Here is a 144,179-nt window from a genome sequence, read left to right as displayed (position 1 = left end):
ATAAAACTCCACATTATTGCACTTCTCAGACAAACATATAGTGCAGGAAACAAAGCCCCAAAAGTTGACTATACCCCTCCCCGAGGTATAACAAAACGGGACAAAACATTTTCATATCTTTAGATATCCCCTTCATGAAATGGATTGTCCTGAGATTTACTTTTACTGCAAAAGGGTTGAAATTGATCCATGAAGTTACTCAGCACATATAGGCAATAAAAAACGGCTATCTGAAAGAGATCGTTCCAAGAAAATGCTCTGACATTTTTTACCTGCTGTTTGTTTTTTCATCATACTTACAAATTGTCTACGGGTAGTGTGCCTACATCCCAGAACAATCAGAATGCCAATATTTGTCTCCACCAGGCCGAAGGCATGGGGGGAGAGTATGTTTTGCACTCCGTCCGTCCGTCCGTGTGTCCGTCCGTGTGTCTGTCCGTGTGTCCGTCCGTGTGTGTGTCCGTGAGCAGCTAATCTTCGGCACCGTTAACCCGGTCGATGCCAAATTTTGCACACACACTCCCTGGATGCCAACGATGAACCTCTGCCCCAAAATTTCCAGAACGGCCTGTTATAGCGCCACCAGGAGGCCGCTTTGTGCAAAACAAGTTTTTGCACAGTACACCTACAGATTTTGTCCAAACATCACGCAAATTGGTACACAGTCTCTCTAGAGCCATTCAACGAAACGGGTCTTTCAGATTTCTCAGACTCCATCCTGATTGGTTAAGATTGGCTTCCAAAGTTCACAGAGTGCTCAGTTTCAAACAAAATGCTGCAAATCATGAACACATCGCGTGATTTCCGTGAAATTGTGCACGCACATTCCCACTAGGCCGAGGAAGAAATGCCACATGAACAATTTCAACTCAGCCTCAAGGTGGCGCTATAACTGGCCAAAAAGTGTTTTTACCTCTAACTGCACGGATCTGTGGATAATTTACTTTTGTTGCCCTTTTATCCAACCACCAGATGAAGGCAAGCTGCAATGTCCTACATTCCTATCCTGGTGGAGACCTGTGCCCAGAAGGGCACTTTTTCTAGTTTGTTCTATTGTGAATCAGCAGCCTTTTATATTATATATTATTATCTTATATATTAAGGCCTTAAATAGGCGGAAATAGCAAAAAGTTAACTTTTCTGAGCAACATTCACTTGGAATTTTGGTCCTACTATTTATCAACAAAATGTGACATTGTTTTTTCATATCTTTAAGATGTCCTCTTCATGAAATGGATGGTCAGACGTTTTACTTTTACTGCAAAAACGCCTACCCTGAAAGTGGGTCAATTCCAATGACACAGGCCAAGTTATTGTGAAACATACTAGTTGGATATTTCTGAATTGAAATGGCACAAGGGACCCCCACAAAAAGACCACCCCAAAATGGTGCCCTTTTAAGGGGTTTGGGAACCTTCCCCCTCAGTGCTCTCACTGAGGATACTTCCCAGGTGCATCCATGCGATGTATTTTTAGTTATATGAATATGAAGTGGCTGGGTAAAAAGTTAAAACATATTGATGTTTTGCACCCTGTCCGTCCGTCTGCTAAGATTGACTTCCAGCCCACAATAACCTGTAATTGGTCTGGTGGAGACCTGTACTCTGAGTGTAACGCCTATGATTCTAACCCAGAGAGCCTATGAATCCCTGCTGATTCACAATACAAGCCTATTTTAACATAATGTTCTGGTTGCTTTGGGGTGTAGGGTAGACGCTACTGTCTACAGACACCTGACACTGGGGACACTGTATGCACTTTTTTTGGTGCAGAAAGTTAATTGAAGAATTGCATGCCTTTTGCAGTCAAATTAAATAGATTAATGGTTGATACTGCAGTTAGATGCTTTTGGCTATTTCTGCCTCTAATAAGGCCTTATATTAAAGCCCAAACAAATATTAGCATTTAGGTTGCTTTAGGATGTACCTGACTAGACCATCTGTGCAAGCATGACATAAAAACAACCATGCAGCAGGTAGAAAATGACAGGACTTTCTCGGATCTCCCTCTTTCAGGATAGGCGTTTTTCATTATGTGGTGAGTCACTTCATGGATTAATTTCATGACTTTTGCATTAAAAGTAAAACTTGGGACAATCCATTTAATGAAGGGGACATCCTAAAGATATGAAAAAACTATGTCCCATTTAGTTCTACCCCTGATAAAGAGTAGGTCAAGTGAATGTTGCTCAGAAAAGTTAACTTTTTGCTATTTCTGCCTATTTAATACCTTATATAAAAGGCTGCTGATTCACAATAGAACCAAATATTGGCATTCTGATTGTTCTGGGATGTAGGCACACTACCTGTAGATCATCTGTGCAAGTATGATGTAAAAACAATCAGCAGGTAGAAAATGAGGATTAACTTGGAACTCCCTCTTTTAGGATAGGCGTTTTTTGCATATGTGGTGAGTCACTTCATGGATTAATTTCATGACTTTTACAGTAAAAGTTAATCTCGGGACAATCCATTTCATGAAGGGGACATCCTAAAGATATGAAAAAACGATGTCCCGTTTTGTTATACCTCGGGGAGGGGTATCTCAAAAACTAAGCCTATTTTAGAGGGTTTGTTCCTGCACTAATATGCACCTGCTGCCCATCATGATTACCACACCCCAAATAGTTCATTGTCTCCCCAGGTGGAACTCATTGGCTGAGTGGCCATCTCAGCTAACCAGGAAATTGTATTTAACAATAAAATCATGACTGCAAAATATACTGTACAAACTGCCAATATGCTTATTGATGCTGTGCAATTAAATCAATCATGGTTACAAATACATGTGCCAATTAAGTAACAGAGGACCATCTGTTACAGTTGTGTCTGGTGTCTCTCATCTTCCTCTTGACAATGACAATACAACATCAATTCTCTATGGGGTTCAGATAATACCATGGTCAACACCTGTTACTACTACTACTAATTTTGGCAGGGCAGGTGCCAACTCCAACTGGAAAAGGAAATCAGCATCTCCATAAAGCTTGTCAATGTACAGAAACACAAAGAAGTGCTCTAAAATCTCCTGGTAGACGGCTGTGTTGACTCTGGACTTGATAAAAGACAGTGGACGGTTCACTATACTACCAGCAGATCATACAGGACAGCACCCCAAATCATGTGGACACTTCAAGCTACTCTGACTCGGTGCCTCCGCACTCTTCCTCCAGACACTCTGAAACCTTCATTTCTCAATGAAATAATACAGGTTGCTTAAGGTGTCATGGGTGCCATCCATAATAAAACTTAAGGCACAAGCAAAACTGTTAAGAAACAAGGTTCATTAACTCTTCAGCTCAGATTGACCATTTACCATTTATTGCAAAGCCATTGCATTTAGTATAGCGGTGTGGCTCTGCCCATGTGATATCAGATTATCTGTGTACAGATAAGACACAGCTCTGATGTCACATTTGATAGCTCAGGTTATCTGTGCACAGAGACACAGCTCTGATATCAACAAGCCCCAGAGCAGAGCATACAATAAAGATATTACATCAACAACTGCATTCCATATACCACATAGATACTGCACATATGATCATAATACAATCCATCATATTTATAATCACAAAATCATCCATTACAGAACTTGTGCCACAGGGAGGAGGCCGGGGAGGTGGAGGGAATTTGAACTCTGACCGACCACGACCACAGAGTCAGCTAGGCATGTAGACTGAATACAGAGTAGTAGCTGCTTAAAAGGACCACCGGATTGAATGTGGGCATGAGTGAGTTAGCTGGCAGCGAATGAGAGTGAAGGGAGTTGACGTGGAGAGAGACAGCTGATTTAAAGATGCAGAATGATTTACTGATAGAGAATGAAGGGGAGGGGGCGGGGGGGAGGAGGTTATATAATAAATCTTCTGACTTCCGTGTCTCAATGAACTATCACTGCGCACGATAGCATGGTGGCACTGGTTCAGGGGTGGAGTGGCCACTTGGGAACCAGTTCGATCCCCCAGAGTTAGTGTCAAAGTGTCCTTGAGCAAGAGGCTGAACCCCTAATTGCTCACGTTTAGCAGGTTGGTGCCTTAATGGTTTCCTCTGCCATTGGTGTATGAATGTGTGTGAAAGGGTGAATGTAATGCACAATCTATGTAAAGCGCCTTGGATAAAGGCGCTATATAAATGCACCATTTTCCATTTTAATAGGCTAGCTATACTTGTTCCTTAGGTCCTGGGTTCAATTCCCACCATGGATTCCGGATGGCCTACGCACACTGGTCCCTGTGGGAGTGCTACATGGGTTAAATAAAAGGAGGATAAATTATTCAGAGCACATGGTCTGGTAATGCCATCTATTATCATTAGGCTGCGTCTCAGCCGACAGTAATGCAGTGGTTACAGACAGTACAGCATAGTGTGGAGCTTCGCGATCAATAAACGCTCAACAACACAACCGCGTGATCCACATCGCATGGCTATGAAAAATCTCGTAAAATTCATCCAACATGACATATCTGGATCTCCATACAGACTATTGAGAACCTTATGTATTAGAGTTTTCATTGATGTCAAAGTATGCTGTATAAGCTTACGGAACCCTACAAACCCTACAACCCTACGGAACCCTACAAACCCTCCCGCGCACTCAGATCAGCCAGCGCAGGGAAGCTGGAAGTACCCTCACTAAAAACGCCGGGACAACGCTCCACACGTCCCAAACTCTTCTCCCTTCTGGCTCCAAAACTGTGGAATGCACTTCCCATTGCAGTCAGAACTGCAGCATCACTCCCAATCTTCCGCCGTAGTCTGAAAACCCACCTTTTTAGACTCCATCATGGCCCATAGCACTTACCCTACCCCCTTAGATAGCATTTCTGTAGACTTAGATAGCATCTGATACAGACTTATAGCATGTTATGTAGACAGCACTATAATTGCATTGTATATAGTCACAGCACGCCATAGTACATAATATAGCATAGTAGTATATATATATAGTTTATATGTATAGTCTCATAATATAGATATTCTACTGTTACTTTCTTAGCTTACGCATGTTTTATGATAAATGCTTTTTGTGATGTATTCCCATGCTTTTGTTCTTGCTTATTGTAAATCGCTCTGGATTAAGAGCGTCTGCTAAATGCCTAAATTGTAAATTGTAAATTGTACGGACCTGAATCAGGATTTAATCTTTTACATTTTAATTTAACCAATATAATTATAGGTTAGAAAGATTCTCATCTTTCATCTGCTGGTGACCTTTTACCATTAGAGCATGCTTTAGTAGCACTGTCTTTATTACTATTTCTAGTCCGCAGATTGAAGTTAATGATAACACCAACATGTCTTATTATTAACAATGGAACTTAGATGCACGCACGCACGCACACACACACTCACACACACACACACACACACACACACACACACACACACACACACACACACACACACACACACACACACACACACACACACACACACACACACACACACACACACACACACACACCTAGGCATCAATCATGTGAGACAACCCATAAATGCTTTGTTATGAACAAGAACCTGATAACGATGGCAGCAGCCCGCTTAAGAAAACACCACCAGATCCCAGCCGTTCCTGAGAGGTGTTCTCCACCAATATTGTGTTAAATATTAATCTCAGACGCCGTGTGAGGGGCATTCCTGTCCCATCACAGTCAGGGCAACTTGTGGAATGCGACTTCTAATCCCTGAAACTGTACTTCCTGGTTGTGAAAAGTCTTCCCGGTCGTGAGCAGAGGCATGCAGGGTAGGGCTGGCAATACCTTTTACCCTCTGTCTCTCAACAGGTGGCTCTTCCTCGCTGATCCCTAAATTACTGCTCTTCTGTGAGACCCGGCCTCCATAAAGGATGGCACCGACCAGCAGGGATTGTTGTTGCTATGCTCCGTCTTTGAATAACGTCCACAATAGAGGCTTGACAGCTCGCGCTGACGTTTGTGTTTTGGCAGTGACACTTGGCTTTTGAAGTTTAGTAAGTTCATGGGGTGAAGGTGTGACATTAACCCACACCCAAACAAACAACATAATCTATCCAATCACATGCTATGTGTCTTAACCACTTAAACCCTATATACTTTGTTGCACGTCAAATAGTGACAATAGTCAATATGCAAGCTCACAATGCATCACGTGTTGTGAACTTGTTGTGAGCTTGCTATTTTCGCCAAATGTTTGACGATTTTTGCCAAATATATTCACCTATTATGACTCATAAAGGGACGCTAGCGTTCATGTGGTTGAGTGAGCGTGTGCAGGCAGATCCGTGGTAGTCCTTGTGGATAGCTTGATATAAGCCCTACTTGCCAGACCACATAATTAGCTTTTGACCTACATTTCTCCCCAAGCATTTCATACATAGGCTACAGGTCAGTTTCACTGGGAGTACATCTCACCACTTCCAAGAGAATCTTGTATTATCTGACCAAATACTGTGACTCTACAAAGACACACTGAGTCCTTGAAAAATGTGTCATGGTATTGGCCAAACTGGAATTAAAGCCCTCTTTTCACAACTAACAGTTGTTTATGGTTTGTGTGTTGCCCGCAAAGCGTGTTATGGGTGTTGTTGCATGACTCATTCCCATCATACATGCATGCATGCGAGGAGATGCGTTAGGATTGGATCCACCTTTGATGCTGTGCACGGACAAGCCGTCTGTCTGTCTGTGTGTGTGCGTGTGTGTGTGTGTGTGTGTGCGCCGTGCGTGCGAGGGGGGGGGGGGGGGTGTTTGCGGTATTGGTGTGTCTACTCCTCTACACAGTTCTAATTAACCTGTTTGCCCCGGTGGCTTTGGGATTGCTCTTCAGTGTGAACAATGACAACAAAGAAGGTCCGTCCTCAATTTGAAGACAGACATTCTACAAACCTCTTTTGAATCACACCGTGTGCCTCGTCGGCCCAGTTAATATAGAGTTATGGCTGATTTATACTTTATGAAATGTCTATGTTGTGTGTCCAAAAAATTCCCGTGGGAAAAGGTTTCTGTGAGAAAAGTAAAGACAGACAACAAAACCGGTCTCTTTTTACAACAGCTGAGGAATTTGAGGATGTGCCTTGATGCACCTCTGTGTGATCATTTAGTAGCTAATAACTTAGGTATTGGCTATGGATTGACTAATTGATTGATTTATTGATTGATTGATTGATTGGAGAGAGTACTACTCGTCGTACAATACGTGAAATTGGAAGTGGCGACACGAAGATATTCAAACTCGGTGTACATATCGCAGAGGACCGGAGCCCCAATCCCACTGATATGCCCACCTAGAAGCACATGGAGGTTGTCCACAATCACAGATCAAACCAATATGCCCATATGTGGGCAGTTTATGCCCATATATGTGCATTATACTGATCAGGGATCTCCATATATGGTTATACCTTATACTGGGTGGGGCGTGCATTCCAGAGTGGGCCAGTCCCCAACGGGTTAGCCTCCCAGTCTAACTCCAACAGAAAAGCCTGGTCACGACCTAAGGCAGAGAGTGTATAGCCCGAAGTGTCGGGTCAGAACATCCGTCAGATGTATTTCCCCCGGATATGACATTCTTCAATCACAACACTTGTTTCATTCACGGAGAATGTAAACAGATTTGTAAAGTGTCAACGTCATTTCCTTGAGCAGTACATCCGCCAAATTCCAGCACTTCCATTTATACACTCTAGTCTAAAGCGTATGGGGGAGGGGGCTAAGAGACCATCTGTTTGTACAGTTTGTAGCAAAGCTGGTAAATAAGCTAAGAGACCTTTTGGTTGTATACCGTTTGTGGCAAAAGCTTGTAATTATCTAAGAACCATGCACACAGAAGGAAACCTCTACTTTTTTGTGGCAAAAGCGCTTTCTTTTTCCTGCCTTGATCTCCTTACCCACCCCTTCCTCTTCCCTTTCTGTTTTTTCACCCACTTTTTACCTGTAAAACTGTGATGTGACAATAAAGTTTATAGTCAGGGAATATTATCAGAATAATGTAATATCTGTCAACACCAATGTGTTTGTAAAGGTGTCTATTAACATATCCCACATATTCAACCACCCTAGGGAATTATTTTAATTGAAAATATCAATGAAAATAAGTCCCTGGACTTTCTTCCTCAAAAATGTATACACCATGTGGTTTTAAATGCTTTTTCAATCAAATCAAATCAAATCAAATCAAATCAAATCAAATCAAATCAAATCAAATCAAAAAAAGCCAATGTGCATGAGGGCAGGCTAAGTAGTATCTGGACTGGGAAAAGGAGGGTGCTGGGGGGGGGGGGGGGGTGGCAGGATGACATCTACTTAACGTTCTCACCATAGAAGACAAAGTAATTCGGAACTCTTTTGTATAAAATCCTCCGAGAGCTACTCGGGCCCCGATTTTCATTATCAGTCCGACTTACACTAATCCTCTCCGAGTGGAGTTGGCCCTTGTTCGGTCTCTATCCCTGGATATCGAAAAAGAAAAAACCTGGATGCCAGTGAGTAAGGGAAGGAAGAGGGACGACGGGAGTGTCCAGTGCTTAGTGTGTGTGTGTGTGCGTGCGTGTGCATGTGTGTGTCAGTGTGTGCATGCGTATGCGACTGCGCGTGTGTGTGCTGTGCATTTGTGTGTGTGTGTGTGTGTGTGTGTGTGTGTGTGTGTGTGTACACACACAAGTGTGTGTTTGTGGTTTGCTGTAAGTGGGTGTGTATTTGTGGGTGTGTAGGTGTGTTTGTGGGTGTGGTTGTGTAAATGTGTGTGTGTCTGTGCTTGCGAGTGTGCGTGTGCACGTGTGTTTGTGCGAGCGAGTGTGTGAGCGTGCGTGGCGTGCGTGAGGGAATGCTGAACGTTTGAGATCATCCCCAAACGCTCAAGACTGTTTTGATTTCCCACTTCATGGAGAACTTGGAAGTAATCCCCTCAGGACTCCCCCTCTAGAGTTCTTTAGCAGACATAAGCCACGCATTCAACAGGCAAAACCCAACATGGGCTCCATGCAGCCTGACGGTATTACTGCGTGATCGGGGAGGGCAGAGCGCTTAATCTGCCCCGGTGGCTAACCTCCCCTTGAAAAGGAACCTGCGGGGAGGCTAGGCTAGCCATGGGACTTTTGGCTCGCCATTCTCCGGCCGCTACATCGATTGTCCATCCTCCTCCTCGGTTCTATTATTTTCCCAACAGTATCTGATTTATCGTGAATTTCCCAACAAAATTAATATATATAAAAAAATGTAATGACCAAAAAGTACTTCAATTACTTATGATAGGTATATTGTATTTGTATTACAATTTGTGCCATTTTCTTTTCAATCCACTATAGCTCGAAACATTTTGGAAGTTTGTAATGCATAAATACCAACAGCTTCTCAATAATTTAGTGTAATTGTTGGCAAGTATACAATGTATTCTAATATATCCATTTGAGAATTTAAACTCAGCAGCCTTCAGACAAATCCACTTGAACGCATCATGTACTGTAGCTCAAGTGGCACACAGCTGAAGTGATACTGTGCTTATGTCTAAGCTCTGTTACTGTATGTGAGCATGACGGCTTGACACTGTTTACCCAGAGACCTTATAGAAAGGCCGAAGGAGAAGCCTCAACACTCGTAAATAAATAAATAGGCCTATAAAGAAGTACCAATGTCCAGATATTTCTGGATCTCTCTACAACTGGCCCTGTATGCCATGTTGCCAAATAGCCCTGCCATTCAAATAAATCCAGACCCTTTTAAGTGTATGATGTGAAAACCAGCATTGTGAAGAATAAACAGGCTGTTGGATGGATAATGTTGTCTTAATTCTTTCCACGCCATTGCCGTATAGATCTAGGTCAATTGAAGCCTATTTTTTGATACTATGCTTAACGCCATTGCCGCCAGTGAATTTGATCAATCAAGCCATAATGCTACTTAGCTAGCTGTTGTTGTCACAAGACTCGGTCGCTCATCTTAGATCATCTGCACCATAATAATCCATTCTAGAGGTTTCTTTCAATCGCCTGTATCTCCTATTTGTCCCAGATGGCATTTTTGGTCAAAACAGCGTTTCTTTGATGGCACAGAGCCGACGATGGGGACTGCGCCGGAGCCCCGGCATAGACCCATTTTGTAAACAACAGTTGAACGAGACCTGTTAAACTTACTATAGGATAATACTACTTCCAGAAGTCTGGAAATGTGGCTTTTCAAAAATCTGAATCTGAATCAGTTTTATTGTCACATCACAGTTTTACAGGTAAAAGAACATGTGGGTGAAATCTGTTTTTGTGCGTAGTTCCCATCGTGTCATTTTTCCAAGAAAAACAAAGAAAGGGAAGAGAGGGGGTAAGGAGATCAAGGCAGGAAAAGAAATACATTTTGAGCGCTTTTACCACAAAAAGTACAGGGGTTTTCTTCTGTGTGGGTCCTAGATCTTTACAAGCTTTTGCCACAAACGGTATACAACCAAAAGGTCTCTTTCTCCACAAAACATATTTACACATATAGTAGGCTACCTGCAGTGTGAGCATAGCAGCCGCTATAAAGGACATTAATTAGGTGAACAACAGAATGCAGTGCCGTAGCGTGCCCCACTCTCTCTCTCTCTGCCAAAAATATCCATGTCATATTGCACACATTGGTGGATTACGGGGCAAGTTTAAAGAGCTTAGGACAAGTTCCTTTGGTGTGCAATCAAGTCTGAGCACCGTGCCTTATAATGCAGCAGCAAGAAGAATAGGCTCCGTCTGCCTCCGTCTTCTTCGAAGGTTCTCTCGTCATTCAACAGTCTGAATGGCTTTGTATGACAGCCATAGCTATACAGAACTGTGATTGCAGACAAGCCAAATTGCGTTTCCATGGAAATGGCATCCAGGTTACTTCCTTTGTGTGCGCAACGCCTTGTGGCAAACTACAGCGGCACTCACACATACCTTTCCAACAATCATAAATACAGTAAGAGTGCAACTTAAGAGTGCAGTTATAGACGAATTAAGTGCAATTATTGACTGGCATGAAAACTATGCTGTAAACATCACTGTGCTGTCATGGCAGCTTGTGTAGAACAGTTATGTTTTGAATAGGTAACACTAGCATGTCTGAGAGGTCATTTTGACTGTTTCTTTGTTTTTTTATTAGATTTCAGAATGTTCCCCTTCCATCATCATCCATCACCATTCCATCATCTCAGAAATGTTTGACATCTGAAACATTTTCTAAATATGAATTTAAGCACATGCTACTTCTGTCTGATTTTACTTCAGTCATGCTATTGTTTTTAAGTGGTTAAATATAATGAAGTTCACTTGTTTGCTTGTTTATTGTATAATTCAAGTTAAACGTTCTCAAACAAGGTTTTTCAAATTGATTTCAAGCACTTTTGAATATGTGTGTATATATCAGTCAAAACATTTGTAATCAGTGTTCTATGACTCAAAATTGGGATCGCATATAGATTTATATAGACAAGCCATTTCTATATAGACATACAGTATAGATTTCTGTGAATCAAACTGACACACCCACATTAATCATTTGCATTCCAGACAGTATGAATATTTACCTTTAGGTCTGAGCAATGCGTCACTGACAGTTGACCACTAGAAACTCAACAACATGTCACTGCTCTGAGTGCCCTATAAGTCATCTCTACACATGCTTAACATAATCTCGAATTTGGAATGCTCCGTTTGAAGTTGTCTGCGGGCGAGAGAACGCTGAGGGACAATTATCTTGTATGTCCTCAAGAGGTCTGTCATTGTGCAGGACAGGCTGAGTAGAAAGGAGATCAGAGAAGACAGCATTACATCTGAGGACTCCACAGATCCCAGGTATTACCAACTGTCTGAATTAACAGGATACACACACTTTGACAAAACAGTCAACATGTCACGTCTTAACAGTGCTCTCGAGCTGCGCCTATACGAGCCAAACTTCTTACACGAAGGCCCCCCCTCGCTGTTTCGCAAGCTCAAGAAGAGGTCTTAAGCTCCCGCCGAAGATGAATGCCGAGTGCTAAATTAATTTGAGGCATTTTCTTTTGTGCGCTCGACAAAAGCGACCAGGTTGGTGCTGGTTTCCATAGCTGATGACAGATCATCGGGATGCAGTGTTTGCCCAGGTGTCAGGCCTCCTCGCAGCAGACAGCGCTGGGGTTTTGTCCAGGTCTCCAAGCCCTCCACACACTGCACATATTCTATGCACCGATTGTACACATCACCTCATTCAGTCACTCTCCCAAAGAAAGACCTCTGATAATGTTGAATAGCGACTGTGCATATGATCATAAAGAATAATCAGAGTAAAACAAAACCAGAAAACATGTGGCCTAATGCATGTTAAACAGTTTCATCTTGTCCCATATGTACAATAACTAAATCTAGGCCATGAAAGGACAGTTAGAAGTAAATAAAGCTCTTTTGAAATAGTTCCAAATTGCATTTCTAAATAATGAGATTGTCCTCATGCAAACTAGCTTTGAGTGAGCTCCTATGATCAGGGTTTGATTATGTAAGGGGGCGGGTTTAAACAAAGGCCTTATACACGTTTTGATCATTTGTTCCCAAACAGGCACACCGGTGTTAAGGTTAACATACATTATTATAAAATGTATATATTTTGTATTAAGAAGATTTCAAACATATTAGACACTGACTATACATTTCCAAGGAAATGCATGTATTTAATTCAGTCGGACCAGAAGTAGGGATAATAATACAAATCCCCATTGGTGATTTAAAATAAAAAAGTGTGAATGTGTGTGTGTGTGTGTGTGTGTGGGGGGGGGGGGGGGTATCAAAAGCAATTAAAGGCATGGATCAAACCCTGCCTATGATGACAATGGTTTACTGATATCCTGTTTATGTACTGTGCGTGCGTGCACAGCACTGTCACAGTGCTTCTACCAAACGTTAATCATCATGTACTCCATTCCACCCCAACACAATGTGATTAACCCAAGTTGTATAGTGCTGAAATAAGTGTTTTAATTGCTTTATAGTGTAGAAAAAGTCATGCCCCGAGGCGTTTGGCAGGTCCCCCAGCGTGCGGTTAGGAATTTCTTCTTGATAGATAAATATAGATGGGGAAAAGTAAAATTGTATTTATACAGTTTGATCTGGTTGTTATTGATGTGGAGTTTGAACTGTTTGGCTAAGGTTAAAGATTCTTTGTATCGGGTAATACTGAGGCCAGTTCAAGGTTTGTGTCCCATCACTCAGGAAGCTTGTTATGTCTGCATTTGGAGGACTGGGCGGAGTGAGTGTCACACCGCTGGCAGGTACAATGTGTCTGAATCTATAAATTACCTTTGGCTGCCATGCATGGAACTCAGCCATCGACCGCCCTTTTACCTTAACCCAACCCCCTTCGCCATGGCTCGCACTATAAAAACCATGGGTCCATATAGGATCCAATTTTTACACTCCCGAGAGCTAATTCATTCATTCACGGAGGATTTTTATAGTGTGCCGGTTTACAAACCTCACTTGCTAATATCGACACTCTCGTTTGCAGTTGCAGCAAATATATACTTTATGCTAATGTATTGCTCTACCCACATAACGGTCAACATGGTACAATGAGCGATCGGCCTCGATTTGCATGCACATTGTGCTCATGTGCATGAAATCACAGGTGCTCTAAATCACCCTACGTGTGGAGGGAGTGTCATTTGCACTTCTCCCCCAGTGAGTCGGTCGGTTGCTTGTGTGTGTGATGTGTTCACCCTTTTGAAAAAAAAAACACACACTCACCCTGGACCTCAGATCATGTGCTCACACGCCGCGCCTGCAAGTTTATATTTGTCCCTCTCTTTTCACTTTTGGAAGTTGATATTAGAAAGAGGAAAAAAAAGGTAGAAGAAATTGACAAAGTTGAAAAAAGAGCACAAGTTTCTCTGCATTGCTGCGGCTTTACTTGGACAAAAGAGTGAGGGGATTCATTTTTCCACAAGATGAACAGGAGGAGAATTAGAAAAGCCTCCGCCACTTAATTTGGCGGCCGAGACCAGCCCTGCTAAGTTTTGTTTTTCTAAGCCTCCAACATAACACAGTGTGCCTTGCCGTCAGCACCTTGAGCAAGTAAAAGCGCTTCCTTTATGAGCTAAACCCGCCAGATATTTGCTTTGCGAAGCTCAGCAAGAAGAAAAGAGGGAAGGGGTTGCAGTGAATAACTTTTAAAACACTGAGTGTGTGTGTGTGTGTGTGTGTGTGTGTGTGTGTGTGTGTGTGTGTGTGTGTGTGTGTGTGTGTGTGTGTGTGTGTGTGTGTGTGTGTGTGTGTGTGGGGGGGGGGGGTGTACATGTACGAATGAAAAGCGACAGGAGACATGAAAGAGCAGGAGAAATGAATTGAATGTTGTTTTTTTCCCCAACACTGTGAAAAAGAGGGCGATGGGATCTGAAGCCTTCCTTTCCAAAAGCCTCAGCCAGGTGATTCATCACAGCACTCTGTCAAAGGAGCTTTCCACAACATGAGGTGAACAATGACACTGTGATTGCAAGGACAGGAGAGCTCTTGATTGAAAGATATCAGCCATACGTTTTTCACTATACCTGGGGAGAGGAGGCCGATTGCAAAGAGGATGAAGTAGTGAGTGTGTGTGTGTGTGTGTGTGTGTGTGTGTGTGTGTGTGTGTGTGTGTGTGTGTGTGTGTGTGTGTGTGTGTGTGTGTGTGTGTGTGTGTGTGTGAGTGAGTGAGTGAGTGAGTGAGTGAGTGAGTGAGAGAGAGAGAGAGAGAGAGGGGGGGGGGGGGCAGTGGTGTAGTAGAGGGTTACCTCACAGGGATGGAAATGCAAAATCTTAACCCTTCAGAACAAGTGTCAAGAGAGCCGTTTCAGGAGATCTTGCGTAACGAGAGCTTCACAATTTAAATTAACCAAAACAATTTAACAGCTCCTTAAGCATGAACAGAGGAGCTGCCAGGCAGATTGATTGGACGTGTTAGCAGTGAAGCTAAACGGTCCTACCTCTGTCTCAGGTTGTATTCTGCCCCTCCACGACGCTGAGGTCTCGGGCGACGGAGCCAAGCTGAACAGATCGTGGAGCGGAGCCAGGATCTCTTGATCGCACACTCAGATTGCGTTCAGAAACACCAACAAGTTTCAAGAGTAGGAGGCGAAAAAGAAAAATACTTAGCCTGCTGCGGTTTAAAGACTTTGCACTTCAAGGCATATGTTGTGCAAGCTTCAAATTATCCTGGGAATTCAACAAGTGAAATCGCGAGTGATAGTATTTCATTGCTATCCCCAGGCCCTCCCCTCCTGTATACACTGTATCATAATAACATGTCCGTACACACTGTTTGTTTGTTTGTTTGTTTGTTTATTTATTTATTATTCCAGAGAGGAGTGGACAATGACTGAGTGATTCAACAACCGTGTCCACAGAAGCCTCCCTCCTCCCCTGTTATCGGCCATGTCGCTGGGGCGATGGAGATGAAACAAAAGCCTCATTAGTTTGCTCAGGCAGTGGCCCTCCCATGTGTGGTTTGCAGGGCTACCACACACACACACACACACACACACACGCACACACACCTGTGTCAGGCCTCTCTCTCCTGCCTTTACCCCAGTACCTCTCCACCTCGCATGATAACAGAGTAAATATCACCTTAGATACTATTTACACTTAGGGCCGAGGACTACCATTACCCTCCCATCAATATCAGCACTTAAACACCATAAAACCGTGAGGTAGACCTCCAACCTGTAATTTTCGTAGTCCTTAATACACGGTGAGAAGCACTAATATTACAGGGTATTCATCTAAATAGTGATGATACTCGCACATAATTGTAAGTATAGCGATGAGAATTCTCACTGCTGGATAAGCCCCAATACATCGGGGCTTTGTTGGAGACAATCAGCTATATAAATAGAACATTATCATGACAATATGGTTATGAAACTCTGTGAAAAGCATGGGCGTGTCAAATGTACTATGGGGGATATGGCCTACTGTACATATCGTCTCTGTCCGGTGGAAACCTCATGTCCAAAACTGTTACTTTTCAGGATTCAAATTCAAAAACAGCAAAAGTATAGCAAATCGACAAGCTTGTCGATCCTTTGATGCTTTAGTGTGACGCTGTAGTATGATCACGTAGGGCATTAATTTCCGAAAAAACTCGAAAAGTTTGAAAATGGAGATAAGAGGTTTCTGTCCGATGCAACGATAGCCTTACATGGAAACGCCCCTCTTCTCTGGTGTCTGGAAACTGTAATCATGTTGCTTCCTTGGTATATACTTTCCTGCAGGCTTCATTTATCAGAAAGTGAAATAAAAGTTTGAATTTGAGAATTGCTCAGGCTGAGCAAACATGTGACCTGTTGTACCCTCTTCACCCTAATAGTTATATCCAAACGAAACAACGTGTTATCATCTACAAATAACATTTAGATCGACATAATTAGAAGACTTATTATGGACCATAATGCAGAGGTCTTAATTTTCTTTTTGCTGTTTTATGTGACCTGCAATGAAATATGTTGCAGGCTCTGACAAAGCTCACAGGAATGCCTCATTGATCTCATACCTTGATTTACATTTGGCGAACATTTCAGATGACACCATAGGCATAAAATATTGTGATTTATGAAAGGACTACTGTACATATTGTGTGCACTCTTTACTCTCCAAACACCTTGACTGTATCTGCTACAGATGGTTAAACAGAGTAGATTGGAACCCTACAACTTGGCTGAGAGCAGATGTAATGTAACCTGGGGCCATTTCTCACTGATAAACTAAAAACACTGTCAGTGTACATCCTCATGAGTAAGAGAGCCAATGGCTACATTCAATATTTGAGTCATTCAGCATTCATGGTAGAATATGTGACCATAACAGTATTTATTACACTGTAAAAAAACAAATTAAAAACAAACAAACAAACAAACAGCATATAGCAGCATATAGCATTAATTCATCTATGGAAGCCAGGTTGCGGTGAGAGGAGAAGTGGTTTAGTTCTGTTTGCATAAGGTAGGCCTATACAGAAAAATAATGACACAGGTAGATCAGGCTTTTTAAAATGATCTGTTAGTAAACTCAGTATAATGTTTGGCTCTAGCTTAGCAAACTAGCATTAAGAGCCACAGTGCTGAATAACAAACACTAGCTAGCAGTTGTAAAACAAATTACACAACAAAGCAGCTAAGCCACTCTCATACAGCCACGAAATGTGTAGCATTTCTGTAGTGTTTCTTTCCACTCTACTCTTGGGCAACGCAACTGCAACACAAACTGACTATTTAATTGCATTAGCTTCTCGTTGATTATTGGACCTCTAAGAATATTTGATAAATAGCTCTCACTATAAAACAATGAATCACAGATCAGAACACATGGGACACAATACTAATTAAAATTACCATGCATGAAACACCAGTGGCTCCACTATGACTGCCCTCATATAGACACCAACAATGGTTCATATTTTGCTGTCTGCAAGTCTTGTTTTAGAAAACGCATCACTGTCTTAATGCAAATATATTGCACAGTTGTCCAGATTTATTAGGCATTGCTGTTGAATAGAAGTTCTCTGAGCGAATGTAGCTAATAAAAGAGTTCCAGTTAGCCTCTCATAACACTAAGGGATAAACTCCAATGAACACAATAATGACATTCGAAGACAATTTTGTATTTGTGTATATTTTAGATATATTTCAGCACTTTATACCATCCCACCGTTCAGCTAGACCAGTCAAAACAATGGTACCCAGCCGTGACACCTCCGTCCAAGGGGATATTCAGCGATTTCCCAAAGCACAACATTAATTATTGAGATGTGGGTTAGAGGGTACTAATGGCCCTCTTTTCCCCAGACAGATGTCGATATGGAGGGTAGAGAAACTAGATGTTGCACTATAAAACTGTCAAACAACTATTCAGGTGGATATAATTGCCTCTTCCTGCACCCTGGTCTCGTCACGCCCACCCTCGTGTGCAGAAACATTGAAAGCTTCCTCACCCCTCCTCCCCGAAACACCCCAGAAACTCACCCCACGACTCGCCTATAGGCTGTCCCGAGACACCCGCTCTCCCCACAGTGTCTCACATGATTGAAAAGCATGTGCTCCTTGATAAAAGGCACCGTCGCTGCCAAATTAGTGCCACATTCAAAAGTTCTGAAAAGGCTGCTGAATGTTAACAATGGTGCCTGAGCAGCAATAGCTTAATTATCCTAGATGTGCATGAGTTTGTGAGTGCTGCACGCGCACAAGCGAGCACGCTTACACACACGTGTGCACACGCACGTGTACACATACACACACACGTGCGCACACGCGCACACACACACACGCGCGCACACACACACACACACACACACACACACACACACACACACACACACACACACACACACACACACACACACACACACACACACACACAGACACAGTGCCTATATGTGGGTTCACTATACCAGATGATGTAATATCATATACTATGTCTTTGAATGTGCATTACATCATCAGAAGCTCTCAACCTCGGTCACACTGGCAGTATTCTCAAGACAAATTTCAAATTAATATGAAAATATGAGGATAGCTGTTCAATTGAATATATAGGAGCTATCCTAGGGGTCGCACACTTGAAGCTAATTTGCATTAAATTGGTGCAGCCAAGTCAGATTTCCTGTTATTCAGGCATTGAAACAGGCTTGCCCCCAGGTTAAAAAAAATACATTTATTTTTACAGAATGGGTTCCTGGATTGCACTGTCTGACAGAGATGCGTGGGGCCCAATTTAGATGCTCTGTGACGCACATGGTGGCGCATGGTCTAAAACCAATTACTTTAAATTGGGGTAATTTCATAATCGTGAGATTGACTGTCATTGACAGTCATCAACAAAAAAGCTGTCATAATCACCATTTATCGTTTTGTTTAATATTTTCCGTTCGTGTGTTAAAGGGATAGTTCACCCAAAAAAAATACTTTTTTGAGGGGCACTAGCCCCTCCTATGTCAAGCTTTGAGGGTCTGTCTAAACACAAACGTTGAAGACAAAAGTGTGTAAACACAAACATGGAAGACAAAAGTGAGGATGCATTGTGATTGGCCAGAATGAGATTACGTATGATAAGCGCCCCTCACTTCACACGGGTGTGATTTATTTTTCTCCACAGAGCACTCATAGAATGAATCATAACTAAATGAATGTCATGGTGGTAGTACAGTACAAGGAAGCCCTGCAATGAAATATGTTGAATGGAGACCAAAAGCAGCACACGAGAACTGAACTGTAACATGGGTTACGTGGGTGTGCGTTCCAACTGGCATTGCCCTAGTACTTCTAAACTGTTTAAATCTGCCAAAGTAATCTTTAAATGATTATGTTATGCCATATCTGGCTGGGTTTGGCTTTGAGAGATCACCAGATTTTGGCACTGTCTGTCCGGGATGATGTCAGACAGAGCATACCGGTAGTTCGGTTTGTTGTTTTCCATCAGGGCCTGGTTTCCGATCTCCAGGATGATGTCATCTAGATTGCAATTATTAACAGCCTCTTAACAACCAATGCCATCTGGCACAGCCAAACCTGTTTGTCATATTCTGACAGGGATTGAGACAATATAGAAAGGTTATGTGAATGCTATGATAACGTTTCGCTCAACGACAGTTGCGTTCTGTAAAAGCTGTAATAGCTGCTGGTGAGAACAAATTAGCTATATGCAGATGATTTGAGTCTGTATATTTCTGCAAGAAGTACTAAGCAACGGAGGGTGAGAGAGATTTCTCCCCTTGCGTCAGCTCCCTTGCCTCATCTGTCAGCTTGGGAACGAATCTAACGCAGCGCAAGGAACACAAGCAGCATTCTTTGACGCAAGCAGAGCAAAAGTACCCCTGGCATCCTATAGCAGCAGAGAGCAAGAAGGCTTTTAAAGATATATTTTTTTGCGGCTTACGCCTTTATTGATTTTTTAAGGGATAGAAAGTAGGCTGACAGGAAACGGGAGAGAGATGGGGGAATGACATGCGGTAAAGGCCGTGTCGGGTCCGGGAGTCGAACCCGCGGCACACCGCGACTGGATCACCAGTCCGGTGCCCAGACCGTTACGCTACGGCCTGGGCCAGCAAGAAGGCTTTTACTCCTCTGCTCGACCCCCTCTTTCTGTTTTTGAAAGAGGATGACACTTCCACCGGCACCTTTGTAAACGTAAACACGATCGGCATGGAAAGACCACATTGAAAGTTAAACAGGACATCATCGTTCGAAGCACAGCTTTGCAAACTCGTCTGTGATTATCAGGCTTGGACTGGCCACTTGACGTTATGTCCAGTGCTTTAATATGTTTTTGGGCCAAATGTCAGGGATGAATTTTTGACCAATTCCAGCCCTGGTGATTATCAGACAACACCGGAATCCACGGCCGCGGTGTTCAGATGGGAACTCTGATAGTTGTGTATAATTTATCGTCTCCTAATCCTATGCTTCCATTTGGTGACAATTTGACCGTTTACCAACAAACCGTGTTTTCCGTTGCAGATGATCATCCAGTATTAATGAACGTCATGTCGCATGGCTTGCTTTGACAATGAATGGTAGAGTGCATCGTTTAATCTGCCCCGTATGAACACAACATATTTATATACGTAGCCTAAAGAGTACATGAAAGCCATTAAAAGAAAAATGCTATGGATTTTTACACAGCTGGTGCCAAATGATTAATTGATTACGTCACTAGCAAAAGACGCAAAACTGGGTCAATTCACTTAGAATAAACAAGTTTCAAGCTTGCCAGGTGTCACAGTGTGAGCTTTATAGATTGGCCAGCACAGGCAGCGGTATATACAGTACTTCAAGTATGATGACATAGTGTAAGTACATCTCAACTCATAACAAAAATAAAGTGGCACGTGTGTCAGTAGTAGTACAATCTAATCTATCATAGCTGCCATCTAGTGAATGAAAAGTTGATGCACACATTATAGACGCAAGCCTACAATAACAATGCAACTCACGCAGGGACTATGCAAGGACTGAATAACGTTTAGTGTGCGTTTTCTCTCACCCCGTCGCAAGGCAAAACGGACTCTGTTGAGGCCTTTAGGCGATTCTTGAGTGAGATGAGCTTGATAAACTCTGGGTTACTTCAGTAACCTCAGTTTATCATTTGAGCGAGATATTAAATCGCCCTTACTATCCTTCTTCCGGTGACGGGCCGCTTTTTAAGGCCCCCAGGGCGGGACTTGCAGCCGCACCGTCCGTGACAGACAGTTGCACGACCCAATTGGAATTGTTTTGTGAGTGAATGAATTTGTTCTGTGTTTAGGCCATGGATATGGTGCCACCCTTAGGCGATTCTCTTGATAAACTGAGGTTACTGAAGTAAACCAGAGATACTCTGTCAGGGGTCTTATCTAGACCCATGTCCGATTATAGCACTCTCTAGTATCTGCTCCCTGGTTAGGTTCCAATGTGATGTTCTGGCTCTATTTTTATTTTAATTTAACTTTTTTATTACTCATTAATTTATATATTTATTTAAATCTTATTTCGTACTCGTTGCTTCCTTGTTTTGGTTCTTGCCTATCTGAGTGATGTTTGTATTGTTGTTCGCTGTCTTGGTTTGTCTTGCAGGGGGGTGGGCTGTTGGGGCAATGGGGGGGGGGGGGTCTCTTGTGTTTGTCTAATGTAATATAAAAATCACACGAGGAGTGAGGAGCGCTCTTATCATCTTACAACATCAATTACAACATGTTTGTTTAAGCAACGGGTGCTAATGTTTGTTTAAGTCCTCAAAACAAACATTAGATTTCTCTTTATTGTCTATGGCATTAAAGCCATACAGTATATCGGAGGGGCTAGCACCCCTCAAAAAATAAACCAACTGGAAGGGATGGGGTATGAGATATAGATACAGAAGGGAGAAAGGGAGGGAGAGAGAAAACATCAATCTTGTGACACATTTGACAGAGGAAGCTGCCAGTCAAGCTGCGTGGAGCTGTCTCCTCAGCCCTGTATCGAGTGACATCCTGGCAGAGGTACAAGCGGACCCAAGCTCTTCTGCGAAGGAGGAGGAATGCAGTGACTTCTGCTTCACACCTGGCTCTCTCTCCCTCCCTCCGCCTTCACGTCACACGGCGGGCATGGGAGCAGAGAGACTGACACACACTGTTTTGACGCGTGAGGCCCCGCGTTAACACCTCACGCTTCTGAAATGGCGTCACAAGGATGGTTTCCAAAACGTCTTGCATCATTCTGAGTGGTTTCAAAGGTCTCAGCCTGGCTTGGGTATTTTTTTTTGTCTCCTCCATGCCACCTGCTGATGTGCATTACACAGAACACTGGTCAACAAATCGTCTCACATCGTATCACAATGATTCTCTTATGTACAGGTATACCTGCGTAAAAGTGCGTATGCACCTAATATGTGTCGATGAACACATTTAGTTTTCTAATTAACTACTGGCCTGTGTGAATGAGATCACCTGGAAGTCCAGTTATTGAGTTTGGCACTCAAATACTTGTGTCTGTCTGTGTCTCTCTGTTGCACGGAATGCATGCACATGCACACACACACACACACACACACCCTCACACACACACACACACACACACACACACACACACACACACACACACACACACACACACACACACACACACACACACACACACACACACAGATAGAGTTATTTCAGGGCAAAAAGTGCTTTGTCATTTATTATTACTGCAATTTATAATCCCTAATATACTTTCCTCTTTGGAAATGCAGAGCAATGAGTTCAACCAAGGCATCGCTGAATTATGACCCAAGTTGAAAGAGGGGGGTGTTAGAGATCCTGGCTCAAAATAAGTTTGCTTCGATGACCTCATTACACAATTTAAGTAATCACTGCAAATGAGTCACGCACATTACGAATAATGCTTTGAGGATTGTGATATTGCAATATTGATCCTGCAGTCTCGTTACTTGGAAACATTTGCACTGAAGCGGAGACAGACTCTGGATTTAAATGGCTATAAATACCCTGAGGTACCTTGAAGGGCTTCTAAATGGACCCTGACAGGTCTGTAACTCTGAAAGATGGAACCAAGTGGACCCAAATGGACCCTGACAGGTCTGTAACTCTGAGAGATGGAACCAAGTGGACCCATATGGTTCCATTTCTACACTCCACTTTCCTCCGCCTAATATTGAACCAGTTCAGAGTGTTCCCACTGAAAATGAATCGGTTCAGAACCCTAAAAGTTGGTTCGGAACTGGAACCAAAGAATGGCCGCCGGTTCCGTGAAAGCACCAAGGTTCCAAGAATCTGAACGGAACCAGTTCTAGAACCAAAGTTCTTTTGGTGGAAAAGAGGCCTCAGAGTTAACTAGGATCCTTGAAATTAAAAATAAAGTTTGTGAACCAACTGCCCTAAGCTAATTACTCTACTGAGAAACACATCCTGTGTTCAAAGGTTAGCGCAGAGGACATAAAAAAAAAAAAATCAGGCATGATTGTCTACGTAAAAAAAAAAAGAAGAAAAACTTCACAGAATCCCTTCATCTTTGGCAGCAGCCAACTTTACTTAGGAAGCCACAAGAAAGTGTGGCTGACGGTGCGCAGAAGGACCCCCTTGTAATTCCTGGTGATGTCTTTGCATTAAGGCACCTTTCTCCTCAGTGAAAGAAGACATCAAACGGAGATTAAAATTAAAACTGAGAACAAGGTGATCCAGTGTATGGTTAAGTCCAGGCAGATGAAACGCTCGGTCCGGAAATAAAAAAGCATGCGCGCGTGTGCACGCAAATTCTAAATCATTTGATTGCCACACAGGAAATGTACAAAACGAACGAACACAACCCTCACCAACCACAGGATATGAAGTGTCATATTGTGTGTTGTGCAGTTGTCATGCAGGGTACAATACACAAACGCGGACAACAGAGCCAATATCAAATAACACCGTCATTACCACAATAAGAGATAACACAACCAATATAGGACATATGTTAGAGAAAAGATGGGGTTGGGGGGGGACTGCAAGGTCAGCAAAACAACAGATTTGTAAATTGAACACAGTGCGGATACAAGATAGCCGGTGTAGCACACTTATCCCTTTGTAAGGCTTCAGACAGGGTCATTGTTACATTTGGGAATACATGAATAAAAATGCAACGCTCATTTCACAGGGTCTCTCTTCAGACCCTAGCTGTGTGCATCAACGCCGACACTACAACAAGCCCAGTCCTGCATGGGACCTCAAACATATACAGGAATTATGGAAGGGCAAAATAATTAACAAACGCGCTCGCTGCCATTCTGATTCGCCCCAGACATCCATTCAACCACACGCCGGTTATAATTAATACTGTATTCCCCCAGTTAGTTTGCCTTCATGAGGGGCAGATGCAAGGTGAGATTACCCAGGATTGACAAACCACATGTGAGGAGACATCATGGATGCTAGGTGTCATGTTTACCTTCATAAATATGACCCCTCCTCCCCCTCCCAAAGCCCACCACCCTCCACCTAGCAATTAGATCCAGGTAGAGATTACGTGTGCCCTCAGCTGCATCCCCAAGTTTCTTCACAGGACTCTCCACAGCAGCTACTGATAATCACTATGGGCTGTGCTGCGTTAGCCATTCATTTGATAAAGTGCTTTTCACATTGCAGCTTTAATTATCTGCAGACATGGATAGTTATGTCTGTGTGCGTGTGTGCGTGTGTGTGTGTGTGTGTGTGTGTGTGTGTGTGTGTGTGTGTGACACGTGTGTGTGTGTGTGTGTGTGTGTGTGTGTGTGTGTGTGTGTGTGTGTGTGTGTGTGTGTGTGTGTGTGTGTGTGCGTGTGTGTGTGTGCGCGCATGCATGCGAATGTGTGTGTGTGTGTGTGTGTGTGTGTGTCTGTGTTTGCATGCTTAATGCAAACCCAATTTGATAGAGGTGATTATTTATCCGTTAAGGGTTCAGGTTAGTTCATACATTGTCATACATCGACAAAAATGAAATTTAAACTAAAACCTAAAACTAGTTTTGGCGAGCGGTATGGAGAACTATAGGAGAAATGATTATATAACTCATCCCAGAATAGATATATAGCTGCAAAAGGAATTGGGGGGAAAAAGTGCATGAAGACCTTTTTTTGTTGTGCCAGATCGATCCTGTTGACTGACATGGCCTTGGCTCATAACAGACCATGTCTGCTAGCAACAGCTTAGCTGGTCCACTGAAGCATCCGTCCACACATCTTTTGGGGGGTTCTTTAAAGAAGGTGACTAAAGCAGTCCCTCTGAGAAAGCGGGGGGGGGGGGGGGGGGATTATTGTGATGAACCTGCTTGACATTGCAGTGCTTCTTTCTCCCTCACTACAAAAACATGCTACTTCAGGGCTAGACTTTCAGACAACCTGTGGTTAGGAGGGAGTCCACTGCGGATCAACTCGTGTACATTTATAACAGGTAAAAAAGTGGGTTAAATTCGTTTTTGTGAGTAGTTCCCATCATGTTATTTTTTCAAGAAAAGCAAAGAAATTGAAGAAGAAAGGGGGTTTGGGGTAAGGACATCATGGCAGGAAAAGAAATAAAGTTTGAGTGCTTTTAGCACAAAAAGTACAGGTAAAGTGTTTTCTGTGTGGGTCTTAGATATTTACAAGCTTTTGCCACAAACGGTACAACTAAAGGGTCTATTTACATTTACACGTGACATACCTGAGATAATATATATAAGGTGCGTGAGCATAGCAGCCGCTGTGTACTGTGCATTATACTTAAGGACATTATTCAAGGTGCAGGACATTTTTCAAGGTACATTATTCAAGGTGCGTATAGTCCACACGTGGTTCAAGGAAGAGCTAAAGTCCAAGTCAACTAGTCCCTGGTATAATCTCATAACATCCACATCACAAATGAAAGTTCTCAAAGCACTTTTGCATTGTGGAACCGCTTTACAAGAAGAAAATTGCATACAATTGAAATACCAAACTCATTCCACCATGTTTGTGATCAGAGGAGCAGAATATTTATCAAAAAGTAACAATTATTTTGTTCCTTTATCTAAGAAGCCTTTTGGTTGAATGTAAAGCACAATATAATGTCACTGTTTAGCCAAGGCACCCACCCATTCTCTCTCTCTCTCGCACACACACGCACGCACGCACGCGCACACACACACACACACACACACACACACACACACACACACACACACACACACACACACACACACACACACACACACACACACACACACATACACACACACACACACACACACACACACACACACACACACACACACACACACACACACACACACACACACATTTATCCTAAGACATTTAGCACACTGGCATGAGTTAGCAAATAATTGCCAGTCATGGGTGGAGGACAGGTAGCTCATAATATGCAAAGGGAATTTTAATCTTGATATTTAATAGGCTTTTGACCTTCTCATGTCTGCGGACTATAATTAGAAAGTCTGCTCCAGGCTACATTGACAGAATGCTGTGTCTTAGAGGAGGTAAAACCTTGTACAACTAGTCTGCTCCAGGCTACATTGACAGAATGCTGTGTCTTAGAGGAGATAATGCACCAGGCTACATTGACAGAATGCTGTGTCTTAGAGGAGGTAATGCTCCAGGCTACATTGACAGAATGCTGTGTCTTAGAGGAGGTAAAACCTTGTACAACTAGTCTGCTCCAGGCTACATTGACAGAATGCTGTGTCTTAGAGGAGGTAAAACCTTGTACAACTAGTCTGCTCCAGGCTACATTGACAGAATGCTGTGTCTTAGAGGAGGTAAAACCTTGTACAACTAGTCTGCTCCAGGCTACATTGACAGAATGCTGTGTCTTAGAGGAGGTAAAACCTTGTACAACTAGTCTGTTCCAGGCTACATTGACAGAATGCTGTGTCTTAGAGGAGGTAAAACCTTGTACAACTAGTCTGCTCCAGACTACATTGACAGAATGCTGTGTCTTAGAGGAGGTAAAACCTTGTACAACTAGTCTGCTCCAGGCTACATTGACAGAATGCTGTGTCTTAGAGGAGGTAATGCACCAGGCTACATTGGCAGAATGCTGTGTCTTAGAGGAGGTAAAACCTTGTACAACTAGTCTGCTCCAGGCTACATTGACAGAATGCTGTGTCTTAGAGGAGGTAATGTTGACAGAATGCTGTGTCTTAGAGGAGGTAATGCACCAGGCTACATTGACAGAATGCTGTGTCTTAGAGGAGATAATGCACCAGGCTACATTGACAGAATGCTGTGTCTTAGAGGAGGTAATGTTGACAGAATGCTGTGTCTTAGAGGAGGTAAAACCTTGTACAACTAGTCTGCTCCAGGCTACATTGACAGAATGCTGTGTCTTAGAGGAGGTAAAACCTTGTACAACTAGTCTGCTCCAGGCTACATTGACAGAATGCTGTGTCTTAGAGGAGGTAAAACCTTGTACAACTAGTCTGCTCCAGGCTACATTGACAGAATGCTGTGTCTTAGAGGAGGTAATGTTGACAGAATGCTGTGTCTTAGAGGAGGTAATGCACCAGGCTACATTGACAGAATGCTGTGTCTTAGAGGAGATAATGCACCAGGCTACATTGACAGAATGCTGTGTCTTAGAGGAGGTAATGCACCAGGCTACATTGACAGAATGCTGTGTCTTAGAGGAGGTAATGCATCAGGCTACATTTGACAGAATGCTGTGTCTTAGAAGAGGTAATGCACTAGCCCCATATGTGCCCTCTCCCTACGCTCATTCTGTAGCTCCGAGATGAGGTCACACACTGGGCCCCTCCCACCGCGTTTCAGAAACAGCGCAAGTTTCCACAATACACGTTTCTTATTACTTATTAGTAATGAATCCAAAACGTGTAGGGGCCCGTGTAGGTTTACACTAATTCAACCTTAAGATCGGCCAAGAAAATCCAACTAGAGATTTGAACCGAGCCTTTACGTCTCGTAAAGGCTCCCCCGGCGCCTCCCCGGCGCCTCCCCTGGTCGAAAATTTCCAACTGAATTCAGTTCACTCGACATGCACACGCACACGCACACTTCCTTGGTAAACATGGAAGCGACTGACAAAATACGGGACGTAAAGGCTCGGTTCAAATCTCTAGTTGGATTTTCTTGGCCGATCTTAAGGTTGAATTAGTGTACACCTACACGGGCCCCTACACGTTTTGGATTCATTAGTAATAAGTAATAAGGAACGTGTATTGCGGAAACTTGCGCCGTTTCTGAAACGTGGTGGGAGGGGCCCAGTGTGTGACCTCATCTCGGAGCTACAGAATGAGCGTAGGGAGAGGGCACATATGGGGCTAATAATGCACCAGGCTACATTGACAGAATGCTGTGTCTTAGAGGTAAAACCTTGTACAACGACGGTCAGCAGACCTTCTGGTTTTCAACCTTTTTCATGTCAAGGCCCATTATTTATTCGCTATTTGAGCCATGCACTATTGGATGAGATTTAGCTTCAATTTAGCCTCAATATGTGGTACCATAGGAGACATAACAGGCAAACGTTGATAAAAAGAATAACAATTATTCTGCATTCTCTAATTGTGTACACTTCCTGTAAACTAAGTAATGCAGATATTTAACAATAATTTTACTCTTGAGTGTAAAATGAAACCAAATGGATCCGTTTGGTTTATTTTACACTCTCAAGAGTTATTAAGATCTATAAGGGTCCATTTGGTTACCAACTCTCCATCATTTAGCTGGGGACCACCTGGAACCTCCACAAGAACCACTGGTTGTGCCCTGGACCACTGTTCTAAATGCAGCCGCATGAGAAATGCCCATGCAGTGAGTATTGGGAATATGGAGGTGATGTCATCGGCTCATCCTTTTAAGAGTGACTGTGGACTATATATTCAGAGAGAGACAGAGAGGGAGGGAGAGAATCAGACCTAATGGTCTCTCCTCCTCTAGCCAAATCTAATTGTGCCCTTATCTCCGGCAAGTTTAACTATCGTGTGGAAGAGGATTGCAGCTCCATTTAGTTTAACTGTTGACTCACCCGTTATAGGCCATGTGTGCACATGCATTTTTGTGCAACCTCAAATGTTGACATCTCTTAAATCACATCGGTGAATTTGTGTATATTTGATGTTTGCATTTGCACACTGGTAACCTGATTTCTTTTTTTAGCAGAAGCAGCCGGCGTATAGCAGTGTTCTCCCAGCATGTATATCTGAGGGAAAAACCATGAACTCAATCTTCCCGGCCTAAGCCGTGTGCCTTTTGCATCCGTCAGGCTGCACTAAATTTAGCGGCTGGCGTTTATTTACCTTGTGTCCTTGCTGGTGTGTCCTTGCTAAATGAAGGCGACCAGGACTGTCATCATCCAGAGGACAGCGCTGCCGTCGCAGCCCCTCGGGAGCTGATGGATAACGTGGGGATGCACGTGCTGTACAGACTCATGCACACGCACACACACACACACACACACCCACAGCAAAGGAGAGCAAGCATGTTTATTTATGTGCATGGATTGGTTACACTATTAGTCATGTATGCACATGTATGAACACCGATTTACTCACCTTTGCAGTCATTTTGCAAAACAACCACTCTGTTTGCAATAGGCGTCCTCTCAGGTTTAGCCTACCTAATAAGGTGGGCAGAAAGTTAGGCATATACGATCAAGGAACAGAATCTCCCGTGAACAATAGGCGCCTGTGTGAGTCGAGATGATTCTCACTCCACAGTCAGAGAGTGGTGTTTGACTTCACCGTCCTGTGGAGGTATTTGGAGTTATGTGTGGCATAGTGGTATTTGCACCTTTGGTGTTTCAGTATGTCAGTGCTGAGCGCAACACCAGCCCCATGGATCAGTGCATCTCTATGGAGCCCCCTGGAACAAGCTTCTTGTTCCTTTAACATTCCTGGTACATCCACACCCGCTCCTTCCTGTCGCTCCCCTTGTGTGGCGCTGATTGACAAGCGTCCGCTTCTCTCAGGCGCATAATCAATCTGCTAATTGGTGTCGGCGGGGCGGTTGCTGTTGAAGCGTCCCCGACTCTGTCTTTGCCTAATTTATCTTTGTCACTGCAATAGGCAGAATACATTAGGCAAGTCGGGTAGGCTCAGGGTCGACTGTTCGTGCATGCATTTGTTTTCCCAAGTCCACCTCTGGTTGGTTATCCACCAACAAAACAATGCTATATACTCCATGGGATTGCCAAATTCTGCCGTATTTTTATTTTCTAAGAAATACATCAAATGAAAGATTCAAGCTAAATGTTAACCTTGTTGCACTGTTTCCATTAGTAACCACTGCTCAAAAGGTAGAGGAAAAAAAAGGTAATTTCTCTCTATTCAGGATTGGTGACATAGATGTGCCATGCCTGAAACTAGAATTAATCTCACAATTAATCTCATATAAAAACTGCACTCAGTCTGTGTACCAAATCATATAGTGAACTCATCGACCAAAAATGTAATAAATCAACTACATTTGGACACTATATGGGTCGCAGTTAATGACGTCATTGCATGCTGTCGTGTACCAGATAAACATAGGATTTGTTCTTTCAGCATAATGACTGATGGTAACCATGGTAGCCTATAGGCTATATAGATTTTGCGATAGTGAGTGACCATGGGTCGTAGGCTACCCTAGCTACTTTCCCGATGCATTGTGGTTACTGTGGTATATGGGTCCACAGGGTGTCATAATTACTAAAGACACCACTTTAAAATATCATAATCACTATGTAGTTGACTAGTACTCTACATTAATACTGTAAAGTGTAGGCCTACTGTATATAATGAGAGTAGGGAGTGACTGGACACAGTCATGGACTTTTTGCAAAGTTATGAAATTAATCAACACATTATTTGTATAGGTACAGTATTGATACTGAATTAAATATATCTTGTGTATGTTGGAACATACATTTTGTGTACAGTTAATAGGCTAAATAAAAGATAATTAAGGCTTGAGCTCAGATAATTAAGGCTTGAGCTCTGAAACATTGTTCACTGGCCTCACATAATTAGCTTGTAGAGTGTTATTGTCGATATTTTGGAAATTTCTGAAATCTCTAAAATATTGAGAATCTTAGAACATCTTTGCCTATAATGACATGCCCAAAAATAGGGACAATAGGGAATCAGGTTCAAAACATTTAACCATACTGATTATTTCTACCAGGGGTGCGAATCAAACTCTAACTGAATGTCAATGATTTGGGGGGATTTTACTTTTAGATGACAGCCTTATCTATAGTTGTCCTCCAGAAACATACTATTCTATGATTTAACGATTATGAAGTCCTTTACCATAATTTCCTCTAAAGTAAAAGGGTGCTGAAGTGCACAACTTGAAATGCAGTTGAAGTGAGAGGTACAGTGAAATGAGCCTGAGCATATTTAAATCACTCCCAAACCCATGGACCAGGTCCCCAGTGCCCCCTATTGGCCCCCAAATCATCTGTTGATCCTTTTCTTACACAATCTGAAGCAACTTCACAGTAAAAATCACTCTCAGCGTTAAATCAACACCACATATTTCCCACATGAAGGATTCTGACTTATTTGTTTTAACCCATCAAGACCTGAGACTGATTCTACAAATGTCTTCTAAAACCAGTTTTCGGAAAACACTTATGTTGTATGTAAATCAGTGGTGCTCAAACCTTCTCATGTCAAGGACCCCCAAAATTATATGTATTTGGCCGCGGACCACCATCTCAAAATATTTGGCTCCCCCAGAAGCAAATATTTGAGTTAAAAATGCTCGCTTTAAAAGAATATATACTCAAAGATTTGCTAAATAATTTAATTCTTTAAAAAGAAATATCAGATCTACAAGCTTGTAGAGTGGCACGAAGTGCTAGGGCGCTTGTATAGCTGCTATTTTTGAATAGCCAACCAATGTGCTATGGCTAAAGTTTTAAATAACACATGCTTTCCCAGTTTTAATGTATTAAAACCGTACAATAAAATAAATGTATTGCTCTTGTGCTTTCCGGTGCACCATGTCTACTCTCACCTTCCTTCTCTCTCAAAATGTTTCTCATTTCGTCCCCTTCCCCTGCTTAACCCATCACTCCTGTCTGATGTAGTGGTATGAGGTTAGAGACGTTCTGATGACAGGGAATCATGGGAAACAGTGGGGGGGGGTGAATATCCCTGCCAGCCTATTGCACCCCCCTGCATGCTTTCTTTCTCTTTGCTCATATTCTTTCATTGATGCAATCTTGGGCTCTGTAAGTGCTTCAAGCGCTGCGGTATAGTAACCTCCGCTCTCCGAGCTCTTAGCATTTCAACAATGGCAGACGGATCAGAAAATGTCACATTGCAAGCTTCTTTCTAGATCATTTTGGTTCATTCTCATCAGACATGAGGTTGTTGTTGTTGTTTGCCATCTTTTCGAAGTACTAACTGAAATGGGGGAGTGGGGGGTTGTTAAAAGGTTCTTCGTGGTTTTGGACTTAAGGAATGTTACAGTAGACCTAATTTTCACCTGAAAAATGTAAATCGCAAACAATTGTCAAGCACTTTTATAGCACATACTTTCACTCTACTTAGACCTACATTTCTCACACTAAGTCAGTGGGAAAAAATGATATTGATTGTTTGATGGCAATAATAGCATAACCGCTGTTTTACCCATGCATGAGAATTAATGTGCAAAAGGTGCATAAGTTATGTAATTATTATCATTCATCTATGACTATCTGTTGGTTTTTGGAGTAGCCTTGTGTCAATTCACGAGCTGTTGCTGAAAATGTATTTCAAAGGGAAGTCAAGGTGATTCTTGTCAAACATCAAAGTTCTGGACTGGGACATAAATTAGCTCAGACCTCAGCAGGTTATGCGCTCAGCGCTGTGGGGCTGGCAGCTCAGTGACAGGCCTGATCAGTTTATCTATATAGGCCTGGGTGCTGTTGCTTCCTATTGGTCTGCAGAGTGTCACGCTGCACATTGTTTCAACCCTGACCCGGGAGGGTGAGCACGTTGACCCTGCATCCCCCATGACAGACAGGCAGACAGACAAACATACTGACTGAGAGAAGACCTGCATATAGAACCATATGCCTTGCATCCAAATTGGTCACACACGCACATACACAGGTCAACACCTCTTTCCAATGCCTTCGATGCAAGTTAGTCTCCTATTATGGAGGATCCTTTATTCAAACAACTGGAACAATGTTCAGAAATCAAGTTTGTTAATAATAGAAGTGTGGGCTGAGTCGGGTAACTGGGCTTGCTTCAGTTTGAAACGAGGTCAGTGCAGGGACGGCTTAAGAACATAGAAGACAAACAAATCGACCGAGTTCCCTGAAGACTGAGAGTTCTGTGACAATAACTCTCCCTTCTACTGTATCTGTCTGAAAGTTTTGCTATTTGAAGAAATGCCTTGGGGCAGTAAATTCAACACATGCAGTGCACCAGTCGGGTTGGTAGCTAGTAGCTTGCCCGATAATGTAGCAAGTGGGCGCGTTTTTGCACACTCACATGTTAGTTTTCGGGGAGCTTCGCAAGCCGAGGATGTGGCAAAGTCTCACATCAGCCGCAAACCCAGGCCCCAACCTCAAAACTGACCTCTTTGTTAGCAGACAGGAACTGAACAGGAATGAACCAGTACATGCAATGAATGGAGGGGATATATATATATATATATATATATATATATATATATGAACTACAGACTTGTTACAAACATCAATTGCAGCAGGAACAAATTGAAAGCAATCAACCCATTTGACCTATTCCAGAGCAACAGCCTCAATCAAGATTCCCTGCTGTACTAAAGCATTCACCATTCACTGTCTCCCGTTCTCACTCTGAGATAAATGAACACTCAAGATTTTACTGTGCACAGAACACGTCTTCGCGAAGATGACAAGATAACGCACAATACCATGTTCCGTTCATAGGTACATGCTACGAAAAAGGCCTTCGGTGCACCGTTCCTCAAACAGGTTGCACCTGCTACAGACCCCGCTGGGATCCCCCAAGCCTATGATCTATGTCTTTTATACGCTGCAACACACACACACACACACACACACACACACACACACACACACACACACACACACACACACACGTGCACGCGTGCACACATGTTCCACGCAGTGCGGTAGCCTACAGTAGCACAGACGACTTTCAACCAGACTCCTCCCTCCCCACTGCTGTACCTGATGAGGCAGCCTTTCTCTAAAGGTAGTAAAGATAAAGGATGGGGTGTTTCCCCACCTGCACCGAGGGGGCAGGAGGGAGGGGGGGCTGGGGTAAGGCAAGTGCACTGGAGAGCACGGCACTGAATCTGTCACTCATTCGTCCGGTTCTGCCCCTTCACTATGCTTTCAGTTGCGGCGAGTGACCTTTGCGCTCGCGGACCCCACCGCTGTGTCGCCTTGCTGTTGAGGCCTGACCTTTATCTGATAACACCAAGACACTTGGCAATTTGAACGTCTATAACACCAGCATGTGTTCTGACATGCCCTGCACACCCCCACCCCCACCTCCCTCCCAAGTCCAACGGGCACACGCAGCCTTCCCCTCTCTCCACGTCCCCCCCCCCCCCCCCCCCACCTGAAACCATGTTCCTCCAATTTGTTGTTTTCAATTGTTGAAATGTATTTTGTTCTTGTTTTCCAGGTCCACCACAGGATTAGTACCGGCTTACCGAGCTGTAAGAGGAGGGGCACCTTGTTCTTTACACCATGATCCCTACCACAGTGTGAAAGAATGTGCCTGGTCTCACTTGCTGTAGTGCATGTGCAGGAACAAGGGACAGTCACAGAGACTACATTCGATGGGAGACTGGGCAGTGAGGACCATATATAGTGACATCAGTGGAGGTCACATACAGTGCACGCACACACACACACACACACACACACACACACACACACACCGCGATCAATGGCAGTAACCCTGGATCGATGGATGGACCGTCTGTGTTGGAGCCGCCAGAGATGTTCTCTAGCTGGTCTGCCGAGTTCAACCCAGAGTTGAACCCAGGCAGACTAGTCATTCTGCTGATATTGGGCACTGGGGACAAACTGTACAGAACCTTTATTATTATTAAACAGCTATACCCTAATAATTAGGAACGCCGCCATGTCAGTATGAATTAGGGCCTAATTCACACTGACGTGGCGGTCGGTGTTCCTTCTCAGCAGAGGCCTGCTGCAACAACAATGGCTACACAGTGAAACTCTGAAATGTACACAGACTACGCACGCATGGAATGACACATGCCGTGGTAGACAGTAAGAGAAAACCACAGGAATATAAGGGTGACAGCAATAGAGAGGGAGGTTTCCCTCTATCCGTGGGACTGGCATTATCAATGTGGTGTGAGGTATGGGCCTGTTTTGTGTGAGTAGACACACCTCAGATTGATGGTGCAAGGCCGTCGTCTTCTCTGTATGAGTCATTTTATCCGCCTGTTTTGCAAGTCTGTCAGTTTAATATTTTGTCTGTCTGCGTCAGGTTTACTGATCAGACATCAAAGCGGTGTCAATGCAGGTCAATAGCCCACAATTTCTCTGAGGGGCCACCAACAGAAGCCTCGACCACAAATGACAGGTAAATGTAGAGAATGCACAACCACACGGGTTAAGCAAATAATAAAAGGAGGTATGAGATGCCGGCGGCAGATTATTTGGCTGCTTTTCACGTCATAAAGGTGATTTGGTGAGTCCACGTTTTATTTGAGGTCTCCTCTGAGTCTTATAAAAGCCTCTTTAAAAAGAAAAGGGTAGTGAATTTGACCGTTGACCTCTATACCACGTTAACGTGAAGAAGCTGCATTTATCTTTGCAGTGCAGCTAGCTTGTTGCAATGTGGTATGTGGTATGATGTGCGCGGTGTGGGCGGCTGACAGAGTGGTAAATTGATGAGCAGCAGGGGTCATTGCCAAGTTGCAAATGAGAAAGGTGTGCTTTACTGTGCTGCAGTCTCTGTGCTAATCAGCTCACTACTATTAGGGACGTGGTACTCCCCCAGAGAAGCGTTTGACATCTCCCTTCAACACCAGCTCCCGGCATTGCTCTCCTCACTTGAGCTCCACACTCCACTCCCGGGCCAAACTGCCATTATTCCGAGGTCTGTTGACACGTGGGCCGACTACTCCATCAGTCACTCGCCTCATTAACTACCGTTTGGCCATTATTCTGATGGGAACAGATGCATGTGCCCTCAGATGCAGGCTATACACGTGGCTGCATGAGCGCCGTAGTTTTGGATGCTTTGACGGTTTGTGCGTCGGAACATGTTTTGACATTGTTGTCTTCACATTCTGGAGTGTGAACTACTAATGCAGCTGCAATTCTGGCACTCTGCCTGTCATCCCCTGATCAAGTGGATTCATTTGTTAGGGTCATGAAAGATATGGTTGCATTTTGCTGCTTAATATTTTCCTCCTGAAGTCTAGTTCTAGGAACACAATACGTTGCATTACAGTTTCATGAACTGGTGTACCTAAATACAGTGACTTCCGTGTCATTAGTCAGAAGGTTCATTGTTCCAAGCACGGAGGCAGTGCATGTTCGGACTAACGGGACTTCGGATCTATGGGCAGTTCCCGACTTTGGCAAACGTATACATGTCATAGGTATGCAATGCATAGGCCTACCAGTGAATACTAAGTCATTGAATACTATGTGAATACATAGTCAGTGAACACTAAGTGAATACTATGTCAGTGAATATTGAGTGAATACTATGTCAGTGAATACTAAGTGAATACTAAGTAGGTGAATACTAAGGTTAGTGTTAGTCAGTCAATGAACAGTCAATGAACCAAAAGGAAATAGCAAATTCACTCATTGGATTATTGAAGTGATCAAGAGCCACATACACACATACAGTATGTTCCTGTTACAACTTGCCTTCATTGGCAGATACAACACAACATACAAACATTAGATTCACATCAACATTCAATCCCAGAGCCACAAACGGTTACTGAACATGATTCATTGCCACCCAGTCATTGGGTCCCAAAATGACAGTAATAGTACACCAGGTTGAATCACACCAGTATACACACAGTATACAACGCAAGCAGCAGCAGCAAAGAACTTAAAAGACAAAGTTTCTAACTTGAGCCGTCTTCTACTTGACTTAAGTGATGCCAGGGTGATGCCTCCAGCGGCGTCTCTCCAGTTATCTCCATCCTCCACATCTGGCCAGTACTTTCATCCCGGTATCAATGCCACCGACCAGCCTCATTCTCCTAGCTGCCATCTTCTCACTCAGCCTTGGATGTATAGTACTATTGCACATATAGCATTGCAGTGGTCAGGGATTTAGGGCAGACTCTAGGGTCCAGTATTCACAGCATGTCACAGGATAATGGACTCAGGGCTGAGAAGAAGCTGAGCTTAAGGGTCTGGGGTCATCACCCTGGCTTCTGTACCTGTGGAGCAGGTAGAGAGAGACCCCATGAGCTTTGAGTATAAGTAAGTAAGGTAGAAAGAAAGAAAGTGAGATGAGCAAGAGCCACATACTGTACACCAGGGTTCCCCAATTAATTTTCCTCAAGGGCCATATTTTGACTAGCGTACCAGGCTGGGGGCAGAGTCTGCACGCGCGAGGTCGAGGTCTTGCCCTGAAAATTCATTTTCAGGGCAAGACCCCATTTGAAAAGGATGCCCAGTTTGACATGGATAGGCTAATGACCCCCATTTAATGCCATTTATATCTGGGACCCTTGTACACTGTCACAACATACTAGCAACAGCAGACAAACATACACAGCCTGTATACTGTCACGGTTTGCAAGGGGTTAGGACCCAAGTGCAGGAAACTCAAACAAAGGCAGGACAAGAAGATCACATACACTTGACTTTACTTGGTAAATGACATAGGAAAACAGAAGTACATACCCTGAACATAAAACCTGACACTAACTTAAGATCGAGCACTGAACAAACACAAGGCAGAGTAAATAGTCACTGGAGCTCATCACCCAACCTGGCTCAGCTGGTCCCCACAGGTGATGGCACTCAGTGCAATCAGTCAGAGGAGCAGGACTTGGGAGAGACAGAGGAAAATCATGGACAAACAGGACGGCTCAGGACGTGACCATGACAGTATACGTATACTGAATCTTTCCGGTTACAGTATACAGCCTAGTAGTAGCCTATACAGTACATATCTACTGTATTGTTTTATATTGGATAAATAATACATTTTAGGAAGGAAACTGTGGGGACTAGAATATGCTAAATTGAGAGAAATAGAAATCTAGATGTGCAATTCAGGTTGTAACCCTTGGTTCAATATCACTTTCAATAAAGCCATCATTGGAAAATTAACCTGCAGAATAAAAACAAATCGACTCTTAGCCTACTACCTACCTATTAACTACTCTTTCAAACTGTCACACACTTGTGACTGAGCAGTTTTCACTTCTAACAACCCAGACTAAGGACCTTGCTTGTTTGCATCAGGTGTGTGTGTGGCGTATATCTTCTATGTCCGAGCATAGACATGGTAACTCCCCGCCTGCCTCTGATTGGCCTACCGACAGGTGGAAGATTACTCGGTGGTGGGAAATAAATAAATAATAAAAGTAAGATATGTCAAGAGAATGACAGCTTGGCACACGCGACAGTAACTTTTGTAGAAGTGGCCAGTAGTCACTTGAGTGACAGCGAGAGACTTGGAGGAGTCGCATGAGTGACGGCACTTGGGCAGTGACGCAGCGTGCCTTCAGCAAATGCCTTCAGCACTTCTAAATAAGAAAGCTGCAGAGAACTGTTGCTTTGTGTTCACTCTTTTATGTTTTCTGTTAGTAATCTAATCCCCCCTGGCTCTGATGTTGTATTGTTGTATTAATAACTTTGTTGTTTGTGTTTGTTTGTTTGTTTGTTTCATTTTGTTTGTCTGGTTTTGTATTATTGTATTGTCATGACTGTTAAAAAAGACTTCAGCACTGCACTTCCGCTTGACTTCCTGCCTTCATTGGGATACACGTCGCTCCAATGAACTGCAGCGGCCAGTGAGGCATCTATTTTTGCGAATGCAATGATTGCGAATGCAATGATTGCGAATGCAATGAGCACTAACTATGAGACCCTGCAGATCATGTCTGTCTGTGTGTCTGTCTGTCCCGCTGTGACACCACCCGCCCGCCACCAGAGGGCGCAGCTGTAGCACACACACACACACACACACACACACACACACACGCACACACAAACAACCACACACACACACAGTAGAAAACTTAAAAATAATTACTAACTAAAAAGGAAAAAAAAGTACGTAATTGATTCTAATTGTTGTTATTGCAATTTACGAGCTGCGTTCGCTTCCCGCGTTTGCGCGTCTTACTTGTTTATAATATCTATGGCCTAAAAACCCGGAAGAGACGCCGGCAGACAGCGGCTTTTGGCCGCGGATGGAATCCTAGGTGTGCTCATACCCATAGAGTGTCTATTCACTGAGTGAATACTACGTCAGTGAATACTACGTCAGTGAATACTAAGTGAATGCTAAGTCAGTGAATACTAAGTCAGTGAGTGAATACTAAGACAGGGAACTTGGAATCACTGACCATCTCCACTGCAATGCCAACGATGTAGATACCACCTGGGCAGATTACGGCCTGAGTCTAACTGGCAGGTTCCATGTGGCCTAGTGCAAGGCCATCTAACAAGGTGCTATTTATTCTTCTTTTCTTTGTACTGGCAGCTTTGTCTGGTTTCCCCACTATCGAGGGCAGTAGGCAGCCTACGCCATCATTATGCACTTAGTACCAAGTACCGCATATAAGACGACTCTGATTATAAGACGACCCCCATTCTTCAAGACTCATTTGTGGAAAAAGAACATTGAATGTCAAATAGTCTTCTAGTCCCTGATTATAATACAACCACGTGTATTAGGATTTGCATTGGAAATCCTAATTATTCAGGATTATATATCCTTATATTCAGGCCAATAGGGTAGTACCACACCTGTCAACTCACTGAGTGGCAATGGGAACGGGCCAGAAAATAGGACTTGGCACCCGATGAGAAGGCAAGTAAATCATAAGAATTGCTATCAAAATTAACTGCAGAAACTAAGACATTTCAACCAACCACATGACAAATAATAGTCTCATCAGGACTAGTTAATTTCTGGCTCACAAGATCATGAATCACAGCAACCCATTTGCTCAGGGCGAATTCATAAAATAACTAGAACTGCACTCTGTCGAGTGCATACTTGCTTGTTGCACACTAGTAGGCCATAAATGGCCAACTAGTGCGCAAGCAGAGCGCGCATGTACTTTCGACCGCTGTAAACTGTCAAATCTCACTATCTCTGTGAAGGAACGTTTGAAATGTCTAATTATTAGGTGTAACTATTTGCTACCTACCTACTTTATGCATATAAACACCTAGTATTATTAAGTATGGTTCAAGTTTCTATCTATATAAGAAATACAGTTTTATCGATGTAGATATATTCTGGATCCCTTTTTAGTTTTTTAAAGAAAAATATCATTGATATGTGATGAAGAAAAAAAGTATATAAACTGAATTAAAATATGTTATACAGTATAATTATTATATTATTTATTCTAAATTGTCAATTGTTTTAAATATATTTCATCTTGGAATATAGTGATATTAATACTAAATCATGATCAGTGTAATAGGTGTCTCTAACTTCAATTTCTGTAATAATACTTTCACATTTGTTAAAATATACATGATCTAAAATACTTCCGTAATCTGTAGTTGGATTTGTATTTCATTGTTTAAAGCCTAATCTTGACATGAAGGTGACGTAAGAAATACGTATACATATACATAATTATACTATATAGAGTATGTAGTTGTAAGTTGATTAGCGGTATACTGTGGTTACTTTGCGCCAGACACGGACAGACAGACAGGTCTGTCTGTCTGTCTGTCTGTCTGTCTGTCTGTCTGTCTGTCTGTCTGTCTGTCTGTCTGTCTGTCTGCCTGCCTGCCTGCCTGCCTGACTAGCTCTCAATGATGACGTAAGAAATATGGTCATTTGTGTAATCTGGTCCCAGCAAAACAGGCACAGATTTGATGTTTTTTTGCATACACATCAAATGGCGGGTTGGCTGTCACGGTGAAAGAGACTGGGCGAAATTATTACTTGCTTGCGCAAGTAAATACCAGTACTTTGGGTGGATGTGAATTCCGCAGTCATCATCTGCATTGACAAGAAGGAGATGGGATTTGATTTTGTATTTACTTTTTAAAGGACCAAGCGGTTTTTGTCTCCACCAGGCCGAAGGCATGGGGAGAGAGTATGTTTTGCACTCTGTCCGTCCGTGTGTGCTTATGACCGTCCGTCTGTCCGTCCGTCCGTCCGTCCGTCTGTGTACAGCCAGTCTGGCCCATGACCATATTTCATGACGACATTGGAATTGTGGGTATATAGCCACGCAGAGTCAGCACGCAGCCCTGAGACGCTCCCATGTCGAGGGCCAGCGATGGCTGCCTATAGTAGTCTCACATGGCACCTGGCGATGGCTGGACAGGAAGTCCAGCATCCAGCCATGGTCAGATGCAGGCACTGATCTCTGAGCTTTGTGTCAAGCTTGGAAGGAATTGAGTTGAATCATGTCAACAGTTATTCCCCTCCAGGTGAGAAAGGCAAAAAACCTCTTTTTCTGGTGATTTGCCTAAGTGGGCGTAGTTTTGAGGTTACGTTTAGGCATATTTTCTGTGAGGTTAAGGTTAGGGTTAGGCATAGTTTTGGTGAGGTTAAGATTGCATCGTCACAGGATTTGTTTTGCCAATATGCAAATTGCCACGGAACATGCATGGAATGCATGGAACATTAAATGTTCCACACCAGCCTTTCAAAACATTTACTGACAATTGAGGTGAGGGCAACAGGTCTCCAGTTGTTAAAATTTGTTACCTTGGAGTGCTTGGCATGCGGTATAATAGTAGCCATCTTGAAGCTTGTGGGGACATATTTCCGCATTCTGAGAAAGATGTACATTGTATTGTGGCGAGGCACAACCGCCAACTTTCGCACTGCAGCAGGAGGAGGAACCAGCAAAAACCCTCCCGCTCGCTCAGATCAGCCAATGCAGGGAAGCTGGAAGTACCTTCACTAAAAACACCAGGACAATGCTCCACATGTCCCAAACTCTTCTCCCTTCTGGCTCCAAAACTATGGAATGCACTTCCCATTGCAATCAGAACTGCAGACTCACTCCCAATCTTGCGCCATAGTCTGAGTGAAAACCCACCTCTTCAGACTCTATATCTTAGCCCGTAGTACTTGCCCTAGCCCCGACGACCTTACAGGCATATGCAATGGCTCAACTTAGATAGTATTTTATGTAGACATAGCACTATAGTAGCTGCATATAGTTTCATATATAGATATTCCACTGTTAGGTTCTTAGCTTATTCGTGATGCCGATTTTTATGATGTATTACCATGTTTTTGTTCTTGCCTACTGTAAATCGCTCTGGATTAAGAGCGTCTGCTAAATGCCTAAATTGTGGTCCTCGCCTTGAGGCAATGGAATCTCTTGCCAGGCGATGGCTGGACAGGAAGTCCAGCATCCAGCCATGGTCAGATGCAGGCACTGATCTCTGAGCTTTGTGTCAAGCTTGGAAGGAATTGAGTTGAATCATGTCAACAGTTATTCCCCTCCAGGTGAGAAAGGCAAAAAAACTCTTTTTCTGGTGATTTGCCTAAGTGGGCGTAGTTTTGAGGTTATGTTTAGGCATATTTTCTGTGAGGTTAAGGTTAGGGTTAGGCATAGTTTTGGTGAGGTTAAGATTGCATCGTCACAGGATTTGTTTTGCCAATATGCAAATTGCCACGGAACATGCATGGAATGCATGGAACATTAAATGTTCCACACCATGCCTTTCAAAACATTTACTGACAATTGAGGTGAGGGCAACAGGTCTCCAGTTGTTAAAATTTGTTACCTTGGAGTGCTTGGCATGCGGTATAGTAGCCATCTTGAAGCTTGTGGGGACATATTTCCGCATTCTGAGAAAGATGTGCATTGTATTGTGGCGAGGCACAACCGCCAACCTTCGCACTGCAGCAGGAGGAGGAACCAGCAAAAACCCTCCCGCTCGCTCAGATCAGCCAATGCAGGGAAGCTGGAAGTACCTTCACTAAAAACGCCAGGACAATGCTCCACATGTCCCAAACTCTTCTCCCTTCTGGCTCCAAAACTATGGAATGCACTTCCCATTGCAATCAGAACTGCAGACTCACTCCCAATCTTGCGCCATAGTCTGAGTGAAAACCCACCTCTTCAGACTCTATATCTTAGCCCGTAGTACTTGCCCTAGCCCCGACGACCTTACAGGCATATGCAATGGCTCAACTTAGATAGTATTTTATGTAGACATAGCACTATAGTAGCTGCATATAGTTTCATATATAGATATTCCACTGTTAGGTTCTTAGCTTATTTGTGATGCCGATTTTTATGATGTATTACCATGTTTTTGTTCTTGCCTACTGTAAATCGCTCTGGATTAAGAGCGTCTGCTAAATGCCTAAATTGTGGTCCTCGCCTTGAGGCAATGGAATCTCTTGCCAGGCGGTATAGCAGCTCAAACAGTCCATAGTTGGGCTGGCTAGGGTCATTGATAATCCCTCAGGTTTGCTGGCCATGTGTACACATTCTGAATGGAGGAAAGCTCACATCCTTTGGTGTTATTCAATTTCAAATCAATTGATCTCTTTATTTCAGACCCAGGGGAGATCCATATCACAATTAAAAGAAACAAACAATAAAATAACAGAAAGAAAAGACAAAAGTCCTCAATGTTCAGTTTCTGACATACAAACATGTGCGCCAATTCCACAGTCTAGACTAGAGGAGAACCTGACAGAACTGCGTATAGGGTCTGTTATGACAGCGATTCACTGACTCAGACACATAAACCTAGGCTATACATAAGGTTATGCAGCACAGCAGAGCAGGTGGATAGCCCGACACTAACAGGCTTGCACTGGAGCTTCTTTGAGCTCTCAGCAGCAGCCTCATGCAGTTATTATAAGCCACTGTGAGTTGCCTGATGCTGCCTTGTCTGTAGCAACACCAAAAGTGGCATACAAGTGGCATACAAAAATATCTAAAGAGAGAGATATTCACAGGCATATGCTACATTTGTGACATATCATGTTTGCTTGAGCTTCCAGCTTCCGAGACTGTCTATAGAAGAATTCACAGAGGGGTGCCCTGGGCGCAGCCATTACTGAGGGGTAATCCATGGAGCAGGTGTAGCTAATCAGTAATGGCCGCACCCAGGAAAGCCTCTGTGAATTTGTCTATATGTCCTTGTCATCCAAAAGGTAATTGAAGCTGATATGGCCCAAATCTCACTGCACAGACTAAGGGCCGTGCCAGACAGATAAAAGTCAGGAAAGGTTGACTGCCTGATTTCCAAACTTAGGGTGATCTTACTGATCTTCCTCTTGACTTAGAGGATTAGTATTTAATATTGAAATCAAAACCATACTGTGAATGTATCCTTGTATCAGAAGCTGTGGGAGACCAGCACTAAACGGACTAAAGATGATCAAATCACCCTCATACAGTACATGAGGTTACTCTGGGCTGCCCACACGACCCTCTGCAGTGCTTTGCATGCCGTTGAGAGCAGTGACTTCACCTGGTCAGGATTCTCTCAGTGGTGCCTCTCTAGAAAAACCATATAGGATCTTGGGATTCACAGAATTATTTTTCCATTCCTACAAAAATGAGCATATTTTGGGCAAAGTTACGAATGGTGATGGATTAATCATCTATCTATCAATGCACCATGTCCACTCTGTCTGTCTGTGTATGGCTGTAATGCACGTAACTCGAGAACCGTTCGCCCCACCGACACACACGTTCCACACCCCCACAGGGAGTGCAGTGCCTGGTGTCGAGTCCGTCGGACCCACGGTTGTCCAGACCCGCCACAAAAGGCCTCTGCCCGGGCTCTGGTCATATGGAGCTGGCCTGTTCTGACATCACACACCCACACATTTGGGCATGCCTGACACAGAACTCTATATATATGCGTGTACGTCTGTAATCCACGTAACTCCAGAACCGTTCGCCCCACGACGTCGAAATTCGACACACGTTCCACACCCCCACAGGGAGTGTAGTGCTCGATGTCGAGTTGGTTGAACCCATGGTTGTCCAGAACCGCCACAAAAGTCATCTGCCCGGGCTCTGGACATGGCCCTGCCCAGGCTCCATATATGGAGCTGGCCTGTTCTGACATCACAACACTCCAACTCCATATTTGGGCATGCCTGACACAGAACTCCATATAGGAATAAAGGACACAGAGAGACAGATACAGAAGTTTCCATATATGGGCATAAAAGGGACACTCACAGACAGATGGGTGGAACGGGTACAACGGGTATAGCATAGCTGGGTGGGGCATAGATCTCCAACTTCCATTGTTACTGACTCTGTGCACTACAGTCTGGCACCGATCTAGTAATCATATTAATCTGTGATTAATCTGATTAAAATTGTTTGATAGCCCTAATATATATTTATTTATATATAAATTGTGTGATTTTGCCGTTCTAGACTAAAGAGCAAACATCTTTGCCAAATGACGTACCCCTACGAGGCCTACCTCTCTCTGTCAGCCAGTAAAATAATCCCTACGCTGATACAAATATAATCCTAATATAATCGTTATAAACAAACTTTTTTTTATCTTCCTTAAAAGCCGACTCCTTTGACAATGATGGATTATGTCTGTGATAACAAGTGTGTCTGTGTAAATTGCTTTGACCGAGTTAGAACGGAAGACTCCATAAGGTCTGGAAGGTGGGGGTGCGCACACAAATAAAGCTGCCAGACCCAAACAACCGGGAGGCAGAGATTATGTTTTCGTCGCTGACCATTGATCAGTAATAGGTTAATACAACTCATGAGAGGTACACTTCAAAGTCTCTAACCCCTTCAACTATCCATCTGCCCTAACACATAATTCCTATAAGGACTGAGCCAGTGAAATTACTTCCTCATCCCTTCCAGGCAATACTAATGATCACTCACTGACAACAGGTTGTTTGTTTTGATTGTAGGCTACACACAAACAAAGCAGGAACAACATGGTTTCTGTGCCATTCTGACACTATAGTGCATGCCTGTAGCCTATACCAGCAACTGGCGAGCCGGTTCAGGAGAACTGCTCATCCATTAGACTCCACAGCCACTCCACACTTTCCTGCAGCATTTGCATTGCGTCATTTGCCTTGAATCATGGGGCTGCAGACCCCAAAGCTTGAACATTAAGTTGCCTAATACTAGACTGTGTTCCGGTCCAGTAAAGACTCGCCCCCTGCCTGTCTCTGATTGCCCCCCCTCCTACTAGTAGTAGGGAGGGTCTTGGCAAAGGCAATGGTCGATCTAGCATACAACATTGATGCATGCTAGATGTAAACAAAGGGTAAGTGTCATGGCCGTCAGGCCTTAGGCCTCACTCACACCTTCGCATCTAGCATACAACATTGTTGGATGCTAGATGTAAACAAAGGGTTGTTTACATCTTGCCCCAATGCATTTCCAATGGAAGTCACATGGTTTGACACAACATTTTTGTTGTACGGCTTTCGGCTGTGTTTCGACTGCCCCCCTCCCCCTCATACAACAAAAATGCTGTCAAACCATGTGACTCCCATTGGAAATTAATTGCGAGCTTGCATCAGTAAACAAGTCTCATGCATCAGCTATACAACAATCTGTTGTGAACATGTGAGTCAGGCCTTAGAGTATATATGAATAGAGACGGCACCCGGAGGAAACCCTGAGGAGAAATGGACATAGTGGCTGAATTTGTTATTGCAGTTTGGACCCAAACACATGAACGCGCTGGTCTGTTGACTATCATTGCGCACGTTTATGATGACACGTGAACGCTGTTTCATCGTGAACGCACGTGAACGCGTGCAATATAGTCAATGGCAGCGCGTTCATGTGTTTGGATCCAATCCATCCCAGGATGCGCTTTTGAGCAACTTAATGCAAGTGGATGGGAGGAGAAATCCGGTGCCGTCTCTAATCTCTATTCATATATACTCTAAGGTATAGCGTCACCTTTTAAAATCTCCCCATTTAAAATAAACAGTTGCTGTTGTTTATGTTTAGATATGGACAACTATGCAAATATCAGAAGTTGTCCCTTATCTGTTGCCTTACCCTTTAAACAAACCAATAACCGGACGTGTTGTTTCTGTTTGATGACAGACACAAGGTTTCACAGATGCCATTAAAGGAGATGAGAAAGAGCTGATTGAGCAGAGGAACATCTGAGTGGCAAGCTTTCATATAATAAATGACTATCAGACACAGAGGTGGTTAGTGTGGTCGGAATGGGTAGTGTAGTAGCCTGCTAGTGGGGAATGATTAAGCTGCGCTGGTGTTTGTTGTGTTCCCAGCTCTCATTTTTCTCAGGAGGGAATTATAACCTCCATTTTTCTTGGCCCGAGGTTATATGGCACACACTTGAAGCACTCAGGGCTCATTACAGAGATAGAATCAGTGTCCTTGGTTTTATAAAAACATGCAAATGTATAAGTTCGTGTCGAAGCAGATTTCTCACCTCTGAGGGGTAGTGTTTTTGTATATCCAATACTCTGGCACTGTGTTGTTTGTAGTCAGAATGGTCAACATTACACAACTAGACTTTAATGTAGATGAAAACAACCCAGGGGCTTATTTTCATCTAAAGAAAGCGTCATGGCTTGTAGGTTCCTTGATTGAGCCCACTATGATTTAGAAGGCAAAGTATGAGCTTGAACAATATACAGCGTGCTCCCAAATTGAATGAGAAACATTCATACGTCAAACCTTGGACCTGAAACCTTCCATGTTGCTATCACCTATTGCGCCGTGTACACGTCTGACTCACCTGGTGAAATATCCCACACCTGCCCCCACTCCTCACTCACACTCCTCCTTCCCCTCGCACTAGGTTCACCCTGCAGAGCAGTTCAAAGTGGTTTTGCCTGTCTAGCCTTGGCGTTTAATGTTTAAGTATTGGGAGCGGCTGTAGGGAGCAAATAAAATGCCTTTACAGACTCCAGGGCATGCCGAGGGCTGTGATTCCAGATACTACATTGTGAAATTCCCATTGTGCCTCACAGAATAGCCTCGGGATATGTGAATCTGTTAAAGTCAAAATGCCTCTGTTTCTTCATAATGCGTGATACATATGCATAAACCACTGACGTAAAGTTTATTCAAACTTATGTTAAAAATAGATTCTTGTTGAATACATGGCAATGTGTCAGTGCTGTAAACAGTTTGTTGAAGGTTCAAACAGGACAAAGACCTGAATGTACAGTATACCCCACCTGCAAGACATGGCCACAAATAACACAATGCCCCTGAAGGAAAATAACAAAGCCTGGCATTAGTTGTTAGTAGCGTGATTATTCGGCAGCCCCTAATCCATCCAACAACGTTACAAAACATTCAGACAGGAGGAGGCATTAAAGCCATAATTGAGGGACTTACACCAGAAAACTTGGCGTTGCATCTCGCTCATGCTGGATAAGACCATGGCACTTGAACACAGACATGGGTGTGCTCATTTGCTCAGAACAGAAGACGGTGCTGCATGGCAGCTATACTGGTGGGGAAAGGGTAGGCTTAATGTAAAGAGTGTATTGCACAGTACAGGCTATAGTTTCAGGGGTGACCCGGCATTGTCAGCCGAGAACTGATGAGTCATTGGCCTTTCTCACTCCTCACATTCGGATTAACCATCACATGCAACAGGCTTCTTAATATGCATTTGGTAATACGCTCAATCCTTCCTGAGTGATTTCACACAAAAAAATGCCGTCCTGTTGCTGTGTCAATTTCATGACTTGTGCAAATGGCCTCTGTTGAGTCAATGTGCCACACAATGGGCCAGGAGTTTAGTTTTTTCTCTGTTACATTTACACCCCTATGGTATCAAGCAGGTGTTTGTTGTAATAAAGAAAAGGAAGGATACTTTCCTGTTTTATCACAAGATATTTTGAGTTTTTTGGGGGGGGCTTACAATAGGTGTTTGACAAGCAGGTGATTTGACAAGCAGGTGATGTTGTGTTGCATGATTGGTGTTGAAGTTATTTCTCAGAACCGCCCTGATTGAAATGTTGAGAACCTGCATACATCCCTGCATGCTTACCTTCCTCCTGGTTGGCAGCTTGTGGGAGATTTCAGTCAGTAAATAATTCTTAGTGTTGTAATATGGGATGATGTTATTATACCAGGACAATAATATTGTGAAAAACACAAAGTATATCTCCGCTGTTCTGAGGAAACCTCATAACTCCAAAATGTTCATTTTTCAGGAAATGAATAAAACCTTATATTTTTTAAACAATACAATACTGCCTCATCAAAGTTGATGTTGTAACATTAGATATGTTACTTGCATGAGAAGGAGAGAGGTGGTGGAGTTAGCTGTTTTCGCAGACAGTTTGAGGGTCCAATGGAGTTAAGAGGTTTTGTCCAATGCATTTTTTACTACTTTACATTGGTTCAATATTTTCGAAACAACACACAGATGAAAAGGGTGTTCAATAGCACTGATTTATAGAAAAAATATCAAAACCCTCAAAAATTGAGTTATGAGGTTTCCTCCCACCCATCTGCCACCTACAGTATACGGTATGTAAATAAAACCAAGCCATGAGGTCAAACTGTAAATCTGGTAGGCAGTGATGGAAAAAGTTTTATTTTTTATGTAAAAGTATCAACACTATATTGTACAAATACTCTGTTACAAGTAAATGTCCAGATTTTTTTTTGTTGAGTAAAAGTACAAAATAATATATACTATATACTTAAAATACCAAAAGTAAAAGTACTTATTATGCAGAATGTCCCATTTCACCAAAGTTTTTGAGGGGCGCAAGCCCTCCAACGTCAGGCTTTCAGGAATTACATATGTAGCCAAGTCTATGAACTTTGAATGGATTACTCACGTCTAAAATTATTTTTTTGGCAAACATATGTTTTTTGACTTATGTAAGTAAGTCTAAATAGGCTAGACACATCTGCGTGTTTTAATAGTGTGTCTGCGCGCGCACATAAATGCACGTGCATGTGTGCGTGCATGTGTCTTATGGGTGTATCCCCCACTTCTAAAAGTAGCTCTACAACGCAACTTATATACAAAGAAAAACCACAACCAATTCCCTTCCTCCCTCTGTGTGTTTGTCTTATGTGTAATGGCATCGCCGCTCTCTTAATTTAAAATTTAAATGTATGAAATCCTTCAAAAATAGCAGATCTACTACATTACAAGCTCACACCACGTCGTTATGAAGCTTGTGAGCTTTCACTCACACATTCTACCATTGGGTGTCATACTTGCCCTGCGGTGTGACTGAGAGGTAGTGCACCTGCAATGGAGCGCCAAAGTCCTGACGTCACTCGCTCATCCCCTGGTTCACGGAAGTAATTTCTCTATGGAGAATAACATGGGGTCATCTTAAAATCGTTTCATATAAGCATTGTGGTCTAAAAATAAACAAGCTGTCTCGGCGTTATTGTCAGGGAGGTGTCTCTGTATCGTCGGTCACTCATATATGATACAGTCTGTTTCTAGCGAAGATGTAACTAATTCAGTAGCAGTAACAATAGCGTTTTCTCTCTGTCATATCCATATGAGTGAAACTGCCGGGATGACATGTTTATTTTTCAAACATATAGTTCTTATATGAGGCGGTCTAAAATCCCCCTATGGGGATTACGATGCAAATAAAAAGTACATGAACCCCTGGATTTACGCCCTCTACCGATATTGATGTCAGACTTCGGTGCTCTAGAATTAATTTACAACATGCTTGGGTGGCACAGCACCACAGAGGTTGTGGGTTCAAATCCACTGTGGGGCGCCTATAACGAACACAATTGGCCCGTGTTCAGGGGAGGGAAGCCCGGGCGGGGTGCAGGGTGATATTCGACATTGCACGTACTTCTATGAGCTGGGGCGACAGCTGTCAGCGGGGAGTGTTGAGCGGGAGGTATAGTAGTAGTATAGGTCCTATAGGATGAAACGCTTCCAGTGGGAACTCCTCACTGGCAGGTGAGTCAGTAGATCAGCAGCAGTGACGAGTCGACACAGAGATGTGTGTGGGGAGGAATCAATTGGCATAATGACTAATTTGGGGAGAAAAAGGGGTACTCTAAATAAAACATTTACATAATTCACTGGATGATGTGGAGAGGAGACAGAGAGGGCTCTGAACTCTCCATCTCACCTCTTCCTCTCTGGGGTTTTGAGGCACCCATGTGACATGACAAGCTTAATCTCAGTGCTGTGACCCCCAAACCACACAGACAGCTCCCTGGCCTCTCCTCCTCCATACCTCCACATCTCATGTCAGGGCAGTGTTTTAACAGGACCTCCCCATCAAAATGACTCACTGTTGAAATGTGGTCGGCTCAGACAACTCAAGATTTTTCTTTGGCATTTACTAAAAACAAAAACACTTCCATGCATTGCCTTGTTATTTGTATTTCCCCGTAATAACCTTTTGACACATGGTCTGAGGTTTTTCCATTGGTCTGAGGTTTACTGAGGTGTGCCAAGTGTCTACTAACTATCTTTTGGGTATAGGATTTGGCCAAGATGATGTGTTCATGGTTGGTATAGTCACCCCTGCAGGTGCCTGGTCCTGGCTGAGGTCACCAAACTGGAGGGCAGCCAGTGTGGTTTTTAATGAGAAGACCTGTCACACCGGAGACTGGCATTGCTGTCAGCACCTGCACTGCAATGAGAGTCAGTGGATAATCATTTCACTCAAGTCATTTATTTTAATGGCTGTTTTGTTACCACATAAATAAAATGCCCCTTTATTATTTAGACACTTCCACGGATCATATTCTATTAATTACATGATTGGCGATGTGCCATGAATGCTTCAAGTGTTCCAACTATAGTTTCACGTGTTTGGAATTCTCCAATGATGGAGGTTCATCATGGAAAACAGACAGCAACGCCAATAAACGTATATAACATCCTGTCCAAGGAAGTTGTCTTCAATTGTTTTGCTGACATCTACGATCATACATATTATTTTTTAATGATTGGCGTTATTGGTGTTATTATTGATCCAGTTGCCACAGTTGTCCGAAACTATAATGACACTAGGCCTACACACTTGCGGGATGACTGAGGGGAGAGACTCTCAATTAAGAGAAGATGCATGACACCTGTTAAGTTGGTCGCCCCCTGCAAACGCGCAATTTACAACAATTTAGCATCCCTCGTATAGCCTATACTAAACCTCTGGCTACATGACTTATTCTGCCCAAGTATAGCTACACTCGTTTTAGTCTTACTAAATGATTTATTTCCGATAATCAATAATGTCCTATAATTAAAACGCATGGCCAGCATGCAGTAGCGCCGCGGGCTACATTTGCGGTTTGAGCCCGCATGTGCACAAAGATGAGACATATAACCATTAATAAAGTGGCTAATAGATACTTTATTAAATGGTTATCTCATCCTTAAGTAGCCACTGGCTATACAGCCTATATAGTGCACGCAAAGGTGGGCGCGTGAAAGAGCGCGTATTGCGCGCGAGGCACATCAGCATTGCGTTGATTTGATGTTCCGCACATAGTTTTACAAAACTGCAAGAAAAAAAAGTATTTTACCTCTGCTCCAAAATCAAAACTTTTAAAGGATACGGCGAGTCAGTCTCCACTCAGTCCACTATCCAAAGCAATTTATGGCCAGCACAATCATCCTATAGCATAAAACATTAGGCCTATACGGCATTAGTATATAGGCTACACAACTTAAGAGAACAGCGGGAAAGTAAAATTTCCCGATCCAATACCGTTTGCCATTATCTATCATTGTATTTTCAACAAGGCAAGACGTGCTTTAATTGGCACAGGATTACGCGCTGCGCGCACACATTCTCATGGGAAAGCAATTCTGCACAAAAAATGTCGCAAAGCCAGTATACATCCGAATCACACCAAACCAAACAACTAAGTAGCTTTTGATTTGTATCCTTATCCCAGTGTGTCTCTGTCTTGTCTTGTGTGCTGCCGCTGCGTGCTATGAAATCAGGAATACGAGATGGTTAAAAAAAAAAAAAAGATTCGTGTGTAATTGATGTTTTCCCATGGTGGGGCCCCTCCCCTACAACATAGCCTCAGGTGGAATAAATCTTTTTAGATTTTTTTTTAACTCTTTTGTGGGATAAGAAGACATCAGAAGGGTTTGTCTGGGTGAGCCAATCAAGTCCCTCCCCTGCTATAGATCGCTTGCTATAATACATAGCAGTAAAAGCGGCCGCCTCGCACAAGCGGCTGTAGCTCCAGGAGACTCCGTCGCTAATTCCCACAGCCCTTTTTTTTTTTTTTTTTAAACCCCCCTCCACGTTAACAGCGACCCTCCTTCAATGTGCCCCGTTATCATTCCGCTGAGGCGTTCATTTCCGCACCTGCCACGGTAGTGATCAGGCAGTTCGGCCACTAGAGGAGGAAACAAGGACATTGTGGCAGCGGACGAGAAGCGAGCGCTGCTTGGGAGAAGATATAGAAACGTCCGCCGGCTGATAAGCTATATGAGTCTTTTTTAAATCTTCAGGGGAAAAAAGAAAAAAAAAGAGGGGGAAAAAACCCACACACACAACCCAACATGCTGCTATTGACCAGAATCGTGGTGGTGGTTTTGGTATGCTTGTCTCTGGTGTCCTCTGGGATGGGATGTGGACCGGGCAGGGGCTACGGCAGGAGAAGACATCCGAAGAAGCTGACGCCTCTCGCGTACAAGCAGTTCATCCCGAACGTCGCGGAGAAGACGCTCGGAGCGAGCGGCCGATACGAGGGCAAGATCACGCGGAACTCGGAGCGATTTAAAGAACTAACTCCCAATTATAACACAGACATCATATTCAAGGATGAGGAGAACACGGGCGCCGACCGACTAATGACTCAGGTAAAAAGAACGAAAGAATACCTTTCCCTTTCCATCTCCTAAACGCACCATCACTGCGCACTGCAATGACCTGCTCGTCACGCCGAAATGCGCACTGAACTCTCAGCCCTGAGCCCATTAAACTTCAGTGTATTTATGTAGGCTTTCTGGTACAGCATGGGAGTTTTACAAGGTTTTTTTTTTCTCCCCCCCCCCCCCCCAGCGAATATATAGGAATCGCACTGGAGACGCGATGTGCAAGCGGGCAGTCAGGACAGGCGGCCTTGATGATTGTGGCAGCTTATTGAAATATTAATGTGGCCCCCTCCTCATATCTATATTTGTATCCGTGTGTGAGAGAGAGAGGCCCTAGTTGTTCTTTTAGGCGCACACCACTGTGTGCATGCAAAAGGATAGGATGCTGAAGATATTCCACGATTTGTAGCCTATTTAAGGTTTACATTCTGGTTTGGACTGCATTTCTCTCTCAATTCCAAGCCCCAATATATAGGGAGTATATAGGCTACAATCTCCAGCGCTTCAAAACAGCCGCTCTTCTGCATGCATGGATTGGCTCATTCAGACATAAGCTACTGTAATTCAGCCTTCCGCATGGTGTGTAGCGGTGCGTGAAAACATTGACATTTCTATCTGAATGTTCGGAACAGTATCAGTATGGGTGGCATGCTGCCAATCAGTGAATATAAGGCGCACAGACCATGCCTTGGGTAAATGCATTTGTTTACAAAGTGAAAGATGGAATAGCATCGGTTTTGGCCCATTTTCTATCACAATCCAGTGTGTGTACTGTGTGCAGACATCATATACCGTTTACAATCCGCGACTATATCTTAGTGTGCAATTAATGATAAAAAATGTATGGGCCTGGCTGTATACATGTTACACTTTGGAGATATTATTTTAATCTATATAGGCTCCAGAACACCTGCACGTAGCACAATTTTAGCAGTCAATTTCAACAAATCCAGGCGCCTGGGGGTGATGTTGCGCAACGATGACAGCGCGGCCACCTTAACGTCTCAGTCTGGACTGAGAGCGGTGCGACGGTGATGGAGCCATGCAGGCGCGCGCTAGCTGGGGTCCCAGAACCGTATACCTCGCGCCATCATCATGGGCACGAGCTCCGATTAAATATTCACTGTGCGTGCAGTCTGAACATCTCTGCTAGCTTCTCTCTGTTCTACGTCTATATAGGGTCTCTGCTGAACCACACAAATATAGAAATATATCAATCAATAATAGCCTAAGGTCCTATCAACGCTATCAATGTTGGATCCCTCCTTGTCATTTTCGATTTAAGAATAGTTGCGTGTTCCTGTTAATTGCTGCCTGCTCATATAGCACAGGAACCGTAAAGAATGTGCAGGCTACAATATATAACCATGCAGGGTATACTGGGTATAGGCTATGCTGTCTGGATGTATGTGGACATCCGATTCCTGCGTAAAATGGATCTGTTGGGCATCCTTCACTATAGGCAGGGCATGGACTTATAGCAACAATATGAACGTATGACCTTTGGGCAGCTAAAAGGGGGGCAATGCTATAGTTTTTTAAATCGAAGCTTCATTATTATTTCACATTAGATCAGCTGATGACGCAATGGCTGTTTATTTAAAATCTAACAAAGGCAGGCATGCACCTGCAAAGGCGCCCACTGTATAACTCGGTATGCAGTAGCATTGTCACGTGGGTGTTCTACTGTGCCAGAAGTCCATGTGCTTTTCCACGTTTTTTATTTTTTTACGCATGAATCCAGTGGCCCTTTTTTTTTTTTTTACTGTATGCGTAGATACAATGGAAAGGCTGATAGTCTATCTGTGTATACGATTCGTTGTCATCACAGATTTGACTGTGCAAAGCCGCAGCTGTAACTGTAATGAAAGAGATGGAACATGTGTCTGTTGTGGTTTCATAAGATGCATGGCACAAAATCAATGCAGTCTAGCCTTTCCTATAAAAACTTGATACCCGGCGGCGGGCTGGTTTGGAGTGAACGCTTGAATCAGCATCCAGGATTAAGACAGGCAGCTCTCTCTCTCTCCCGGGCGGCTTTGGAACGGGTCATTTCAATATTTTAACGGTTTTTTGCCAGTTGCCACATAAAGTAAATGCATGAGCCTGACGACGCCACGTCAACCGACCAGCCACAACAAAACGTGCAAATGAATATGAATGCAGTGGTGTGTGGAATAGAGATGGGCTGGCAGGGTGTTTGCACTGACAGATACCTGTTAAGTGTTTCCTCTCTAACCGACTCGTTTGTGGGGAGATTAGCAGGGAGCTGCTTGCTTGCGGGTTGAATACAAAAGCGCCGGGGCTGGCCTGGGCGTCCCGCTGCGCTTCATGGTGGCTGAGCAGAATTTGGCTTAATTTGCGGCACACGACCTAATGCATTAATAAATAGTTTAAAGCTTTACGGCTCTTTTGACTCGGACAATCCCATTCAGAATGTGCAGGGCGAGAGAGATATTGCCCTTTTTATTCAACACATTCTACAAGTGCTGGCTGGGTCTTTACAAAACGATTAAACGGGTTTAAATCACTCTTAAACCGTTTTGCTTGATTGATTGAAATATTTATTAACAGTTTGTAGAATTACAGTACATTTCAAGCACAAACTCAATACAAAGACTGTTAACTGTGAGTGACGACCCAATTAAGCATTACACTTGTTTACAACAGGGTCCACATTGTTCAATTCATCACACCATTACACCATTGACACACGAATGAGCATTTGCACGATTAAAATTTAGGCTATACATTCACACAGGCCTATAAGAACATGATCAATTAAACTAAAGGGTGCATGGCAAATGTGGGCCTATACGCATAATACGCACACGGGCCTATACTGTAGCATACTGTAGTAACATGTCCATAGGCCTATGTTCTTGGATATTTGTTTTTGTGCTCAAAGTTCTTCATAAGCACAGAAAAGCCCCCTTAAAACACGCCGATTTAAGTAGGCATGTCACGTCCCACGACGTTGCAGGACAGGGATAATTAAACTTTCACTCTCCCGTTGCAGTGAAAAGACTCTTTGTGGTGTTTTATTTGACATATTATGTCGAGAGCTGTTGTCTTGGAGAAGGCTAAGCATCTTCAGTCAGAGAGTGCATGCAGAGCAAATACTCGAATGACAAACTCCACGTTTTTACCCCAGCATGCATGCTGCTGAAGATCAGCTTCATATCATCTGCAGATCAATTATTTATTCAAAGAATACAGACAGCTTGAAAGTAACTTACAAACGACTCATCGTTTTTGCGGCCTTAATTCGTGCTCATGAATTTGTGATTATATCAATTCATGCATGGTGTGTGTTGAGAGAAAGAAGGGACATTGGTCGCACCTCGTCCAACCTCATCCAAGACCAAATTAAGATCCATATGTTATAGGCCATGCAGTGAAGCGAATGCGGTGACTTATCAATATTTCATCAGCAGCTTTCTTATCTGACTCCGCCAGAAAATAGCTTGCAAGCTCAGACTCCAGAATCCTTTGTCACCACACTTTTCACATACTGCTGCTACTTGCTACTGCAGTGGCAAAGTATATGTGACTAGTTAGTATGACTAGTACACCTTGACTTGTAAGATCAGATCAGATCACAACTCAAGTTTAGTTTAGTTTTAGGCCAGTGGTTCTCATGGGACCCACCAGAGGTCCTTGAGGGGGTTCCCAGCCAAATGTGTTTAATAGCATCAAAATCAGTTAAACTACATTGGCTATTTGAAAAATAGCCAATCTACAATCTATACCAACTGCATGCATTGCGAGATTGTACTGCTTTATTTTATTTTCAAGGGATTCTTGAGAACATCAAACATGTGAAGAAATGTGGAATAGTTTTGAAACATTTAAATAACACTAATCCCTGCATGGCACAACATAATATTCTGATGGGAGGGGGTCCTTAGCCAAATACACATCCATTTGGGACTAGAGTCCTTGACGTGGACAAAGTTTGAGAACCGGCTGGTTTCTAGGCTATAATGGGTTGACTAATTGATCTATTTGCCTCCCCTGCAGAGATGTAAAGACAAGCTGAACTCCCTGGCCATCTCCGTCATGAACCAGTGGCCCGGCGTGAAGCTACGGGTCACCGAGGGCTGGGACGAGGACGGCCATCACTTCGAGGAGTCCCTCCACTACGAGGGCAGAGCCGTGGACATCACCACCTCCGACAGGGACAAGAGCAAATATGGCACCCTGTCCAGACTGGCGGTGGAGGCCGGATTCGACTGGGTCTATTACGAGTCTAAAGCCCACATCCACTGCTCTGTCAAAGCAGGTAGGGCTCATTAAAGACATATATGTAAGAAAAACACCTTAAATAGCCATCACGAAGAAGATACTCGATAAGTATATGATTTATGAACGTCGAATTTCCACAAAGGCTATACAATTAGCCTATACACATTAGTTTTGAACGCCTATATAACTTATATAATGTAATTAGTAGACCTATGTCTAATGTCTGACATTAGTCCTATACCTGCACGTGAGCATGCCTGGTGAATTCTGACACAAAAATATAATTATAAGCCCGCATAGCAGGAATGGCTATTGAAATGTATTTGTTTGTTTGACATGGCTCTTCCTCTGCAAATAGTTATTTGTACTATACTATATTGGGGTCAGCTAAATCCTTGCCAAAACAAAACCACCTAACTAAAGTCGTCGGCTATTTCCACGCCATATAAAAGTTGGGAAAGTTCTTAACACATTAACAAGTATAGTCCCAATTAAACAATTAACTCGATTCACAGTATATATAATATTATAATTTTGTCATAGCCTATACTTGCCATAAAGCCCTAAAGAAAATTATTTGCCCTATATAGACTAATTTATTTGCCAAATTGTCCAATATAAAACCGTTGATTTTGTAATTAAATCCACATGCATGGACACGTTCCATCGTGTTATTGGCATTTGGCATCATATCTCATGCAGCGTCGCGCATTTCCTGATCTTACATCGCCCCACACTGTCTCGTTGTGGGAACCACCAGGTCTGACGAGGCTCCTTTAGTGCACTGCATGGGGGAAAGTGACTAAGTACATTTACTTAAGTACAATTATTAAGTAGTTTTTTATTTTACCTGAGTTTGCAATTTGCAATATTTTTTTTTACTTCTACTCCACTACATATCAGTCAAATATTGTAACTTTTTAACTAGTTAGTTTATTGTTACAAAACAACATGAACCACTCCAACCCTAAAAACTATGCTGAGAGCTTATAGATCTGCTATATTAATATTTCAATACGTATATTGTGAAACAACATTCTGCATGAGTACTTTTACTTTTGATACTTAGTATATTTGATGCCAATACTGTTATACTTTTACTCGTTTTTTTACTTTTACTGCAATGTATTTCTACATTGCAGTATCGATACTTTCACTTAAGTAAAAAGAAAACTGTAGCCTACATTTTCCACCACTGCTTCATGTGACCTATTGGAGAAAAAACACTTTTCTTTTGCACACCAGCAGAAGTAAAAAATAAATAAAAGGCAGACAAAGATAATGGGAAGCGAAGGATATAGCTTCAAACTTAATTGCCTGAGATGTAGTAGGCTTATTTCTATCTGCTCTTCTCGTATAAATCTAAGAATATTCGTTTCGTCAAAGCTACATTTTATCGAAAACAGTATAATCAACTTCTATATAGAAGTCTATATAGTAACAACATGATATAAATGATAAAGTCCTTACATGGGTTATACAACTTTATGAGGCTATTTCTTTGGTGTATATTCCCTCTAAGAGGCTCCGAGTTTATTGTAAATCCCTTATTTATAATTCAGGACACACGTCTGGAGATCATGGCATGGCAGGCCCTAGCCCACGTGTCATTGGGGGTCATGCGGCTTTATACCAAAGGGATTTGACTGAACAATGTTGAATTCGTTTGAGTAAACCAGGTTTTAAATTATCACCTTATTTCATGAATCTGAAAAAAAAGATTAAAAGCCTAAATTAAGAGCAGGACACCCTCACTCTGTGTTCCAATTAAGGACAGCGAGATGGAGAGTGGAATGTGGAATGAGTTCTGCCGAGGCCCAAATTATTGTCATCAAGACTGTCAACAAAGCAGTTAGATGTGATAGAAAGAAAGGGGGACATTGATGTCGCACACAACAGAAAGCGTTTAAAGTCTGGGCCCTCATTTAAATTCAAATCTACATCTACAAGAGAGAGAGAGGGGCTTGGAAAAGTGGCTTCCCTGTGTAAATAGCTGTGGCCGCTCTTTTTCTCTCCCTGAGAGTCTCGGCTATTTGTGTGAATTGTCGCATAGGGGTTTCTGCACCTGAGTCAATATAGGAAGAGCTGGGAAAGGCGTTAGAGTTCTTTACCAAGAGTAGTTGGAATCCACAAGCTTATGCCCCGCGCTTTATTGTTTTCTTAATTAAGAATAGATGAGCCAAGGGCTTTCAGCTTTTACTCGCCTCAGACGTGCCAATACACATTTTGGCATGGAGAAGCCAAACAGGCATCATTGTGCGATGCATATGGCCCTGCCCTGTAATAAATAGATTTTCATTCGACTGACAAAAATGAATAAACAATCCTTTATTTCCACAGAAAACTCGGTGGCAGCGAAGTCGGGCGGCTGCTTCCCAGGCTCCGCGTCTGTCACCCTCCAGGATGGACGGAGGAAGCAGATCAAGGACCTGCGGGTGGGCGACAGGGTGCTGGCCGCCAACGACAAGGGCAGCCTCGTCTACAGCGACTTCATCATGTTCCTGGACAGAGACACGGCGTCCATGCGAGAGTTCTACGTGATCGAGACAGAGTCCGACCAGAAGATCACGCTGACCGCGGCGCATCTCCTCTTCGTCGCGGGGGGGAACAGCAACAGCAACGCCACGGACAAGGCGCCAGCGGCGGCGCGCACGACGCGGGCGGTGTTCGCCAGCGACGTGCGACCCGGCCAGAGCGTGTTCGTGTTTGACGGCGCGCGGAGCCGCCTCGAGGCCGTGACCGTCCGGCGGATTTCCACGCGGGAGCAGGAGGGCTCCTTCGCGCCGCTGACCGCGCAGGGCACGATCGTGGTGGACCAGGTGCTCGCGTCGTGCTACGCGGTGATCGAGGACCACAGCCTCGCGCACTGGGCCCTGGCGCCTGTCCGCTTCGGCCACTGGCTCTCCTCGCTGCTCTCGACGCCATCATCATCATCATCATCATCATCATCATCATCGCCACAGTCCCTTGTGACGTCACAGAAGGACGGGGTGCACTGGTATTCCAAGGTTCTATACGAGTTAGGAACATGGCTACTGGACAGCCACACGATTCATCCACTTGGGATGTCAATATACTCGAGTTGAAAACCTTTTTACTACAAAGGACAAAACAAACAAAAAAAAACACAAGACTAATGTAGGACGATGAAACAATATAGTAGATTAAAAACGAGAAAAAGACAGACAAAGGCCCCCCAGCGGAGTTGGGATATTTATTTCAAGTGACTTTTACATGATGATGTGTCCCTTTCAAAGAATGAATGGAGCCTTAAAACAGTTTTTCTTTGAATAATTTATTCTCATGCGAACTCTGCCGGTGTCACACAAGATGGATTCTAAAAATGGTGTGACGCGGCAAATTGTGCATAATCTATTTTTGTATGTATCTCAAGTAAAAAGAAAAAAAGTGCAAAGAGAAAGAAGAACTGTGTAGGAAAGGAGCTATAACTTTCTTGACAGGTTGTAATGTTTCTTGTGCATAATGTTGTGTGTGCAAACTGACTGTTATATTTTGGGGAGAACTGAACAAACTTCGCGCGGGGTTCCATAAATTATATTTTTATACAACAGAATTGTAAATTAGATTTTGACAGATCGTTACCGAATCACATTTCGTTATTTGAAATAGTGTAAGATATTGAGAATATATTTTAATTTAAATACAGTAGTTGGGAAAAGTATTGGAAATCTTGTACTGGCGTTTTGTTTGTTTATTAAGAATTCTATTATTTTGAAGACTGTTTCATTTAAGTTGTCAGAGTGGGACAGATATTCTGCCTCATGTCTACATCCTCTGCTTACTTTCTGTTTTCTGTTTCTTTCCTCTCTGAGAAAATATAAACTGCACATTCTCAATTCAAACAGTATAAGTAGAATAAAAAAACGTTTTTGTTGAATAAATTAATAAGTAACTCCTGTAAAATTTACTAAAATGTATTTTTCTTTTCATATTTTGTAATAGGGAAATAGTTTTATAGAAATTACCATGCGGCAGATGCACAGTTTGGATAGTATATATAGCAAAGACCATACCAGTTAACTTTCATAACAGGGCGATGTGTCAAAAATGTCTAGAGTTTATTATTTATATGTTTATTACAAAATGAGATAAAGAAAATATTCAAAACTGCAGTTGTTACATGTCTTTGTCTCAAGCTGTTATATAGCCTAAACCACATTGAAGTGAGAATATGATTTAAGGGGGAAATAGTTTATTTATTCACTTCATGTATGAAGATATACAGGTCTATATAGCCTACTAAGACCTGCAGTGTTTATCTTTTCATGAACACTATATATTATCCAGAATTTTTTAACGAATAGCCCACAACTTTCATCTCTCATTGTAGAAAATCGACAGGAAGTTTCCCATAAAAAATGCACTCGAGCATACATAGGCCTATAGCTCTTGATTTCACGCCAAAATAACTTATAGCCAGGTATGATATGTTCAATAGTGTTACTGGCAGAAAAGTCTTTGAACTATACCTTTAGCATGCTTGCGAAATGTTGAGACCCCGTGTCAAATTTAACGAGGTTTGCCCTCCGCAAATAACTTCTGAAAAACCTGCAGACAAATTAAACAGAACCGTGTTTGTCAGTCTTAAATCTGCTTCACAGCGGCAGTCCTGTCTGCTTGGTGAGGTCAGATTTCTCTATCAAACGACAGCACAAGGCCACAAGCACTAAGGCGAAGGCAATTGATAAAACATTACCGCAAGCCTTAGTGATAATACGCCAGTCACTTGACAGCAGCTTTCAGCTGAACGAGGTCGACATCTCATTATATTGTACAAGAGCGACACCCTGTGGTTGAGAGAGAGAACTGTCCGTTCCCAGCTGTGCGTTGATTAAAAAAACCTCAATGAGCCTACTGTCACGAAAAACTGGGAAATGTATCATAGAAATAAACAAACTTACACTAGGGACATGACATGAGGTATACATGGGTTTGTTGGGTCATTAGTCTATATAAAAAAGACTTGCCTAATGATGAAAAAGTCACACACACCCCTCCTAAAATAGAGCTTTTTTGGTTAAACTTTTCAAAATTCTTCAAGATCTTTCCAAATGTTTAAAAAATAGCAGATCTATAAACTCAAAATGAAAGAAAATAAATAAATATAAATTAGGATTAGGCAGAGGTTAAACAGTCAATGTAGCTGGGGACCCCCAGGAAACCTCAACGACCCCTGGTGGTCCCCGGACCCCACTTTGAGAACCAGTGGCATCGACCAAACAAGTGCATATAGACAAATCCACAGAGGGGTGCCCTGGGCGCGGCCATTACTGAGGTGTAATCCATGGAGCAGGTGCTCCGGAGGCCAGGTGTGGCTAATCAGTGCTGCTGTGCTTAATGGTACACCTCAGTAATGGCCGCACCAGGCAACCCTCTGTGGATTTGTCTATAGGCTACACCACTGACAAGTGCAAAATATTATTAAAATAACCGATTAATATAGTGAATTATTCATGGAAAAAGAAATACCCTGGATTCATCAAAGGCAGAAAGGAAAACTGAACCTCGGGTTTGCGAACACTGTTGTAACATGAATAGGAATTCCACTTCCTTCTCCCCAGTTGACTACATTGTGTTGTGCTGTTGATACTGTGAGGTGGAAACTTGGGAGGGGACAAAGCGGCCCGTCTCTTCCAGAGCCATGACCTTGGGTCTCTCGAGAGATACAAAGGCACCCGAGCGAGAGCATTCCACAGAGCAGGTAAACAGAACCCCTTTCTAATCCCTCCGGAGGCCCTCCTCGCGTCTGCTGGAGAGTTGAGGAACGGCTTCTACAAATGTTGACATCTGCAAACATGGAACAGTCTGCCTCTCTCTGGAAAAGCACAACGTCCCTCCCCCTGTTTCTAAGCGGTGTGCTGGATGGTGCAGAAACGGTGGTACCACTCTGGAGGCAACCACTGGAGGTACTGACCGAAGTCATCAGGACACACACACACCTTTGATCTGGATCAACAACATTTGCCATGCCAATACTTGCACAACTGAGAAAACAAGTGACCCCTGCAATTACGTATATTAACCTAAAGTGTTCACATCAGCTAGTATGCTACACAGAAAATCCTGGCAATTTTTGCTCCCTTCCCTCTAGATTCAGGGATTATAAGATTGAACTGTAGCTTTATTGCCCAACAAATGTCTATAGTGATAACGGTGCATCTGGCAGTAAATCCTGCTGCATTGGTTCTCAAACTACTTTTTAATTTCAAGGACCCACATAATGTGTAGTTTCAGAGTTAAAGACCTGCAAGGGTCCATTTGAGAACCACTAACGGTAGTGTCCCAGGCCTCAGGGGTCCATTTGAGAACCACTAACGGTAGTGTCCCAGGTCTCAGGGATCCATTTGAGAACCACTAACGGACGGTAGTGTCCCAGGCCTCGGAATGTCCTGCGACTCAGACTACCGTCTGTAGCCTACAAATGGCCTCAAAACCATTCCCAGAACTGTAGTTCTTAAGACATGTCCTAATCTCACAATCCAAAGCTCCAGGTCTGGGTTTATACTTTCAGTACAAGACTGGTTTAGATGCTGAGTTTCCAAACACTGTAGATTCCAAGTTTGACCTTATTTTTCAATGACCATAACAAGAAAAGAAATACAGTATAGATAAGTGAGTATAGACAAACAAGAAGTCATTTATAAAATCATCTTTATTTTAGTTAGTTTCCATTATGAAACAAGGTATAAACTCTGCATCTCTTTTTGATAACATACAATTCAATGCATGGCATCGGATAACAAATTTTGTTATGACAGAATAACTTATACAAAATAAAAAACAAGCAACCTCGTGACGTCACCCATGAAAACCTCAAAAAGAGTTTGAACAACAGGTCATTTTCATCAACAGTTCCACTCAATATTCAGGTCAGTTTGTCAAGTACATTAGCCGTCATGTTTGAACAACTTCAGTCACTGTCAGGTGCAGTTTCCAACATGAGGAAGTGGTGTCTTTTTCAAAAAAGATCCAACAGTACAAAGCGTGCCAAGAGAGTTGGCATGACTTTGGCGGAGTGGAAGCCAAAAAGAGTGTCTTTTACAGTTACAAGTGCCTGATCTGAGAAGCCCGGCGTCGTCACAGAGATGGAAACCTCCATCCACTGGGCTAAAAAACAATGGTAATCCAGGTAGTCCGCCCTGCTTGATATGAAAGACTTAAGCCTAATTTATGCTCTGTCACACGATGGTGTCACTCGCTGAGAATGGCCAAGAATGGCAGACCTACAAGCTCACAGCACGTCGTATCCGCGATGCGCTGTGAGCTGGCAGTCTAGGTCGGCTAGTCTCAGCGTGCAACACTGTCGCGTGACAAAGTATGAAATCAGGCTTTAGGGTTCAATTCAACAATGGCAGCAACAAGGAAAATAAGTTTAGTCAATGTCAAATAATTACAGGAAGAATACATATGAACTGATGTGGCAGAGTTGAGAAGTATCTCGCCATATTATACAGTTTATATGATAAGGAAGTAAACACAAAAAATGAACATCTTCGGTTATAGGTCCATGGCCACCAACCTGCAAAAAGGACTGAAAGCACTGTTAGAATGGTAAAAAGACGAGGACTTCACAAAGCATGATTGCTTCTCAAGCTGGAAAACAGCTTTGTACAAGCTTTTAAGTTTAATGTGCAAATTAAGTGAGTTAAGAAAAGTGTACAATTTGTTTATTATTTATATAATGCACTGCTTAGATCATGCTTTGTGACATTCCTCTTATGCTTCAGTAAAGGTCATCTCACCTAGAGAAATGGGAGAAAATGATGAATTCAGGAGGACACAGCAGCAACAGCAGTGGACCATGCTCCCAACCTGCAAAATCAAACTCAGTGCCATCAAATGTACCTGATAAAAAGAAACTGTGTTGTGGGGAAAAAATTAAATACTGATTATTTCACACATTACTAGTTGACATTTTGGATGGTGATTGTCAAGTTCCCAACATATAGCTTAAAAAAAACTTAATATCAAATTGCTTAATGGACAATGAAGCCTATTTGTACTGAACAACCAAATAATTCAGGACTTATTTTCAATAGAAAAAAACCTGATGTCAAGGTAAAACAGTATTTTAGGCCAACCAAGTTAGTGTTAGAATAGTATATAGAATGTGTAAAAATGTATCTATAAAATGTATCCTCTTAAAATAAAAAAGGTACAAATATGTTCTATTACATGTTATGTCTTATGTGTGTAAATTAATCTTCCTGAAATGAAGATACAAATGGGTTCAATATGAACCTGTTCTGGCATTACAAGACAGTCTTGTCTTGTAATGATGTTACCATGTATGGCATTGCCAAATACTCAATTAAAATCCATGGGATTCACTAAACTAAACTATAAAATGAAAGGACATTTCATCCCAAAATGTAATGCATAGCATCCAAAGTAGTAGATAGCATTGCATATCTGAGGTACAATGACTACTGTATCATTTTAGCTCAAAACACAAAAGGAATAAAACAAAGAAAAAAAGAAAAGAAAAAATCAGTACCAATAACAAAAGTCAGTTGGTGACACAAGAACAAGTTACAACTAAGAATATACAAAAGCATTTTCAAACATGCAACCTCTTAAACTTTACAAGAAGTTTAGGAAGCCACCATGTAACATCCAAAAAGCGCACCCATATTTTTAGACCTTGTGTACTGTCGTATTTGTAAGTGCTTCAATATCTAGTACTAATTTTAAGGTATTCGATCCTATTATTTTTGTAACCTTGTGTATGTGTGTAGTATACATTTAAATAATCAGTAATGAAGAATTTAAAGGGAATACCAATGAATTTAATCATTTCCATATGCCCATTAGGCCAGCCCAATGAGTATTTATCAACATGAACAACTCAAATCTGGTTTCTCAACTGTGATGTCATCCCGATGTAACGTATGGCCTAAGGTGCATAAATAATAAATATGATATAATAGGATAATAGGGTACAGAATTAAAAGACTTCACTTATAATACCTAAATCATGATAAATATGAATCCACTCAATCCAGTACTACTAGTTCCAGAAAAGCTGCATCATATTGAACTCAAACTAAAAACTAAAATGATGTCTTGGTCAAGGAAGATTATTAAGGGTGGTGCAGCAATTACCTAATGCAACTCATGTACCGAGTCATTATTGGGCACATATATTCACAGAGCATGCATGTCACGCAGTACATCAGTATGACATCACAGATCAATACGCTGGTCAAAATAGTCTCTCATTTCGGACAATGGAAGACAGCCGTCAATTGCAAATCTCGCACAACCTTCTTCCTGAGAGGAACACAATTTTATGGTAAAATCCAATGGCATTCCAATCTTAATGTTTAATGAACTTGTGTAATCACTACATTTAGTTTTTGTCTGTAAATAAGATGTTTAGAAAAACTAATTTGTTGTGTGTCAGGCATTGGAAAATTGTTAAAATCTCAAAGTACTGACAACTGGGGCAAGGGAATGCCAGAGATGTGAAATACAGTACTGAATACTTGTGACAACAAATCAGCAGCTCACACAAATAACCGTAAAACCACCAGGCAGACACATGGACATCACACACAAACACACATTTTTGGGCTAGAAAAGTTAACCGGCTTCACAATACCTGCAAGGTCATGGTACATTGGACCATATTTTTTTATTATTATTTTTCTTCTCCCTTTAATTAAAATGTTTTCATAGATCTATAAACATAAATGTGGTGCAATGTTCTTTGCTTTTGGTTCTACAATAAAGACTGGTTTGTCTGGACATTTATATAAAATGTTATTTTGATACATACAACACTTGTATTTGTTGAACTCAAAACATTTGGAAAAGATGAACATTCAGTGAGAAGGGCTAGTCTACTTATGTACATGTCATGACTACACAGATAATGGTTGCCCCCTCGCTTGTTGACGCGTACTGTACACGTTAACTGCTTTTGTCCAAAGCTGAATGAGTTTGTTAGTAGCACTAATTCTTCAAGTAATCTTTCAACTAAGAATTTGCACGCTGTAACACATGTAGACCAAAAATTAAACAGAAAAGAAAAGAATACTTTAGAAAAACTATCGTGTGATCGTTTTGGGGAGAAGTAGAACACTGTAGTTGTTACTTGTAAAGTCATATCATAAACTGCACGGTCAAGGAAATGCTATGTATTTCCTGTGTGTATTCTATCTAGACAGCCAGTGACAGAAATTGATTAAAAGGTATTCAGGGGAGTAAAGTTACCGTCCGTGATTGATAAATTACATATTAAGCAGGCAATGCTCAGCCTCGGAAACAACCCTATGTTGAGTTGCAAATGTTAAAATGTAGTATTGTACAGTATATAGTACTATTGTACAAGCGAATGCGATTGACTACAACGCCTCTTTCCCAATGCATTCTTTAAAACAATTTAGCATTACTGGCTATGACTTTAAATCAAGAAAGTATATTTTCAAATTTGAAACGATTAAGCCAATACACCCGAGTGCCAAATATTTAAGGATGCCCCTAGCTTAGGCATCCCCACCTATGTATTTCTTTAAAGAAAAAAATGTTTGCCTCTTTCACTCCTCCACACGTGAAAAATGAACCAAAGATCTACAGTAAGGGCACATCTAACTCGGTGAAAAGGCATTTCAATTACCATCTTAAGGACGAGAAGAAGACATGTGCAAATGTGCTACATTGCATACTGCTTTGATTGCCAAAATAACTAGGTCAAGACTGTCTGAAATTGACTGTGTGAAATATAAGCCATTCCTAGTGATCTCCTATAAACAAAAAAATGATGAGTTATGTTAACGTTAACCAACCATATTCTAGTTCAGGTTATAATATTCCTAAAGAGGTTCAACTCTACAAAACTCACACACTCACTCCCTTCACACTACACGCAGAGCAGAATAGCAATAGGCGAACTATTCTGAAAACAAAGTCATACAACTAAAATATGTAAAAGAAATCTACCAACAGAAATGTATTCCAGATTTCATAAATGTATTCACAGTATGAGTTACAAGACCCAATTAGATTTAAAACGACAGCAATTGTCAAATGATGAAGTACAATTGATGGTGAAGGGCCTATACTACTCCAACGGAACATTCACATCAGTTTATCAGAGGAACCCAATTACGCAAAGAACGCTGCAAGAATTCACCAATTCTCTGGTCACAGAACTGACCATTCCCAAGACAACAGTAACTAGGAAAAAACGAATGCTACGTTTAGAGGCCCTAACAAAATGGAATTCAACCTCCTTAACGGTGTCAAACATTAAAATGGTCATGAACACAAAGTCAGGCCAGTATAATGCTTTAACAGAAGCTCTCCACTAGGCAGTGCCATTTAACAGAAAACTGGAGTGATCTCTACCTGAAAGGCCATGTTGGATATAACTTTCCACATTAGTTATGAAATACTGCCATCTACAGAAGGAAAAACGACACTGCCAAGGCGGAATCCATGAGAACGGGGTTCAACTGTTCCGGCATCCAAACCAAACAGTGGGCCGCAAATCCAAAGACGCATAACTAGGGTCGGAAATTATAGAAGACTCCCCAAAACACTCTTAATCCTCAACACTTATATATTTTGTAATCGTTAACCTGACCGCTGAGAGGAGCAACCATTATCCCATGTCTGTGGCTACTTTATTGTCCATGCCAGGTGCACAAAGTGTTCCAACAAACTACAAAATAAAGCCACTGTCCGGTATCTTTCTTCTTATCCAGTGCCATTCAACAACACCGGACAATGGTTCAACAACCACAGGCAAGTGTGTGCCTACGTGGCTGACGCTTCTCATTGTTGGGTAAATGTTCGGGAGTCAGTAAATGATGAATGAAGATCGGAGCTTGTGCTGGGGCTTGAGCTAGAGAGCCGTAGAGCTTCGGTGAGTGCTAAAGGACACAGAGAGTTGGACCAATGTCGTCCTTTGGCTGCACGCACAAGCCTCACACATCAGGAGACCGCCACCTCAGAGATCTCACTCTGCTCTATCTCACTCCTCATCCATCAATCAGTGACACGTCGATGTGGGATAAATCGATCATGTGCCTGTGTAATAACAGTTGACAAGGATAATTAACAGCGTTGTTTTTAGTCTGACACTGAGCTGTGGTATTAAAGCAGCACTATGTAGTTTGGGGCATCGGTGGCCATTTTGGACACAAACAACATGGCAGCCGACGTCTTTGACTTCATTACAGAGGAGTCTCTGCAACGCATGTCAGGGGAGGACGTGCTGTGATTGGCCAGTCTTCGCTTTGACTGGCAGTTCTGCCTTTGTTGCCTGGGCAATGCCAGGATGAAACAAATCTTCTCCCCTATACACAGTAATACAGTCAAGCCCCTAGCAGGGACCCCCCTGTGTCTATACATTTATGGTAGGATGATTGTTATTGCTTAACGCCAGAACACTAAACCTGGGTGATTTTCACCCGGATAATTATGTTTATGTGATTTTCCATAATGTTGCTGCGGGTGGGTGGTTCCTTGGGTAGCTTCATGATGCCCAGTGACATCATAGCAGGTAGGTTTGTTTCCCGGCCCACATTCCTGTTTTTTTCTACACGCAGGTGTTCGGGTGAATTTCACCCAGGTTGAGCGAATTTATTTAGAGAGAGTACCTCAAATTGCGATTTATTGCTGTACTTTAATATATTTGGATGACAAATATTTTTAATGTAATTATTACATCGGGTAAAATATACCCGGGTTTAATGACGTGTGACAAAAGTCGGGTATTGTTCTAGCGTTTAAGATAATTCTGTGAGACTTATGCTATATAGTTGTGAAGAAGTTACATAGTGCTGCTTTAAAGAATGATGTCTTGCTGTCATGATCGAGCATCATGACAACAGAACCAGCGGTAGCTAAGCAGTTATCAAGACCATATCCGTCCATGCCGTGATTTCAGGTGTGTATTATTCTGGTTATACTACCACCGTCTTGTAACGTGACAATATGAATATTTAGCCAAACCGAGACACGCAATGGTGGTGAAACTGTTACCTGTGGAAGCTCATCTGGAAACTGGAGGCATGCTGGGCGCTGGAGAATCTAGCAATGGCTTTCCTCTGCTGGGGCAGCATTTTGAACATCTAAACATGCGGGAAGGTGAAGACAAATGAGTTGACGCTGAAATAAAAAAGAATCCGGCATCCACCACAAGAGGGAGTGGGGGTGGTGAACAGAAAGAGGCTGCCTGCAATATTAAAAGTATCACACAGGGGGTGCTACATGATCACAGTAGAGGGATTTCATTACATGTGCTATGATGAACTGCCAGTGTGTGAAGACAGAACCCTTGCCTTCACAGAAAAACTGTCAGGTGGAAACCTTGTATGTGTACTTGAGTGAACATCCTTGATCAATGGTTTGAGGCAGCATATTAACTTTGATGCATTGCCCGTTATTGGAGGGATGAAGGACTGCCAAGTAGGGACAGATGAATATATCATACATGGCTGCTTGTATTCCTAGAAAATAAAGAAATACCGGTAAATTCACCACGATAAGGAAACCTAAACATCTGGGGCAGGTTCACAGAGTTTATGGATGTATAAAGATGTTTATGGATGTATTCCATCTTGTTAAGAGTATGAGACACTACTGCTACTAATCTGTAATGTAATTTGCAAAAGCAATGTTAATGATCCTTTGAATATATGCACGAAGCTATGAATTTACCCAACATTTCTTTATTTTATACTTTTTTCCCCATCTGACCTTTACATATTCAAACCCATGTGGTAGTGAGGGGGGTTCATGCTTTTGTTTTTAGGTGGGGTTGTTTTGATGTTGTGTGCGCATGCTGGGGGTCTGCATTGGTTTCAGTTATTTGTATACTGCTAAGTATAATATGGAAACACTTTTTACAATAAATGAATACATAAAGAAAGAAAAATAATAAATGTGTGACTGATAATGTAAACCACCTATGGAGCGCTCACCTGTACAGGGCCAATGGAGTTGAGAAGGTTCTTCAGCTGCGTGTCGGTGGTGGATGAGGAGAGGCCCTCTATGGACACCGTACAGGGACCCTCCGGGACCCTCGGGGCCTGTCGTGTGGACATCGGTCGTCCTCTGCCCATCGGAGCAGCAACCGGCCCCGCGCCTCCTCTACCTCGGCCCCGGCTCGGAACCACCACCTGTGCCCAAAAACCCAAGCCGAGAAGCCAACAGTAGGTGAGCGGAGAGAAAAAACGGGAATGGCAGAGGTAGGAAAGTGGGAAGGGATGGTGGGGGTGGTAGATGGGGTCGAAAAGGTGGATTAAACCCCGTTGCTTATGCAAGGAAAAGTTGAAGTGTTAATCCCGTGTGAGTGCAGCTGTGCGGAGAAGACGTGTGTGACACGTCTACAAGGCTCTACTGTTTACCCGCACAAATGAAAATTTAAATAGAAATGTTCATGCAGGCTTTCTCAGACACCTCCGGGGTTCACTTGATTGACTTATCATATTCCTACATGCAGCGTTGCTGCCGCTGGCGCGAGCCGCATGAACGGAGTGACTGAGAGGTGTGTTTCTGGGAGCCGCCAAGAAGGAGGGCGAGGAGGGAGGGAGATACCCTGCGAGGAGAAGGGGCAGAGAGAGAAGAGAGATATAGAAATAGAGAAGTGTGTGTGTGTGTGTGTGTGGGGGGTTGTAGGGGCAGCGTGTATTGAGAGAGAGGGAGTGTTCTGGTGGCTGCCTCTCGCCGTCAGTGTCAGGCGGTGTGGCGGGGGTCTGACAGCAGCCTGCTGGTGACAGGCATGGTGCAAAGAGACCAGGGGAGCCCGGCGGGGTTGTAGCACCCCGTGTTCCTCGGCACTCCCCGCTTGTCAATACTATGGCACCTGGCACACTGTCCTGTCTTATTACCGCCGCCACTCGATTGGGATGTCTGCTGAACACACACACACACACACACACGGAACATTGTGGGGGCATTTCAATCTCTCAGTCTCTCTGCCTCTACTGCTTGCCGGGTGCTGGACAGGGGTTTTCGCAGGTGACCGGCGTAGAGGAGAGGGTTTCACCCCCACCGCCGGTCCCAACTCGCTGTCTGTGACGTACTCTGTTGTGTTGAGGGTTGGCGCTTGTTGTGGTCCCTCGGCCGGCTTGGGCCGCCGAGACCGCGCCTTGGTGCTGCTGCTGCACCGGCAGCGTGACCTTCCTCTGTGGTCCTGGTTGGGAGAACTGAGGTATCGCCCGGACGCCCTGCTGTGCTGGACCAACGCCGTCCTGCGATAACAAGAAGACGAGACTCCGTTTAAGCATCTCAATCATCAATGCAACCTGCGTCTCATGCCATCATCATATTCACAACAGCCATTCAGCTAAAAGTGTCACATTTTATGGACAATACAGAAGAGGCCACAACCACTTGAGACAGTCAGATCGCCATCAGACCGTCTGGCGACAGCCCACCGAAAAGATGGGGGAAAGAATGAGGGATCAGTCCCAACAAGGTGACGGTCTCATTATCAAATAAAGTCACAGACGCACGCACGCACGCACGCGGGGAGGAATTGAAGGTCGTCTCTCCACCTCCTCCCTCTGCAGAGAGATGTGACAGATCAATACAGGAGGGGGAGGGGGGGGGGGAGACATATCTCTGACCTGTCCCCAGTCGGGAGTAAATGGATTAATCCCTTCTATAGAAATCACAGCTCCTGATTGCACCCATCACATGCTAAGCTGCATTACACTGGAACAGAGACTTGATGTGTACACCCCCACCCCACCTCACGCCCCCCCAGTCTGTTCCCCACATAGCTCCCTTCTGCAACCGCACCAGCTTTTGAGCCTTGCGTTGCTTTGTATTATTATTCCTGATGAAAATGTAATTTGGCCCTTATCTGTGTGCCTAAGCTATACAAATCCAAATCCCTCAAAAGTGGCAACTTTCTTAACACAGGTATTATGGTGACATCCCCCCCCCCCCCCCCCCCCCACACCTCCCCCCCACCTCCCCCCCAGCCACACCACGTTTGAAAAGATTAATTACTTGGATCTTTGATTTGTGTGCCTTTGTTCAGGCTCGCAATTGAGTCAGAGACAGGCTGATGGAGTGAGAGAGATGGGCGGTAGAGGGACATACAGACGAGAGATAGAGGGAGAGAGACGGAAAAGTAGAGAGGAGATAACATTGTCAGGCTGCCGTCGATGACAGCAGAACAATGCGTACGAGAGAGCATCTGGAGAATCTACGGGCCTTAGCTCTCATTCTCTCTCTCTCCATATCCGTCTTTACTCCCTCGTCTCCCTCAACCTCCAATCCCAGCCCCACCCCCGCCCGCATCCATCCACCCGCCCCTCCCCCTCCCTCCCTCAGAGATGCAGCACATCAGATAGCTCGGCACAGGTTTCCATTAATGCACCCAGACACCCAGTTATCTTCATCTGCAGTGAGCATGCAATTCTGGCTTTGCCGCTTGATCCTCTGGGATGGAGTTGGAAAAGCGGCTTATTCCAAAATACTATCGCATCTCACCGCAACGTGCGCCTCATCAATGGCGTGTGTGGATGTTTTACATGCACGCCTTTTGTAGGGGATTTTTACCAGTGGAGATTAATGTGTAATTAAGGCCACGGTGGTGACTAATCAACCCAATGGCAAGAGCGCGAGCACAATTGTGGATGGAATCTGTGTTGCTGCGATTCCCGTTTCACTTGGATTGTCTTTAAGAGGGTGCTGTGCTGCTCTTAAAGGACGTCAACCTTTAAGAGCAGTGATGAAATGTCCCCAACGCTATAGATAAATGTCATGTGGCTCACTTTAATGACTGCTGCCTTTCTTGGTTCTAAAGGTAAGATGTGTGTTAAGGTATCTCGGCTCGTGGTACTCTTTATGGATCGATTTTTGCCAAAACGACACAGACATCACAACATGTCATTCCCATAGGTTATAACACGTTGATAATAAAAGTGGCCCAGGAAGGGCAATCATTGGCATTTAAAAATAAATAATGAATTACATTTAAAAAAGGATGCTATGATACAAACATATTACGACTAAAATACAGCAACTTTTTGAGAGGAAAACGAACAAAATCAAATGAATAAATGACATTTTGAAATAAAGAAAAGAAGCTCACCGCTCCTGGAAGTTTGACCACTCGGACCTTCGGTGGGACCGGCGGGCAGTCAACACTCTTGGCTCGCTGCATCACAGTCCTTTTTACCCCAGGCTTCACCAGTGCTTGGCCCTGGGCGGTACCAGGGACTCCCTGGATGGGCATGATCCTTTGACCAGCCTGGGGCTGTTGGATCTGACCGCCGGGCTTGTTTAAGTTCTGTGGAGCAATGCTCCGTCTCTGCTGCTGTTGCTGCTGCTGCACAAATGGCTGGTTAGGACCAGGCCTAGGGCTTTGTTGCTGCAGCTGCGGGCCTCCCCTTCCCATCTGCAGCCGTGTCTTGACGTTGGGACGAGCCGGGGAAACGGCCTGAGGCGTGCCGTTGGGGGCGAAGGTGGCGCCCGCGTATATTTGAGATTGTTGGGGTCTAGGGGGGAACTGTGTCTGGGGTTGGGGTTGTGGTCGTGGTGTCTGGGGTTGGGGTTGCGGTCGTGGTGGCTGTTGATGTTGTTGGTGGTGTTGTAGGGCCTGTGGTGGTGGCTGTCGATTTTGCTGCTGATATTGTTGTTGTTGTTGTTGTTGCTGCTGCTGCTGCTGTTGCAAATGTTGGTTCTGAGATGAAGTGGGGCCTTGGCTCTGGGGGCCGGCCTGGGCGTTGAGTCTCTCCAGCAGCTCCCTCTTCCTGACGCCCGCCTGCATCTGCCTCCTCATCTCCTTCTTCCTCAGGATCTCCTGCCTCTGCCGCTTCTGCTCCTCGATCTTCATGCGGTACTGCCGTGTCTCCTCATCTTCATCAGGGTCCTGAGCACACAGAAACACAACAAAAAGCATCACGGTACTGCCGTGTCTCCTCGTCTTCATCAGGGTCCTGAGCACACAGAAACACAACAAAAAGCATCACGGTACTGCCGTGTCTCCTCGTCTTCATCAGGGTCCTGAGCACACAGAAACACAACAAAAAGCATCACGGTACTGCCGTGTCTCCTCCCCCCCCCCCCTTGGACCGGGACAACCGCAGCAATTGGCATGACATTGGCAGTTGTAATGAGTCGAAACCCCAGAGAAATATCTGATGGTATTGATCTTAGTTTTTTTTTCTCCTTTCTTCCAATGGACTGAACACGGTCTTTAATAACCTTATGATTAGGCCATTAATAAAACGGGAGACCTCTTCAGTGCACTAATGAGCTTAGCTGAGCTCACTAATTCAATGTTAAATTCAGACTGAATTAATTTAACAAGGAAGACCCATGGGGGTGGGGGGGGGACAACATTCAGTAAATCTCAGTCTCATCTACAGTTCTATTCTAATTTCACAGAGAATTACTGAATATAAAATAAAACGGAATACTCAGTCATCTTAACCTCTTTTGGTGTTGGCATTACGTTATGGTTTAGCTATTGAAAAATAGCAGATCTACAAGCTCATAGCGAGCTTGTAGGTCTGCTATTTTTGAAAAATCGAAGAACGACTGACAGAAACATAGCTTTTTCAGAAAACTGTCATTTGCAAACAGACATTTTTAGAATCTGATCTCAGGTCAGAATGGGTTAAGATATCTGTACTGAAAATACAGTAACAAATATTTTTACAATACAGTTAAATAAATACAATACATTTATCTCGCTGGCGCTGAGAATCTGACCTGTGGCGTGGGGTTGGACTGAGCACTTGGGATCTCCTTCCGAACCACCGTCCTACCCGCCAAGCCTGGCTGTGGCATCGTCGTCTTGGCAGCAACCTGGCCCCTTCCTCTGCCACCGCCAGGCATCGACGGAGCATTCTGCCCGGGTCGCACCCCTTGCGTTGCCTTGGCAACCGGCCTGAAATTGGGGGCGGAGGTGGGCCGGGCATTGTTCATGTTTGTATTGTCGGGTGCAACGGGGAGCTCTCGGAGGTTGCTGTTTCGCTGGGAAAGTATCTGGATTTGTTGCTTGGAGGCAGGAGGGTTCTGCTGGAACACAGAAGTAAAACATATATATGCCTTCATCTGTATTAGCGCAATGTTTCTTATGCTAGAGAGATATATGCACTAAAGTCATAAGAGACCGGCGTGAAAGTCAAAGCCGGGCGCCGATTTCAGCGGCGCATTGCAAAAGCATGGAGTAGAAATTGCTTCATGTTAATTTCTCACCATCATTGGCCTGATGGGAGCATTGCGCTGCTGGACGTTCTGGGGGCGGGGGGTCATTGGCCTGGTGCTGCCGTGCGGATGCTGCTGTTGGTGGAAGGGGTTCTGGCCGTGGTGCATCATGGGCCGCTGCTCGCTGGGGTTTAGCTGGTGCTGGTGGGGTAAGTCCTGCCTGTGATGTTGTTGCTGCTGTTGGTGCATGGGCTGGTGTTCATGGTGCTGGAGCTGGGGGAGAGGAGGGCCCTGCAATAAGCCCTTCACATGATGTAATACAATAAAGTGAGTGAAAGTAAGAAAAACAAAACATCTGAGCCTAAGCAAAAGCAGAATCTCTCCAAGAATGTTTTAGGTGTATCCCAGTTACCTACCACAATAATATTTGTTTAACTTTTAATATTCTTTCGAGTTTATATACTACTGCATATAATTAACCTCCAATGGGTGTCCTCATATAGCCGCATAGTACTATAACAGTGACTCTGCCACTAGAGGGCGCTCTTGTCTATGCATCTCCATTGCAGCCTCAAAAGGGGGACTCTCAAATAAACATGAGTCTTTCTCCTCAACGCTTCACTAACAGCGAATATACAACTAGTTTGGTTTATTTATGTGTTCATTAGTCTACTCTCCACCTTTTTAATAATAGCAAACCCGATTTCATGAAATTCATGAATTCACAATAGAAAAAGGATGCTTATTGTTTGCAGTGTGCAATAATTGTAAGAGACAATGGGAGGATGGCATTGAAAATATCACAGTAAGCGGATATAAATTAACATATGCTTGCTGGCGCATTCATGTTCAATTAGCGGAGGGACAGACAAATAAATAAACAGCATGCAGTTTTTGCGTAAACATGCCAGAATCACTTCATGCAACAAAAAACTAAAAAAAAGAAAGACAAAAAACCCACAAGACACGTACGTACACCTATATGGTTAGTAAATATCACTTACTCTCAGTCGTACCTGCATCCCAAACGGGAGCTGTGGCGGAGGGAAGGGGTTCCCTTGCTGTTGGTTGAAGGGCTGACGAGGGCCCCCCATGAAGGAGGGCCTGGTCTGGCCGGGGGGCCCGCCGCCGCCATGCTGATTCATGCCCGCCATGCCCTGGTGGCCCTGGGGAGGGAGGTTGGTGGGTCTAGGGGGCTCTCTCTGGAACATGCCGAGGAGGCCCTGGCCCGGCTGGTTGAAGGACTGCCCCGGCTGGCCGAAGCCCATGTGGCCCTGGCCCGGCAGCTGGTGCAGGTTGTTGCCGCTGTTCATCAGCGAGGCAGGGCCCTGGTGGTCAAACATGTGCTGCTGCCCTGGAAAGGTCCTCTCTGGGAGGAGAGGGGAAATAAACGGGGAGAGGAGGAAAGTGAACGACGACAACAACAAAACAAAGACGTCAAATTACTCTCACGGTTTTTGACCAGTCGTCGGTGAGCGTGTCAACGGCTGCCTCTCTGAAGGCAGGAGACATGAAAACACCTACGTTTCTATCAGCGGGGATCAAGTAAACAACCGTTTGTGTTATACTTAACTCTACAGTGAGTGGGAAAGAAGGGGAATATATGTGTCCAACGTGGCCTTCTGAGTGCTCATTCACATGTATGTATGTGCACATGCATATAACATGAGTTCTGCTAATAGAGCGGCACCAGAACGCTAGTAGCATACCCTGTAGGTATAACTGCCAGAGGTGATGCCCAGTAGGGTTAAATATGCTAAGAGGGAGCTTTTTTAACTCCTTTGGGGGCGGGGTGTGGGGCCTACCTGTGGTGTGTGTGTGTGTGTGTGTGTGTGTGCGCGTGCGTGGGCGCGCGTACGACAGATACAGCAGGGCAGGGTGTGAGACTCACCACCAATAAAGAAGGGCTCTCTTTCCTGGGGGCCCGGGGGCGGCTGGCCCCTGAAGGGCTCCATGTGATGAGGGGGCCGCTGGGGCTGGCCAAAATTATCAGGCACGTGCTGCTGGAAGTCTCCAGGTCCCTGGAAACACACACAACTCATGAATTATAGGCCATGCAGGGAATGCCATAATCACAAACAGATTAAACTAATGAAGAAAAAATGGGGATTTGGACTGGAGTGTTGCATTGGACGGCTGGTAATTGAATGGCTGGGGTCATTAAAAATGATGCCGATTGCCGAATCTTGCAAACATCAATATGCGTGCCAATATTTGAAGAAAAAAAAACCCTTAAGCGTGACTTTGTGAGTACTGCAAAATTGATGCTAGGTGGAGCTTTGTTTGCATGGAATTCAAAATGCCTGGGCATCTAACAAGGAAACAGGGCTTTTTAGACAGACAGACGTTATCAGTCCTTCGCTCCTTTGTTTCAACCATTTTGCACGTTCAAGGGCTTTCCAGCGCAGTGCATGCACCCCACTTCTACTTTTCAAGGAAAAACACCTAACAACCCTTTAATCCTTCCCTGGAATTAGAATCTGCCTTATAACAGTCTCTTTTATTCTCTTAAACATCCCGCCTGTGTTGAAAAATTAACCTGCTATTCAACACGTGGCACTTCCACAGATGGGGCTGCATACCTCCTCTGAGCCCATTGTAAATTACTTAAGATCCTATCAAGGCTTAATCCTTCTTTATTCCACTGCTGCCTGGCGGTATTTAGAGGGAGATGTGTTTGAATGCTAGAGGGGAACAAAGTCTCAAAAGTTGCTTAACCCATTCTGACCGGGCACCCATTTTGGTGTTGGCATCATGTTATGCTTTAGCTATTGAAAAATAGCAGATCTACAAGCTCATATCGCGCCACCGAGTGGCGCGATACGAGCTTGTAGGTCTGCTATTTTTGAAAAATCGAAGAACGACTGACATTTTTATAGAATCTGATCTCAGGTCAGAATGGGTTCATCAGGACCAGTGTGTGTCCGGCGGAAACCTCGTATGAATCTGATCTCAGGTCAGAATGGGTTAATAGAAAGTTAATCAAAGGGGCTTTATTCTGCGAGGGGATCACACTATTATTGTGGGCACTATCGCACGCATCTGCAAAGGTCATGCAGACAGGTTTGCGCAATGAGGGCTCTGGTGTCCACATAATGCCTCTGGAATAACATGGCTCATCCTCTGGTTGTTAATCCTTGATAAACAGACTGAGGGGTGTTCAATATGTAACTGATGCCGTGTGTGATAGCTCTCAGCAAAGGAGAGCGTTGGCCAAAGACAAATGTCATACAAGGAAATCAGTGGCCAAATTTAATAGAGAATATAATTTAGGGATTAAAAGTGCCATTTAGTTTTAGGGTCTTGCAAGGGACTATTTGCAGTTAATTGTTTGCTAAACTGTATGCAGACTTGCAGAGATGGTAACTTTTTTCACCTGTGAACAAAGGCCTAAGGAGAAGAATAGGAAATAATCAATATTGTATGGAAAAGTGTTTGTGTGTGTGTAGTCTTCATGAAGCCATTTTGTGGGTAGACTGAACATCAAAATTGATTATATATTCTGGATTCTAGATTAATATTTCAGGGCCACTCTCCACAAGCAAAATATTTAAATGCGCTCATACTAGGGGCTATGACCCCCATTTTGGAATTTCTTTTTCAACAATTAAATTTGATGGGATGATAATGTATGATAATCGCAGGTAATCTGGTACTCCGGGGGTAAATGGAATGTTGCCGGGTGGTATGTCACCAGAATTTCAAACGGTGTCCTTGGCAACAGCCATCTAACCGCGATTGACCAACAGGGGAATCCAGCACTATGCTGCCCATCATCAGCCCTGTTGTTGCCCTCCAAACCCCGCCTCACACCCTCCGTTAAAGGGCGGGTGGGCACTGGGCAGCTTGCTGTAACTGCACTATAAACACCCATAATCACTCGCTTCTGAGATATAGGCACTGGGTGAAGCTCAATATACAGAATTGCAATTTCCTTTCCCCCCCTCATTTTAACCCATTCTGACCTGAGATCAGATTCTAAAAAATGTCTTCTAAATCCTGACAGCTTTCTGAAAAAGCTATGTTTCTATGTCAGTCGTTCTTCGATTTTTCAAAAATAGCAGACCTACAAGCTCTTAGCGCGCCACTCGGTGGCGCGCTATGAGCTTGTAGATGTGCTATTTTTCAATAGCTAAAGCATGACATGATGCTAACACCAAAAGGGGTTCCCGCCCAAAATGGATTAAACACAGAGACACAAACATGCCTGGTTCTTTTGTTTGTAAATCCAGCCCAAATCACAATTGGATGCAGCTATTTTCCCCAATAGCTGATTTGCATAAATCCATATAAAATGCCCCTTCCAGGAAAATGTCAGTAGCGCCAGCGCCACCTGATGCCTGGGTATCATTAGCTGGAAGGACAGAGTAACTTAAGGCCCTTTGGCTGGCTGGCAAGCCCGTTCTCCCCTGATGCAGTAATCACTTCTAAGGGATTCCCATCATCTCTTGCATGGTTTCTTTGTTGCTGAAATAAAGAACCTCCTTTTTACAGGCAAGCTGGTTGAGTTAAACCCCCCTTTTCTTCGACGTGAAATTTGGCCTTCAGAATGTGTAGTACAAAAAAGGCAAGATGCCCCCACATCGATCCACCAACCACTGGCATATTTTATTAATTTCCAAAACAGCGTCCCAAATATCAGCTTTGAGGCACAAACTGAAATTTGTGGAAAGTGACATTTTGCTGGCCGCATATCTTGGGTTTCAGGATTCCATTATGTCTGAGCGCCACCAGCCCATCCATGAAGAGTTGTTAAGTAAGCCCTGCACCACCGCCGCCCGACTCCAAAAGTCCATCCGGCTCTAAAGTCCCCTATCAAGCATTTCAGTTGCACAGATAGACTCGTATCGGTGTTTTACAGATTTGCTATAACAGTATTTTGGCCGGGGCGGGCAGTCTAATTGGCGTAATGATATTGCCCTCACAAAAGAGACACGCTAACCAATGTGATGGAGTAAAGGGGGGGTGGGAGTTTGGGGCGGAGACTAGCCCATTCTGGATCTACAAGCTCATACGAGCTTGTAGGTCTGCTATTTTTGAAAAATCAAAGAACGACTGACATAGAAACACAGCTTTTTCAGAAAACTGTCAGGATGTAGAAGACATTTTTTAGAATCTGATCTCAGGTCAGAATGGGCTAGTGGAGCAGCTGCTACTCACAGGGAACCTCTGAGGACCCTCAGCAGGTCTGGGCTGGCTCTGAGCAGGAGGCAGCAAGGGCACTGCAATGAGAGAGAACGACATGGGTGGAGGGGGAGGAGGGGGGACGAGATTAAAATGAGGGGCAGGTGAGAGAGAGAGAGAGAGAGAGAGAGAGAGAGAGAGAGAGAGAGAGAGAGAGAGAAGGGGAAGCAAGATTAAAATGAGGGGCAGGTGGGTGGGAGTGAGAGTGAGAGTGAGAGTGAGAGTGAGAGAGAGAGAGAGAGAGAGAGAGAGAGAGAGAGAGAGAGGGGCGATAGATGAAAGGAAGGGTCCATTAGACAACTGTGTGTTAAAGGCTGTTACGCAGGCATGAATAATCATGATTGGCCATATCTTTATACAGCAATTACATAGGTCAGGAGATAAATGTAGAAGATGGGCAGAAGATTGCATTAAACCCACTCTCGATGCGTCCAAGTAACGCACACTATTTTACCCTGACAAAATATATAAATCTACTGTATAAGAATCACCATTTTGTCGGTGCATCTGCAAGGTGAAATTCACCATGCATCTACGATCACGGCCAATAATCAGTGGTGGTTAGTGGTTACTTCTGAACACACCAGTGGTAGCAACTTGCTACCATGCAATTCAATATTTGGTTAATTAGACCTAAATGGATAGCCATGAATTGTCGTGTACATGGTAGGGCTGACCTTAGATTACGTTTTTGATGATCGACGCTTCGATATAAATTTGTTTCGATCTTCGACGCTTCGAAAACGGGGGGGGGGGGGGGGGGGGGGTGCGATACGAGGTGCGAGGTGCGCACCTTAAACAATAGCGGAGAGAAAGGCATGCTTGGATTGGTCTCATTTATTTAAAACGATAAGCATTGAAGCAACAACTGTTGCAGCCTTCATGAAAGCAGTGACGCACAAATAATTAGGCTTAATAAAACATTCGACCGTAACAAGTCAACTGCCTGACGCAGGCATTACCTCTCAAAAAAAAAAATATATAGCCTATAATCAAAGCTTCTCTTCCGATTGAAACTCAGATGTGAAAACACCAAAAAAACCACCAGTCCTGGAGCTCCAGGCGCGCTAATTTGCGCCGCGGTCTACGCCGCTCTCAGACCCTTCCGACGAGGCTCTTTCTTGGGGTAGAAAAGTGTGGATGACCGCGGCTCAAATTAGCGCACCCCTGTCCCATGCGTGAAATCTCGCCGATTTTTCTCCCCATTTGCGCCATCCCGTATGTGATACGCCAATTTCTTGTCACATAGTTGACACTGTACACCACTTGTTCTTTGTTCTCCTTGCATATTCTAAAATGCAACCACACTTTAGATTTCTTTTGTGGCGGCATGAGTGCAGGGCAGGCTGCTGTGTGTGTGTGTGTGTTGACTTCCTTGTTGTTACCACGAGTAGTGAGGGGGAGAGGGGAGGAGGCGTTGCGGTGCTGCGAGGCGCGATCATGGCTCGCGGACCAAATGGGGCCGTCTCGCGGACCAAAATCGGCCGCTTTTTTAAAAATTACTATTCGATTCAAAATTTAAAAATGGATTCCCGTGCGTATCGATTGAACATCGATTAATCGATTTTTTTGGGTCAGCCCTAGTACATGGTATGCCGTGTACCCACTGCATCCCTAATTAGAAGCATCACATTCTGTGATAGAGTTCAGAATGGAAAAGTGAAAATAGTACATTTTCATGTTTTGAGGATAATCTCATGCAGAATTTGGCACATTCCATTTCTACCAACAGAAATGTCTGTCCCGCAGCTTGTCATTGTATTTATTTATTTTTTTGCCCATCAAAGTCAGGCAAGCATTTGATCATGACTAAAGGATATCCCTGATCTTTGAGTATAAGTCTTTTCTAAAGCACAACAAATGAATCACCCACTCCCTACAGAGCAATGTAACACACAAGACACACAAGAGCATGCACACACACACACACATGCACACGCACGCAAGCGCGCGCGCACGCACGCACGCACAGTCTGCACACATAATTCCAATTGTAAACTGGACAGACAGGTCAGATAAAACCATCTCAGGGAATAAAATGGTGATGCTGCCAGGGGGGAAAAAAGGAGGATAAACCCATTACTGGCTGGGAGACATATTCATGTGTCATTCAACCAAACCAAAGAAAATGACATTCTAATCCCAGACACCTCTCAGAACAGAGCGAGGCTAACTGCCAACCGGAATGGCATCGTGTTTCCGCTACGGAGCAACACATCGCACTGATCACAAGACCCTAAAATAATTTACCGCTGGCGAAAACCATATACTACTAAACGAGAACCGACTTCACACACACACACACACACCAAAAAAATATCTATGTACAATTTAAGACGCCTGATGGCGTTTTGAACCTACCTTGCTGGGCGGGGCTGGACGTCGGCGTGGGGCCTCTGAAGTGCGGGTTGATGTGGATGTTTTTGGACTGTGGAGGCTGCGGGGGCTGCTGCTGCTGTTGGCCAAAGTTGAGCGGCGGAGAGTTCATCATATTGCGCGGCGGCGGCGGCTGCTCCATCTGCGGGCGTGGCTGTGGCGGCGGCGAGCGGTGGGTCAGGTGCGGTGGGGGCATGAGCGGCTGCAGGGGCTGCTGGGCCAGCGGCCCGCCGTGCTCCTGGAAGGGTGGGGGCCCTCGGGGGCCCGACGGCTGGTGGTGCTGCTGGTGGTGCTGCTGCTGGTGGTGATGGTGCTGGTGGTGTGGAGGATGGTGATGACGAGGAAGAGGCATTCGCTGATGGGGAGGAGAGTCAAAAACAAACAGTCACAGTGAATTACTTCCTCAAAGCAATCTGCTTTCACTAGGAACATGGATGCTTTAGTCAGACGCATGCCCTAATAATATATAAATTAAGGCACATAATTCACTTAAAGGGTTTTCTATGTAATTTGATAGCATTCGTTAAAGTTCTGGTTACCCATGGAGCTGATCACTATTGCCCCATTTCATTATTTCCACTTGCTGCTGCTTGCAATAAGCAATTAAATGGACCCAATGAGAATAAGAGACCGATCATAGGAGCTACCATCTTTTTCTCTGGCCTTGCTAAATTAACAGATACATTCATTCCCCAAATTCCCCAACATGTAGATTCTACGTAATGATTCCTGCAATATTAATCAATCATTCACAAATCCCTCGACTTTCCAGTTCTTCATCGGAACTTTCTCTTCCCCAGATAGTGATGCTTTCAAAAAGGCCTTGAACGAACTGACAAGCAATTCACTGTAAATGAAAGGATTATATGCTAGGAGAGATATCCAATAATAAAAGCCCACAAGGAACAAAATCCTGGGCAAAGAGCAAACTTAACACAAATGTGTGAAAAACCAAATTAGAAGAAGGGCTCCCTGACTAACGACGTGGTCACCCGCGCTGCTGGCCAATGGAGAGCCATGTCGCTACGTGGCGGCCATCTTACTTCGGTGCAGCATAACATTGAGTCTATGGGGCATGTACTTTTTAAATAACCATAACTTGCAAAAAGAAAATACCGATTTTCAAACAGTTTGGTTTGTTATAAACATCATAGACGTCTGCATACTTATGCTTTTATATGACGTTCATATAAAAATCACACCCGTGTGAACTGAGTGTTGCAACTCCCCTCTCCACTCTCCCCCTGCCTCTCTCTCTCTCTCTCTCTCTCTGTAATTAGCAGGCAACAGTGCAACACTATCTCTCTCTCTGTTTCTGGCACAACAGCGACACTTTTGCCCCTACTGGTACTCTAAACTCTAAACATAGTCACATAGGTTAGGACATAGTCACATAGGTTAGGACGGACATTGCTGTTCCTAAGAGTGGTTGCACCACTCAAAAACATAACATTAAGCAGATAATCATAGCCACGTTGATAACGTTTGTAATAAACCAACCCGTTTGTAAATCGTTATTATTACTGGATTAAATGACAGATTTTCGGGTTGTGGAGAGAAAAACGGATTCTCGCGCCCATGGCTAGATTGGGTTAATTTGGTATGAAGCTGTATAAATGGAATATGGCCAAATGATTTGCTATAATCCATATATCAACAGTCATAAGGAGGTACAGAGTGGTTTAATTGACTTTTTTCCCCATGAACACATACGTAGGTCTTGGCTAGCGAGCTGAAAATCATACTGAGCAAATACGTTGTTGTATTTGTGATGCTTGACAGAAGGTATGAAGTAAACCCAGAGGAGAACCATTTCAAATCATCTTATCCACTGAAGCCTGTGCGCTCACTTCCAGCTAATCTTTAAGAGCGGTGGGTTAAGATGCATTACGCCATGTAGCAAAACAATAGATTATCCCCTTAGCAGGTGTTCAAATGGATTTCCAATTTATGTCCACGGCAATCTACCTTAGATACATTTTTTTTCTTTTACACAATAGTTAGATCCAGATAATAAGCAACCCACTGTATGATCACACAGGAGGCCAGCACAAGATATAGTCATAATAGTAGTTCTCAACTTTTTCATGTCAAGGAAGGACGTCATCTACAAGCTCATTGTGAGCTTGTAGTTCAGCCATTTTCAAATAGCCGATGTATTAAAGTGGTTGAACTGATATTAATTTAATATATTATTATTTATTATTATTATTATTAACAATAATAATATAATTTAATTAATATATTATGGACAAGGGCTATGGAGAAGTGAATTCACCATTTGTCAGCCTTCTGATTGGTCCCTGACTGACTAACCAGCAGGCTCTTTCTGCCTTGTTCTAGCGAGCAGAATGAATCAATAATAAGCAGACTTGGCAACCTGACTGTAGAAAGTAACAGTACAGTAAAGAACCTGGGGGTTATTATTGATTCTGAATTGAATTTTAATTCACACATTAATCATGTTACCAAGATTGCCTTTTTTCACCTTAGAAATATTGCACGAATCAGAGCCTATTTGTCCTTGGACGATGCAAAAAAGCTAATCCACGCCTTTGTTTTTTCTCGGCTTGACTACTGCAATGCGCTCTTGTCAGGACTGCCTAAGAAAACAACTGACAGACTACAACTTGTCCAAAATGCAGCAGCTAGAGTTGTAACTAGAACTAAGATGAGAGAACATATTACTCCAGTTTTCACTGCACTGGCTTCCTGTTGTTTTTAGGATTGATTTTAAAATTATTTTACTCGTCTATAAAGCTCTCAATGGTCTCGCACCTCCCTACCTACTTGACTGCCTGCCTAAATATGTCCCAAACCGGCCCCTAAGGTCCTCCACTGCTGGCCTGCTCGCTTTGCCTAAAAAAATAGCAACTAAAAAATACGGGGAAGCAACTTTTTGCTTCTACGGGCCGTCGGCATGGAACAAGCTCCCACTGTACTTTCGTCAGGCAGCCTCTGTAGACATTTTTAAAGCTCAGCTTAAGACCCACCTCTACAACATTGCTTTTAAGTGATCTTTATTTTTTTTGCCTTATTTTATCTGTTCTTATCTTTGTACCATTGTCCTATTGTTTTAACTGCTTGCCTGTTTTAATGCTGTTTTGTTTTGCTTTTATTATCTTTTCTGCTCTGTAAAGCACTTTGAGCTACATTTATGTATGAAAGGTGCTATATAAATAAAGTGTATTATTATTATTGTTCCGCCTTGTTTATGTTGAATTTGCTAAAACATAATTTTTGGAAAAAACCAGTCACCATGCTGACCTGTGATGGTACTTTTTACTGACGCCAAGTTTAAAATAATTGAATGCACAGAATATCAATACGAAGCAACTGAAAAACCTGTTATTTTAATGGTAGTGGATGGAGAGAAAGGATTTTTGTCCAACCACGGAAAACAGCAAACAATGGGTGCGAAGAGAGGCCCAACCACGGGCGGGACTTGACAAAGGGTGAATTGTAGACATAAACCCACTGCAAGGACATAACTGGGTGATGTACCTGCATGCCCATGTTTCCCATGTTTCCCATCAGTGGAAACCTCTGGTTATTCATTCTTCCTCTCCCGCCTCTGTCGCCCCTGAAGTCCATCATCCCGAACCCTGGGAAGCCTCCGCGGCCTCCTCTTCCTCGGTTGAACCCTCTTCCCCGACCTCCGAAGCGGTCCTGTTTCCTCTGCCTCTCCTGCTCCTCAAATTGCATCAGGTCGGCCTTGGCCTGCTCCGAGAGCTCTGTCAATAAGAGAGAGAACAGGAGCATGACGTTGAAGTACTCAAGCATCAAGTTGAACATGTTTCTTTCCTTATTTGCCTTCCGGGCTACGGATAGAATGTGACACTCTGTAATAATCAGCAAGGCTGAGGCAAGCAAAGCAGCATTAGGCCTACTATAGTCTTGAAGGAATATAAGCAGGAGAAAACAGAAATAAAAATGAGTATCAGTGGCTTCAATTAGGGTGATTCTTTATGCAAGAGACGTGATCCAAGACAGAACTGAAAAGTACCCAGTGTTTCAGGGATGTTCCTCCGTTTCCCAGCTGCATCTGCCAGCCGCACGACAGTGCCATCCTTGCGCTCCGATTTGAACCTCAATCGACCAGACTCTTCGTCCTCATCCTCCTCTTCGTCAGATTCCTCCTTCGCCTCTTCCTCTGGTTCGGCTTCATTCTCGACCTGGAATAATGACACCGAAATGGTTGGAGGAAATCCATTCCCAATTGTACCGTTTACCATTTGATTTGCCCTTGATAAGACAATTGGAAAGTTTTATTTTAAAATAAGTTACGATTGCAAAAGGGGCTGCACAAGACACAGAAATGAAATCAAAAACACATTGTGCTGTTGTCTAAGATTTCGGAAAACTCACAATAATTAGAGGCTTGCATTATATTGCAATGTAATAATTATATCATAATAACCTTAACCAGCTATAATCAAGAAGTGTATTGTTGTGTTAGCAGCACTATTCTAGACACTGCTTGCTGGCTGGCTGGCTTCCTTTGCCTTTCCTTATTCATTCGCCTAAAATGTTAAAATGTGAAATACTTCCAAACAGCTCACATGCTGTTTTCTCTTTGAATGAGGTTGACACTCCGCACAAAAGACAAGTCAAATCACACGAGGGGAGTGGTTGAAAGAGGAAGCTCCATTTGGATTGACTTTTGTCCAGAATGGCACCTCATATTTGTCAATCAAAACAGACCATGGAGGCTTCATGCACATGTCATCTTTATCAAGCTAAAACCGCACAGACTGTAACAAGACCCACTATATATATTCAAGTGGAACAAACGGGATGGGTCAAGTGATGAGAGCTGAGAGAGCAGCAGTGTGAGTGCGAGGTGGGGTAGCTCCATGTGGACAACTCTGTTTGTGTTGTATGTTTGAGTGTAGCCTGTGTGTTGCTGTCAGAGCAAGAACAATGCATGTTTTTCCTTGACTTTTGCCCAGTATATATTGTATCGTTACATTATTTAGACTTTTATTAAACAAGTATTCATTCTTACTCATATAGCCAAATAGCTGTATTGGTGAAGGTTGTGTACTAGAAAATGGTAGAATCGCAGAGAATGTAATCATCTGCCTATTTACGACATTGAGCAACGAACAGCAAGTGAAATAACTGTGCTTTTTAAGTAACACAATATATGCCCAAGACATCCACAGACATCCTAGGAACTACCGCGTGTAGTGCCCAGGATGTCTGTGGACGTCTTTGTAAAAAATATATATATATAATTCTTCAAAATGTGGGCACCCCACTACGCTCGCTATTTTGAAAGAATGAAAGGGCACAAATTTAACAGTGGGAGAATGGCGACTCTGGGCGATACAAATGTCCTAGTGGGCGTTCCTGCTGTCATTACCTATGTCCTCGTATTGGTGGTATGAAGGGTAAACAAAGCAACACATGAATTTGATTGGCTATCCCCGGACTATGTCGTCCAAAGACAAAATATTTTCATGTTTTAGGGAGACCTTCCTCCACCCACTTTCGACTATCGCCTCTTCGCCTGCTATCGCCGGTAGTTGGCGGGTCCCATTGACAAATAACGCAGTAATCCCAAAACAGTAAATCTGAAAGCTTTATATGGCATTTAAGTTATTGGTACAACAAGAGGTATCAGTAAAGACTTTGGCAAGAGACCTTAAAGCTAATTCATACTAAAAATATTTTAGCCCAATGGTTCTCGAAATGGGGACTTTAATTTAAGGTTAATATAATATAATGAAAACATTTACCACTCCATTTTATGTTTACAAGCTCAAAATGTCACATTGTGAGCTTGTAGATCTCCTATTTTTGATATCCCACTACCAGAATCAGAGGCAACGTCGCTGTGTGCGTCAGCTCATCACTGTCTGACCAAATTTGCCACAGACTGATCACTTCTATGTCTATGATCTATGCTTATTATCCCGCCTTCAATGTTTTCACATAGTGTACAGTTAATATAAAACCATTATTCAGGCACATTTCAGCTACCTCTTTTGCCCATTCTTCGCAACATCATCAAACAGCGGCGCGCACCAATGGTAGCATCATTCTACAGGCCAGTGAGGCCACAGGTTTCTGCGTTACATTTTCTTTTTTATTTGTGTGGCACTAGAGTGAGTTTGAATTGAATAATTGTGAATGCAATTTCCATTTTGAAACACAAATCTTCTCTTACCATGGCACAAAATCTTTTCAGATTTCAGCCAAATTCAAATCAATTTGGTGGTCGTGGACATGAACTCTTGAGAACCATTGCTTTAATCTACCTCTGCCCCAGCATCCTCTTCCTCTTCTTGCTGCTGCTCCTCCTCCTCTCCCCCCATCTCCCCCGCCTGGTCTTGGGGAAGCGCCTCCTGTTCGACTCCCTGCTCGCCTAGTGTCACACCAGCGTAGCTTGTTGCATAAGCATCATCCTGACAACCATAAATGGAAATCCATTATTTGTTGGCGCTAATTAACAAGGACTGATCATTCACATTTCAATCAGCACAATGGAAGAAATTGGTTGCACTGTGACGGTCTTCTCGTTCACCCCGGTGGCTTCACTATTCAAGTTTATCAATTCAATATGTATTACGTATTAACTTAATTTCCACCAGTATTAATTAATCAATAGTGTATTGCCAAGGTTTTATCGCGCGTAACACTTACATTGAAGAGCCAAATATCCTAACCTCATGTTACAATGACAAAATGCTGTGTGAGGCGTCTTGACCGGTTGTTGTTGTCTCGGTCGGTGGTGAAAAATCCCGACCGCGAGTATCACAGCGCCTGCCACAGGCCGTTGAAAAACCTTGTCTTCCCCAGAAACGGCGCAAGGAATGTCGTTTCTGAGACAGAGGGCTTTGAATGCAGCCCATACAATACAAGTGGATGCGCACGCATCTTCAAAATGGCTGCGGCCACTGTCCCACTTTGAGTGTTATGCTAACGAACGGTAGCTAATGATTCGATCGGATCAAAAAATTGATTAAAGAATATAAACCCTGGAAAACGTAGGTTCCGGGTCTGGCAGGCTAGGGTACTAATTTAACCCTACGGTTTCGCCGGGTTTGGCGTACTCCGTGTTAAGACAAATACAAGCATAAGGATATCCAATGACATCCTATAGTATTGAAACCATTATCCCAGATTTAATAGCTTTGAATATTTACAGTCGAATATTTATCATCAGAAAACTCTGAGGGTAAAAAAGGACTTAAAAAAAGAAAACTCTGAGGGAAGTGTAAAACAAAGTGCATAAAATAATCTTTGATTAATCGTAATCAAGGTAAAAGTTTGAAATAGTTGAAATATGGGACATAAGATATAGTGCTGCCAACGAATATTCTATATTCGAACAAATTTTCGCGACTGACCGCATATAACGTTACTGAGCAGTTGTTGTCGCGAGATCACAGTAGCTTGCTTCCGCGTCAACGCAGGGAAACTAAAACAAAACACAGCGCACATCATATGTCAGGAGCCGAGCAAGTTAGCAACATTAATGATGGCAGCAGCAGCAGTCAGTTCTTCCTCGCAAGAGGATCCGCGACGAGTGATTTTCACCCCGGGCAATCTTAAAAGTGCTGTATGGAAGCACTATGGCTTTTGGTCAGTAAACGGGGAAATTGTTTCAAAGAAAAAAGGTTGTTTGCAAGATATGCAAGTCGGAGTTAGCCTACCACGGCTCAACAACCAACATGGCTAAACATCTCAAAAATATACATCCACCAGAGCATGAGGCATTGTCAACACCGAAACCAAACAAACAACCACGTTTGAGTGAATACTATTCCCCGCCTGTGGCAAGTTCTCTCACTCCAGCGAGGCAAGAGGCTGTCACAATGAAACTTAGTAAGTTCTTAGCAAAGGACATAAGACCACTCAGTTTGGCTGAAGGGCTGGGGTTCAGGGAGTACGTTCGGGAATTGGAACCGCGATGACCGCAGTGACAAGTAGAGTTGGCGAGCTGTACGACAGCACCCTAGAGAATATCAAGATAATGGTCAAAGACAAGCCTGTGGCTCTTACAACTGACGGCTGGACATCCATTGCAACATGTGCCTATGTAACTGTAACAGCCCATTGGATTTCAGACGATTGGAAAATGCACGAAGTCGTTCTTAAAACACCAGAGCTGAAGGGAAGTCACACTGCAGAAAATGTTGCAGGATGCATTAAAGGCGTTTTGGATGAATTCAACATAGACAGGAAATCTGTGACTGCTGTTGCTACCGACAATGCGCTGAACTATGTCAATGCAGTGGAGAGTCACCTGCTGACTAGCCTGACCCAAACAGAGACATTTCTCGTCTAGAGGGGCGGGTCGCGCCTCAGAAATGCGCGCACCCTGATTGGATCTCATCGATCTGTCCGTCACCCCCGGCCCCTCCTCTCCCCCTAGTGCAGCGTACGTCACATCATTTAGAGCGACGCCCACCCGGAAGGGTTGACTCCCACTTTTAGACTGGTTCAGCCCACGGCTTTTTCCAGGCTTTCATCTTTCGCGCAGACGAAATGAAAGCCTGGGTATCGAGGCTACCTGCTGACTACTAACATACCGTGTGTGGCACACACCATAAACTTGGCTGTGCGTAAAGGCCTGGGCGTCAGAGCCATTGAGAAACCCGTGAGCAGGCTTAAAATGGCAGCAGCTCATTTCAATAGGTCGTGCACCGATTATGAACTCCTGCAGGCTAAACAAATACTGTTCGAATTAGACAACCAGAAGTTGATAAACGACTGTCCAACGCGTTGGAATAGTACTTACGACATGATCTGTGTGGCTGCAAAGCAGCAAGCAGCTGTATCAGCCGTCATCTTCGAGAAGAAACTGTCCAGCATGGAGCTGAGCACAGACGAATGGACCCTTATGGAGGAGGTGAGAAGTGTATTGTATTCCGATTATGAAATTATTTAAAATGGGTAGAATTGGGTATTTTATTTGTATTTTCTTTCCGTGAATTATAACGTTAAATAATAAATGAGCTGTATAAAGCAAACCTGTACTGCGTTAATAGTAATAATAATGCCCATTTGCGCAATGATAATTATTTACATTTAACAGGTGCGAGACGCCCTTAAGCCCTTCAAAGTGGCAACAGAAGCGATGTCAACGGACAAGTATCCAACTGCATCTGCTGTACTACCTCTGCAACACATCCTGATCTCTCAGCTGAACAAGAGGCGAGACCCACTGCTCAGGGCAGAACCAGATGCACTGAAAGAAATGAAGGGAAAGATCATCACCGACCTGCAGAAGCGGTACGGCCATGATAGCAATGGGTTTAAGCTGCTCAACAAGGCCAGTTACCTGGATCCACGCTTCCATCGCCTCGTTCACTTAAACGCGGGACAAAAACGAGAGGTAGGCCTCTCTATAGTATATAGCAGATCTACAAGCTCATATCGCGCCACTCGGTGGCGCGATATGAGCTTGTAGATCTGCTATTTTTAAATAGCTAAAGCATAACATGATGCTGACACCAAAACGGGTGCCCGGTCAGAATGGGTTAAGTCATTCCTCTGTGTAAAAAAAAGAAAAAACCTCAGTAAAACACTGTTCTCGTTCTCGGTCGGAATTGTGTATTTAATTTTAAAACAATGCAAAGAAATTAAGACTGCACATTTTTTCCCTTCATTTTATTTAAACGAAAATGTTATGTGTAGGCATTACTAGGCAAGTATAGTACTGATTAATTTGATGATGGGTGACTAGGGATGTCAGTAACGGATAGTTTCCCAGCCGGTTAGCCGATAGGATTAACCGGGTCATTAACGGATAGTGGTTGATCTTTTTTTATTTTTTTTTAATAGGCTACCCCAAATGTAATATGCATGTATAGGATACATAATTAAAGTTGGTAGACGAATGTTATACATTTATTTACGCTCCTTTTTAAAAGACAAACAAAAAAGCAACATTTAACAATATAAATAAATTGTTGTCAATAAACAACGCATCGCATCTGCAATTCTGCATGATGCATGCATCTGCGTGTCTACAGTACAGAGGTCCGCCAGTTCTAGTCCAAAACATAAATAAATCCAGTCCAGATCTGAGCACCTATACCTATAAAGCCACTGGACGCATGGGCTAAGCCTTTTTTTATTATTAAGGAAGATTAGTATGCATGTCACCGTGTTCTGTTTGTTGACTTTTCGCTGACGAGAAAACCCTCAAACATCGATAGCACATGGCTAACTTTTGATAGCCGTAAGCCGTGCCAGTGTGGAGACGGTAGGAGGAGGAGGAAGCGGCAGCGGCTGTAAACGCCAATAATGGATTTAATAATGTAGGTCTCTGCATTGATACGGTCGACATGTGTTAATCTCGTCTCGCTGTCACTCGCTTACATTTTGACCACCGCAAAGCTACCGTTGTAACTTGTAGCCAACTAGCCATTGAAGTACAACAGAGAACGGGGACATTGAGGGGGCAGAAAACAGAGCCCGAGCGCTGTTCATACAGCCTGGAGTGTGACAAGGTGGGCGGCGCAAATAGCAATTTTAGGCATGTGTGCAACATGACAACTGTTTTAAAGTATTGTACAGTGACAACTACAGTCTCTGTAATGTTTATGTTGTACTATTACTAAAAACTATCTAAAATAAAGGGATTTAAGATCAGAACACGCATTTATTATTATGCAAATTAACCGTTAAAGCTGATAAAAAATATCAGGATGTTTAACGGGACAGTCACCCTATGGGTGACTGTCCCATTTAATTAATTAAGTGTTCCGACTCGGCAGCAGCAAATGCGCACATTGCGCAGAGAGAGAGAGAGAGCTGCCCGCCTGTGTTGAATAAATAGTTAAATACATACATCTACACACAATTGTGTTGAATTGATGGGTGACTGTCCTATTTCATTAAGTGTTCTGACTCAGTTTTCAGCAGCAGCAGCAAATGCGCACATAGAGCAGGAGAGAGCTGCCCGCCTGTGTTGAATAAATAAACACATCTACACACTACAGTTGGTTATGTCTCATGTTGTACAGTATTGGTTTAAATATAATGATATAGAAATCCGAATGGCTCGAATTGAAATCCGAAATCCGAATGGCTCGAATTGCTCAAATCCACGTGGGTTTTTATAACGAATATCCAAATCCAATTTTTGGACAATTACGGCAGCACTAATAAGATATGGGTGTATGAGTCAATAGTACTGTTCATTCAAGGTTGCTACAATACGTTTCCCATATATATCCAATATATGCAGAAAAATGCCACCTTGCGAAGGTTGGAAATGTCAATCTCTTTATGAGGAAAAAAACTAACAAACACATTGAAATGTTATGGTTGGGATTTGGGAGGACCACTGCGGTGCCCCAACAACCCCCCAACACACCACCCAATCATGCATTACCATAACATTGTAAGCAAGGCTTCATTACCATTCCTGGCAGCATTTGAAATTCAATGAGATGTAAATGTTTGGCATGATATACAGAAATACATGAGAAGATAATAAATAAATAAAACACCCCTCTCTGGTTCAATGATGGTGAAACTATCATCGACTGACTCTTTCACAAATCACTTTCATTGGCTCGTCTCTTTATGTTCATGACTCTAAGCGGGCAATGTCACATACACTCACTCACACATTCTGGGAGATGATGACAAGTCCATTTATGTTACTCCAAAACAAAAACTAAATAACCTGTCTCACCGTAATAGCTAATCTCCTTCCAAAACAAAAATCATACAAATCTTTCTGTACGTCCTTGGTCTATGCTGACCAACAAGTTGGACCCAATGAATACACATCATGGCCATCTCATATTGACAAATACACACTTTCCCCCCCTTTTTTTGCAGAATACTGATAGTTAGACACAGCTATCCCTAAAGTAAAGATAGTCTCAAGGATTTCACCAGATGTATTGAAGAGTGCTTCTGCGCTGCAAGACAATACTCGATTTAGGAAGCTGGCTGGAACACCGTGTTCTCTACCAAAGAAAAAACATCCTCTCTGAACTGATTCTCGAGCAATTTGGATAGTGCAGTCACCAAGATCACCATTTGAACTACTTCGTCAATTAACTGCCCATTCCTTGCATCCTTGACTAATGCACAACTGGGATATTTTAAACCCGATATGTTATTCAATATATTACTTTAGCACAAAATATAGGCTTTTCTAAACCAAGCCCTCATTCAAAAGTTATGTAGGCGGCTGTCATTCAAAAGAGGGCAAAGGTGTAAAGGTGGAATACAACAGCTCCATCCACATGCACTGAGTGAAGTCGCATGAAAGGAATACCAAGACAACAGTAGCCTAATCATAAAGATGGACGGACAAAGATTAAGAGACTAGTAAGGGAGGCCCAGGCTGTCAATCTCGCCTCAGGGCCCGTGGAACAGGCCATTTCATTATGATTTTCATCTCTGGACTGGGACCCCAATACATTACAGACATGTTTACAATATTTTACAATAGTAGCTACTTATATTTTGTTATTGGTTATTGATTATTTATTTAAGAAGCACTGTTATGAACCAATATATCCTTTATTTTTTCGCCTTGAAAAAAAAAAGTATTCATTGTTTTAATTGATGGCCTTCATGCCCTGGCACTCTGCCTTTATGCCCTCAAAAAGTTGACCACACTAAAGGCCAAGTGGCCTTGCCCCTAAAAGGATGAAATTCCAGGCCTGGACATGGTAATCAGTGAAACGCGCTGGATCACTCGATAACACAAGTTCATGACTAAATGAGGGTCGGCCTGTAGGTCAGATATGGTGTTTGGTGTTGCGCTCCATTAACCTGCCAGCCAACAACACATTAATGCAGGAAAAAATACCCTTCTCAGCAAACGAGATGGATGGACAGACTGCCTCAAGGGGATGCAGATGCTTAATCCTTTAAACTGTTCCACGTATTACCTCTGAATGAATACCACAGCAAACACAAATTAAGCCCAGGCAGTTTAGTGACCTTGTAAACATAGTAATACACACAAGAATACAAATGTGCATCTGCACCTGCAGACAATTTCCCCCCAAAATGCAAGATGAGAAGAGTAGTGTCATTGCCAAGTAAGAAGGTCAACATCTTATCTTTGTATGGTAAAAAAAACATACTAATACATCTTTGTCAGGTGCCAAACACCATCGCACCTTGGCAAATAGACCGTAACGGACATTTGCACATGGAACTGGCCTTATCTCTGATCCTGTTAGCGCAGACTAAGAGGGAAGGGAAACGAATGAAAGGGAAACCTGCATCAATCATTAGGAAACTGTATGGGGTCGTCCTTAGGAAGGTCAATAATCTTTTCACCTATGTGAGACTTTATCAGATCCATTCTGAAGCCCCAGATAAAAGCCTCTCACATTAACCTCCGCCGAATGGCAGCACGTCTCCCCCACACAAAGCAGCCTCTTACTCCCACAAAGATACCGGGCCCAAGGTCACAATGGCCCGGGGATTTGGAGGCGACAGCGGAGCATTACCCCGCGCCAACGGCAAAACTTTGTCAGCAAGATGGAGAAATTAACTGGCAGGAAGTGATAATGAATCTAATCCTGGTTTTGCCACTGCAACACCACCATGCGTCTCCCTGTGTCCCCCTGAATGGATTTCAATCCTCTACCATCCCGATGCCAAGGCAGGAAAAGTGACATTATCTCTAGTATACAATAGAGTTGGACTGAAAAGGGAGAGGGGGAAAGTGGAGGTGTGTGTGTGTGTGTGTTTTGTTTGTGATTGCTCGTGCGTGCGTGTGAACGAGCGAGCATGAAGACTCACTTGAAATTCACTGTCCAAGGGTTCAGTGATTTGGATGTCTAGCACTTCATCCTGATAGGCGTCGTCTTGGGCCAGCCCTCCGCTGTAGTTCATTTGGTCTTCGTGCATCTCGCCGTCGACAGCCTGGCTGTATTCCTCGGTGTACTCCTCTTCCCCCGCCCCCTCTTGTGGGTAGCCCCCCTCCTGCACGTCCTCATAGCTGTCCTCCGCTCCCAGGTTGACGATGTCATCTCTGTAGTCGCCTTCTTGCAGGTTCGCTTGCTGCTCGTAGGATGTGGCCATGCTCATGGTGGCGTTGAAGCTCACATCCTGGCCACTGAAAAGATTAAAATAGCCGTTCAGATTCTCCACAAAAACAAACAGGTACAGTAGGTGAAACAAATATGGTTTCTAATTCTATATTTTCTGAAACATTGGACTCACAAACAAAGAGACAAGAGTGTGCAGTCTCTCAAAGAACAAACTTCAACTAAGTCTCAGGCTGAGTGTGCAACTTTTCCTTCCCCTAGGTCCTTTTTAATGCATTACATAAAGTATTAGGGCTGTCAAATAAATTGATTCTCGAATAATTGTCGACTTTGGGGGGAAATGAGCAATCGACTGCAAAAAAAATATATTCAATTAGTATGGTGTGGCTGCCGTTCAAGGTTTTATAAGGTCGATTCAAACAAAGCAGTCTGTGCTGAGACTGCCGACAGTCTTTGGTACACCCTGTACAGTCTATGTTGTTAGGCATGGAGGTTTCCCAAAAAAAATAAAATAGGTTTAAAATTACTGGATTAAATGAAATTAAAGAAAGATGAATTCCCTCGTCCTAGCAAAGGCGGGTTGTGGAGAAAAGAACAAGTCCCAGTTCTCGGCTTGGGTTAAAAGGTTAATCCGAGCCACACTGATCATGATGGCTGCTCTGTGGGCCTATTTTGCGGATTTCTCTGGCACTAGCACCACGCTCTGGCCTGGAGGGCTGGGCAGTATTGTGTTAACCTACAAGATTTCCCTCCAAACAGCTGATTCGAGTTATGTAATATTACTTATGTTCAAAAATAACAATATTTGCTTCTATATCTGCTATTTTGTTAGGGGCAGTGCACTCTCCACAGAAAGGTTTTTGTTTTGCGTCTGCAGTAAAGACAAGCTTGTGCACTCTGCCTTTGGCACTCAAGAGTATTTTGGTGGAGCGCCCTGGGCGCCTCAAGCCAACGAGACAATAGTTCAACTTTTGGAGAGGACAGCGGCCATTTGATTGTCCTGACTGTGTCCGACAACCCGGTCATTTATGACCCACAACAACCATAATGACCCACTCTGAACACGGCCCCTTATGGTAGACCTGAGGCCAGTTAACCACTTACCCTCTATATCAGTAGTTCTCAAACTTTTTCATGCCAAGGAGGACCCACCTCCCCCCTGCCCCCCCGCCATCTGAAAATGCTTTGCGCCAGGGAACCCCAGATGATGAAGTAATAAAAAAAAATCAAACACTTTTAAGATTGTTTTTTAAAATGGTCTGGCACAAAGTAACATGCTGTGAGCTGGGACCCCCTGTAAGGAACCCACTTTGAGAACTACTGCTCTATACTTATAATAGTAAAACTGACCTTTTCTTTTTTGGACGAAATCCCTGCTCCTGTTCTGGCCATGAGTGAATTCAGAAAACCCTTTGTTTCCTTTTTCTAATGTCAGTCAGAAATACACAAAGATATATCCAAGGTGCTGTCCACAATTAAAACAATTAAAATGTATCATGCTTAACATAGCCTACCGTATATTTTTATCTTCATCATCACTTTGTAGAAGGTCGTCGTTGAGCTCTTCATCAGACACTTCGGAGGGATTCTTAAAGAAAACCAAATGGGTGTAAATATTTATTTTGTCATCTCATAATGCAAAGGTGATATGAAAATGAAAGAGAATAATGTATTGAAATTAGAATAGCCAAAGTAATAAAATAAAGTTATAATGGAAAATGGTCCAGTGCCTTGGAAGGCAATGGCAGTCTGACGCAGATCCCAGTGCAGTATTTTGGCTAATAAGTTCTCCTTTCCCAGTAAACGGAAATGCAGATGGCTCCCTATCTTCCTTGTTTACATTTCCTGCTAGGACACTCCATTCAGACATAATCATAACAATGTTTAGTTATACTTGCAATAATTCAGAATCCAGTAATAAGGAATATGAATTGAATTTTCTTTAGAGGTGTCAATAACGCACTAGCATAAAAGTTTAGTTTTTATTTGATTAATTGAATTGTTTGAGACGGATAAAACAAACAAACAAAGTGGTGTGTGTGTGTGTGTGTGCGTGTGTGTGCGTGTTAGGGCTTTAAGCAACTAGTCGACTATTCAACTATTCAACTAGTAAATCCACTAGTTGACCTTGCTGGTACTAGTTGGAGAAAAGCAAAAAAAGCTAAATAAATAATGCTAGATTAGTCACCAATGTGCACAGGTTTTAAATGTACACATATTATTTTAAGTTTTTTTTTAAAGTTTCTCTTTTTTACATAATAGGTATTTAAACTAGTCGACTAGTAAACTAGGCAACTAGCCAATTAGTAAAAATCACTAGAAGTGAAAGCCGTAGTGTGTGTGTGTGTGTGTGTGTGTGTGTGTGTACTAGGGAAGGGGGTCAGAAGATCTCCATTGACCCAGGAGAGGATGCTCTATTCCCATGTGGCGTAGGCAATCTGGCCAGGTCATGACAGTTCTTTTTTGTCCACAGCACTTCCTCCTGGTTCACATCAATAATTCCCCCTGTGGAGGAACCACCTGCCACCCACTCCCACTGTTCACTTCTATCAAACAAATGTTTCCCCATCCCTTAGTGTACATGTCCCTGCTTCGAATGTTTTGCTTAATTCAATTCCTTCATTGGAGGAAATGCATCTGCCATATGCTGGTAGCAGCTAAGTGCCTATTTTGTAGGGCTCAGATTGGATTTGGCAGTTCAATGTGATGTTTTGTGTTATATAATAGTCTAAGACCTTCTGGTAAAATATTACATTGGCTTGCATTTCCGTGCAGATTTAGACCATGTTAACATGGACAAGTGTTAAGTTACATTAAAATGTTTCAAAATAACTAGTGATGCACAATATGATCGGTAGCATATCGAAATCGGCCATAGAAATGACATATCGCTATTGGATCGGTCTAAAAATTATCCAGATTATTTTCACAGATATTGGTGACGCAATAGTAATGTGCCCGCCGAGGCGCCCGCTGGCCAAGTGGTCCAGGCGCATGCCACATATAGGCTTTGGCCTGGCGTCGAGGGTTCAAGTCCCGTTCATGATGACAGATGACCTTTGCTGCATGTCTCTCCCCTTCTCTCTCTCCCTCTTTCCTGTCAATCTCCACTTGATACTATCAATAAAGGCAGAAAAGTCTCAAACAAATGTTTAAAAACGTAATGTGACCGTCAATGGCTCCGTCGCATTTGTTTTGTGTATTTCTAATGTTTGAAGGCAGCATAATCGGAATCGGTCACACAAAATCGGTATCGGCAGATATGACCCTGCAAATAATCGGAGATCGGTCATCATTTCATCATCGTGCACACCTATCAATAACTGGAATGAATGTAATTGACTGTGTTGATATAAGCGTTTCATTGTGATTGGAGATATCCTAAAAATTGTAAACAGCTCTCTACAATCAGGCGTCTTCCCAGACTCGCTGAAGACTGCCGTAGTTAGGCCCCTACTCAAGAAACACAATCTTGATCCCTCTGTTTTGGGTAACTATCGACCCATTTCAAATCTACCCTTTCTGGGCAAGGTTTTAGAAAAATGCATCTCTCATCAATTGGATGTATTTCTACAGAACAATAATGTGCACAACAAATTACAATCTGGCTTTAGGAAAAATCACAGCACAGAAACAGCTCTTGTAAAAGTAATGAATGATCTTAGGGTGTCTGCTGACAAGAACCATGTATCCGTTCTCTTACTTCTAGATTTAACGGCTGCATTTGACACGATTGATCATTCAATTTTAATACAGCGTCTGGAGCACTGGATAGGCCTGTCTGGTACGGCCCTGTCCTGGTTCTCCTCCTACCTATCAAACAGAAGTTACTTTGTCAATCTAGCCGAGTTTGACTCAGACAAACACGACATCAGTTCTGGTGTTCCACAGGGCTCGATTCTTGGTCCTCTGCTGTTCTCCTTGTACATTCTGCCATTGGGAGAACTCATTACCAATCACGGAGTCAATTTTCATTTCTATGCTGATGATACCCAACTATATCTTTCTGTGGCCCCAGATGATCCCTGTGCTTTAGACCCGCTGTTGACCTGTCTGTCTAGCATCAAATGTTGGATGAGTGAGAACTTTCTCAAGCTAAATGAGGATAAGACAGAAGTTCTCATAATCGGTTCTAGCGAGCAGAAATAATCAATAATAAGCAGACTTGGCAACCTGACTGTAGAAAGTAACAGTACAGTAAAGAACCTGGGGGTTATTATTGATTCTGAATTGAATTTTAATTCACACATTAATCATGTTACCAAGATTGCCTTTTTTCACCTTAGAAATATTGCACGAATCAGAGCCTATTTGTCCTTGGACGATGCAAAAACGCTAATCCCCGCCTTTGTTTTTTCTCGGCTTGACTACTGCAATGCGCTAGGGCTGGGCCGGTATGGGATTTTTATTACCGCGGTTATTGCCGGCCCCCCGGCAATTGCCCCCCCCCCCCCAAAAGAAGTTACAGGCATGGTGTGTGCGATATTAATTGTGAGATTACCATAATGACGGTAATCATTAAAGGACCACTTTTGAACCTATCTTCATATAATAGGTCCTCACTAATAGTCATGATAAAATGGCACGTTTCTTTCTACTCGGTCTGTGTCACATAGGAGGCCTAATCTAATTGAATACCCCTGCCATAAAGCATTACACTTGTTTACAAGAGGGTCCACCATTTTCAATTCATCATATCATTTTGTACACTATGCACTTCTATAAAGCCAAAAACAGGAAATCATCATAAAGGAGGTAAAAAGGGGGAAAACGTATACAGTGAGGGGGGAAAGGGGTGGGTGGAGTCAAGGGATTTACATCTTAATGACAGTTGGTAGGGCGTTCCACATTTTTGTGGCATAGGAGTGAAATGAATTTAAGTGGACCCTCTTGTAAACAAGTGTCCACTCACAGTTAACAGTCTTTGTATTAATTTGAGTTGTAACTAGAACTAAGATGAGAGAACATATTACTCCAGTTTTGGCATCACTGCATTGGCTTCCTGTTGTTTTTAGGATTGATTTTAAAATTATTTTAGTTGTCTATAAAGCTCTCAATGGTCTCGCACCTCCCTACCTACTTGACTGCCTGCCTAAATATGTCCCAAACCGGCCCCTAAGGTCTTCCACTGCTGGCCTGCTCGCTTTGCCTAAAAAAATGGCAACTAAAAAATATGGGGAAGCAGCTTTTTGCTTCTACGGGCCGTCGGCATGGAACAAGCTCCCACTGTACCTTCGTCAGTCAGCCTCTGTAGACATTTTTAAAGCTCAGCTTAAGACCCACCTCTACAACATTGCTTTTAAGTGATCTTTATTTTTATTATTTTTATTATTTTTATTCTGCTTGTTTTTAATGTCGTTGCCTTATTTTATCTGTTCTTATCTTTGTACCATTGTCCTATTGTTTTAACTGCTTGCCTGTTTTAATGCTGTTTTGTTTTGCTTTTATTATCTTTTCTGCTCTGTAAAGCACTTTGAGCTGCATTTATGTATGAAAGGTGCTATAAATAAGGTGATATAAATAAAGTTTATTATTATTATTATTGTAGTAAAGTTCTGTAAACCAACATGCATTACAATGACACCACTACTGCAACAAGTAAGTTCAGTATGTTAGAGTTGAGTATTGTCAGTACCGGGCCAAGATTGAGGGCGTCTATCCCCTTTCAATGTGCTAGCTTTTTCATTGAAAAGAAAATGCCATCCTTTGCCATTGTGATCGAAAATACATTTGATTTGGGACAATGGTGACATTTTTTATTCATTTCCTCACCTGATTAAACAACTGACATGGCAAAAAAAATAACCACCATCTGCTGAGGGGTCTCTGACTGATTATTCAAATAATTTACTTTCAGGTGGCAGACCTAAAATTAGATTTAGTGAGGATATTAGGGATGGATTTGATATCTTCTTACCTTTTTAACCGACAGCCAGTCCTCCTGCAGCAAGTCGTCTTCTAGGTCGCTTGAAGAACAGAAAAGATAACGCATTAAAAACACATTCATTTCATAATATTAAATGTATCATGCGCATGTGACGAGAGGGTGTCATTCCTCCTCATATGTGCTTGTCGATTAAAGCAGAAAGATCCTCACCAAATAGCTCCCCTCGAGGACTAGTTCTGAAGAAAATAAGTTCTGAAGAGCCTGCGTTGCTAACCATCACCGTATTAAATAAAACCCTTTTAATACAAGCTATTTGGTGTGCTGCTGATCTTTCTGCATTAATAAATCTACAATGTATTTTTGATCCAGTAGCTACTAGCTACTGTACCTGACATTGCATGTCTTTTGTTCCAACTATGATATCATCATCATATTATAGAATAAAGACACCATTTCAGATAAAAGTACAACTTGTGACTATGACACAAGCTCCTTCATAAGTGTGTGTATGAGGATGGTTTGGTTGGTCCGTGTTAAATGTTTAATGTACTTCTCACATGAGCTCATGTAATATAAAATGACTATCCTACAACCTACAAATATTCATTTGAATTCATTTCAAGTTTTGCTCAACATCCTGTGTGATGCAGAACTCATCGACGAATGAATTTTGAAATTCCACTGGCCCGTTCTCCACCGGCTGAGTTCAAGTAGTTTTCAGCAGACAGGCAGGTTGTGATTTTTCAAAGACGCTGTCATTTAAGGGTCCGATAGCGTGCCAGTTTGTAACCCAGAAGCAGTGTTGTGACTAACGCCCTTACATGCGTTACGTTACATAACGTAATTACTATTTGCAGTAACTTGTAACCTAACGCTTTACATTTCCCCATTCCATAACGGCCTTATAGTTATTGTGCGAGCGTCACCCGCGTTATGGCGTTATGTCAACTTATGTGATCAGTGAAAAATTCTCGCCATGCAAGCGTCTCTGTGCTGCTGAAGTGAAGGGGCCAATAAAGTTGTGAATCGATATAATTCAACTAAACTGCGGGAGAAACACAGATGTACAAGCCCAACACGCTGGGCATTGCGACGGGTAGATAACTTGTAGATCTGCTACTTCCAGCGCAGGAAGGGCGCATGCTTTTGACGCTCTTTAACTATGCATTCAGCAGCCAGTGACAGACTCACAACACAGAACTTCGTGACAGAAGTTGACAGAAAACACGCGCACTGCAGCAGACGGAATGCACAGGCAGATCCGACACAAATTTATTGCACACATCTGTGTTTGCCTTTCATCCATGCTTCCATAGCCTTTTAAATCTTATTTCCCATCCACGGGCACAAGCAACGTGATATCATCAGCTGCAGCTTCCATCCGATCTGTGGTGGTGTTCTGCAGTGTTGACGAGGGAAGCTACTAGCTAGCATGGGAGCTAACGTTAGTTTCACTATGTAGGCTACTTTCCACCCCCTTCCCCAACCCCTCACAGTCACACTCGCTGCTGCGTTTACACGGGCAGACTGTATCGTTGCGTCTGCCCCTGTTTAATGGTCAGGGTTTCAGGCAGGTTTCAGGCAGACCTGTCAAAACTATGCACTTCCCAAAACAGACAAAAAGAGACATGCCATCACCTTAGAGTATAGGCCACCACCTATAAATTCAAACCCACCTCTGGAATATTGCTATCTCATTCCACAGTTTTTCTCTAATAAAGTTGTTTTTATTTGTTTTCTCATGTTCTCCTTGAAAAGTGTCTTTAGTACTCAGAGAAGCTTTATATAAATAATATTATCACTATTATTACTACTTGTTTTATTGCCTATGCTTATGTAGAAAAAAAGCTCACTGCTCAGGTCAAATAGGCCTATTGATATGCGATTAAAATGTGATTAATTGAGATGAAATCATCACAAAGCCTCCAATTAATTAGATGTTTTTTATATTATTATTTTTTAAAGTAAAGTAAAGTAAAGTAAAGTAGTTACTTTCATAATTTAATGTAAAGTAAAGTAACAAATTACTTTTTTAGATAAGTAACGATAACTATAATTCCCTACTTTTTAAAAGTAACTTCCCCAACACTGCCCAGAAGTGACCCAAGGGGGTCACTTCTGGGTTTAAAAGTGCTTGTTAAATTTATATTAATTGTCTGTGTGGCCCAATAATCATAAAAAGTATGTTTGTGACAAGGTTTGCTAAGGCTTCTTTCTGCAAAAGGTTCGTTGTCGTCGGCTAAACAGGGGGGGGGGGGACAATTTCGATGACGTCCCACTGTTGTGCAACATCGAGGATTGCGCAACAGGCACAGGCACTAGGCTGTAGAGCGACGCAATCGGTTTTCATATCAATAAACTTCGTCTTTTGGATAAAACTTTGTCCTGGGCGCTGGGTGTTACTAATAGAAGGACGGTGAACTTCGTCCTGGGCGATTGGGGTGTTAATTAGAGTGAATACAGTTCTACAGCTTATAGAACTGAAGTAAAGTTAAAACTCTTAAAGAGTATCTCTCTCATTCAGAGAGTACTACAGACACCTATGCCATCATACAGTACATGCAGGGGTTGCATTTCCTTTGTTTCCATCATAGTGTCTTTCACGCCTCAGAGATCATCAAACAAAGACTAGTCACACTCAGAATGGGACCAGAAGGAAAACAACTAGCATAAACACAATTTTTTTTAACAAAATGTCATTGCTTCTACTTTCTTTGAGATTTACAAAAATCCAATCTCGTCTCCCCAATTCCGATCTTTTGAAAATCATGTGATCGGTGCCAATTTGGGAAACCACACAAACTTTGATATTCATACAAGTGATGACATGGACCAGATGGATGGCTTCAGTTTCAGTAGACTGGGATGCAAGAATTCAACATAATTTCACTTTAATATTTTAAGTTATATGTTAAAACAGAGCTTTTAAATGCATTATTCATAGCGGAATTGTATAGCATCACGCTACTATCCTAGTACTGAATGAGGAAAATGAACTCTCCAAACCCGTTTCTATTACTTGGTGTACCAATACTACATCTGTAATAAGTCTAGTAGTTCCTTTCTAATGCACACTGATCCTAAGTTAAAGCACCCATGAAACACTACCTTCAGTCTAGTGAAACTTACAACATATAAAGACATAATAAATCGTAAACCTATAGGGTAGCTGTGCTATCATATTGTATCAACTGAATATAATTTGAAGTCCCTAGCTACTGTGAGCACTACTTGCCAAGTCAAGCACTTGTCAAATACAGCTAAATATTTGGCTCCCGCTGGTGATAAAACAAGCATTGTAGGTCTTGCTCTAGTCTAGCAATATAGCTGGAAGGGTAAAACCCTTATAGTTCCTTCTGATTCGTGAGATATAGCCTTAAGCCATAACCGTCTGTCGATCCTAAGAGGATGTTTGCTTGTGAATAGACCCACATTTTCTTTTTCATAGGGTATCCATTTAGATTTAACAACAGTAACAAAACGTTTTAGTTTCCATGTACTTTATCAGGATACAGCCCGTGACTTGAGTCATGTCATGAGTAGGGAGGAATGCACCCAACTTCTTTTTTTGCCAACTACCGAATATATTTTTATTGCAAATTATTTGCACCATTGTGTGTTAACTAATCTGGTCCGCCCACAAACATGCCTTTCTTTCGGAGCTGCGGTATCTCTTGGTGCCAACAGCTGGTAGCAGCAGTGAGTTCCTCCACCTGCTCCCATCTGGTCTCTCTCGGTCAGAGACGATGTACTCCGTACAAAATCTGATCGGACCGATATGCGGCCGCTACGTATCCTGGAGACATATTGTAGCTGTGCCACAGTGCAAATGTAAACACAAGCTAACAAGACTACAACTCAAAATTATTATGGAGATATTACATTTTTGTCCCGCTGCTTCTGGTTCATCGTTTCTGCTTGAGAGACCAGATCAAGGTAGGAGGAGGAAACTTGTGAACTCAACACTGCCGCAATCAGGTTAGCGGCAACATGCCTATTGAGAAATCTGATTTATGCACTGAAGTGAGCATACGCAATATGGCCAATGTAATGACATACACTATGTTACTCGATTTACATTGCAATTATTTTATGAATGAGAAATTCAAATTATATATTAACCCATTCTGTGCGGGAACCCATTTTGGTGTTTTACCCTTTCAGGCCACTACATTATAAATCCTGGCCGCAGGTTATTGGTCAAATCCAGTGTTGGGTATATTACTTTATATTTTTAATATATTACTTATTAATTATTACCTTAATTTTAAAGTAATATATTATATTACATATTACTGTCTGAGCAAGAGTAATATATTAATATTACTATTACAGTTACATATTACTTTTCTTTTTAAATGCTCAAATTGAAAAATTAAATCTTTTGTATTATATATTGGACAGAATGGACACTGTGCAGGCAGATGAATTATAAGATTTTTAATTACATTAATTAATTAATTTTAAGCCTATAATGACATCACAAGACACAAACCACTTTCTATGTCTTTTATTAAAGTCCACATACAGAACAGGGACTGCCTAGAGTTCTCATCGGGCCTGGAAATGAAGGCCCGGACCTACCCTACCATAACTCAGGAAAAAGAAAAATGCCATATGGCCGTTCAAATGTTATTGACGGGACGGACTAATGTGAACGGACTAATCGCAGAAATAAAGGATTTATGTAACTCACGTTCCATTTCCAACATTCTAATGGTTTCCAGCGATTTCCAGGGGTGAGTAAACATCTTTGAATCAAAGTAGCAGCGATCCTCTGAAGTGACGCTGCCGCAGCATGTCCAATACTGTCCTCGTTAACAAAGTGCAACTTTTTAATCACCAATCACCGTTGGCTAACGTTGTGCAACAGTCCAGAACAGAGCTATACAATATTATGACAACTGTCAACTTGGCTGTAATCTACTAGGCTACTGTAGGCCTACATTAATCATTGCCTCTCAAACCCACATACCACGCGTAATGTGAGTTGCCTAACCAAAATAACAGACATACAAACTATCAACATGCCACTCGATTGCGTGTGATTCACTCAGTCGGCAAAAAACTGAAAATGCATTTTTCTTTTCAACAATGTGTGTAGTGGAATACAGACTAGAACACACTTAACCCATTTTGACCCGAGATCAGATAAAAAAAAAAGTCTTCTACATCCTGATAGTTTTTTTTATATATATATATTTTTTATCCCACGATTTTGTAACCCATTTTTCACCCCTGTGTCAATCATCTAATGTGATCCTGGGCTCTACACATCCTCCGCCAACCTGGGGAGAGCAACGAACTTAACTCATGCTTCCTTCATGCTTGAGTGTCCAAGTTGCTCCTTTACACCTGACAGGGGGGAGTTTCCCTGGTTGGACGTAGCGCGTGGAAGGAACACGTTATTCCAAACAGTTCCTTTCCCCTCCAGTCCTGCTATGTTTCTATGTCAGCCGTTCTTTGATTTTTCAAAAATAGCAGACCTACAAGCTCGTAGCGCGCCTAGATCTGCTATTTTTCAATAGCTAAAGCATAACATAATGCTAAAACCAAAAGGGGTTCCCGCACAAAATGGGTTAATATAAAGACGTTTCAATAGGTGCAATAAAGTAAAGTAGGCTCTTGGCTAACATGTGTATGTTCTTTCATTCTCGTTAATATAGGACAATAATAAGTACCTCCATGTTAATTAATTAAAAACATACATTGGCAGATTAATCAAAGTTAAATGATTTGGCCTAGAGCAAAAAATTATGCACATTGAATTTTCCATTAAATTACTTACTAAGATATCGAAAGGCTGAAGTCTACTGGCTAACCAATGCGAATCAATCTGTTTGAAACATATTGAGAGTGCAACGTTTTCCCCCAAAAATGCATAACATGGTCTAAAATGGCTTATTTTTCTGGTAAGATAGAAGCTTTTACTGTGTAAGGTCTTTGTGGATGCAGTTAGTCATGGGCTACATGCTCCACTCTTGAAATCACCACAGCAGTTTGTTGTGAACATCACTAGTCTACAGCAGATAACCCCAAAAACTATTTATCTCCCCCTGCAATGAATACCTGTCTAAATCGTCATCTGTTCCTCTTCTCCTACGTGACCGTTCTGCTCCTGGCTTGTCATATTCGTCAAAGCCTTCATCTGCAAGAGAAAACACCATAATGTTTACATTGTCTGATTAGTGTAAATGATTAGCAAATACACCGGTCATTATTCCAGACAGACCAAAATGGGACATCTTGTGTGTGTGTGTGACTGTGCCATTAGTCCATGGCTAATCTGATCAGCATAGTATTTTGTGCATGCTGCCAATAGGCCAAGGAACTCACCCTACAAAAATATTTTTGAGTGGTGCAACCACTCCTATAGACAGCAATGTGTGTCCCTGTGTCCCTGTGTGTGTGAGCACGAAAATAGCGGTTGGTTGGTTTTCACCACAAATTGTCACTGTTGCGCAGTCCAACACACACACACACACACACACACACACACGAACTACAGTATATATGATTTCGGGTGTGACAGTACAGTACAGTACAGTACAGTACAGTACAGTACAGTACAGTACAGGGACCCCCTGGGGACCCCCACACGGTAACTGTAATTTCTAACCGTTTCGGGGCGGCTTGCCGGAACGGAGCCGGCACCCTGGGCACGTTCCTGTGGGTCTGGATGTTCCGGGGACCCCCAGGAAACCCCACATGGATTTGCACCACTCACTTCACATGGGTGTGATTTTTTCATCAACTACAACTACATACACTTTGTGAATTCATTATCTCAGACCCACTGTCCCTCCAGAGTATGGGAAGCTGGTCCGTAATGCTATGGAGAAGTGCTGCACAATTGTTAACAACAGTAACATCCCATCACTGAGAGAGAAAGTCTGTTCCCAACATAGCATTTCTGCCTGGAAGAGAAAGTTGCCGTGACATCACATCACTGGGAGAGAAAATTGATGTTTTTTAAGGCTTTCCACAACTGTGTAAAACTGTGTTTTACTCATAAATAAGATTAACAAGTTAGATAAGATAATATCTTTATTTGTCACTGTATGAGACATACAACGAAACTTTGTTTAGTGCATCCATCCATACAACCAAACAGTATCAACATAAGAAAAAAGAAACACTGATGGAGCAACACCATGTGATAAACTGTTAGTCCGTCATAGTCAAGTCATCTCAGTCCATTAATAAAAGCATGTACCGTTAAAATTAATAAAATACAAAAATAAAATGATAAATAAGGGTGGACCACAGCGAATCATATCATATATATTGCGCTTGCATCATAAATAAATAGAGAACAAAGTTCATGTGCAGCTTCAATGTTGATATTACAATTCCCAATGACAATAGAGAGAACAAAGTCTGGTTCTGCACACATAGCGTGTCAACTCAGGTGGCACTGAAAAACACTGAAATTCACTGGTGGATTCTCTCACCCATTTGCTTAGGCTACTATGTGGGTTAAAATAAAATGATGTGCTTGTTACTGCCTGGCTGTCAAGAATAGTCCAAAATAACCACAATAAAAGGCCAAAAAACTCACAAAACCACCAAAATGTCACTACACGTGCATGTGCAGGGGGGGGGCATCATCTGTTCCTCTTCTTTTTCCACATTTAAAAACACTAGTTTGCTTCTATCGTCTGAAACACTAGTGCGCCTGCTCTATTGACACCAACACTGGTGTCAATTCCGGAAGTAGAGTGTACTTCTGTGGCTTCATGCGCTGGCTGGGGTTGTTTGTCTACTATTTATCTATGGATCCCATCCCTAATTGAATGGTCCTCAGAAGCTGTTTTGCTAGCAGTGGCTGATTACTATGAAAACTTCGGTCGGTCACACCTCCATACAGGGTTTCATGCAGACCTTTTGTGAAATATTTAATATTATACTGGTTGAAATAAGCTCTCAGGCTGTGCTGAAATGGGCATGACAGCACACCTAGACCTTTAATAGTAGAAGATTTGAGAAGTGTCATGTCTTCAACTTGCCGATAATGTCTTGCTGCTCTCCCGACTGCTGATGCCATTGTTGATCACAAGCTGCAGTGTATGCTGCTGAGGTCTGATATCTCTGGAAAACCCATGCCTTTGATCATGTTCGCACCACTGGCTCTTGGATGATACCCCCAATGGAAACATGTCGCTGATCATGTACTCCTCAGTATGTGAGCCAGAAATGACCGTGACATTTAACAATGCCTCTTTCCTTCATTGTCATTGTCTTACTCTAGAAAATGACACGTGAGACTCATTAATGATTCTGTTTCACCAGACCAACATTTGGTGGTGAAAGAGAAATGGTGGCCACTGGCCAACAATCTCTGGTGCAGTCAGTGCTTAGATAATAATAATAATCTTTGTGATAGGGCTGTTCGATTTTGCCTAAAAATAAAATCTCAATTTTCATGAAGGCAAACGTTTCTGAACGTTTCACATCCTGCATATTTCCGCGTGCTGAAAATAGCCAATCTACAAGCTCACGTGTGGCGGAGGCGACACGTTGTGAGCTTGCAGATCGGCTATTTTCAGTATTCAATGATGCAACACGTCGTACGACGAAGCATAAGTCACCGAGGTGGATATAGCTATGCTGGATAGTCTGATCTCTGCTGCGAGGTGGTGGAAAAGAATACAAGTATACGGTATCGGTATGATTTAAGGTAGGGATGTCAGGGGTTAACCGGTTAACCGGTTAGCCGACCGTTAAGAAACATCCGGATATTTTTATCAGCTTTAACGGTTAATTTGCATAATAATAAATGCGTGTTCTGATCTTAAATCCCTTTATTTTAGATCGTTTTTAGTAATAGTACAACATAAACATTACAGAGACTGTAGTTGTCACTGTACAATACTTTAAAACAGTTGTCATGTTGCACACATGCCTAAAATTGCTATTTGCGCCGCCCAGCTTGTCGCACTCCAGGCTGCATGAACAGCGCTCGGGCTCTGTTTTCTGCCCCCTCAATGTCCCCGTTCTCTGTTGTACTTCAATGGCTAGTTGGCTACAAGACAAGTTACAACGGTAGCTTTGCGGTAGTCAAAATGTAAGCGAGTGACAGCGAGACGAGATGAACACATGTCGACCGTATCAATGCAGAGACCTACATTATTAAATCCATTATTGGCCATTTGGCCTGGAGGGAGAACGTTTACAGCCGCCGCTGCCCTCCTATCCGTCTCCACACTGGCACGGCTTACGGCTATCAAAAGTTAGCCATGTGCTATCGATGTTTGAGGGTTTTCTCGTCAGCGAAAAGTCAACAAACGGAACACGGTGACATGCATGCTGATCTTCCTTAATAATAAAAAAAGGCTTAGCCCATGCGTCCAGTGGCTTTATATAGGTATAGGTTGCTCGGATCTGGACTGGATTTATTTATGTTTTGTTGGACTAGAACCGGCGGACCTCTGTACTGTAGACGCGCAGATGCATGCATCATGCAGATGCGATGCGTTGTTTATTGATGATTAAGCCAGAAGCCTACAACAATTTATTTATATTGTTAAATGTTGCTTTTTTGTTTGTCTTTTATAAAAGGAGCATAAATAAATGTATGCCCTTCGTCTACCAACTTTAATTATGTAGCCTATACATGCATATTACATTTGGGGTAGCCTATTAAAAAAAGAAAAAAATCAACCACTATCCGGTAATGAACCGGTTAATCCTAACGGGTAACCGGTTGGGAAACTATCCGTTACTGACATCCCTAATTTAAGGCTCATACATAGTCTGGTTTTTCGATGGTTAGGTGACCACCGAAGTTGACCGAACTACAACATGAAGTCACGAGCCGCGGTGAAGAGCAAACCACCGCCACCGCTCCAGCCCTTCTCTGTTTTTACTCACCACCGCTCAACGTTATTTCAGCTCCGGTGGTCAGCTCACCACCGGAGCGGTGGTCACCTCACCACCGGAAATCCAGACTATGAATAGGCCTTAAGAGAACTGCCTGTAACTTGTACGTTTTATTTTTGTAGAAGAGGCAAACTAATTGTTTATGCCGTTTGTTTTGATGGAATAATTGATTGAACATGTACGCCGTAATATGATTTGATTTGGGTGTGTTCTAAATAAAGTGTTTGTGTTGATTATTGTGTAATTTATTTGTATGTGTAAACGTGAAACATTATTGTACTGTAAAAAGGTCTCTTTTCCCTTCACCTTTATCCTTTTTAGTATATAATAGTATTAGTTTTAATACTATAATTAGATTAATACACGATAATCAACACTTGATTTAGAAGTCACACCCAAATCAAATCATAGTACATCGTACACGTGTGTTCAATCAATTATTCAATCAAAGCAAACGGCATAAACAATATTAGTTAGGGCAGTACCGGTAGGCCAATCAGAGGCAGGCGGGGCGTTACCAAGTCTATGCTCAGACGCACACTAGATATACACATCGGTAGAGGACGCAGTGGAGTAACTAAAAGTTTAAAAAATTCAGTGGAAAAACAATCCCTTTCTGGCCAAAAAGTGCGTTTTATACGCGTGGTGGGGGGCTCAGAGTGCGTCCACTAAGAAAAGTAGGCTTTCTAATTACACAAACCGCCTTTGTATTGGTGAGTAGAAGGTAAAAGGTTTTATATTTCCGCTACAGAGGAGAGGCTAGTCTGCATTTCATGCGAGGGCTAAAAGCAAGTGTGGCAAAGCCTTGTATGCAACGGCAGCAAATGGCATTAGGTCTATGGACCAGAGCTAGGTTATGTCATAATAGACTAATTAAAAAAGAATGAAATGGAGATTACCACTCATTTTCAACATTAAACTACATCATTTATACAACTTAGAGCGAATTGTATAGCAGCTTGTGAAGTTCACATACCAGCTCTGAAAGTGTGGTGATAAACCTGTACATGATAAAACTGGAAGTTCAAAATGTAATGGAACCTACTCTGGTTCCTCAATGTTGGATCCAGTTCTCCTGATCTCAACTCTAGATGTGATCAGTGGGGGTCAGAGCCTCGCTGCTTACCTCCAGCAGAAACAGTGCAGCTTGAAAATTAACTTAAGTTGTGTACAAGACTACAAGTACTATGTCTTATCTTAAATAGAACATAAACTTATGCCATTATAAACTACTAAGATTTACTTGCAAACCAAGTATATTATTTTGCACTAACCCTGCGTTACCAGGCTTTCCACCTCTTTCCAAGCCTGCTCTGTGTTACAAAATTGCCTTGTGATCCGGTCAGGAGCGAATGATATCGTTACGTCATGTTGTAGACTTGTAGTCATTGTTTTGTAGTCATCAGGCCAGAACCCTCAATCTGGAACTTCCTTTCCCTCAAACCGGAAGAATAACAATAAAAGTGTGACTCGTTCCCCCGTAGCCTGGGGCTATTATTAGGAGAAATCGGTTTGAGGAAAAGGAAGTTTCTAGTCCAGAGCCTTGTAATTACCGTACTTAATATACTCGGTTAATTGCGACCGAAGGTCGCAGATTACTATGAAAACTTCGGTCGGTCACACCTCCATACAGGGTTTCATGCAGACCTTTTGTGAAATATTTAATATTATACTGGTTGAAATAAGCTCTCAGGCTGTGCTGAAATGGGCATGACAGCACACCTAGACCTTTAATAGTAGAAGATTTGAGAAGTTAAGAAACTTCTCTTCTACTTTTAGGGCAATAATAATTGATTAATCATTCGCTTAGGGCGCGCACCACAGATTCTCTTCCCAGCCAGCACTAGGGCAAAGCTTTTTCCTGCAGGAAACACTGCCATATATGTTCACGCCTCGTGACATCATGCCTCCATATATGGTCACGCCTCGTGACATCATGCCCCCATATATGGTCAAGCCACGTGACATCACACCTCCATCCATATATGGTCACACCTCGTGACATCACGCCTCGTCACGCCACCATATATGGCCGTCTCCATATATGAAGATCACAACACTGACCTCATCAAACCCTGGATAGCCATACATGGAGAAGACTGGATCATCACCTATATATGGAGCCGGCCAGCAACTCGACATCAGACCTCAAACCCTTAGATCTCCATAAATGGAGTTGACCTGTTCTGACATTCCATATGTTGATCCTTCCCCACCCGTCCTTCCTCTTCGATGTCTCCCTTTTGACCAATACCTACCTGTCCATTCAAACTCTAGACTCAAAGTTATTAGAGCAGCCACGCCCGGCAGCCAGCAAAAACTAGAGTTCTCAACAATATTATCTCAACAACATATTAAGGCCCGGCCCAACCTGGGCCCTCATCAAACCCTGTACACTCAAAACACGCTCCATATATACCACGGCCAGTACAGAATTAATTTCATATGTTGATCTGACCTCTCCATGCCCAGTGTTGGGTGTAAAGGCGCTATTAATAACGGCGTTATGTAAGGGACTACTTTTATTGGTAACGGAATAAACTAACTAGTTAGTTTTGCAATTTAGTAGTTAGTTACTTAGTTACTTTTCCAAAACAGTAGTCCCGTTACTATAATGTGTCCCTGTTCATTTTGTGTGCAAGATTTAAAAATAATAAAGCCCCGACTGCCCGGAGTCTATTTCTCCTGCCTTCATATCTGTGTGATTTATCTTCCCAAGCCCCAATGCGCAGCAGTATAGCAATTTACAATTTACAATTTAGGCATTTAGCAGACGCTCTTAATCCAGAGCGACTTACATTTAGGCAAGAACAAAAGCATGGGAATACATCACATAAAAGCATTTATCATGAAACATGCGTAAGCTAAGAAGGTAACAGTGGAATATCTATATGATGAAACTATACATACACTATACATAATAAACTATACATATTCACTACTATGCTATACATATGTACTATGGCGTGCTATGACTATATACAATACAATTATAGTGCTGTCTACATAACATGCTATAAGTCTAAGTCAAATGCTATCTAAGCCAACAGAAATTCTATCTAAGGGGTTAGGGTAAGTGCTATGGGCCATGATGGAGTCTGAAAAGGTGGGTTTTCAGGCTACGGCGGAAGATTGGGAGTGATGCTGCAGTTCTGACTGCAATGGGAAGTGCATTCCACAGTTTTGGAGCCAGAAGGGAGAAGAGTTTGGGACGTGTGGAGCGTTGTCCCGGCGTTTTTAGTGAGGGTACTTCCAGTTTCCCTGCGTTGGCTGATCTGAGTGCGCGGGAGGGTTTGTAGGGTTCAATCATACTTGTAAGATATGGGGGAGCCATACCTTTGGTTGCTTTGAATGCCAGCATCAGAGTTTTGTATTCTGTGCGGGCAGCGACCGGGAGCCAGTGGAGGGAGCGGAGCAGGGGGGAGACATGTGAGAATTTTGGCTGGTTGAAGACCAAGCGAGCTGCTGCATTTTGGATCAGCTGGAGAGGCTTAAGTGCACATGCTGGTAGGCCAGTAAGGAGGGAGTTACAATAGTCGAGTTTTGACAAGACTGTTGTCTGGATTAGGAGCTGGGCTGATTCCTGGGTGAGGAACGGTCTAATTCGTCGTATGTTATAGAGTGTGAACCTACATGATCGAGTGACAGCTGTGATGTGAGCTTTGAACGAGAGCTGACTGTCCAGGACAACACCAAGATTCCTGGCTGTTGGGACAGACGTTACCAGGGCGTTGTCTACGGAAATAGTTAGCTCCTGCATAGGGCAGGACTTAGCTGGGAAGAAGAGAAGCTCAGTCTTGTCTGGGTTCAGCTTGAGGTGGTTGGAGGACATCCACTGTGATATGTCAGCCAGGCATGCAGTGATGCGCTCTTCCACCTGAGTGGCAGAGGGGGGGAAGGATAGGAACAGTTGTGTGTCATCGGCGTAGCAGTGATAGGATATATTGTGAGCAGAGATGATAGTGCCAAGGGATTTAGTGTACAGTGAGAAAAGGAGGGGACCAAGTACAGATCCCTGTGGGACCCCAGTTTGGAGGGTTCGGGGGGATGATAGCAGACCTTTCCAGGAAACCTGGTAGGTCCGATCGGTGAGGTAGGAGGAGAACCACTTTAGTGCCGTTCCACCGATGCCTAGCTCCGCTAGGGTTTCTAGGAGCAGCTGGTGGTTCACTGTGTCAAATGCTGCTGATAGGTCTAGGAGAATCAGTACTGCAGAGTGGGAAGCAGCTTGGGCAGCATGTAGTGCTTCTGTGACTGCCAGCAGGGCAGTTTCTGTGGAGTGGGCCTTCTTGAATCCGGACTGGTTGGGATCCAGCTAGCCTACTATACATCCTGCGTCTACTACATCCTGTAAGTTCACTTAAGAAATAAAAGTATTGTTACAAGTAGCTTTTATTTTGAAGAGGAAGAGGAAGTTGTTTCGGTTGTAGCCAGCTACTATGACAGTGCCGGTGGTGGTGGTGGAATATACTCTATGCGGAATAATAATAACAACATGCTTTAAGCCAAAGTTAAAACCGCATGCGTCTTTGACTTAAACAATGTAGGCTAAACACTTTGGAATTACGTTATACATGGTAGATCCTCCATGGCTGCGTCATTAGGTGAGTACTAGTTTAATGAATTGTTTAAGTTTCATAGTAACATTCATCATCAATGCCCCCCCCCCAAAATAACAGGTTACAGGATTCTCATTCCGTTACTGTCTGTCACTGCCTGCAAGGATGGCCGCCGTGCCATTTCTTATAAACTATCTAGTTCATACGTGGGTCCACGGTGGTGGTGGTGGTGTTGTTCATGCGCCGCGGTGCGCGCCGTGGAGAGGGCATCATGTGCGCTGTTGGCTGGTTGGAGCGCAGCGCAACAGCCTTTCTGTCCAGTCCTACGTGTATAGACTGGCGATTGTGGCGAATTATAGTCGTTAATAAAGAGAGAGCTGTAAAGGGGATATTGTCTACTCTATGGTCAGTTCATGGTGTGTATCATTCTCGTTTTTAACCATAGAGTTAATTAGGGCCGTAATAATGAGGCTCAATGACGGTAGGCAGTAGCCTAGCCTCGATACCCAGGCTTTCATTTCGTCTGCGCGAAAGATGAAAGCCTGGAAAAAGCCGTGGGCTGAACCAGTCTAAAAGTGGGAGTCAACCCTTCTGGGTGGGCGTCGCTCTAAATGATGTGACGTAGCGCTGCACTAGGGGGGAGAGGAGGGGCCGGGGGTGACGGACAGATCAATGAGATCCAATCAGGGTGCGCGCATTTCTGAGGCGCGACCCGCCCCTCTAGACCAGAAATGTCTCTGCTTAGGTCAGGCTAGCAGTAGCCTAATAGCCTACAATGTAAACAACCTGCACAAGCATTAAAAATGGGTTTTAATTGTCGGGTAACGGAAAATAACGGAAAATAATCTAACTTGTTACTTTTCTCAGAAGGTAATCTGTAACGGTAAGGGATTATTTTCATGGGCAGTAATCCAGTAACCTAACGACGTTACTTTAGAAAGTAACGATGCCCAACACTGTCCATGCCAAAGCGAGAGCGCTTGCCCAGTAGTCTGCCATCACCCAAGCGGATGCGTCTTACAGGAAATTAATCATGTTTTTGTTTTTTTAAAGATGCCATTATGATTGTTCCGTTTCACAAGGCAACATACCTAGTATGTTATAACATACATTATGTACCTGTACATAATATAACTTAATTGGCTGAAAATGCCAAAATAAATAATAGTTGCAGTTCCATCCTTAGAGCCCCAGTCCACCACTAATGGGGTTAATTTTAAAAAACTCATAACGACAGCTCAGAAAGGACCCAGCCCTTGCTTAAGTCACAAGAAGAATACAAGTAAGACGCGCAAACGCGGGAAGCAGTGTGTGTGTGTGTGTGTGTGTGTGCTACAGCTGCGCCCTCTGGTGTGTGTGTGTGTGTGTGTGTGTGTGTGTGTGTGTGTGTGTGTGTGTGTGTGTGTGTGCTACAGCTGCGCCCTCTGGTGGTGGGCGGGTGGTGTCACAGCGGGACAGACAGACACACAGACAGACACACAGATAGACATGATCTGCAGGGTCTCATAGTTAGTGCTCATTGCGTTCGCAACAATTTGTGGAAAGACAAGCAGAGCCCTATAATGGTGTTACTGTGTTGATTGAATCAATGATTTATATCTTTATTGATCATGAAATAAAAGTCACACTCATGTGAAGTGAGGGGTGCTCTTATCATCATACATCATCACATTCCGGCATCCTCAATTTTCTGTCCTCACCGTTTAAGCCCTCATCCAATCAAATCATCACTATGGGGTACACACAGACACACAAAACTGGGCAGAGGGGCCATCCCCCCTCAAAAACATGAGTCATGTCACATGTAGGATTAACTGGGCAGAGGGGCCATCCCCCCTCAAAAACATGAGTCATGTCACATGTAGAGGGGCCATCCCCCCTCAAAAACATGAGTGATGTCACATGTAGGATTAATCTGAAATCTGACTCACCACCATAGTAATCAAAAGGATAACGCAAAAACCTTCCAGCTTGTTTTTCCTTAGTATGAGGTGTGTATGATGTCATGTAATGTGGTGCTATTGGGGTTACATGAATGTATATCGTTCATGATGTGTACAAGACTAAGTCTGAGTGAATGCATAGGTGAACCTGACACTTAAAGTGTATGTGGGGAGGGGTCAGGGGTACATACAATATCGATTCGATACAAGATACACAAACAGCTATAATTGTCACATACATGATGGCGCACTGGCAGGTGTAGCATTTTCGGCTGCTAAGTTACAAATGGACCCATACAACTGAACTGATTAGAGCAGCGGCTAATAACAATTTCAATCATATCCTTCTGTTCCACCAGGTCAAATTAGTATCCATTATTTTGGATTCTACATGATTAGATGCCGTAGGTTTAATAGGGAAATACAATGTAGAAAGGGGCCGGTTAATTATTCCGTCACTTTTTCTATGGAAGGCTTGGAAGCGTATGTTTAGCTTCCTGGCTCTTATGCACAATTATTTGTGAGTTATGAACCATCTCTCGTCTTGCTTTATAATTCGTCGCACAAGCCTTTGATCGCAACACAAAATGACGACATTTTCAAGTGTCAACTGTCGGCGCGAGTATTAGCTATGATGAAGCTAGTTGTTGCTGCTAACATCACAGCCAACACCATCACAGACAAAACAAAACAACCTAACATCCAACGGTACTTGGTCCAATTAACAGCCGTTACAGCGATCACACCATAGCAGTACAATGATACATCCACGTGCTTTGGTTCAAATTAACATTTGTTGATAGCATTTAGCTAGTTAGCACTGCGTGGCCTAGAGATCCGTCGTTTCCTGCGGTTATTGTTCATCACAAGCTACGTAGCCTTTAGCTGGCGAGGCTAGCGAGCTTCATCAACAATAACACACCAATAGTCAGTGTACCTACCCTGAGAATTGGCCGCCATGGTGCAAGAAGACGCTTCACACGGTGAGTCTGATTATAAAACGTGGAAATACATTGACGTGTTCGATTATTTTTAGCCTTCAGAATGAAACAGACGGTGAAGCTAACAGGTTGTCCACTGCAGTACTACCATGTTATCCAATATCCCCCACGACCACTACAGTGCAGCAGCACAAACATGGCAGGACTGTGATGGTGCATTGTGGGTGGGAAAACTGAACTCGGTCCCCGAACCCCAGGTCAGTTTGATGATAATTTCAACGGATTCTGACCAGGGGACCTGCTGTTTACCTTCCTTCTGTGAGAAAAATATGGGTTATCTGGTTTTTTGATTGATTGAAATATTTATTAACAGTTTGTAGAATTTACAGTACATTTTAAGCACAAACTCAATACAAAGACTGTTAACTGTGAGTGGACGACCCAATTAAGCATTACACTTGTTTACAACAGGGTCCACATTGTTCAATTCATCAAAACATTTAGAGACATACAAACATTTAGAGACATACAAATAGACATTTCTATGTAGCTAAAGAACAGAACAGGAATTCATCATATAGGAAGCAAAAAAGGGAAAAGATACATTATACAGTGAGGGGAAATGGGGGTGGGGGGGGATTCAGATTTTACAGAGGCCAGTTTCGAATTGCAGCCATCCGTAGGTGCTGTTTGAGAGCGGTTTTGAAGGAGTCAAGGGATTCACATGTCTTAATGACTGTTGGTAGGGCGTTCCACATTTTGGTGGCATAGGAGCGAAAATAATTTAGTCCCTTGTTTGTGCCGAATCTGGGTTGTACATGGTTTGTTGCACTCCCTCCGGTGTTGTGGGTGTGGACTTCGTTTACATTAAGGAAGTATTTAGACAGGTACATGGGTATCTTGGTGGTGTATCGAATCTTGTGGACCAGACCAATTTCAAGATGCTGTACTCTGTCGTCGACCCTAAGCCATCCCAGCCTGTCAAAGTGGGCAGTGAGGGGGGTGAGGCCAAGTAGGAGCCTGACCAGTTTTTTTTGGGAGGTCTGGAGCCTTGTTTTAAGGGCCTTTGAGGTGCTGTGGTACCAAGAGGTGGATGCATAGTCAAAGAAACCTTGTATGAGGGCTCCTGTTAAGGTCTTCAAGGTGTTTTTGCTGACCAGTGAGGAGATCCTGTAAAGGAATCTTGTTCTTTGATTGACGTTTTTGATTACGTTGGTGGCCATTTTATCACCGGAAAGATTGGCCTCCAGGATGGAACCTAGGTAGGTAATTTGATCTTTTCGTGTGATAATATTGTCACCCACTCTAACCAAGAAGCCATCTGCCTTGCTGAGATTACTATTTGATCCGAAGAGGATGGATTCAGTTTTTCCCAGATTCTACCGAGTTCAGAGCTGAGGGTCTTTTCAACCTGCAGTTTGTTCCTGTCCGAGACCAGCAGTGCTGAGTCATCTGCGAACAGGAACAAGTTGCAGTCACAAGCTGAAGTCATGTCGTTAACATATATTAGGAACAGTAAAGGCCCTAGTATGCTTCCTTGTGGGACGCCACAGCTCACTGGGAGGGGAGGGGACAGTGTTCCGTTCACCTCCACCATCTGTTCTCTCCCCTCCAGGTAGGATTGCATCCAGCTCACTGATGTGCTATCAAAACCAATAGCTTTAAGCTTGTTAACCAGTATGGAGTGGTTCACGGTGTCAAAAGCCTTTTGGAGGTCCAGCATTACCATGCCGCAGTATTTTCCAGCGTCCACCTCGTGTTTGATGTGGTCGCTCAAATAGAGGAGGCATGTGTCAGTGGAGTGGGATGTTCTGAACCCAGATTGGAACTCGTACAGCAATTTATTAGTGGCAAGATACTTTTCAACCTGTTCATAGACTATTTTTTCCATCACTTTCGAGATGGAGCTTAGAATAGAAATAGGGCGGTAGTTGCCGGGTTCTAATTTACTCCCTTTTTTGTACAGGGCTGTTACTTTGGCCAGTTTAAAATCTTGGGGGACCTGTCCCTGTCCCTGGTGTTCATTACAATGTTACATGGCATGCAGCCGTCGCATTACCAGCAAGAAAGACTATCATAGATGTATTTTATCGAGCCTTACTTATGTAAAAATGGATAATTACTTATTTCCTCCGAGGTGGTGGAAAGCCTGGTGAGGAGAGGTTAATAATTAGTTACTAAATAGCCTAGCCCCTCTCGGAACTCTCCATAAAGCTTTTCTGAAATTTGGATGTCGCTTTATTGTAGGGTCCCTGTTCAGTGTTCATAACTATATTTTCGTATGGGAATTTTGGAACGCGGACATAAATATGCTCCGTAACATCGTATCTGCGGCGTTTGACGGCCTTTTTTTTTTTAGTTATTCTGAATTCGTGAACTATAAGTACCTATACAAACCGCTGCGAATATCTCCTGTGGCGCGGAAGCCGTTAAGTATTTTTAATCTTTGTTTGACCGATTTGGTCGCTTTATTTCTTCTTGTTTGTTTACCGTTTATTGTACCGCCTCCCGGTGTGCGGTTGGCTTGTGCCGGCTACGTCCCTGCCTCTGATCTGCTCTGTCATAGCTATAGCGCCACTAGCTAGCCAGATAGGCGGTACAATGAGGTGTCAATAAACAAGGAAGGAAGAGAAGAATCAAAGCGACCAAATCGGTCAAACAAAAAGTATTAAAAATACTTAACGGCTTCCGCGCCACAGGAGATATTCGCAGCGGCATGTATGGGTACTTATACTTCACAGATTCAGAAGCCCTCACACGAAAAAAAGTCGTCAAAGAGCGCAGACAGGCCGTAAACACGGTGTTTATGTTTTATTATTTCCGCGTACCAGGTGGCAGGATACTGCTGGAACAGGACCCCATGGTCTGTGTCGTCAAAAATGTCAGAAACTTCAGTACCATTGGGTTCTGCTTGGAGGGCTAATAATAGCCCTGGTCCAGGCGGCAGGCCAGCGCTAGATAATTACAGAATGACACACCACAACATTTAAAATTCAAGATCTTCTTGGTGAATTGATATCATGTCACGTTTACATTGGTGATTTATTTAAGTGTAGGGTAGGCTATATGACATTTTATTCATTCAGCTTTCTGTCTTGAAAATGCTCATGTAGCATATAATATATGCTACATGAGCATTTTCAAGACAGAAAGCTAATACATTTTATTATATGCTACATGAGCATTTTCAAGACATCCTCCTGCTGTCAGTTTGTATTACTGGGAAGCTTGTAAATTATTGGATGATATGTTGTGGAATTTAGATGAATGTTGTTCACTACTTAGCTCTATTCACTACTGTAGAAGTGTAGAATGTGTTAAATGTTGACTATGGGGCCCATGGGCTCTATCATGGGCTCTGCGCACAGCAGCCATTTTGGAAAGAACTCTTTTCGCTCCTATGCCACCAAAATGTGGAACGCCCTACCAACAGTCATTAAGACATGTGATGCGAATCCCTTGACTCTTTCAAAACCCCTCTCAAGGGCACCTACGGATGGCTGCAATTCGAAACTGGCCCCCGTAAAATCTGAATGTATTTCAAACTCCAGCTTGTCACACTCCAGGGCTGCATGAACAGTGCTCGAGTGCTGTTTTCTGACCCCTCAATGGCGCAACTCTCTCAGCTATATGATAATGAAGGCTCTGTTCCATTTTGGTCAAACAGAGTCAGGGTGCTGGCTCACTGGACACACTGCTACAACAGTGGGTCTCAAAGTGTCCTTGAGTGGGTCCAAATATCGCCCGTCTGGGTGTGTAACTCTGAGAGTGTACACATGGAACCAAATGGACACTTACACGTCCATTTGGTTCCATTTGTAGGCCTACACTCTTAGAGTTATAGGGGTCCTTGAAATGAAAAGGTTTGAGAACCACTGTACACTGAACAGAGCCTTAATTGGTATCGGGCCGGAAGTAAGAGTCATAGATATAAAAACAAGAAATGATGACATACATAGTCATATTTGTCAGGTGAAACAAACGCTGTCTCCGTTTGCATCTTTCCTGCTGGTGTATGCATATGGGTGTTGTGGCGCTCTGCTCCGCTGCAGTGCATGCATATGGGTGTTGGGTGAAATAAATAATCCCTTCCGTGGTGAGTCACGCAGGCCCGGCGCCATGGGGGGGCAAAGGGGGTGTTTGCCCCCTTAAATCAACCTCTTTGCCCCCTTATATCAAAAGTGGATTTTCTTTTGTTACAGACAAAACAATGGTACATTTCCAGGCATTCAATTAAATTCCATTGCTTGAAAGGAGGGAAGTAAGGATGCATCTTAATACAGGATGCAGCAGCATCTTAATGATCTCCCATCTAGAACCTATAGGCCATCCTTGGGGTGGGGAGGGGTGCTAATGTCATTGTTGCCGTGGTCAGGGTGCTTAAGTGGGCAGCTACTGTAACTAGCCTATTTATTTGTTTGTAAAAATGTCAATGATGATGGGGAGGGGTGCTAATCATTGTGCTGGGTTTGGTCAGGGTGCTTAAGTGGGCAGCTTAGCTATTGTAACTAGCCTATTTTTTGTAAAAATGTCAATAATAAAATATAATTTTACTTTGTGTTCTGGATTGGTTTTATATTTGCCAATTTTGGCAGTGCCATTGATTGATAAGTTGCAGCATTTGATGTGTGTAGTTCTTTATAGATCTAGCCTCTTCATTTTTTATCTCAAAGTGCACCAGATTCAGAAAAAAATTAAGAAAATCAGAAAAAAATGATTTTTTCTCCCCCTCAAAAATCTCAATTGCCCCCTCAGTCATTTCATCCTGGCGCCGGGCCTGGGTGAGTGTGTCATAGCTTAGGAGGCAGCCAATCATGACTGAGTCGCTACTACGCGATTGGCTCGCTCCATTGATGACTAGGTCACTTACATTTCATGAGCTGTAAGCTGTTATATGTCAGGTTTCACCTGACAAAAAATAGACGCCTCATTGACCGCTGCAGTTCATTGGAACAACGTGTCTCCAATGAATGCAAGAAGTAAAGCAGAAGTGCTTAATTAAGGCACCAAGCCCCCAGAAAGGCTGGCCAATGTTGAAGCCGCCGAGATGTAGCGGTCGAAGTTGGAACTGTAGGCGGGCCTATGCATTTAGCACGAGGAAACCCCACGCAGCTGAGGTTTAGCGCTCGTTATCACTTTAGCATTTGACCACCAACATTTGGCGAACACCCCCTTTCGTTGGGCCTATTTGCTTCCGCTATGCTTCGCAAGGAATCTCGGGAAAATGTTGCCTTCAACAGAGACACGAGCCCCAGAGCCGGAAGAGGCGTCATTAGAGTTATTCTGTGTGCATATAGAGCATAGATGCACTATAGATGCAGTTCATTGGAGCACCTACCGAACTTCCCCTTCTGTGACGCACGTTATGCTTCGCAAGGAATCTCAGGAAAGCTTTGCCTTCAAGAGAGACACACGCCCCAGAGCCTAAGATACACACGCCCCAGAGCCTAAGATACACACGCCCCAGAGCCTAAGGAGGCGTCTACCTTTTTATGTCTGGCATATAGAGCCTATTGTTGGTAGCATAATTTGTTGTGGGGACATTATAGTGGGTTGCATGGTTTTGCTTCAGTCAGAACATCTATGATGGGATGGGAGGTGCACACTTGATAACCCGACATACCTTTCTGTGCAGGTACTCAATGGGTTTAATATCTCAAGGGATAATTACATCAGCATCCCATCCTGTATATAGTGAATATAAAAAATATAACTGTTTGATTTCAAATTCAATGTCAAATTGACATAGGCTACTGTACCCTTTACAATTATGGTCACATTTAGTGGTAATTTCAAATGGTGGCTATTCTTTATTCAGGTCACTCCTTTTATATCTCTTTTCTGTAAGGTCAAATCCTTTTTATCTCTCACTAAGTGTTTTTTTTTCTCCCCCTTTCTTGCTATAAGTCTTGGAGTCAAAGTAGCTGTCTTCTCTATGGCTCGACTACAGCAGAATTCAAGCCCCCAAATTCCTCCAGGGCTGACAAACGTCAACAAAGACCCCTGGAGACACCAAAGAGAGGTGAGCAGTGAACTGAAGCCTCATTGTATTGGCTCATTATGGGGCGAGGAAGAAGCCATTTTGTAGCACCACAAGGTCAATATCTGAAAGCCAGAGCGATGGAGGGGATCAGCCGTGAGATTTTTAATTTGAGAAAGCGTAAAGGGACTTTCCTGGTGAAAGACAGTCTGTGAATTCTAATGGACTGGTGGGGATTGTACGGATAAGATGTTGAGCTGGTGAATGTCTTCCCTTTCTGTAAAAGCTGTATAAAATACAGTCTATTCAAAATGACCCTGTTCAAATGTGTTTTTTTATTATGTGGAAACATTGAATTCAACACAAAATAGATATGGCCTACTATTTAGCATATTTAAAACAACATGGAAATTAATATGTGTTGTTGCTTGTTGCTGTACATCCCATGACCTCTTCTGTTTTTCTGTTATTTTGTTTTTGCTTTTTTTTTTTTCTGTTGTTTTTTGTGTATTGCTTGTCTTGTGTGTCTTTTATGTCTTGCATATTCTAATATTAAAAAATAAAGCGTTTAAAAAAACAACAACAACATGGAAATATAATCTGAATATTTATAGCCTCTTAGAAGTAATTACGTTTATGCATCATGGTTGAAAACCTACAGTTCACATGTATCTAATGAATATTTCAGTTTGATGACAGGCACACCATGGGCTTGCTTAATCCATCACAATTTCAACATTGTTAACAATACCACGAGTGAAATGATGGCAGTCTTAATTGAAAACATTTTTGAAAATTGAAAAAACTCCTGCATGTGAAGCTTTGTCACATTGTAAGATGTGCACTTTTGCTGTTTTATCCAGCTACGCAGTACTAAGATAGTATTAGTATTTGTTTATTTAAGATTTATTCTACATTATTTTCACAATATATGCCAGATATTTCGATGTCCCATGGATTCTCTTTCCCAAGATTTTGGGTTTACTTACAAATGGAAGTGAAGAAGGAGCTGTCACATTCTATTATGCTGACCTCAAAGGTTCAGGGCCTTATTCCCAATCCAGTGGTTTTCCATAACAATGAAATTTGGAGGGCGGAAAGTCGAAGGAGACAAGACTTTTTTTTCTCTCCAGTTAAAGGACAGAAGTTCTTTACAACAAACCTATCTGTATGCCTTGTGTAGATGCCTTTGACAGAATCCATAGCCAACGTGGAAGTTGTTTTGTATGAGACAATGTGTTACTGCTGTCCACTTACGAGGATCAGTAAAGATCCTGGGGTCATGGAGTTGGAGTATACGATATATCGTACAAAAATAGATTATATACATGTACATTGTTATAGTAAACGTAAAGTAAGTAAGCCTTGCATATATATATGCATCAACCCTCTGAAATATTTCCACCCATGGTGTTGAAGAACTCTGTCCTTTGTGGACCTGGATGTTTTATTATTAATGAGTAAACAGGTTTGCATAATGTACATGCTCAAATAACCACCAAGATAGCCTTAACAGCACCGAAAAGAACGTATGTGAAACTAAAAGTGTAAGATGCATAGTCATGACTCATTACAGTTACATCCATTACTTCATGTCTTTCAAAGTAAACTAGCCTGCATATACTATATAGTGGTTAATTCAAAATAATTTGTTCCTCGAATATGCGTAGGGGAATAAGACAATGCCTATGTGGGCTATTGTTTTCAGCAGAATAGGCGACAGCCAGTGACCCATATCTGAGTGCGATGAACTGCTTGACTCAGGACTGCTGTTTTATTCAGTGTGTGCAGTGTCAGTGCACGGGATGCAGGGTTATCTTTGTGAGCCATTGTCATTGGACGCTAGATCTGGATTCACAACGCCATTGGCTGCGCGACTGTCAGTCTGGAATGTTATTGCTGCTTCCCGCGCCATCCGACGTGCACGCGCAGGACAGCCAGGCACGCAACCGCTCAGAGACTGTCTGGAGTCTGTCTGAAACTGATAAAAATGAGGATGGAGTTTTTTAAGACTGTACCAATTCACTGGAAAGCGAACATTGGAAAAGGGAATTTTCTGACTATCCCAAGTGCGGTCGCAGAAGTTTTCTTTTTACGACAAGCAGTGGGCTGATTTAGATACGCATTTTAAAGTTTTCCTTGATTATTTTCTATTCTACAGCAGACATTTCTTTATGCACAGGTAAGGCTGCCATTGATGTACGAGTAGCACTACTGCAGTAGCTGCTTTGCTTGACTGCCAAATATGATGGCTTATATTGTTGATTGTTTAAATTAAAAAATAACTATCCTAGGTTTGCTTAATCTTTTAAATTAAAGTTGTTGGATTAGCAGTTTATTATTTAAATTGTAAAATAGGCTACAATACTTTTTAATATATAATGCCCATGCTTCAGAGAGCATTGTTGTGTTTTGGAGTCTCTTCTTGACCTCATTCATTCACACTGTTGGTGGTGAGGATGCGCAGGTGACGCACCTTTGCTCACGTGCATGCTGTTGTTTAACCCCATGAGTTCCTAATGTGTGATGCTGACTAGTGACAGACTACCTGCTCTCACAACCTATAGGCCTACCACAGCACATGGGGGGGGAAGACTTGTGTAGGCTAAACGTTTGTTGCATGTAATACTTTTGTTTTCAGTGTTAATTTCAGTGTTAATTTGTAATGTAGCTGGAGTGACAAAATGCTGGTCTGGTGGGGCTGTAGTAGTAGTCTTCCTCTCTTCTATTCCATTGTCTGGGTGGAAAAGCATGATTTCAGACAGTCTACTACCGTTAATCAGAATTAAACAAATATTAACTGTGTTCTGCAGGAGATGTGTATCCACCTTCAGAATCTACAAAGAGTGCCACCATCCCCAAACATGCAGTCAAAGGTTGGTTACCTTACCACAGACAATAAGACATAAGACATCCATTATTAAAGCACGGTTAAAAGTAGACCATTCTCCAAGTAGAGAACAACAGTGACAAATATGGCACAGCAAAACCAGACTTGCACATCTTAATTCAAAAGTAAGGCTTGTTATTAAAGCTGTAGGCATTTTACATATCCCAAGTGTTCACCCAAGGACCCAAAATGGAAAAATGCTGTCTTTCCCAAAACCTTGGTTCATCTGAAAAGCTTAAATGTGGGGTACTTTATAGATTTTAGTGTTCATTTGGGGTAATTTTTCACTATTGCCACTAAGAAACACATTTTAAGTGCATCGTTTTAAATAATGATATGGAAATCCATATGATCTTTCGCTGCCTCACAGTCACACGCAGCCAGACACCTTTGCTGTGTCACTGACTGCAGCAGATGTCTTCAGACAGTATAGTCATATGACTTGGGGACCCCCGCCCCCATGTCTGATCCTGCAGGGCAAGATGGCTGCTGCAAGCCTTGGCATTGTTGTCCATGTCTTCTAATCTGATGAGTGAATGTAATCATAGCTATGCAATATAGAATTCACTGACTAATGACTATAATAAAAGACAAAAAGTGATAAAGACTTCATAGCCTTAATTTGTTGGTTTTATTTTGATGGATTATTCAAGCAGTGTACACCATTCTTTGCCTTTTGCACTTCTCTTATTGGAAAATACATTCAGAATTGGTGTTGTTGTTGTTTTCTCTTGCATTCTTATTTTATTACCGAAAGGATGTGTTTAGAATAAAAGAAAATATTTTGATTATGATATTATGGACACAAATACTATTTTACAGGAATTTAATTCATAGTAATTGCTAAAGATTTAAAATGAGTACGGTAACAACAATATTCAAATCTTTAAATTTGTGGACTTCATATTGAGCAGAAAGTAGTCTAAAGGGAAGTGATACCTTCTCAATGTTGTGATATCCAGGATATCCAAGTGTTTATTAATCCCTATCCGGATGGAACAGATTAGAATTTTGGGTAGTTCAAAGCCAAAAAACACCCCTAAGATTGCGATTAAATGTTTCATTACAGCTCCAAGCAGTCATTTTTGTACATAACATTTTCACCTCAATATGTTATCTGGGTGGTTTGCCTTTGAATGAAGTTTACTAACAACGCTGAGAACACCTATATTTTACAGGGACACTGCTAATATTCAGAAAACAATCCATACAATTATACACAGGAATCAATCAAGCGTTTATTTCCAGTCTACTTATTGATGCTTGTCTTTCCTGTCCTGTATTTCCTCTATATCACACACCTGCCAACTTATCCTATGAGTTTGTGCACTGTTGATGTAGTAGTAGGCAATGAAAAGTCAACCAAAAAGGCGTAACTTTTCTCCACGTCCGCTGCCTTTTACAGAAAATCTGAGAGATCGTTTGTGTGTTTGAGCGTTATTTGAAAGTGCCTTAGGGTTTACTCTGACATTACAAGTTACTTTCCCTCTGTAACTCTGTGATGTTTATCTGTTAGCCCTATCAGTGACTGGCCTGGACAGATCACTTCATTATCACCTGCTTAGTGCATACTCGTCTGCTGTCAGACAACTCATTTACTCTCCATGACATATTCCTTAATCGGTTTTGAGTGGTTTTGAGTGTAAGCCACCCTTAAACTTTGTTTTTATCTTTCAAGGCATGTCCAAAACCTGACCCCAAAGTTGGACCAGATCTGATTGAAATTACTGTTGGAAAGGTAATACAAAGAACGCTGAATTTAATTGTCTCAAACCTGTCTTATATTAATATCACTATTTGTTGCAGCATCACACCCACACAAATTATGAAATTGGCATGTTTTAAGCAGTTCTGTTGTATATATGGGCAAAATATTCAATTGTATTATTATCAAATATAGTGTTGATACTCTAAAATGAGATTTGTTATACTGTACGTGCATACCGTATATAAACTTTATCATGGGGAATAATTATATAGTTGACATGCTTGACATATTGGTTATTTAATTGATTATTATTTTGATAACTACTACTACCAACTCGCATTAAGAAAAATAGATCACTGTTCCAAAAATATATTTGCATTATTCAAACCTTACATTTTAGCCTTTGATAGTGTTCTTATGAATGCATAACTTAATGTGTAATATGAAAAGGCATCATCATCAATGAAAAGGGTTTATTTTAACATTTACATTAACTATTCAAATACTACTCGGTTGTCTGATGCCATGTTTACCTACTTCTTTACAGGAGATCCATAATTCCTTGAAGTCTGACATGCCTTCATGTTCTTGATGCTGATGCTGGTGTATTCACCCATGGTAAGCTCTGCATTGCCCTGTTCATTTAAGGCACATTTAGACATGTTTAAAGTCGAGAAAAGCAATTCTAGGAATGTTTTAAGGCGCTGTGGTGAGCAGCTGCCGGAGGGAGAGCATAGTCTGCCGCACAGACTAATATTTGCGGAGAATGAGCTGTGACTTGCGTTGCCAACTCTAATTGATATGATGCTTAGAAATGGCATACTTGCATTCAGCTCTGCCATTCACTCATTTGCAGCAATCCTTTTTGATTAACCCTGATTTCTGATCGCTTCATATGGTAATTATGGACGTGGATCTGGTAACTTTAACTGGAGGCTTGCGCAGAAAATGCTGAGGCAAGAGGGACTCTGATTCTCTATGCTGCTTTTCTATTGGCTTGTTGTCTCCACCCACATCGTAGTCACGAGGTCTAGCGAGCACCATGATGATGACTAGAGGATAGAGAACACAGGCTTTCATCTTGGATCCAATTCTGCCTGCTGTATAATTAAAATGTATTGCTGATGTCTGTGTGCATGTAGAGTTAAATATGAGCATATGCCTAGAGTATATGCATTGCCATGTACAGTAGCCACACCAGGCTTTGTGTATTTGTAAATGATGAGTTGTTTGTGGGAGCAGCCATTTCTGTCTTATGACGCAGCTCTCTATGGAAACAAGGGTGTTTCCTTTGACATTGATGTGGTACATTTTAAATCAAGGCCTTCACTGTATTTTTAAGGGGTCTCCTGGCACGCTGCCAATGCATGGGCCCATTTTACTGCTCGCTCATGGCAGGCATAGGATCACTGCTACACAGCTGTGGTCCTTCGCCGGACCTCGCCATCAAAAACTCAAGGCCAGCAGCGTCCATTTTAGGTTTCAGACAGTGGCGAAAGACATTAATCGTATTGCAGGTTCTAGAAATGGAAGAACGAATTTATAGCACTCCTAGTTGTTCAAAACTAGACTATTTTCCTTTTTTTTTACGGCGAAAACACATTTTCCTGTGGATTATAAAGTAAAAATGCTGAAAAACTGGTATTCTTCAAACGTTTTTTGTTTATGGAGCGCAGTTTACTTACACGCTATATGCAATTCGTTTCATTGTAGCCTAATTTGCTTTTATGATAAATATCTGCTATTGTTGCTGCTTGTCTGTTGTTTCAAATGGTTATGCATTATTGAATGTAATAATAGACTAACGATTAGTCAGTTAAAACACAAATCATCCCTTAAAATTTAATTTGTATTGTAATTATTAGCACACGATGATATCGCACTAACAATGGGCAATAATATAGATAAAAGGACATGTTATATTTGTTGTGTGTTTGTGCTTTCGTGTTTGGCACAGTTTTTGTTATTGCATAAATGATCCAATGTGTTTATGAAAAGAACATGAGGTACATAATTATTTGAGTGATATAATTTATGAAAACACGTAAAAGAAAATCGTAAAAGAAATGTTTTTGTTAATTAAATTACCAGAAAGTGTATTTAGGTGAACACCACCTTTATGTACAAATATTTGTCGCAGTATAATACATAAATATGAATTATATTAAATTACGTACAAACTACCACAATTACGTTCTGCTCCAATATTTTACACGATTTTGCACAATAATTTTCTTCCGGTTAGGTAACTATTTCATTCAGTAAACAGTGCCTCAGTCTGTTGTGTGTGTGTGATTCTAGTTATGAATGTAGATGAGTTTTCTGTAGACCATGATATCACATGGCAGAATAGAATAATTGTTTGATGTGACTTGGTCACTGTGATGAAACTACCTAACCTCTGATATGGCTGGATTATAAAATAATGATGTAAAATCAAATTGTTTATTCTCTTAAAAACCTTTTCTAATGTACCGGTAGTTGCTTATTTGTAATTTGTTTTTCTTTATGTCACACTTTACTGAAAACCGAAGCAATAACAGTACTATAGCTTTTTTCCCCTTTTTTGATAAAGTATAACCCTGGAATATGTACTTATATAGGAGTCTAATGCATGGTTTAGTAAAAAAATAATACACAGGTGGTCTTCTTGGACTTCTAACTTTGTCAGAAGGATCTTTACCCCTATACATATGTCTTACCTACTGTTAAAACCTTGAAACACAGATTGCGAATACATATTTCTTAGCTACTGTTAAAACCTTGACACCCAGACTGTGTTTCTGCACCACCTAACACAACAGTGACTGTCAGTAACATATTAAGCTAAAAGCTCTATGCTGCCTCAACAACAGACACAAGAACAGCCACTTCGAGTTTACGTGAGTGTTATGGGATGATGAGGAAAGGAGGGAGTGAGGAATTACAAAACCCCAGCTTAATTTAAGGTTATCTTCACTTGAGTATTTATTTTTCTTGTTCACACAAACTTGTTGATCTTTTGTATGAGAAAGTACAGTTCTCCAAAATATTACTGTATTGGCAATTCCAAAAGTCTTGTTTAATTTTTCATCATTTCATGCAGGGTTAATTATTATTATTATCATTATTTTATTGTTATTTTACTTGACCATGATGTAATAGGTAGGTGTCTTAAAGTTATCTTTTGAAGTCAAGCGTTTATTGTGCTAAGTGATTGTCATCTCTCTACATTTCAGACAGATGCCCAGCCAATGAAATGTTGACACCAATGTCTTGTTCATACGAGGTGGACTTCAGGCATACCGTAAATCTTCTCTTGGAACACTGCCATTGCCAAGGTATGAAATTAATCTCAACATCATGGACAGGTTCAGTGTCTCATGACAGCAGAGCAGACCTTTGTTTACAATTATAAGATATGATCAGGACAACACCAGTTCAAAATGGAACAACTGAGAACTGACGTTCATAGCTTTTGCATTGAAATTACTTTTCAAAAGGCATGGACAGTAAGGAGTAATAGTAAAGATCTCAGTCTGGAGGCACAGCTAGTACAGTCACTGCAAACATCAAGTAAACAGTACATCCTTATTAGGCTTACTGTTTGGAATTGCTCAGTGAATATGAAATGTCAAGAACACCATTGTTGGGAACATCATTATCTATGAGCGGTTTGAAAGGTAAGTGAATAACTTGTTTTAGTTGTTGACTAGAGTATTCTGTGTGAATGTTTTGTGCGTCTGCCTGTGTTTGCCTCCAGTGTTTGTGATGCAGCTAGTCTTAAGATGTGCACACACAGCATGTCCTTCCCCACTCAGCTGCATATAGCACTGACAGCTCCAGCAATTTTCACTGTGTTCATTTGACTGCAAATCCTCCAGCCACTGCTTTTTAAATGGTGTGTGCTCATCTATAAAACTCTCATAAGAGGTACGACGCACACTCTAGGCCTGTGTGACCACAGTTTGACTGAAAGTCAAACACCACTCATATTACTACTACATGTTGGGAATGTGCTGTACTTCGGACCTGACTTGAACTTGTTATTTTACTGAATTCTTAACTTCCATTTGGTCCTAATCTCCCACATCCTAACTACTTTACATATAAGGCGTGGAGCATGAACGAATGCTCCTAGAATGATATAAAGTAGTTCTGTCAGAAAGCTAGCCTCGTTGCTTTTGGAACTAAAAATGATTCTGTTTCCCACAGAATTTTGGCATTGTTGTCGGACACATTTGTTTTGTAGCCAAAAGGTCAGTGTGTAGTACAAAACCAAATGCCATTTTCTATTCTACCAACTTCTCCTTCAGTAATATGTGTGGGGATTGGGGAAGAAAACAAGCTTCCAATGATATTGCCAATTCAGGAGGAGGAGTTCCGGAAATGTCTGACTCCTTAAATGTGTGGCATTTGAGGCCTACGGGTGTTTTTGCATTTTTCCTTAATTGGGGCTTATTTAACCTCACCTGGAATACCTGCTTTCACTCTGCTGTGTGACCTTTCATGAATTAAGATTGTGAGGCAAAGTCAAAAGTAGTCGACCCTATGGGTGCTGTAGCTGGGAGAGGCTGCTCCATGACTAATTAGCAAATCTCACCTCTCTCAAAGGTGAGGGGGAAAAAAAACGTCTTGTGCAGAGAGGATGAAGAATACGAGTAAATACCCACCTGCTCCAAATTGTGGCAACCTAATAAGTCTCACAGGACTTTGAAAGTGAATATTTCATATTCCACTGATCTCCAGCAGCTTTTCTGCTTGTTCTAGCCTCGTATTTGTCTCTCCGTGAGACGTCTGAGAGGGGCAAAGAGTGGAAACACAGACCGCAGGGTCTCTTTCCTGTCACACAATGGCGTGGAAAGGTCAGGCCTAATGAAGTCGGGGGTGTGACCCCTAGCATTCAGTGACTTTGCACGAAGCCCCGTCCCACTGCTTCGCCCACGCCGGTTAATCCCCGTTTGATCCTAATTGATAGGCATTAACATGATCCTTATCCAGGAGCCGTGTTTTGTCTTCCGCAGCCCTTCTCTTCGGGTGTCAGTGACACAAAGTGTGAAAGCGTTAAACCAAATGTGAAATTGATATTTTTTATGTTTGTGTGCTCAGAACCTGGCCGTGTTTTCTAAACGCTGTGCATCTGTGTTCAGCACTTTGGCCTCTGGGGCTCTTAGTGGGACTTAGCATATGACCTCTAGAATCCTACTGTGATGTGAACGGTAACAGCCCACTTGAAGTTTGTTTTGCTTGGACCCCCTTTCATCTTCATCACTGTCCTAAGGGTGATATTACTACCTTTTTAAGTAATGACTAATTACACTACTGTTATCTGTATTGAGTCCTTCGCTTTATGCGGATGTCACACGTATGTATGAAGGAACAGATACTACATGAGTTTGAGATTTATTAATCTGTCCTCTACGCTGTCTACAGATACTCTTTTCTCACAGCAACTTTGTCTTTTTCTTTGAGACATATCAAGTCTTCATGTTAAAATAAGCGTTAAAGCTGCTATAAGCAATAATATGTAAACATTTTAATGAACTTTTCTTTTTGTATTCAAACAGCCAGCAATGAGTAGAACGCTCCCAAACTAAATGTAGTCTCTGTGACACATCTAGGGGCCGCAATCTGCATTCAAATATGTTCCTAGAAGCTTTGTCATTGGTCGAAAAAGAACCGGGTCGCAATGACTAACCAATCAGGAAGCAGACAGGCAAGCTTCTAGGATTTTTTTTTAATGCAGATTGCGGCCCCTAGATGTGTCAGAGACTAAACATTTTTTGGGAGCGTTCTACCCATCGCTGGCTATATGAAAAAAAGAAAGGTCATTAACATTTTGACATATTATTGCTTATAGCAGCTTTAAATAGCTCTAGCCTATACATTTTAAGCCCAAACCACACCGGTAGGGACTCCTTGGGACAAAACTGCTTTAAGGTCAACCACACCAATGCAACTCATTGCTACTCGATGAGTTACATTGGTCGTCTCTTCCCGTCTTGACCCTTTGGTGTGGTTTGGGCTTTATTGGGTCTTCACCAAAACATAAATAAACATACTGACTTGAAGCGAGTCATTTTTCAGTTCTCTATTTATTTTGGCCAGATTTTGACTAGTTTGTCCTGCACCTGCTTATTTTCATAGTGGATGTGCTCATTTTCTTTATTTTTTTTAATCAAATAGCTCTATATTCCCAGAGTAATGGGGGGGGGGGAGTAGACAAAATTGGAACTGGAACACTGTAAAATTGAAGCTGATGAATGATCTTGATGGAGTTCTCTCTCAGTTGATTGGATGTCCCACCTGTGTCCCGCCTGCTTACTAACGAGCTTGAGAGACGGGGAGACCCCTTTAGCTGAACAAACAATATAGAAATGATTACAGCATTAACGTGTTAACAAAACAACAACTGAAAGCTTTTTTATATCACATTGATACACTTACAGCACCATTCATTGTTGTAATGTGTCTTTTTGGTTGACAAGTTATAGTTTACTTTCAGTTTACAGTTTGAAGGTCATTGTCTTAATTTCATTATAAACTTATCACAAATGCAATGGAATAGAAAACATAGTTTTCTCACAGCAGTGTACGAGTGTGATGGCAATGCACAGTAATATTATGCAATATTATATAAGAATAAAACAAGTACAATTAATTAAAAATAATGGAGTTAGGTGGTTTCCTCCCGACAGCGACGACCGCTGGAAACAAGGTAACAAAGTCTGTTTTAGCACACAAACAAGCACAACGTAGATTCTGTCAATGTATAAAATGACAAAACTCGACTCAGCATTTGTTTTGTTGCATGGTTTACAATGACTGATGAAGGTACTATCCGTGTTTCTTACACACGCTATAGCAAACACGCTGATTGGGTCACAGGCTCACAGCATGCACCTACATGACTTAGGGCCCTATTTTCGCCAGTGCTTTACTCCTTATCCCTAAACTTCTTCGCCTTTTTTTACTATTTAAAAAAACATTTACAAATTGTTCAACTAGCCGATCTACATCGGCACGTTGTAGATTTGTAGATTGGCTATTTTCAAAATAGTAAATAAAGGCAAAAAAGTTTAGGGATAAGGGGTAAGACACTGCTTGTTTTTTCTAATTTAAATAGTAAAATCAACACAGAGTTAGCAATTTTATTTCCAAAAACACTAAGTTGGATTTTGCAATTTTATACTGTGTGTGTGTGTGTGTGTGTGTGTGTGTGTGTGTGTGTGTGTGTGTGTGTGTGTGTGTGTGTGTGTGTGTGTGTGTGTGTGTGTGTGTGTGTGTGTGTGTGTGTGTGTGTGGTGTGCGTGTGCGTGTGCGCGTGCGTATAGACTGTACATCATATACAGTATAACCTATAGTTTTCCTATCCAAAGCATTTCACAAATCTGAAATCAGATTAGCAAGGTAACTACCGGTATATAGTGTTGTGAGGTTAGCAAACGTCTTAATGGTCATTCTTACATTAAAGTTGAAATCAGCGTTCATGCAAGGTTTCATCCCAACTGTCTGTCTGATCCTATACAGTTCTATATTAGCAAACAACATTGCATGCTATGGTGGGTGAGGAGGACGGCATTTATACTTGAATACGTTTTTAAAGTCTTAAAGGAGAATTCCATGCTAGTAGGCTATTTGTAGTTGTTACGTCCCCACCAAAGAGGTCCAGTTGTTATTTTGTGCAAAAGTGCATTATTGGCTATTTCCCCTAATATAAGCCCTCAATGGGGGTTGGGTTTTTGTGCTAAATCGCTTATTTCCATCTAAATAAGTAGTAAAGTGTGCCGCTTGGGATACTATTTACATTATGAAGAGAGGATATATACAAAAAAAATGTTTTGAGTGATGGAAATAAGCGAATTAGCACAACACCCCAATGTCCCAATCAATTCAATGCAATTCAATTCATTGAGGGCTTATGGTAGGGGAAATAGCCAACAATGCACTTTTGCACAAAATAACACCTGGACCTCTTTGGTGGGGACGTAACAACTACAAATAAAGATAAGAAAGCCTTCTAGCATGGAATTCTCCTTTTAACCTTTTGAAACAGATGCGCAAACCACTCCCTACTACAACTTTAGCTGGAGCTCTGAACTATTGAATCTCTCTGAAACACTGGACAACTACAGTGGTTGCTTTACCACATAAATTCTACCATCTTGTCATAATAGGCGAACATTTGTCAAAAAATGGCAAACATTCCCTAAATATAGCAGATCTACAAGCACTCTGGCAGCATGTCACATGCAATGAGTTGTGAGTTTGTAGATCTGATTTTGGCAAAGAGATGTAGAAGGAAAAAAGGAGGGGACTGTATATAAATAGGGTTTAAATAATTATTACAGTGTTTCTGGACGATCTGTGACACCAAGTCCTATTTTTTTAGCGCTGCCTAACCGCTCCATTACGCAGCAATGTGTGTGTGTGTGTGTGTGTGTATGTCTGTCTCTCTGTCTGTAATGTATATGTGAGCATGGACAGCTGCAACACCTAAAGTGGCCAGTAGAGTACAGCACAGAGTAAAGTGGCACAGAGTACGAGCCCCCGGGGACCCCCACATGGACCCCCCGCGGACCCCCACATGGTAACTCTGTCATTTCTTGACCGTTTCGGACGCGAGGCCGAACGCCGGAACCGGGCCAGTACCCTGGCTGCGTTCCTGGGGGTCTGGATGTTTCGGCGACCCCCGCACAGTACAGTACAATGCAGTACAGAGCACAGTAACTATAACAATAGATGTATAGTTGCACCACTCAGTTCACAGTGGTGATCGAGTCAAAGTGCAAAATTGTGGTGATCCATTTGACAGCATGGACTGTTGACTGGTGTGAAATCCACATCCAGAGTAGCGATTTAGGAGATTTAGGCCTAGATTTTGAAGGTGCGTTTTACCATGTGGTGATACATAAATTGGCCTCGCTCTGCGCACATTCGTATTATGAAAGGCATATTGGCCCGTGTTGAACGCACTCGGCCCGTGTTGAACGCACACACATTATGGCATATGGCGTTCCTGAATATTTTAGCATTGTGGGAGTGTCCATATGTTAATTATTTTCGCTTTGCGCAATTTGCTATTAAGCCCCTTGACCTAAAGACACTCAGCGCATAACGATTAGACGTGGGTCTGACCACCTCATAAACGCAACAAGCACTGTTTGATTTTACACTTGAGCGGCTCTGGGAGGCTGGTAGAGTGTTGCCATGTCTGTTTATTATAAGCGGCTTCTTTTTCTGTAAAGTTGCTTGTAAATATTGGTAGTTGTACTATTTTGTGGTTGCTTTTCTTGTTTCTAAAGTGGTTATTTGGGCTTTTCTCCTAATGTTGTTTAAACCAGTGATCCTCACACAGCACAGGCCCGCGCTCGGGGCGCCCGAGGGCTCCCTCCACGAGACCGCGAGTCCAAGCCCCCCGGACGGCTAATCCAAAAATTAAATAAACAAATTCCAAGATTACTTTTGAAAATAGCAGATCTATACCAGCTCACAATGCATCACATTCATTCATTAAAACTATGAACTCTGACTGCAGGGGGATATATATAATGATCATTATAACAATGTGCAAGAACATATTTAAAAATAAGGAAGAACTTTATATTTGTGGACAATTTTTTTATTTTAATGTGGTGTCATTAAAATTAATCTGGATATGGCAGACTCACTATCTAGAAAATAAAAACATGGCACTTCATTTAAAATAGGTTGCAGACCCCTGTTATATGCGCTTATTTTTATAGACCTATTTACTTGTTTCTATGAGACATGGCAACAGCCTTTTTTTCTTTCTTTTGTAAAATGTTGAGATTAGAAACGGCCATAATTCTTTCATTTCTCAACCTTAAAGATAAATAAAAACATCTCCATAATCCTTGGGAAGTTTGCTTTCATATGCTGTATCACACCCGATTCAAGTCTTCTTCAATAAAATGCTACGAGCGAAGACCATATAACGGGCCACAGGCACAGCATTAAGCAGCAACATTCAACTCATTCCTTCATCATGACTTGAATGAAATAAAATATAATACACGTTATTTTACTGGTGTTTTTCAATAGAAACAAATTATTTTGAGGCATAAAGGTGTGTGGTGCAGTGTAATAGGAATAATTAACCCAAATGTGACAAAGTCATGTCATGTCTTCTATGGTGCCAGCCTGAAGAAATGTAATACCACGATCCCCAAAGTGCGCATTCCGTATATGTGATCAGCTGACTGGTAAAGAGAATAGTACGGACATGTTGATTGGGTATGTCTCAAACACGCCTTAAACACACCCATGACTAATTCAAGGCCGTTTTGCGCACTCCACGGGGTGTCGAAAGCGCTTCTTAACATGCCCAAAATTGCAATATGACATACCACACGCCCCCAGCTCTAAAAACTGTAATATGATATGTAATATTATTGGAACTGGTTAATCGACCTGTTAGAGTTGAAAATGCTATCCAGGTCACCAAAGCCATTGCTAAGGTTGGAAATGTGCCAGCCCCCAGAGGAAGGACTTCAGGGAAGGTGTGGGGAAAGCGGTTGTTATTTCAGTTGGCTCAGGAGATGTAGAATTCAAGTCATGGTCATCATAGCAGCTCCAATGTGTGCTAAATATAGTTTTTATTTGCTAAACAATCATTTGAGTCATTTCAACTGCCTTAATTGTTGTTTTTAAATTCACATCTCTTTTTAGCTTCTTTTTTATAGTCCAACTGTGTAACACTACTGTAAGTAACATTCATTTTAGTGTTTTGTTTTGGCAACACCTAACTTTTGCTTAATTGAAAAGGTTACACAGCATGACCTTCAATCACTCAACAATGTACAGACCATTCATGTCCACCTGATATGTCCTTTTTTTCCTTTTCAAGTACAAGAGTTTTAGTTTCACCGCAGTGGTAGTGTTTTGGAATGAATTGTGAGCTCACAAATATTGTTGGCTTCTGAAGTTTGGGAAAAGCATAATCATGGTTTTTGGGTGGGAGCACAACTGCACATGATGGTAATCATGATATGTCTACATCATTAGTATGCCAATGGCTTCGCATTGCCCATTATTTTTTACAGTCTATAGTTATTTCTGACCATTTGATAAACAAGTGTCTATTATGCTTAAGTGAATGAAGAAAATTAAGAAACGCCAATTAAGAAAATATTGTATTAGAACATTGGAAGAGGGGAGTAGACTTGATGTATGGAATGCCATACATAAACCATTAAGGTGGTTGCCTACAATCATAAAGGACTGATTTGATGATACTGTAGGCAAATGACAGCTTGTATGTGCAATCGTACATGCACACCAAGGATACATTGTATTCGCATATACTAGCTTTTGTTTTTCTTTCTTTGCTTTGGGCGTGGCTGAAACCTCTGGTGGTGACAAAAATTCTACTATGCAAGAAAATGTTCAAGTGTCATTCGGAAAAGGCCTGACACATGCTCTTGTTGTACTTTGCAAGAAATTGTTAATACAAAATAAAATAAAAAAACGTGTATAGGCTATGTTTTCTAGTCTGTATGCTCAAACTAACACAATTAAGAGGCATGCTTTGCCCGTATGCTCAGCAGTGTGCAACAGCACACTTTAACTGAGAAATGCCAGGTGTCGCCGTGTCTGTTCTTGTTGGTTTCAC

At 42.6% G+C, this 144,179-nt stretch overlaps 2 protein-coding genes across 6 annotated transcripts; one reads left to right on the top strand and one right to left on the bottom strand.

Annotated features, from left to right (window-relative positions):
- The first annotated feature begins 53,200 nt into the window (after positions 1-53,200).
- shha (sonic hedgehog signaling molecule a) lies at positions 53,201-62,196 on the top strand. Its single transcript, XM_083778089.1, has 3 exons — positions 53,201-53,815; positions 57,854-58,115; positions 60,419-62,196. The coding sequence occupies exons 1-3, from the start codon at positions 53,516-53,518 to the stop codon at positions 61,162-61,164; spliced, it is 1,308 nt and encodes a 435-aa protein (XP_083634215.1). The 5' UTR covers positions 53,201-53,515; the 3' UTR covers positions 61,165-62,196.
- A 2,536-nt stretch (positions 62,197-64,732) lies between these two features.
- On the bottom strand, positions 64,733-122,147 carry rbm33a (RNA binding motif protein 33a). Of its 5 annotated transcripts, none has more exons than XM_083778030.1 (19): positions 121,988-122,147; positions 110,732-110,810; positions 104,693-104,741; positions 100,290-100,363; positions 98,528-98,843; positions 91,051-91,197; positions 88,791-88,959; positions 88,289-88,518; positions 84,770-85,139; positions 82,385-82,446; positions 79,116-79,245; positions 78,229-78,593; positions 77,276-77,527; positions 76,787-77,095; positions 75,162-75,941; positions 73,138-73,305; positions 72,034-72,231; positions 71,093-71,181; positions 64,733-70,135 (listed from the first exon to the last, which is right to left on the bottom strand). In XM_083778030.1, exons 1-19 carry the CDS (start codon positions 122,004-122,006, stop codon positions 70,087-70,089), a joined length of 3,855 nt encoding a protein of 1,284 aa, XP_083634156.1. In that variant the 5' UTR covers positions 122,007-122,147; the 3' UTR covers positions 64,733-70,086. The 5 variants fall into 5 exon arrangements, with proteins under 5 accessions (XP_083634156.1, XP_083634158.1, XP_083634159.1 ...); XM_083778032.1 differs by having other exon boundaries at positions 77,276-77,515; XM_083778033.1 differs by having other exon boundaries at positions 77,276-77,497.
- Between the last annotated feature and the right edge of the window lie 22,032 nt (positions 122,148-144,179).

This window comes from Protomyctophum parallelum (assembly GCF_964188405.1).
Source record: "Protomyctophum parallelum genome assembly, chromosome: 12".
Classification (NCBI taxonomy): Eukaryota; Metazoa; Chordata; class Actinopteri; order Myctophiformes; family Myctophidae; genus Protomyctophum; species Protomyctophum parallelum.
The sequence above is the reverse complement of the archived record's forward strand: the minus strand, read 5'-3'. Positions and strand labels throughout refer to the sequence as shown.

What these genes read in the sequence shown, in the direction of transcription:
- shha (XM_083778089.1), top strand. Translation starts at nt 53,516, where the DNA reads ATGCTGCTATTGACCAGAATCGTGGTGGTGGTTTTGGTATGCTTGTCT. An exon ending in CCGACCGACTAATGACTCAG is followed by an intron (nt 53,816 to 57,853) that starts GTAAAAAGAACG and finishes CCTCCCCTGCAG; the next exon opens with AGATGTAAAGACAAGCTGAA. An exon ending in CCACTGCTCTGTCAAAGCAG is followed by an intron (nt 58,116 to 60,418) that starts GTAGGGCTCATT and finishes TTATTTCCACAG; the next exon opens with AAAACTCGGTGGCAGCGAAG.
- rbm33a (XM_083778030.1), bottom strand. An exon ending in ACAGATGACGATTTAGACAG is followed by an intron (nt 104,742 to 110,731) that starts GTATTCATTGCA and finishes CTGTTCTTCAAG; the next exon opens with CGACCTAGAAGACGACTTGC. An exon ending in TTCCAGATGAGCTTCCACAG is followed by an intron (nt 70,136 to 71,092) that starts GTAACAGTTTCA and finishes GTTATTACACAG; the next exon opens with GCACATGATCGATTTATCCC.